This window comes from Equus asinus, chromosome 4, assembly GCF_041296235.1.
Source record: "Equus asinus isolate D_3611 breed Donkey chromosome 4, EquAss-T2T_v2, whole genome shotgun sequence".
In the NCBI taxonomy this organism is placed as follows: Eukaryota; Metazoa; Chordata; class Mammalia; order Perissodactyla; family Equidae; genus Equus; species Equus asinus.
The window spans coordinates 79,765,971-79,910,149 of NC_091793.1; the positions used below are offsets into that span (position 1 = coordinate 79,765,971).

General features: G+C 39.4%; 1 protein-coding gene, 1 long non-coding RNA gene and 1 pseudogene across 3 annotated transcripts in view; 1 reads left to right on the forward strand and 2 right to left on the reverse strand.

The window, feature by feature from the left end:
• Positions 1 to 609: 609 nt before the first annotated feature.
• On the reverse strand, positions 610 to 61,058 carry DARS1 (aspartyl-tRNA synthetase 1). Of its 2 annotated transcripts, XM_014849527.3 has the most exons (16): positions 60,689 to 61,058; positions 58,300 to 58,357; positions 55,147 to 55,239; positions 44,445 to 44,547; positions 20,761 to 20,863; positions 17,951 to 18,031; positions 16,893 to 16,952; positions 15,120 to 15,231; positions 14,142 to 14,276; positions 11,969 to 12,116; positions 8,141 to 8,287; positions 6,582 to 6,624; positions 5,154 to 5,234; positions 3,976 to 4,087; positions 3,730 to 3,801; positions 610 to 1,282 (listed from the first exon to the last, which is right to left on the reverse strand). In XM_014849527.3, the coding sequence occupies exons 1-16, from the start codon at positions 60,752 to 60,754 to the stop codon at positions 1,191 to 1,193; spliced, it is 1,506 nt and encodes a 501-aa protein (XP_014705013.1). In that variant the 5' UTR covers positions 60,755 to 61,058; the 3' UTR covers positions 610 to 1,190. The 2 variants fall into 2 exon arrangements, with proteins under 2 accessions (XP_014705013.1, XP_070363704.1); XM_070507603.1 differs by lacking the exon at positions 55,147 to 55,239 and having other exon boundaries at positions 60,689 to 61,008.
• On the reverse strand, positions 24,523 to 26,510 carry LOC106836548 (Y-box-binding protein 1 pseudogene; annotated as a pseudogene).
• Positions 61,059 to 97,855: 36,797 nt separating the features above from the next.
• The window catches only part of LOC123285280 (uncharacterized), a 56,108-nt gene continuing 9,784 nt past the window's right edge, over positions 97,856 to 144,179 (forward strand). Inside the window, exons 1-3 of the long non-coding RNA XR_006526967.2 lie at positions 97,856 to 98,038; positions 137,142 to 137,932; positions 138,527 to 138,735. This is a non-coding gene — a long non-coding RNA (uncharacterized lncRNA). The remainder of the gene's footprint in view (positions 98,039 to 137,141; positions 137,933 to 138,526; positions 138,736 to 144,179) is intronic.

A 144,179-nucleotide genomic window follows, 5' to 3' on the forward strand; every position in this document is an offset into this window, starting at 1 on the left:
GGTAGGATATGAAGAAAGATATAAAACTTGAGTCTCTACTTTCAAAGAGTTTATAATCTAGATGGTGAAATAAATTAACCTTCAAAAATAATGGGCAGATGTCTATGGTCCAGGGGTAATCTCCTACCTTTCTGCCCCTTCTATTTTTCTGTATTACTTTTTCTTTTCCTGTAGGAAAATATCTGCATTACATTATTTTGTTCGTGCTCATTACGTGTGGCTCACTGTAAAATTAACATTAGCATCAACATATTTAATAATCTAGAGAGAAGGTGTTTCAAATTGTAATTCTTACATAGAAATTTGTTTTTGGTAGAGAAAATGGGAGTATATTTTAGCGACATTCACTAAATACCAGTACCAGTTAAAAATGAAACAAAATTCTGAAATATTTTTTAATCTATGTGAAATAAACTGTTAAGTAACCCAACCTTTCAGCTTTAAGAGCTCATATCCTTACACTTGATATGAATACATGTTATGAATAATCAGTTTCGTTTTTATGCATTTACATAAACCAGTTGTATATTTTTTCTTTTCCTAAATTCTAACTGCCAAGAATTAGTTAAAAAATCAGACTGCCATGAAGTAACACAAAGACAACTATAATTAGTTTTAAAATTTTATTGAAATCCAGCTTTATAATTTAACAATTTAATACAATATTATATTGAATACTTTCTAACCAGTATTCTCACCTGCTTTACATGATTTCTGGGCAGCACAACTTTTAAGAATTGATACTTTCTGCCTAATTTTCCATGATATGCCAATTATACATTCATTAAAATCTCAGATACTTCCCTACATTGTTCTTATCTCAGTGTAAGAATTTAAAAAAATAAGCTCAAATATTCAAAATTTAAGACATTAATATTGTAGCCACTGTAATATAGAAAAGAAAAAGATTTACACAATCTTAACTGTTTAAAGTTGTTAACATTTATTGTAGTAATGCAAAATGAATTTTTAATGTAACCATATGAATTTTTCATTAAAATGTTCAACCATTTTCTAATGAAGCATGTCCAAAGTTATAAAAATCTTTTTTAAAGTAACCTATACTAAATTAATCCAAAAGTAATTGTGGCACTTCAGATAAGACATTTATTCTATTGCATATTTTAAGTACCTAAGGTACAGCCTGATCAATAGCAGGTTACTGGAAAGAATAAAAAGTACGGCTTTCTTTAAGGAGTGAGTCGTTTGGGATCACGGGGGAACATTGAGGTCTGTCGGACATTGTGCAATCCCAAAAACAGCATAGTCACTCGTTCCAACCCTGGGGAAAACGAAAAAAAAAAATTAATTCTTTTTCTGAAAACCTCTCAGAGTCTTACTTATGGAAAACTACCAACATAATATCACTGATCAGAAAAATACTCTTCCTTGTTAGGAAGGAAAATGACTTCTCTTATTTTGAGTTTATTTAAAATTGAATGATTTGGGTCTAATTCAGAATAGAGACGATGCTGATGTGGGAGGGACTAAGTGAGATATCTTTAAGTTGTATGGATTCTGTGAAATATGATCTACAAAAATCTATATGAACATCTGAAATTTATGATATAAACAAACAAAACATTTTATAAGCCTATATGTTTTCAAATGAGACCAGATTTTAATTATGCGGCCCAGGCTATCAGTATAAGATGAGAGCCATAAACTTGTTCATGGAAATTTATCAATGGAAGTACCAGAAATTTACTGTAATTCAATAGACATGCAACAAGGTAGTTCTAGTATAAAAGACTCTAGAGTACATGTACTCAATGTTTTGAGTGAAGAAGAGACTGATTTTGACATGTGACTTAAATATTATAGTACTGACAAGAATGAAGACTAACAGAGCAGAACTAGCAAAGGAAATTTTTTGTGTGCAATTTATTTCACTAATGTTGTAGAGGACTAAGAGGAATATATTTAACTTCTAAAACAAAAATATAAATGAGAGAATTAACATTTTTATTGCTATTCCTTACTAAAAAGCATCTGCAGATGTAAATTGAACCTTGTATTATAGTAATCTAACACTAATCAAAAAAAAAAACCATACCACATCCCATCTTCCTCTCAAACATTAATTGTCAAAAACAGGTGGTATTTTGATAACCATTCAAGTGTCCTTCTTCACAAGATTAAAATTTACATTATCAGTCACAAAAATTTGTAAAATATTATACAAAATACACATTACTGAATAAGAGAAAAAAGCTGTAAATTTCCCATTAAAACAAACTATATAGTCAATGTAGCATTGTTTGTAATAACAAAAAGCTGGTAACAACCTACATGTCTATTTACAGGAAGCTGGTTAACAAGATTACAGTGTACCCTTTCAATGGATTTTATGTAGTGATAAAAAAAGAATGAAAAAGTTCTTTAAGTATTGATAAAGAATGAGTTACAAAATATAAGTGAAAAATGTGAGGTATTGCACGGTTGATATAGTATGCTACAATTGTGTAAAAATGTATTTTAAAATGCATGTATTTTTGCATATGCAAAGATTACCTGCAAAGGTAAACAGAAAACTAGAAACAATACTTTCCTGTAAGGAAGTGAATGTACACTCCTCTATACCCTTTCATTTTTTTTTTTTTTTAAAGATTTTTAAATTTTTTTCCTTTTTTCTCCCCAAAGCCCCCCAGTACACAGTTGTATATTCTTCGTTGTGGGTCCTTCTAGTTGTGACGTGTGGGACACTGCCTCAGCATGGTCTGATGAGCAGTGCCATGTCCATGCCCAGGATTCAAACCAACGAAACACTGGGCCGCCTGCAGCAGAGCGTGTGAACTTAACCACTTGGCCATGGGGCCAGCCCCTACCCTTTCATTTTGAAAATTTTCTAAGTATACTACCTATTCACAAAAAAAGCTCCAAACAAAAGCTTCAACAAACCTTTACATTCAGAATTCTTTTTTTTTTTTTTTTTAAGATTGGCACATGGGCTAACAACTGTTGCCAATCTTTTTTTTTTTTTTCCTGCTTTATCTCCCCAACCACCCTCCCCTCACCCAGCCACATAGCTGTATATCTTAGTTGCAGGTCCTTCTAGTTGTGGGATGTGGGACGCCGCCTCAACGTGGCCTGACGAGCGGTGCCATGTCCGCACCCAGGATCCGAACCCTGGGCCGCCGCAGCGGAGTACGTGAACTCCCTCGGCCACGGACCCAGCCCCTCAGAATTTTTTTTAAGAGTCTTTGATATGGACATCCAAAAGCTGAGTCAGTTAAACATTTACTCATTTTAAATCACAAAGCAGTATCTTACATATACTTGAGAAATCACCCTAAAAGTCAATGAAATGTTACATTTCAACAAAAACACTGAGCAGCAGTCTGTGCTGACTCAAGGGAAAGCATTAATTTGGGCTAATCTGAATGAACTTGTGGATGCAAGAGAAAACAGGATACTTAATATATGAGACATTTTGCTTCTAAACTCTTAGGAGAAAAAGAATAGCTAGAACTTTACTAAAATATTTCAGAACACACAAGTTAGCTCTTCATTTTCTTCCTTGGAAATCAAATCTCACTTTAAAAAATTCTTATAATTCAAATTTGTATTACACTTAGCACTTACGGACTTATTTGTAAGCAATAACAATAAACACAATTTACTTTTTGGAGTCTAATGCTGAGGAAATTTACTTAAAATTGAATGAACACTTTGCCAAACGAAATCTGGGTTGGAAATATTATTGTCATAATATTAAAGGAATATTACCAATGCCTCCACCAGCATGAGGAGGGGCTCCAAAGCGGAAGGAATCAATGTATGCCTTAATTTTCTCCAGATCTACAAAAAAACAAACAATTTATTACCTTATTTAGCTTAAAAAAAGTAGGAAAGCAATTATTGTTCAATGAATATTAAAACAAATGACTGTGTTTCTGAGACGTCTTTAAACTATTTAAAATGTACTGTTTTCAGAATATTCATTACCCTCCTAAACATATTTAAGTTGTTTACCAATTCCATGATGTAAGGCTCTCTCTGTTAGCAGCTGAGGATCATGTATTCTTTGAGCTCCTGACAGTATTTCTTCTCCTCTCATAAACATATCATAAGAGTTAGACTGTTTCTGCAAGAAAAACAAACAAGAAAATACCACTCTTCAAGTGGCTATCATACTATTTCCACTACACTTTTGTGGGGAAAAAAAATCTCTGTTGCATGAAGACCAAGTCCATTTTTTCCTATAATTAATGTTGCAACCTGCTCCAGTGAACTTAATTTGTTTCTCTAAAGCAGAATTAAACTAGTGAGGGTTGAATAATAACTTTTTATTTGCCTCTATCAGATTTTCTCCCATCCCTTTCAATAACAAAGCAGAGCACCATATCCAACTTTTAAGATGTAGTATGGACTGTTATTTCCTTTATCATATGAAATGTTTTTAAGTGTGATATGATTTGGGGGTCACTTTTGGAACTTCAGATTATCGACAGGTGTTAGTCTTTTTAATTTTTAAAATTCCTTTTTTATTTTAAGGAAAGTTAATTGCACATCAACTTATCATAGCTTAACCTATTCCCTATTAGGTTTTAACTTACTTTCCCTAAATTAAATGGTTCTCACAGTGTGATTCCTGGACCAGTAGCCTCAGTATACTGGGTAACTCGTGAGAAATGCAAATTATGAAGCCCCACCCCATACCAACTAATCAGAATGTGTGGTGATGGGGCCCAGGGATCTGTTTTAAGGAGTTCTCCAAGTGATTGTCATGCACACTGGAGTCTGGGAACCATGCAACGGAAACCGGTAACAGCCCACAAGACATTATTTCCATTAACTCAAGACAGAATGTGAATTATTAGTTCCAGGTCAATGAGAAGATGATTTGCTGAAGTCTGCAAAGCTAGTAGTACTATTTATTATATTTATATGGTATTTCTTCCTTATAAATCTTTAAAAAATGGCAACTGATAATGATTTTTAATATTGGGACTAATTTGCTAGAATATTCAAATTTCACAGTATCATTTTGACCTGAATTGGCAGAAACCAGTTAGTAATAAATATAACAATGTGTCCATCAAAACTGGAAATTACTAATGAAACCATTATTCCCATTGTACAATTTGACACAGTGACAATAAAGTTTTCCTTCTTCCCCAAAACAGGTTATTTAAAATCAAATTACTTACAGGATTCCTTGGGTCAGGCATGGTATAGAAAGGTCTTACAGCCAATGGATATTTATCAAGAATATAAAAATCTGTATCATACTATAAAAAGAATAAATATCATTAAAATAGAGTTTTAAGAAATTTAATAAAAGTACCAAAATGTTAGCCTTCTTTTTAATTAACTGTCTTATTTTTTATGTTTTGTTCTTCAAAATTACTGTAATTACACTGAATATACAGTAAGTATTCTTCTTTCAAGTAACATCTGTATCCTGTAGTATTTTGCCATGATGTTATAAATTCTTCCAATACTTAATTTTTGGAACCTGCTGACTATGCAATCATAGTTCAAATATTCATTCATTTTATGAACATGTGCTTTCTTTCCAATTTCTCCCTCATCAAAAATAAGACTGCGGTAAACTTATTTGATTTTCATTTTTTTTCCTTTTGCTATTTTAGCTCATTTAGGCTTTCAGATCCATTTTATAATTGTTTTTGTTAAATTATCCCAAACCTCTTTGGGTTTTACAAAATCTATAAATTATTAAATCTATAAATTATTTTGGAAAAAACTGACATCTTCTACAATATTGATCTTCAAAAAAATCTTGATTCTTTTCCCAATAATTTAAAACTCCATTTAAATATCTAAAAGAAATTTGGTAGTTTTCTTCAAATGAAAACTACACTCGAAAGAAATAACATTAACATGCAATTACAAATTTTTGTTAGAAAGAGTATTTACTATGGATTTAATTAAAAAGAAACCAATCACATTTCAACTGTTTTGACGTTAAACATTTTTGCTAAAACTAGAGTGCAGAGGGAATGTCAACAGAGCTGACAAACTGGAATTGGCTCTGCTGAAACAGCATTTTAAAGGTATAAACTCAGTGCAGTTTCAGAAATAGTTCCCCAGTCAGTTTAACACTTTTGAGTGCAACCAGCAGGAGGAGCTCAGGGTCTGTTTTCATTTCATAACAGAATTCTCTTTATTTCTTTAAAGACAACACTAAGTTTAGCTTTTATCTTATCTGGAGTTTTAGAAAATGAGATAGGAAAGTAGCTTTTACTTAAGAGGTGGAAAGGAAACTCATTACCTTCCAGTCCCATGAATCAGCAGGGGCACTCAGGGAAGACCATTTCTAAATAATTTCAAAACATCATGAGGTCTTTTCCAACTAATCTGACAATCTGACATACATACCACTTTTAGTGATATAACCATACAAAAATCAAATATTGAGCTAATCAAGCCATCTGGGCAAAGCCTGTCTGGAGATTTTTTATTTTTCCAAAAATTAAAAAAACTGCCCCCCTTGGTTTTTATTTATTCTGGAATCATACCATTCTAGGAAGATTAGTGCCCTCTGCAACTGTTCTTTAGTACCAGGATATGTTTCAGATTTAGAAAAAGAAATGCAGCATGTAGAAGAATCCTACCTTTTCCTTTACCAAACGACCCAACAGTTTTTCATTTGGTGTACTGAAAAAGAAACATGAAATCAGGTGTTTGAAGATCAAATAGTAACTTAAAAGAGTTATAAGTTAATAAGGCACCTTTTCTATTTGAAGTTCTCAAAGGATAAAAAATTTGGCCAAAATACAGTTATCTATCCTGCTGCTTTTTTAAAAGGTAAACACTACTGGGAACCACTTATGAATGCACCTGGTACAGCGACTTAGCATTTAGTAGATGCTGCTCAACAATATATAAATAAAACCAAAAACACAATTTAGCAATTCAATGATTCAGAAATGATACGGATGAAATAATTTCCTAAATTACATACAATAAAAGTTCACCATACCAACATAGGCTATTCTTGCCATTAAATGGTTCTGCTTCAAAATGGTCTCTCCTTTTTAATTTTTATCAAAGGTTTATAAAAACAAAAATCAGTATTTCCAAGTCTTTAAATACAAGTGTTTATATAAACCAATTAAATTTCTATACCTAAGAGGTTGCTACTTTAGCTACTATCCTATTTAAGAACAATTTCCAAAATACTTAAGAAAATATTGTCCAAAGAATTTACAATTTGCCTTAAAATGTCATCTAGCAATGCAGGGGATGTTTAAAACCATATACATGTATCTATATATTTTTGTTACACAAAAATAAAGCGTTTTGAGTAAAATATGTTTAAAAAAATAAAACCTAGGAAATGACAATAATCATCCGTTCCCTCCTACATTCATGTGAATTACTGTGATAACTTAAATATCTTAACTTAAGAACCTTTCAATAACATGTAAGTAGACAGTAATTTCCAATCTTTATTAAACTACATAGTAATTTGTTTCAAAATTATAAGTTGTATGACCTGAATTTAGATAATACTGGATATCAAATAAAGAACAGTGATTTACAGAACTTTTGGCGATCTTAACCATTGTATGCCCTAATTCTATGTGGGGATGGATTTAGACTGCTATCTATCCTGTCTAACACACTGATTTAGAAATAGAGGTTACACATGAGATGATAAAATCACAGACAAAAGTCCCTATGTTCTTTAAAGTATTACAAATATGAGGGGGGAAAACAAAAAATGGTGTTTATAAATAAAACTATTGAAGCTTAGGCGAACTGCATTAAACCCAACATTTTATTTCAGATCACACATTAAACAAAACAGCAGCATACTATATGCAAAGTTAATAAACCGAAGTCTATCAACTGGGTAAAAAAAATCACCATTCATTAACATATTCAATCTTTCATACCTGAAACATAATCATTCAAGTTTTTTTTTTTTTTTTTTTCCTTTTTCTCCCCAAAGCCCCCCGGTACATAGTTGTGTATTCTTCGTTGTGGGTTCTTCTAGTTGTGGCATGTGGGACGCTGCCTTAGCGTGGTCTGATGAGCAGTGCCATGTCCGCGCCCAGGATTCGAACTAACGAAACACTGGGCCGCCTGCAGCGGAGCGCGCGAACTTAACCACTCGGCCACGGGGCCAGCCCCAATCATTCAAGTTTTAAAAATCACAAAGACAAACCTCAGATCTTCTTCATCTCCCATTTCGATCCCAGCTTCCCTCAGCATAGCCAGTGCTTCGCAGTACTCTAGTCTTAAAGTTGGCTCCAAAAATTTGAAGGGCTCACATGGGAATTGTTTATTCACCGTCTGAATTTCAGTTTGAAACCTATTTGTACAATGATTCAGTTAATAAAAATGTGTGAGATAAATGTTTTCCCCACAAGAGGTCACTGTAGCAATGTATAAAAACCAATTTTTAAAAAAAATTCTATTAAAACTGGTGAAATAAGGAGCATACAGCTTTATTCTTCCACACACTTGATACACTTTTTTTTTTTTAACAAAGAAAACATCTTTAACATTTCACAGGAGTCACTATATGTGTAATGATGAAGAGGTTCAGGCGTGAAAGCTCAACGGTTAGCTAAGTGCCCTCTCCAGCTGAACAACGCAGCCCCACAGACCCTCCCAGCTGTCTCGGGAGCCTGTTCCCACGTGGCTGGCTGAAACGGACCCAAGAGCCAACTGTATATACTATCAGTTCTAGGTGTTCCACTGAATACAATTTGAAATTCAGAGATAACTCAAAAGGAAATGCTTTTAGAATAAAGCTCTTTTGTGTAAAATCAGCCTCAGTGCAGAAATTGCCTCAGGGCCGTTTTGGCTCTTCAGTAGTATTATCAACAGCAAAGAAAAAGTACCTATCTATGGCACAGAAAATCATTCTTTGAATTAGTGTATGTACCAGGAACCAGGACAAAGTATTATCAAGAAATTTAGTTAAAGAATTTAAATACTTAAAATATTAAACACCACTTCTCAGTCTCCTGTTGTTAGTCACCACTGTGGTATTAAAGGATTAAAAACTTTGTAACTCATAGCAGCTAACATTGTTAGAAACATAAAAGACCCATTTTATGAGGCATTAGAAAAAATTTGGAGCCAGCCCTGATGGCCGTATGGTTAAAGTTTGGTGCGCTCTGCTTTGGCAGCCCAGGTTCTGTTCCTGGGTGTGGAACCACACCACTCATCTGTCAATAGCCAAGCTGTGGTGGTGGCTCACATAGAAGAACTAGAAGGACTTACAACTAGAATATACAACTTTGTACTGGGGCTTTAGGGAGGGGAAAAAAAAAAGAAAGCAAGGTTGGCAAAAGATGTTAGCTCAGGGTGAATCTTCCTCAGCAAAAAAAAAAAAAAAAAAAGAAAATTGACTTTTTAACCCTTTAACAACACTTATCTATCATCAACGAAGACCAAATGAATGAATACTTATCTTTCCCCATTCTCATTATACTGTAAGGTTGTTTAGGAGAGTACCAATTTCTTTCCCATTTTAATAATCACTACAGTATAGTGTCTAACCTCTCAACAGTAGGCACAAGATAAATGTTTACTGCATTGAACTGTTGCTATGGAGGATGATATTTTATGAAGATTAAAAAAGAATATTTTTGCTAAAGTATTTATGGATGAAATCATAGCTGGAATTTGCTTCAAAATAATAAGGGGGTGGGAGAAATGGGTAAAACAAAACTGGCCATGGGTTTTGTCTGACTGAAACTGGGTGATGAGTACATAACAGTTCATTAGGCTAATCTCCCTACTTTTGTATGTGTTTTGAAACTTTCCATTATTAATAGCATTGAAAAAAGTATGTTTATATTCTATGAAAACAGTAGAAATTAAAACAATATCACTTCCTGTTTAGTCTTAAAGACTTTCATGGGAGCAATAAAGCTAAGTCATTGATTTATTCAAATATTCACATAAGAAGGGTTAAGAAGACCTCAATAATTGATTTTTTTTCCTTTTAAAGATTGGCACCTGAGCTAACATCTGTTGCCAATCTTTTTTTTTCTTCTTCTTTCTTCTCTCCAAAGCACCCCCCAGTACACAGTTGTATATATTCCAGTTGTAGGTCCTTCTAGCTCTGCTATGTGGGACGCTGCCCCAGCAAGGCTTGATGAGCGGTGCCATGTCTGTGCCCAGGATCCAAAGGGGCGAAACCCAGGGCCACCGAAGTGTAGCGCACGAACTTAACCACTCGGCTTCAGGGCTGGCCCCCAAATAATTGATTTTTAAATTGCTTTTCTTTGCTTTGGATATTAACCTCCATTCATGTCTATCAATGATAATACCAAAATATGACTATCAATATTTTAAAATATGTTTGTGTATTTTTCTTCTATGAGAGATAAGTACTAATGATAACGTGAGAGGGATATGACATAAGCCAGGGAACCCAATTTACAACTGAAGTGACTCATAGAGTATAGAAAGAAGGCTTTAAAAGGTCCAGTGATAATAGTGTCTGGGTCTCTAATTTGCTAAGGAGAGATCTGATTAATCCCAAGGGCCCGATTCATGATTGGTCTGTTGTTACCAAGACCAAAGTGAAAATTTCACATTCCAGTATTAAAAAGAAAAGATATCAGTATCTAAAATAAATGGGTTTCAGAAATTTTCTTTAATTATAAATGTGAAAAGGAAATGAGAAAAGTTCTGTTCCTTCATTGTAGTTTCAAAGGATATTCTGTTTTATAAGGAAACATTAACTGTTACATATACTATCTGAATGAAAGTTGTTTAAAATTAAAACTGTATTGAAATGTTTCAGAGGACAAAAGTTCAAAAAAAAAGGCTGTCAATTAACAAGTTATCAAATTAACTGGTATTAAAGGTACAATGCAATGCAGAGAATGCCTGGAAAATATCTTATCTTTATAAGATCAATGATTAATTTCTGTGTTCTTGAAATTACTCATTAAACTTGCAATGAAGTAAATAAGATTAATATTTCTGAACTCTTTATGTATCAATGAAGCATATCCAAATACGTCAATTAATAGTTAAGTCTATTATAGCCTACTTACTACTTGAAGTACTGTCATAAGAATGGAGAAAGGGAAAAAAAGCCTCTCTTGATTCTACTAAACTTGCTTTCCATTTTCTTTCCCTATTTTCTCTATATTAAACATCGTCACAAGTAAACTTCAATGACCCTTAAGGGAGAAGCTGTTTGCCAGTTTAGAGGGTGTACCTAAAGTGAACATTTTACATAATTCAATTTTCTGACCATCCAAAACATGTCTAATAATTTTCTGTCAATGATGTCAATTTACCAAGCCCATATAAGTCAAAAGTCACTTCAGTGTACTAGTTTCGAGCCTTTACTGGGCACTCAGTGTAAATAAAAACTGATGTAAGAATTAACCATTCCTGACACAGGCTTAGTTTACACAGAGAAATTCGGTAAGATTAGAAACTAGTAGACCGAAGGGACTTTTAACTTCTGAGGTCTATTGTCTTCACTTACTATAGCTGAAGAAATCTGAGGCACAGAGTTAAATAACTCGCACAAGGCCCACACAGATATGTAGCAGAGCTGGGATTTGAACTCAGGCTACCTGGATCTAGCTGAATCCAAGCTCTTAACCACTACCCCATACTACCTCCCAAATAATAAATTGTTATAAAAATAACATAGGCACTGTTTCTTGAGATGTTCAGGTTGTCAGTATAAAGGAAAAACAAATATGGTTAGGTTGTTCACAGTCTGGTAAACTTCCCTAGCTGAAACCCCAATTGACTTGAATCCAGAAGTACTATTTTACGTGTGGATTTTTTCACTAAGTGACTGATAATTTAACCGGCAAGTCTTTATATATATATATATATATATATATATATATATACACACACATACATACATATATATACACACACATGTATTCAATAGACATACATATATTCAATAAAAACTAGTTTTACATTTCAAGAATTGCTTTATTTTGAAGTGCCCAAACTGATTTGAAACTAGGTATATAAAATATTTTTTTTTTACCTTTCTTGAAGTCCTTTGAATATTTGTACTAAAGTGTCAGCAATTTCTTCCACAACTTCATGGTAATGGTAACTGAAAGCCATTTCAATGTCCAAACCAACAAATTCAGTTAGATGTCTGTGGGTATTAGAGTCTTCAGCTCTGAATACTGTAACATTAATAAAAGAAATACATAGTAAATGGTGTTTTAAATTTTGGAGAAATTGGGATTTAAATACAAAATTCCATTTACAAGTACTCAAATGGTACTATTTTCATTACCATTAATGGGTTGGAAAGACCTTTGATAAGCCATCTGTTTCAACATTCTCTTGGACAGCAAACTCCTATAGTCATGTAGTAAAAGCTGTAACAAATGTAAATTAATACACGAGGCTCACAAGAACCCCAAGGGAATTCAAGATCCCGAAGTGCCTTCTCAATAATTAAAAATAGATTCAATATAGTGAGTTCCTCTCAATTTTATTAAAACTTGACTCAAGCTAAATGAAATCTGTACAAATGAAGTAACATTATACATAAACCAGCCATCACCTCAGTCCAGCTCTTATTATTCTCACTGCACTTTCCTCCTTTCCAGTCTTCCTGACACTAGCTCTGCTCCATCTTTCACACCACTGCAAGAGTAATATTCTTATAACACATCCTTGCTCACTAACTTACAATGGTTCCCAAATGACTACTGTAATAAGACATAAAATGACAAAAGTCTAAAACCTTTATTGCTTCCATAATTTAATCCTACCCTACATTTCCCATTTCTTAACACTAACTAGTCTTACTTTTATTTTCTCCATGCCATTTACTTATCCTGCTTCCTCTGACTAGAATGCCACCTCCATTGTCTATATCTCCCACTCTGTCCTTAAAGCCCCTTTCAGTTTGAGTTTTCTTATATGGTGACTCCAGCAAACTCTTGTTTTTACACTATCTATACTACATAATTAACACCAACCTGCTGATTGTACAGCACAATCTGGTTATTTATTGTGAAAATCAGTTGATTAGTCCCTGTGACTGCTATAGGTATGCATGTCTTATTCTCTTCTGGGATCAGGGACAATGTTTATTCCCTTGTCACTCAAAGCATGGTCTGCAAATTAGGAGCATCAGCAGTACCTGGGAGCTTGTGAGAACTGCAGAATCTCAAGCCTCACCTTATATGTACTGGTCAGAATCTGCACTTTAACAAGACCCCAGGTGATTTGTGTGCACGTTAACATTTGAGAAGTGCTGGTTGATTCTTCTATGTACATGGTACCTAGTGCAAGGCTATATATGCAGCAGGTGTTCAACAAATAATTGGTTGAAAATCAAGACACTTAAGGATCTTGCCAGTTTCTCTATTAGCGGGTATTTAATTTTATTAAGCTATCAAAAAACTTATATAAAATAACTTGGTAAGTTTTACATAATGAACTATAAGCTGGTTTTTGCTTATAATTAGCCTCATGAAAAATTTTGCCACATGATGAGTTTGTGATTAACTTAGCAAATACATCTTAAAAACCACGCTAACACAATCTATTAAATATCAGACATTTGTTAGTAATTTCTAACAGACTTTAGCGTATTATCAATACTAAGGACAGCGCAAATAGAAATAATAAAACAATAGGTTTGGAATAAAATTGGTAGCACAGTATACAGAGGTACCTTGGTAAACTTAAAATAGGAGAACAAAATATATTATTTGGAAGATTGTAACCACTTGTTCTTTAGTGTTTAGTGTTTACAGAGAACATGACATGTTCTCTTAAAATGACAGTCCAAATGATAGCTAATTCTGTTCTAATCACACTTAAGAATAATAAATAACATACTTAAATATATTTCAGAGGGTGTATATTTTCAAAGCACACATTTTTAAAATGAGATGCTCCCAACATAAAAATTTTCTTCAGCCTTCTTCTGTAGGAATATACAATGCTTATGATTCTATTCACATGAATGATGCTCAACTGTTTAAAGAACTATTGAGCAGACAATTTTCTTTTTTTGGAAATGTCTACCCAAGCACACTGTCATTTTTACCTCAAGGTCTGGTGTTTATGTAGTCCGCATATAAACGGATTTAAGCTTTCAAAATGTCTGTATGTAAAATGTGTTTCTAAATCCACAACTATGGTACAATTAATGAATCTTGAGAAAACCATAATTGCTAAAACCTTACCTGGTCCAATGCAGAAAACCTTCTCAAAATCAGCACAAATACACATTTGTTTGTACAGCTGTGGGGACTGAGCCAGGTATGCATTATTTTTAAAATATGACACAGTAAATACATTGGCTCCTCCTTCACTGGCGGCTGAAATGTAAACATTTATGTTATTATCAATTATAAGCTTATCAATGCAAACTTCTAGTAAAAACATTTATACTTTTGATTCAAGTACTTCACTTAAAAAAGAAAAACAGAAAAATCAAGAATTGCAGAGAAACCACAGTCTGTACCTGATAGTCTTATACCTGATTCTAAATAATTTATATTTAGGGCAGATTTGCTTCTTTGTCTATACCTTCATTTTACTTCTTTGGATACATATGCTACCCTTCTGCATCAATTTCAAATCTATTAAAGCTAACTTGCGATTGTAAAATTTTTTTTAAAAACGAAAAAATATGTACTTAGTAATGTGTCTAATTATCAAGAATGCAATATTCAATTTCTTATTTATAACTAAATGCCATTCATAACATGTTGTTTAGTGTTATTTAAGCAACTCTAAAAAGGGTAAAACAATTAAGATAAGGTTCTCATATAATAATAAGTAATGAGATTTTTCCAGCTATAGTATTTAGTAATTTTACAATGCAGTTTATACAAAGCAAAATTGCAATACCAATTTAGAAAGAAACCTACATAATGAAAGTAGTGTCTGGTACAACTTAACTAACAACAATCTTGCTTCGTGTTAGACTCATTTTATAATCATTGTTGCATAAGGATTCCTGAAATAAGGGGATGTAGTATTACTGATGTTAGCGATATGTGACTGCTGCAATATAGCAGAGTTTTCGAAATAAATAGTCTCATGCCAATTACTCTTAAGGGACACTTGGGATTCTAAAGTTTAAAAAACTAATATTAGGCAACTTGAGGAAAAGCAAATCTATTTTTAAATATTAAGAGAAATATCTTAAAGCATACCTGAGATAATTTTAGGAGTTTGGATCTCCACAAAACCCTTGTTAATTAAAGTTTCTCGGAAAAGATGGCAGATGCCAGACTGGAGACGGAAGACCGCCTGACTAGTTGATGTCTATAAGACAATAATAAAATCTAATTAAGTCAATTTGATACATTAACTGAAGTGGAATATTTTCTAATCAGTCCACCTGCCTGGAAAGTTCATAGAGAACATAATTCATTATATAAGAGAAAAGTTAGGCTACATGACAATTAGTGTAAGGATATATCTTAGAATTTTCCACATTATAGAAGGAGAAGGGCAATTTTGCCATTTATCTCCAACCTCTCCAACTCCTGCCTTTATTAAGCTGAGAGTCTATGAAAGAACTGGCTTTAAATTAGATAGTAGTTCAGACATAAGCTAAGGTGCTAAAAAGATTTCACGTTACTAATGTACACAATGCTTCCCAAAATGTAAAGTCAAAGTAGGGGTTAAAAATGTGAACGCAGGGCCAGCCCCGTGGCCGAGTGGTTAAGTTCCTACGCTCCACTTCGGCGGCCCAGGGTTTCGCTGGTTCGGATCCTGGGTGCAGACATGGCACCGCTCATCAAGCCATGCTGAGGTGGTGTCCCACGTGCCAAAACTAGAAGGACCCACAACTAAAAATATACAACTATGTACTGGGGGGCTTTGGGGAGAAAAAGGAAAAATAAAATCTTTAAAAAAAAATGTGAATGCTTACAAGGGCCAGAGAAATAACATAAATGAAATAAATAAATGATACTTCCTGGGTGGTACAGGGCATAGTAGAGGACACAATGCCCCATCTAGAGTGCTGGCTGTTGTTGCCATGTGGGTCCAGTATTGCCGGATTCACCTTCAACTTTTTAAGAAAAGCCATCTCTAGATTTAATGTGAAAACCTCAATTTTTCAATAGTGGCAATGAATTTAAATTAAAAGAAAAAATGATGTGGGCCAAAGAAAAATACTCTTTGGGCCAAATTCTAGAGGCACAACCAACAACCTGTGTGAACAAACAGCATGGGCAAATACAGTATGATGTCTAACAACTGAGGACAAAATTATGAAAAACCTGAGGTTTCTAGGCAGTATTAAGAGGACTTTTGATGACTGTTAGCCTTTTCTATATGCTGCAAATTAAAATGGAAAAGGTAAAAGCAGACATAAAGCAAATAATCAGGGGAAACGGAGGAAGATGTGGTAAGAACATTAAGAAAGAAAGATGACACTGGTTTTACTACAATGATGAAACCACTGAACTCTTTCACTTGCAACCAAACCAGAAAGGGAAACAGAAGACCTATGAGATTACTATGTAAACCACCAAGGCCAACTCCTTCTTTGTTAATTCTGCGCTCAGATCAAATTCAAAGGATTGAGGCATTAATTACTATCTCCACCTAGTCATTCTAACATGTGCACATAATTTCTTTCACAATTTTGTAGTGATATTAATGGATATGCTTCCACTTGCTGACTAACTTGTCTAAAACGAGTGTCACCTGGAAGCAAGCCCATTTATTGGCTTTATGATCCTTTGTCATTTTAAAACCAACCAAGTCAGTATCTTGTGAACTATTATTACACTGTCCTTGTTGCCTGCAATTCTTTTTAGGGGAGGGGTCAGTCAGAAAGAGAAACTGTTTCTTGTATCAGCATAGTTACATAGAGACAGATGCCAGTTAGTTTTGTAAGCCTGAGACCGGTATTGTATCCCTGCCTGCCTTGATTTTGGCACAATCGCATCACTTAAATAAATGAGGCATACCCTAAGATCAATGACTCTGTTGTCTAATCTTGTATCCTGGTTAACAGTAGCTCTTCCTTCCTAAAAAAAAGATGAAAACAAAGATTACCAATTTTTTTAAGAACACAAAAAACACTTTTAGAAGCCATGTTTACTTTTAAGTGAGAATGGTGTGTTTATGTGTGTTAATATTATGCCCCAAAATCAGGGATCCAAGAGACAAGCAGCAGGCAGAGAGAAGTTACTGTTAAAGAGAGAGGCAGAAAAAAGAGAAATGAGAATGAACAGAAGTTAATGCTTTCTTTCCATCTCCCACCCCCAAAAAGTTTGCCTCATTATTGGGACATCAGAAGAATTAACCACCTGTACGTTCACAGATTCCTGATTTTACCTGCTAAAGATTGAAGGAACAGATAAAAGCTGACATGGAGTAGTGGTTCTCAAAGTACATTCTGGGCACCACTGAAGGTCCCCGAGACCCTTTCAAGGAGTCCATGAAGTGAAACCTATTTTTTATAATAAAATCTTTTCACTTTCATTTTCTCCTGACTGTACTGAGGAGTTTTCCAAAGGCTTCCTGATGTGTGCTATCACACAGAATGAATGCAGAGGCAGATATGAGAATCTAAATGTGGTCTACTAAGCTGGACATTACAAAGATTTGTAGATGTAATAGTGTTACTCCTGACACTAAATTATTTTTTGTTTTTGAAAATATTTTTCATAAAATGTTATTTATTATTTTTATTATTGATATAAGAATATAAAGCACATAATATATTTATATTATTTTAAATAAATTAATAAATATTAAAATATTCTGTTTTACTTCTAATACTGTAAATATTGATTGATAGACCTACTACGAAAACAAAAGCCTGTAGGGTCAATTATTCTTAAGAGTATAAAGGGATCCTGAGACCAAAAAGTTTGAGAATTGTTGATATAAGAGTAAATTTAAATAAAAATAAAGCTCACATCAATTCACAAATCATGTCCTTCATACAAAAGTAGGGCGTCAAAGTTTTGCAAACTAAGCATAGAGAGGAAGCACAGTATTTCAAAAGTGTAATTTCTACCTCTTCTCCTTCCACCTCAGGCCGAACAGCATCATCCAGCTGCAGGGGCAAGCGGGGTTCAGCTAAACTGATCACATAAATCTGAAAGTGAGAGATTACCAAAAATATCATGAAGCACACAAAATCTGTTATCTTTTGCTTAAAAAAACAATCTGCAGTTGACTTAAACATGAAGCAATGTTTGCATACATCTTTGACTGAAACTACTTGCTAAAATTAAACAAGATGGCACATTTTTTTTACCTATAAAATGGGGATAATAATATTTCTTGCCTATCTACGTGGGCTGTTGGAACAGTCAAATGAGATAGCATATATACAAATATTTTGTAAACTCTAAGGTGCATACCAATGTGATAAATAAGTAATAACTGGAGTTGAGGGGTCTGGGCTTAAGGCCTTACTTTGTTACATAAAAGCTGTTGTTAGGCAAATCGCTTAACCTCAGAGCTTCAATATTCTACGCTGTAAAGTCTGTGGTAAGAATCAAAAGGAGTAACAAATGCGAAAACACTTTGCTTGCTCACGTGAAGGGGCCACTCACAAATGAGTTGTTATTTATTGTTAACAGCATTTAGCCATTTCTACCACTAGGACCAAAGTCAGCCGAACTCTGCTGTACTTCTCCTTCCTTTGCTCGTTCTTCATCCAATAGCCCTTCACTGCCTTCTTTCATCAAACATGTTATCTCTCATTTCCTGCTGCTCTCCTGGTTGGGAGCTGCCATAGAGGGTGTTCCTTTATGTGTTAAAATCCCTCAATATTCACTCACCCTAATTGCACATTTTAGTGCTAAAAGGCAGGTAGGTCATAAAGAATGAGTAGGGTTTTTTGACTATCCTTAAAAAACATGTTACCTTATTAGTTATTCCCAACTATACCTGGAAAACCTGCACAAAAGGGAAATAGATCTTATTTAGTTAATTCAGGAAAGGAAATGGTATTCTTCCAATTGGTACATCACATGTAGCATTCAGCTCAGACCTTCCGAGACAAAGTGTTGGGAAGATACTCCAGTCCTCCTCATAGTAAAAGAGAATTCTCTGTCACCATCCTCTATCTGTTGTAGACTTCCCTTTGACCTCCAATGCGGAGTTGGAGAACCGGACAGCTGCCTCTTCTATTTTTATAACTAGTAGAAGTTCACCATCTCTTTCGCTAGGTTGTAAGCACTTCCATCCCCAGAACCTTACATAGTGCTTGGGCGCAAAGTATATACTCAGTCACTGCTGGGCAAGTAATAAGGAAACGAGAAGAGAGAATCACTGCTTATTCTAAGATTCTATTTAGTATACAATACTTTATGCTTTTTGAGATATTTTACAATTATTTTATTAAGGCAAAATTCATCTGTAAGCTCTTTAGGCTTTATATTTATTATTAACATTTGTTAAGGTTGTACTGAATGCTACATAATTAGAATATTTTAGAAGTACACTCACTTGCTCTAGTCACTAAAATTTTATTTATTAAAGTATTGAGAAAGATATGTTACTTGGAAAATAGGGGGTTGTTTTTTCTTGGTCAGCATACCCTTAGGTTGGTTTGCTTTTACTAGGTTACAGACTTCCTGTTGGAGTTGGTTTGAAATGAGAGATACAAAAAGAGAACAAAATAATTGGCAAGTTCGGTCAGTAAAAAATACAAGATTTTCTAAGTGTTGAAGAGTTCCATGACAATCAGATCCAGTTAAATACAACTTTACTCCCAAATTAGTGTCTATGTATGAGTCTATCTTTCTGCATCTGTCTGCTCTATTGTACACACACATGCACGAGGCTAAGGGTGGGAAAGGACTACTCTTTAAGAGAAACTGAATGATGCGTATTGTGAATACAGACTAGGTCTGGATCTGAGAACTGCAGGTTCAAAACTGCAGTTATTTCAACAGTACTAAATATGTGTTGATTCACTTAGAGTATTTTAATGGTAAATGATAATGAGCACTTCTAGTTTTTATGTCTAAGAAGAAAAAAATCTTATACAAAAATAAATTATTGCTGGAATGTAACACCAATACAGTGTTGTTTCTTTTGACTTCTCAATACCGTAAAGTATCAGAAATATGATTATAAGGAAATGTAATGATTAAGAATTAGTATAATTCATCAATCCTTAGAAGTACATCATCAGAGGAGAGTTCACAGCAAAATAGGTTCATAATAGTGAACAAAACTTTTTAGATGTGTTTTATATTTTTCCCTATGTGACTATGGTAGATTGTTTAAAAAAACGGCTGCAATAATTCCTCCTGCTCCTGTATATAGGTTCTTTTTCAATGATGTTGCCCTCTTCCTATCAAGGGGTAGAATCTATTTCTCCATCCCTTAAATCTGAGTTTTGCCATGTGACCTGCTTTGACCAAAGGAATATTTAGCAAAGGTGACACAAGCAGAAGCTTGAAAAGTGCATGCACTTAGGGCTTCCCTCTTTTGCTGCTTTCCTAACCCTTCTGGCACCATGACAGCAAGCCTGGGCTAGGCTGCTGGAGGAGGACAGGCCAGAGGGAGAGATGTCCCAGAAACATCAGTGAGCCCGATGTCACAGGGAACAGATGAGCCATCCCAGATGGGCCAACTCTAACTGCCTGATGCACAGAATTGTGAGCAAATAAATGTTTGTTTTTTAAGTCACTAAGTATTGGGATGGTTGGTTATGTAACAAAAGTGAATTGATTCAGTAATCAATTTATAAATCTCAGTATTTTACATGAACTCTAATTATTAAGAACATATAGGTTTGATATGAATAGTTACAAGAACTACTCAAATCTACTTCTGTACACAATGTTGTATTTTGAAAGAAGTTACCTTTTGAACATGTAACTCCACATCTTGCTGTGTACAGCTTCCAATTTTCTGATTCACTTTTCTCACAACACCTTCTACATCTACGATGCTCTCTTTGTTGATGCTGTCAAAAGAAAAAATCCCAACTTTAATCATCTCGTCAGAGGTGTCAGAACTCATTTGGCGTCTCAACAGTAAAGCTGAATATATTAAACTCTTCTTTAACACAGTCAGCCTCTTGAGATAAAGCTGGTCTTTTTAACCTAGTTGCAATAAGCTATTATGTAGCACACCTTGTGAGATTCCTTGAAGAGATGATTTTTTAGATGCCATAATTTAGTTACCATTTATAAAATACTCTGGGCAAAAAGGCAGAAGGAGTAGCACTGAGTTGTGAAAAGTAGGAAAAAGTCTTTCAATTATTTATTAAAGGACATTTCCCTCCCTATGGTTGAAATTTACTACGATCAGCATTTCCTATAACGAGAAACACTGGCTTCAATAAATGCAATTACTGGTGTGTAATGGAATTAAATAATAGAAGAAGGTCAACTGAAAAGATATCAAGGTAATAAGAGGGCAGTAGGGTGCTGGAATTAAATCCTCATTGTCTATGGCTTCTGAGTACACACTATCTTTGGATTTATGACAGCCTACTGGATTGTGTAATCCCAGTTAAGAATATCTATATGAAACTTAATATATACTAAGAGTAAAGTAAATGCATCTCTTGGGCAGTTTAATTCTCTAACAAGCTTGAATTTTGAACACAAGACACTCAAATTCTGAAACACAAGATTTATGAAGTAGCATATTAAACTCACCATTTGATTGTTTTTTGATCTCCAGTACATAACCCAGGGAGAAATGGTGTAATCCAAAATGGTGGTTCCCATACAAAATGCACCAGTTTTACTTTTGTGTATATTCCTGTACTGATGGAATGTGTCAATATATTTGTGGAAAAGGATAAGATTTAACTTCCAGATCTTGGAGAGTGATGTCAGCATCATGGCGGCTCAACTGGCCAAAGGGAGGTTTCTATGTAAAACTGTCAATTAAAACTCGCAGGTGGTAACTGCAGCTGCAGAAGTGAGGTGAAAAGAGAAGAAGGAAGAAACATGCAAGAGCGACAACCGGGAGAGAGTGGAGTTCCCGGGGCAGCTGGTGTAATAGAAAGGGCAAACATGTATTAGGAAAATCTGTCCCAGACTCTGTTTATCCAGTATGTCATAAGCCCCAGTTAACTTTTGTATTAAGCTCTCATGGCTCAAGTCCCTATCCAGAATCCTGCAAAATCAACGGCCAGAATCTAAACAAAACAAAACAACAAGATTTAATTTTCAAAGGAAAAATTCTATTCATTCTGATGAGGAATTGGGTCCTTAGTAGTGGTGGTGCTTTTGGACAAGATTCCAGATATCCAACAATGCTTATTTTATAAAAGGGAACACCACAATCCACTTCAATAAACATTTGCTCAGGATTGGAAAAGGATCAAAAATGAGGATGATAGGTGAAAAGTGGTGAAGAAAGAAAGAAAAAAATTTTCACTTCACTTTGCTAGACTGCCTAGAATTGTCTGTTACCACCTACCTTCAAAAAACCCACAACAGTACACACATCTCCTGCACTCTCAGAAGTCTCCTGCACCTGAGTGATCACCTAATACTTAGTTAAATTCTTGTGTATTGAAAAACTCAGAATTTATTAAGGTAAGAGAGGTAGTTGGTGAATAAGATAAGGCTCCTCTGAGACCTGCAGTGAAGGGGCTTCAGTTTAGTATTCCAAGGGCTTTCTAATACTGGCAATCTAGTGTCACTGAATCTTTCTTCAATGTGACTGCCACCTACCAGTATGATTCAGGCCTTGTGAGGCTTCTGGTGCTTATCTCACACGTTTCCACGAGGACAGTTTCTCTTCCTTACTGATCAGTGTATTGCTTCACTGAGTAACCTGACCTGCCCCAACTAGAGCTCCACCCTGCGGCATTCCCACTATGTCCCGGGCCCTCTTGGTTGTCTTACCTCACCCCATTTGACTCCCTAGTAGGCGGCCTTCCATTATCAGACAGTCTTCTTCAAGTTACACACATCTGCTCTAAGCTAGTATCCTTCCAGAAAGAAGCTGGAATGTGGTCAAAGACACTCTGCCCAAGGCTAGCTAAAGCTCCAATTAAAGAAAACAAAATTTTCTCCTCTTCCTCCCTCAAAAGTACCAGATGACTCCTTTTATCCAGGACCTGAAACTTGGAACTAAGTCTATCTCTAGTACTTTAACTCAGTAGTATTGTCTGCTAAAACACTTGATCAGCGAGACTAGAAAACCACCACCATTTTTAACATAGTTTCCCATACTAAACAACTCACAAATAGCACTTCTGAAAACCTGACCTGTTTCTTAAGTTAGGGCCAAAGCTAAACTTCTGCTATCACAAATTGGTCTACTGAACCAACCAGAAGGCAGGATTAACCAGATACAGAGGATGCTTATAATCCATTCTTTCTGCCATTGCAATCTATTTCCCCTTCTTGTACCTAGCAGCTATATGCTGTTAAAATAGCCTATTTAGATATTAGTAAAAGCATTCCATGATTTTTTAAACCTTACGTAATTTAGCTCTAATGTCTTTTATCTACATCTACATCCATAGCTATATCAATATACCTATCCCTATTTATTTTTAGATATAAATGAATTCAGAAGAAAAAACATTAAAACAAAACAAAAAAATGAGCCAAATTTGTGAAAAAGAGTCGGATTAGAACTCGCTAGTTAGAACTAGTAAAAGGTCATATGAGGGTTTCATGTGTCTGTGTGCATAATTAGAGTCAATACAAGATGGACAGGAATACCTGAATAACCTCCTGCCAGTAGGATAAAATTCCAGTTTGTAGAAAAATCTAATTAATATGATTTTAACTGATGTTGTTTGTTGATGGCTTAACACTTTATAGTATATGTATTGTAGCTTGACTGCTACCATAAAGAGACCCTACTATGGTTTCAGTTTTACATTTTGTTAACTAATATGCCACTATGTTGGTATTCTGAAAGAGGGTTATGTCTAACAGGCAATTAAAAGCCTTAGGTTTTTACAGAGGATATGGTAGGGAAAAAAAATCCATGGTGGAAAGCAGAGGAACTCCTGGGAACTATTTTATTGTAGGAGAAATGAATGAAGTAAATTAAACACATCTTTTCAAGAGCTAAGTCAGCTATTTTTATTATTACTACCACCTCCCAAACACACTATCACTGCATTGTGTCTTATACCTCTTGCATTCTCCAACCACCTTCTGATCCTACATATAATTCATCACTCTACAAATAAGATGAATTAGTGTAGCTTTGATATTAAACATGCCTTAAGAGACACAACAGACTGGATGTCATCCATTAGGAACTGTCAACCATCAATTTAATAGTTAACTTCTAATTTAACACCGTCCTTAGAAAACAAAATTGTAAAATGCACCATTCTTTATATAAAATATAAAAACATTTTGAGTTGGCTACCAATTATTTTTAAGCAAATGATATAATGTATGAATAACTCAATTATAAAACATGCAACTTGGGAGAAAAACACACAGAACTCAGTTATCTGAAGGAGCAAAATCCCATCATTCCAACACGAGTGCCACACAGGTTACTACTTTATCTGTAGTTCTGTCAATCTTGATTCTAAGTTTTCATGTCTACATTACATAAGAAGCAACAAACTGAAAAACAGAAGTCTGGTGGAACTATTAGAAGTAGGCATAACCGTTGTACTAACAGTTTTTTTTTGACAATTATTTAAGACCTTTATTAACAGGTGCTTGCAGTTTGTTGACTTTTTTGAAAAAATCAAGTTGTAAACTTTTATTACAAATTAAAAATGAGGTTCTTAAAAATCTCAACTTGACCAGATATGAAACAATTTAAAAACCTTTAAAGGTGTATTGAGAAAAACCAGGCTTTTTTTTTTTTTTTAAAAACACGTTTGTCATTACCAAAAAGAGACATCTTTAGGTAAAAACAATAAAAACCCCATGCTGCATAGATAATGCAGATAGTTCTAGTTATCTGGTCAACAGGCAAAAAGCAAGCACTTAAGGTCTTCAGCTCCAATCTTTTGTTCATTTCTTATTGCTGGAATTTCATATTCATTTCTTCTTGTTGGATGACTAAACCGGATGATGGTAGAGATGGTAAGCCGGCATTTACTCAGCCCCGCCCTGCTCAGCCTCGGGAGCGGACGAATTCTCAGCTGGTGGATCGGCTGCTTTTGTCTCTTTGCCATCTTGTGGTTTAGGGTTTTCTGGGCGTCTGCGTCGGTAATTGAAGTTGCGGCGGTACCGACGTTGAGGTGGCTGCTGACCTTGGGTCTCATCTCCTTGATTTTCCTTATCTTCTTCATTGCCATCCTCTCTAGGCTGTCTTTGGCGAGGAGGGCCCCTGCGGAATCGTGGTCTGTAACCCCGATACATATTCTGCCTCACTGGTCTACCTTGTTCTCCTGCACCCTGGTTGTCAGCACCCTCCATCACTTCTCCTTGCACAGGAGGGTTGGAATACTGTGGTCGACGCCCATAGGGTCTCCGCATGTAGTTAGGTGGTAACCGTCGCCTGCGGTAGGGTCGGCGTTGTTGAGCCTGGCCTTCGGGAGCGCTCTCCGATCCCTCATTCTTTTCCCCACTCTCACTATTCTGGTAATTCTGCTGGTAATTGCGTGGAGGACCCCTGCGACGTGGATAGCGTCTATAATGGTTACGGTCTGCTGCATATTTACTGCCTTGCACTGGAACTCCACCAGGGCCTGTAACATTTGCTGCCTCCGCACCCTTTTCTCCTTCAACAACATCAAACTCCACAGTCTCTCCATCTCCTACACTGCGAAGGTACTTCCTGGGGTTATTCTTCTTTATGGCAGTCTGGTGTACAAATACATCTTCCTTGGTGTCATTCCTGTTGATGAAACCATATCCGTTTCTTACATTGAACCATTTTACTGTTCCCAAAACCTTCGTTGCGATGACCTTCTTGTCCCCGCCGGCAGGCGCCGCCGATGTGAGGCCGCCCGGGCCGCCGCTCCCTGCGCCGCTGCCCGTGGTGCCGGGCTTGGTGTCGGCAGCGCTGAGGGCGGGGGCGGCGGGCGGCTGCTGGGTCTCGGCCTCGCTGCTCATGGTTGCGGTGATGGTCACTGGGGCCGGCTGCGGCAGCTGCGGCTCCTCCCGGGGTGTGATGGTAACTAGGCCGGCGGCGGCGGTGGGGCTGCTCAGGGCTCTCTGGGGTCCGCTCTCCGCTCCCGCTACCGATCGAACTGTACTAACAGTTTTGATTGCTGAAGAGTATATATTAAAAAGCAAAACAAACGAAAACAGGGAAGTGGCAAAGAACTGCATTGTAAACTAGCACAGCAATAGATGTTCACAATAGTGGCCCTCTGTCATTAAGAAAAAGGTACGAAGGAAGAATGTATAAAATAGACTTAAAGGATTCTGTTAAAACTGTCAAGTTTCAATATTTGAAGGAAGTAAGCTTCATTAGTCTAAAATAATGTACTATTGAGTAATTCTTTACTGTTGCCAAACTTATTCTTTAATGTTGCCAAAAAAACTTTGAAGTTCTTAGCATATCTCCATAGTACACTGAATTATTGGTCTCAAGTCTTCATTCCTCTATGATAGTAGTATTCATCCATACTTCTGCCATGGCTTCAAGGTAGACAGAAAGTACTTCTCTGCCTCTTCACTTTGGGTGTGACCATATGACTTGCTTTATCAATGAGATGTCAGCAGCTGCAATGCCAGCAAAGGCTGGAAATGTGTGTGAGCAGCTGAACTTGCCCTTCAGCAATCCTGCTTTTCTCCATGAGAAGATGATGCCTCAGGTAGCCGCTGGTCCTAGGAAGCGGAGAAACAAAAGCAGACCAGGACCCAAACCACAGCTTCAAAATAAGCCTAGATGAGCCGAACTCTGGCTGACCCACAGATGTGTAAGCAAGAAATCAAGGTTTATTTGTATGCAGCCGAGTTTTTTTTAAAGTTGTTTTTTTCTATTGTGGTAAAATATACCATATATAAAACTTACAATTTTAACCACTGTTCAGTGTACAATTCAGTGGCATTTACAATGTTGTGCAACTGTCACCATTACCCATTTCCAGAACTTTTTCATTATCCCAAGCAGAAACTTTGTACCCATTAAATAATTAACTCCCCAATCCCCCCAACCCCAGGTTCTGGTAACCTCTAACTACTTGCTGTCTCTATGAATTTAACTATTCTGGGTAAGTCATGTAAGTGGAATCACAGTTATTTGTCCTTTTGTGTCTGACATTTCATTTAGCATAATTTTTTTTCATCCATGTTATAGCACATATCAGAATTTCATTCCTTTTTAAAAGCGATATAATATTCCATTATATGTACATACAACATTTTGTTTATCCATTCATCTGCTGATGGACATCTGAATTGTTTACACCTTTTGGTTATCATGAATAATGCTGCTAGGAACAATAACATACAAGTATCTGTTTGAGTCCTTACTTTTAATTCTTTGGGGTATCTAGAAGTACAACTGCTAGGTCATAGATAATTCTGTTTAACTTTTTGAGGAACTGCATATTGTTTTCCACAGTAGCTGTAGCATTCTACATTCCCACCAGCAATGGATGAGGGTTCCAATTTCTCCACAACCTCACCAACACTAGTTATTTTTCCTTATTATTATTATTTTTTATAACAGTCATCCTAATGGGTATAAAGTGGTATCTCACTGTGGTTTGACTTGCATTTCCCTAATGACTAGTGATATTGAATGTATTTTCATGTGCTTATTGGCCATTTGTATTTCTTCTTTGGGAAAATGTCTACTTAAGTCCTTTGCCCATTTTGGAATTGGGTTTTTGTGAGTTGTTGCTATTATGAGTTATAGGAGTTCTTTATCTATTCTAGATATTAATCCTTTATCAGATATATGATTTGCAAATATTTTCTCCCATTCTGTGGGTTGTTTTTTCACTCTCTTGATAGTGTCCTTTGAGGCAAAAAAGTTTCTAATTTTGATGAAGTCCAACTAATTAGTTTTTCTTTTCTCACCTGTGCTTTTGGTATTATATCCATGAAATCACCGCTAAATGCAATGTCATGAAGCTTTTGGCCTAAGCTTTCTTCTAAGAGTTTTATATTCTTAGCTCTCATATTTAGGTCATTCATCCATTTTGAGTTAATTTTTATATATGGTGTAAGGTAAAGTCTTTGGCATATGGATATACAGTTTTCCCAGCATCATTTGTTGAAAAGACTGTCCTTTCCCCACTGAATAGTCTTGGCACCCTTGTTGAAAATGAATTAGTCACATATGCTAGGGTTTATTTCTGAGCTCTCTATTCTATTCCATTGGTCTTTATGTCTTTTTTTTTTTTTTTTTTTTGGTGAGGCAGATTTGCCCTGAGCCAACATCCATTGCCAATCTTCTTCGTTTTTTTTGCTTGAGGAAGATCAGCCCAGAGCTAACATCCATGCCAATCTCCCTCCACTTTTTGCATGTTGGATGCCTCCACAGCATGGCTGATGAGTGGAGTACGTCTGCACTGGGATCTGAACCTGTGAACCCGGGGCGCCAAAGCAGAGCATATGCAACTTTCACCATTCTGCCATGGGGCTGGCTCCTTTATGTCTATTCTTATGCTAGTACAACATTATTTTGGTTACTGTAGCTTTGTAGTTAGTTTTGAAATCAGGACGTGTGGGTCCTCTAACTTTGTTCTTCTTTTTCAAGATTGTTTTGGCTATCCGGGGCCCCTTGAAATTCCATATGAACTTCAGGATGGATTTTTCTGTTTCCGCAAAAAAAACCGCCATTGGACATGGCACCGCTTGGCACGCCATGCTGTGGTAGGCGTCGCATGTATAAAGTAGAGGAATATGGGCATGGATGTTAGCTCAGGGCTAGTCTTCCTCAAAAAAAAAAAAAAAAGCCATTGGGATTTTGACAGAGACTGTACTGAATCTGTAGATTGCTTTGAGTAGTACTGCCATGCTACTAAGTTCTGAGGTGGTTTGTTACACACTAGTATTTTTGTAACAGCTGATTAATACAATCTTAAGCTTAATAAAGTTATGAAATTAAAAAAAAATCCTTGAATTCAAAGCTATTATGATCTGATCATAATAAAGGACTCTGAAATAAGTGAAAGTTTATTTGTACTTCATCACTTAGACACTGTAAACCTACAGTGTGTCCTATGCATTGTAAAGAGATTTTAAAAAACCAGATATACAAAATTTGACTATGAAACATTAGGGTTGATTTCTTATCAAACACAGCAGAATTTATCCATTCAAGTGAATACTGTCCTTTTCAAAGTGACTGCTTAGCGGAAGGAGGGAGGGGCTATAAACACATTTCAAAATCAGCACTGCCTTAAAATGACTTATCTGGAATGACCTCTTGGTTTTACCACAAAATCAGTTTTTGGGGGGGGGGGGGGCGGTGTCAATCTCATTTACATCTATTATTTACTATCCTTTAGAAATGCTGAAGACCATGATAGAACTCTGGGTGGGGGAGGAGACAATTAAAAAAAAAATCAAAAGAGAATGGCATTAGAGATGCAAACAAGTTACGTGTTTCAAAAGAGAGAGAATAGTTAATCTATCAAATATCGGGTTAATATAAATAGATATTAATCTTATATGTAGGGTTAATATAGATGTAGATAGTTAATACACCAACTAGAGGGTTGAGTAGCTGTCTCCAGTAAAACAATTGGAGGTATGTACCCCAATATATATATATTTTATTTATTTTTAAATCATACACATGTAATACTAAATGTAAGTATTACTTTTAGACAAATATAAACTTGGGGTGAGTTTCATAATTAGCATTAGTGAATGCAAATCCACACTTCACAGTCTTCTTAATAATTTCTAATTAGAGGAGTACTAACATCTTGTCAGATCTGATTAGATTATCATTTAAAAAAAATAAGCTTCAGAATGTGGCTGATACAAAGGTCTCATGCTACGAGTAGAAGCGCCAGCATTAACATTTTCTCATTTATGCTTACATTTTAAGTTTTATCCTCAAGCTATGGTCTCTTAGTAGAAATCCTTTCAAGCCACCTATCCATTTTTCTGAGGGTCAGCTTATTATTTTAATAAATATAATCCCTCAAAACCAGTTAACGGGTACAGTAACCTGCACCTCGGTATAAGACGCTGCAAGTGAACCAGAGTTAGGGCACCATGTTAGCTCCTTTGCTTTACTGGAATTCCACAGACTTTCAGAGACCTCACATACCATAGGTGATATCTGACCTTCGGAGATACGGTCCAAGTAACAGGCCCAGTGCTTATCCATAAATTAACTGTCAGGAAAACTCAATTCTTTCTTACTCTTTTAGATAAAAAAGGAAGAAAGGAAAAGAAATATAAGTTTAATTATTTTCTTTTCTTCAATGGGTAAATCACACTTTGGAGACGACTGGGTAGAACACAAGAATCATCAAGACTGAGAAAAGCCTGCTGGAGAAGGTGATTTGTAGGTCATTGCTGAAAGTATCATTTCTGTATAGAAGATAGCTGAAAAAATATGTAACAACACATGACTAGTCAAAGAGATCACCATCTTGCATATAAATGGTAGAGAAATAGATCTGGGAAAGAAGTACTTCATCCATCTCTTGTCACTGGGTCCCAGTGTGAGGTTGCTGACTGTGGAAAGTCATCTTGAATAACGAAGAATCACCTCCAATTCACGCTGCCCTTCACCAGTGAGGGATGGGAAATGGCAGAGCTTGCTCTTACATTTGTTTGTTTGTTTGTTTTTGCTGAGGAAGATTCACCCTGAGCTAACATCTGTTGCCAATCTTCCTCTTTTTGTATGTGAGCCACCACTATAACATGGCCACTGACAGATGAGTGGTGTAGGTCCATGCCTGGGAACTGAATCCAGGCCACTTAAGTGGACTGTGCTGAACTTAACCACTAGGCCACTGGGGCTGGCCCTGCTCTTACGTTTTTAAGTTATTTTTGAAACAATGTTTCAAAAACATTTTTTTTACTATAAAAGAATATCCTTATTTATTAAGAATTCCAATGTTAAATAAACATGTAAATTTAGAAGTTTAAGGCGCCTATCATATACCGAACCCCCTCTTCATATAATCCCTGTTTACTCTTTGGTCTATACTCCTCCACAATTTTTCTCATTTCCAAAAAATATGGACTGCTTCATAAATTTTGTGTCATCCTTCTACAGTAGTTTTGTTCATTTTCTCTGTATTATTTTAATGTTGAAGCAGTTTTATTTTTACAGCTCAAATGAAACTGATCTTAATATATATAAACACCTAAAGTATTATTATTCCCATATCACTTAGAAATTTCCTTTTACGTTCCAGTTCCTGTGTGAAGTGCTTTACACATATACCGTCTCACTTAAACATCATAAAGGCCTACAAGGTTAGGTATTAATATCATTTTACAGCTGAGAAAACTTGAGACTCTAACAGGTCACGTAAGTAGCCTAAGATCACACTTAGTAAGATCATGTACTGATTATTGCACTAAACAATTCTGTTACCAAATCACAAATTAGCACCAAATTTTAAGGACTCCAGAATGCATCGTCAGCTCACTTTAAAATAAAACAGTCTCATTCTTAGAAGCTCACGAGCTGCCAGATTCCCTCATAGTTTACATGAAAGAAACCAGAAATAATAAGCCCTTCACAAACAGTTTTCAAAATGCCCAAGAATCGTGTTACCTTCTCCGGTAACACTGATCCAACTTGATGTCCTGCTGTTGCTGCCAGCCTCAAGAGAAATTCATCAGAATCTTTGTATAAAACAAAATGAAGTTATTACTTAAAGTTATATTTAACTCAGAAGAATTAATCCAATAAACTGGGAATTTCTGACATCAAATTTTAGACCTACTTTTAAAGCAGATCTTTATCAAAGTTTTCAATACAAATATTGAACTGGACAAGGCCAAATACAGAAGTTCTGCTTCTCCTCCGACAGATAAGTACGTCATTCCAGCAAGCAGGTATAAACCATCTAGACAGAGTTGTTCAAAGAGTTGCAACCTCTAAGAGTGTAATGATCCAGCTTATGTTCACCAACTTACTCACATGATGCTAAAGGGGTACCACATGCCCACCTCCCTCTGGGCCTCAACTGTAGATGACACATACATATACTTCTACCAGAGCACCTGTAACATGTCTCTGCATGCAGCTGTTTATCTATTTTTGCCCTCTCCCCAAATTAAGATCCTTATAAGATATATGTGTCATTGTATACCCAAGCCCAGCAAAGTGCATGGACCAGAGCAGGTGCTAAATAAAAGTTTTCTAAATCAATGAGACTACTTCTGAGTATTATTTTGATAATTTACAGTTCTAAAAGTTAATGTAGCAAACTGAAATTTTAACCTACCAACTAAGTAAAATACCTATTTTTAGGTGAAAGATCTAGAAAGGAAAGAAAATAAGTAAACAAACTTGTATGCAGCTAGGTGACTCATTAGAGAATGAGAAACATACTTGTGACTCACCAGCTACCAATAAATCACTTAACCACAATGACTAATACGAAGAAAAAGAAAATAAAATACCTATGTCTTCAAATAACAGTCTGAATAAGCCTTTTTTTCAGAATCCAAACATCTCTATGCTGTGGGGGGCAGGGGTGTTACATAAGAACAAATAGCAAAACACAATTTTTAACAACTGCTATTCAAATTAACTGTAGCCGTTTATAGTAGTCGCTATAATTTTAGCTTTAAACTTTAAAAACTGGCATTTACATTCACTGTAGTCCTTAATAGCAGTCAGTACAAAAAGGCCTCCAGGGCTGCTTTTAAAAAAATTTGTCTTTACAAGACTCAACTCAACCATAACTAACACAGACTACTCTGTTCATTACTTTAAAATGGGACTAAATAAAAAATAATTTTAAAAAGAAAAAAAAAGGATGACTTCTTGCCTCAATTCAAATATCAGCTTACAAATGTTAGAACATTAATGTCAACATAAGATGGGGATCCAGAAACACAGGCCTGGATAGTTATCCCATCTTCCTGCTTCCAGACAGATTTCATTTAAGGACCTCAAACCATTTCGGATACACAATTAAGATCCTGTTCTTAAAGATCTCTAGGGAATGAGATGTGCCATCCTTCCTAGGTAACTCATTTAGTTGCTTCATTTTTATATGCATTCAACCATGAGAAAATTGATCTTTCCAACAAATTGATTAAAATAATGTGTTGAAGAGTCCTATGGCACTTCAATCCAATTAGTGAGTCAACTTTTCGGATTAGTATATTGATGAATTGGATATTCCTAGGGAAGATAATTCGGGGAAAACCACTGACCCCATATTAAGCACCAATGTTTCTCTGAAGGAAAATACTCAAAAGCTAGAAACTGCCAGCAGTACAATCTAGTCAGTAAGGCAAAGATAAGATCTCAGATTCAATATCTAAAGTAAATGCTAAGATAGTTATCTACTTAGGATATTAAAGATGACCTCATATTTTGCCTTTTAAATGATTAGGAAACCCCAGCTGGAACTATCTGATTTGATATTTTTAATAGTGGAGTCCTTGCTTTTTTCCACCTGGTATATGGCCAGAGGGAATAGACTTAAATGTAGGGCCTCGTGGAATTAACATATAAATACCATTATGTGTCCGACTTTGTTGCATAGGAGTTCACATTTTCAATGTCCAGTCTCTTAGGGAAGCACTATCCAAACTAGAAACACCTTGAGAACAAACAAACAGTTCTTAGGCACTCCCCTAGTACTAAAGATAATTACAAGCATTTCATATATAAAAATTGACCTAAGACAGAATGAAAATTAAATGAGGACTAGAAATGGTCTTTTTCTCATCAACCTATTTCTACCTATGCTATTTTCCAAACCAAAGATTCTACGAGAACGGTTAGTTGGCTCACTAAGCTGCTAGCTTCCCAAAGTGAATGTGTTACTAAATATTCATTTGAATTACCTCATGCTTCACTGGTCCTCAAATTTCTAAAGTAAGCTAAAAATATCTGTAAGTAAGGATTTTTGCCTTATTTAAATAACAAAATCCCTCAGAAATTATGTGTTGTTGTTCATGCGCTATTTTTAGTCTTAATAGAAGGTTGATAACATATTAAGCAATGGAACTCATAGTATTTTCCAAATTTTTCTTTTCTAATTGTAATTATACTTAGAAACTAAGGGATAAAGAGGAATGAGATCCCGAAGAGTTTAGTGAAACAATGAAAATACAGGCAGCCTATAAACCTCTATTTTCATTGTAAAGTAGAATATATGCTACTGGGCCCAGCTGAAAAATAAAAAACAATTGTTGTGTCACAAATACACAACACACTCTTTAACGCTGGTGTTAGATTATGAGATCAGGAGTCTATGGGGCAGAGAGTTTGTGGGGCATCTGTAGGGTAAGAGAAAGAGTTGGGCAACAGTGAACAAGATGCAGTGAGAGTAGTTCTACGAATGGAACTGGGGTTGTGTGAGCGTAAAAGGGGACAAAAAAACTAGGAGAAAGTGGAGAGACTGATAAAAAGACTAGACGTCTTGGTGAGGTCCAAGAGAAGACTGGAGGCACGGGAGAGGCAGAAAGGTAGCAGGTATTGAGAATGGCCACTGGAGTTTAAAATGAAGTCCGAAGGGCAAAATCCATGCTGCGGCCTCAGGAGTCAGTTGTTAAAATGAAGTAATGGTGATGATAGTGGAAGGAAAGTAAGAATTTCAAGGCTAAGGTGTTCCATATGGACACTTGAAAACATTTAGAACGAGAGGATGACTTGGAAAGGGGGGAGCAGAATACTATCAGCCAGAAAAATAAAATGGTTTTCAGTAAAACAACTTATTTTAGTCTTTGGGCTTTTCATAAACTCAAAAGGCTGGAACTTCTCTCCAATTTACTTTACACAGATAAGCTTAGGAGACACTGCCAGCTGCCTATCCAAACCCACTCTCCCTTTCTTTATTGCTACAGAGCCCCATCCCTGCTCAGCATCCACTCTTCGTCTGGCCAAGTGCTCTAAGAGAAGGTGAGCCCAACCTCGCTTGAAAGAGTAGGCTGTGTTTAGTCCCAGGCCATCCTGGGAATTTACTCCAGATTGATGATATAATTTCCACATAGTTTCTCAAACTAGGAAGTTTAAAATCGTTTTTCACTTCTTTCTTTTCCTCACTCCCACACATATGAGGTCAGCAAAAGATAAGACTCATATTTTTACCCACTCACTGGGCAATGTTCTCTTTCAAGAGTATAGTCAGCTTTGCTATAACACTTGTTTTGAAAATGTGAATTAATTCCAACACAATTGATATATTAGGGATCAATCTGAGCATAATGAGAATTTTGTGGTTTGCCTATGCCAGATTTCATCAGTGAGAAACACTACATCAATGCAGACAACTGTACTCAGGTGAACTCAGCCACAAGAATACATAAAACACACACCTCAAACATCTACCTGTGTTATAAGCCACATCCAACCACATCTGGTGGTCCAACTTTCCTTCTCATTTCAGACAGCCTTCCTTCCACCACCTCACAATAATTTACAAGCTGCAACTCTTTTGACACCCACTTCCATAAGGAAACAGCATGTCTTTTTATCTAAAAGTGTGATATTTATTGTAGTGTTTATGTATTTCTCAACCATTCAACATGTATAAAACTATTCTATCTACTTTTTTTTTTCCTGAGGAAGATTAGCCCTGAGCTAACATGTTGCCAATCTTCCTTTTTTTTTTTGCTTGAGGAAGATTAGTCCTGACCTAACATCTGTTCCAGTCTTCCTCCACTTTATACGTGGGTTGCTGCCACAACACAGCTAATGAGTGGTGTAGGTCTGTGCCCAGGATCCAAACTCATGAACCTGGGCTGCCAAAGTAGAGTGTGCTGCACTTAACCACCACACCATGGGGCCAGCCCCTCTGTTTTTTAAAAAAATTAGGTTCTTTTTATAAAACTATGCTGCTGATGAAGTTTTTGACTATTGTGCTATTAACCTATTTTCTACATAAACCTTGAGGTTTTTATTGCATAATTTTGCATAGTGCAGTGATTTTTAAGAATGTATGTGTTACAATACAGCAGAATTGACTAAACATGAGCACCACTCTACAAAAAGTTAACCAAAAGGACACTCATACCTGAATGCCCCAAGATCTCCTCCCTTGCCTGCAATAGAGCAATTCTAGGATAGGATTTTAGTTTGTACAAGTGTATAATGAGAGCCTGATGTGTTAAGGAACAGCATCAGTTACCCAGGCAAACTCTCATTTCTTTCCTGCATCCAGAATCTTAGTAAAGGATAACTTATTATTTTAAACTCTGAGCCTGTGGCCTATTTTCTACATCAGTTGCATACACCATGCAGCTGCTTTGTTGAGTGACTTTATGCTTTACTTCTCACAACGGAGTGATAAGAATGTGTAAGATGCACCGTGTGGCAGTGCTGATGATGACAAGAAAAAACGGCAAAAGACTGAGCAAAAGTAGGTGCAATTATTAAATTTGCCTAGTAAATTTTGGATTTCATGTTTATAATTATAGCTATCAATTATATTGAAATTATTCAAGAAAAATAACTATCTTTGCAAACATGAAACTCTCTATTTTCTAACTACCTTTCCAACCACTGGGGTTTTTTTTGGTGAGGAAGATTCGCCCTGAGCTAACATCTGTGGCCAATCTTACTTTTTTGCTTGAAGAAGAACAGCCCTGAGCTAAAATCTGTGCCAATCCTCCTCTATTTTGTATGTGGGATAGCTGATGAGTGGAGTATCTGCACCTGGGATACGAACCGTGAACCCAGGCCACCAAAGTGGAGCGGGTGGAACTTTAACCCCTGGGCCACAGGGCCAGCCCCTGCTTGCCCCCACTGTTTTTATAGCATGCTTTTAAACAATGGGGTGATTCCTTAGGAAGGCAACTACTACTCTATAGCAGAGGAGACAAGTTCATTAGTATTACTAATGGTTAGAAAACTTTTTAATTCCTCCTTTGGTAAACTGTTTTTAGCATCAATTTACAACAACAAAAAAATCTTCCTTATTACTTTATAATCAGTTACACTTTTTAAACCAAAATTATTATTTTTCATCAGTTCTGGTTCCTAGTAACTCGGGGGCAGTATCTCAAAGTCATTATCACCCTCAAGAAACAAAATAGCTATCTACTCCTTGAGGGTATATACCAGAATAAACAGCACACTCTAGAAAAGATACTTTTGAGGCAGAAAGCAATGGGGCTTCCATTTCTCAGTTACCAACATATTTTAATGACATTGAGGTTATATTCTAAGTGAGCTATAATGTGGAGGGCTTTGAACTAATATCATTATACCATCTCAGAGAGGCAGGATAATACAGACTAGAGGAGTGTAAGCCCTAGAGTCAAAGAGGCCTTAGTCAAAACACTCTGTATTTTAAATCTCGAGTTCCTCATCTGTAAAAAACAGACCAAAAAATCCAAAAACAGGCAAACAAAAGGATAAAATACTATCTATACCTCATAGTGCTGCTGTGAGCATCAAGGGGGAAAACGCAAGTATGGCACTTTGCAGGTCCATATTTAGCGTACTGTAAGTTAGCTACTGCTGCTACTGTTTCATCATAAGCAAACCTGCTGTTTTGTCATTCCCCCTGTATATCAGATAGGGAAGCTGCTGGTGACCACTGCATCCCAAAAAAGTGAAAAATTCATGCTAGACAATGGAAAGCTTGGCAAGACAAAGCAAGAATATCATTATACTGAATTATAATTGTAGATTAAATTTCTTAAATATTAAAAACAATATTTCACATGCAATACAAGTCTAGGTGTGTGTGTTGAGGGGGCTTTTTCCCATGGCCTTTCATCTAAAATATACATGGCACCTGTTACAGAGGTCACTGAAGAATATCCCATCATTATTCACATAATCCACCCAAAATACTCAAGATAACGGAAGGTTAGCAGCATAACCTTTGTATGAATAGTGGTTTTTACCTTTTTTTGGTGAGGAGATTAGCCCTGAGCTAACATCTGTTGCCAATCTTCCTCTTTTTGCTTGAGGAAGATTGTCCCTGAGCTAACACTGTGGCAATCTTCCTCTATTTTGTATGTGGGATACTGCCACAGCATGGCTTGATGAGTCGTATATAGGTCTGTGCCTGGGATCTGAACCCATGAACCTGGGGCTGCCAAAGTGGAGCACACGAACTTAACCACTACGCCACTGGGCTGGCCCCTACCTTTTATTTCACATTATCTTAGGTACCACAGATCTAAGCTCCTCTAAGTGCTTTATTATGTTAGATCGTCACAGTAAAGGCCTAAAATATGTAAGAAATCCTATTATTTTGATATATGTTGATTGTTACTTGTTAATAGTAGGAATAAACTTGGGAGTTGGTGAAAGGTAGGTGATGACCCAAATTATAATTTAGGTAGTCATCAGTTCATATTTTTTAAAACTATTCCCATTGTATTCCTATTTAACTCCTTCTACACCAAAAAGATAATGGTGAAAAAGACACTACACTGAGCTTTTCTTTCTGCATATTTACATATATTTACATAAACATATACATATATTTACAACAAAAGTAATTATTAAAATTTTAACACTTATAGAAACTTGAGTATTACAGGTTTTCAGCAAAACTGGCAAAAATTTGTTAGCTTTCTTGTTGTCAGAAATAATTTGTTGAATTTTACTATACCCAATGAGAAACGTGCTCCACAGATGTACACAACCACTCCCATTCAAACTAATTTTCAAATCCTGGGAAAGGTGTATTAGATTAGTTAGAAAAGAGGACAGGCTATAAAGTTGCCACACACTAGGTTTCCGAGTATTGCACCAACAAAAAATGCTTCAATGATGTAAATTAAATGTACGATTCACTGAGGCAAAGAATTCAAAATGCCCAAACACGAAAAACCATATATTTGCCAGTTAAATCAAACAGCATCCCAAAGACACAAATTATGTAAGTATTTTTAAAAATAGGAAACCAGCTTTTGATAATAAAAACCTATATTCCAATTCTAAGCCAGGTACAACCTTGGATTACACGTCAAGTAACTTCTTTCAATTGCAGTGAATTAGTATGATACTCAATCTCAGACTTCTATATTCCCAGGCAAACAGAAATAAAGATGTTTAAAGAAGGGTTTTAGCTCTAAAGAACTAAGTAAGACTAGCATACAGTAAACAATTTATGAAGTCATGCTGCTAGCTAGTGGGGAGCCAAGTCTCTGGAGTCTCTGGCCCTCTATTACACCCAGCTGCCCATCGGTGCTTTGTAAGAATTAAAGGTTTAACTTAGCAGTTCTATGACGACTTGCTTTTTTTTTTAAAGGAAATCTCAAGAAACTTTTTTTTTTTTTTTAAATTTTATTATTTTTCTTTTTCTCCACAAAGCCCCCTGGTACATAGTTGTATATTCTTCGTTGTGGGTCCTTCTAGTTGTGGCATGTGGGATGCTACCTCAGCGTGGTTTGATGAGCAGTGCCATGTCCATGCCCAGGATTCGAACCAATGAAACACTGGGCCACCTGCAGTGGAGCGCGCGAACTTAACCACTGGGCCACGGGGCCAGCCCCTGATGACTTATTTTGTGAACTCATTTTTCTTCACCAAAACCCCAAGAATTTTAAGTTCAAAACAAGCTTGGTAAGAATAAAGCACTACTCAATATGGCACAGACCAGTGGTCCTCAAACTACTACACAGGCTCTCTTCAGCAGAACAAAAACACCAGGAACCCTCCTCAGTGAGCATTTAAATTAGTTTTATCACGTTACTTAAATACCTACAAATATAAAACTAGCATAAATTCCTTATGCTTATAGCTCTTAACTTTTAATCAAAGCAAAATTTTAAGGAAAATAAAAACAATTATTAAAACCAAAAAATGTAAATTAACAGTAGTAATTTAAAATTCACTAGAATTAAATTCCTGACAGTTCACTTACTTATAAAGCTGTAGCCTCAGATCCAGTTCTATATTTGATCTGTTTCTGCATTTTTACTTTAATACTAGTAATGTGAAGAATACCTGTTCACAATTACAGAAAACATCAACTTTGAGTTGGTTCAGGATACAAGGCCTCATAATTAACCAAAATTTTGCAAAGAGCAATCCAAGAATGACAATTTAAATAAAGTATCAGCCGATAATTTTATAAAACTATCTTGTCATATGAAAATTAATAATGCAGAATTGTTAATTGAAATTTGAATCTAATGGGTATCTGATAACTACTGGAACTGGAAATAGAAACATTTTTCTTTGCATGGAAAGTATTATACTATTAGTGACCTGCAGCCCTCATACAGGCAAAAACAGGATTCAATAAATCTGCTTGAATGGCAAGGTTTGTTTATTGTTTTTTTTTCGGTGATGAAGAGTGGCCCTGGGCTAACATCTGTTGCCAATCTTCTTGCTTGAGGAAGACTGTCCCTGAGCTAACATCTGTGGCAGTCTTCCTCCATTTTGTATGTGGGATGCTACCACAGTATGGCTTGATGAGCTGTGTGTAGGTCCATGCCTGGGATCTGAACCCGCAAACCCCGGGCCACTGAAGCAGAGCACGTGATCTTAACCACTAGGCCACCGGGCCAGCCCCTTGAATGGCATAGGCTTTTAAAAGTTCAGGATGCCTATCAAGTACTATCAAGTACTACCTAGCAACCCAGCTCGTTCAGATTGTGACACTATTCAAACTACAGTGAAACCTTCATTTGTACAGAACATGGGTATCATTTGGCTTCAGGTGGCATGAACACAATTGTAAATATGCCAGTAAATGCTAAATGGAAGTAGTGAATTCACACAGAAGATCTCTGTTATAAGTTAACCTTTAAAATGATATGGAACAATACTCTTATATAACTTTATTTATCAAAATATACACTAAAATTTAAAAAAAACATAGAATACTCCAGTCTCATCCAGTCTCATCCAGTACTCATCCAGTCTCCTAAGAACATATCTGTGGACTCCAAAGAAATGAAAAGAGAAACCAATCAATGAGGATTATGAAGGACAGGGGCTTAAGCTAAGAGACAAAGAATGAGGATTTAATGAATAAAGCCAAAGCCTTTAAAATCAGAGGTAAAGTAAGAAGAGAGGTCATTGCAAATACGGAGAGGTGGTCCCATCTGAAGAGTGTATGTTGGGAAGTAGTGGTAAATAATATTGCAGCGAGGGAACTAGCAGGCAGAATTAATACTCGACATGATTGGAAATAGGAAGCTATTAAAGATTTTAGATCAAAATAACACTTAAAAAGAAACTTTTGGCAAGTATGGACTTAAGGAGGAAGCAGAAAGAGTCTGTCTCTCTCAATAAAGATTAGTTTAATAGATGATTGGACTATTTTGTTCTAACCCAACTAACATGCGATAGAAATTATAAAAAACAACACTAAAAAGCGAAAAAATTTTTGAAGCCAAATACCTCAAAAAACTCATTTGGAGAGACAAATAGAAGACTTTATTCTCAAATGTTTTTCAACATTTTAGTAAATAATTATAACATTACTTTCATTCTGGTTGCATATCTGAAAACTGGATTATCTTTCACGCTTAAAAACAACGAAAGTCCATGTGAACTTAAGGTTTCAGCAGTATGGTCTAACAATAATAAGTGAACAGTTAGACCACAGCAGGTTATAAAATTCTTAGTTTTCATCTGTTAATATCAAATAGAGGAATTCCTTTTTATTCTTATTTAGGATTTAATAATAACGTTACACCTTAGATTCTTGTTTTACAGAAGTGCCAGCTCACCAAACAGCACTACCAGAGCAAAGATCTCAAAGATAAATGTATGAAAGCGATCTTAATCTTTGTTTCCACACTCATTTTAAATAAAACATACTGTTTATGTTAAGCCAAGCCAGCAAAGATAATTTTTAAGAAAACAATTCTGAAGAATGAAGAAAAAAACCAACAAATCTTTTCCTTAAATAAGTTCTGAAAGCTCCTCAGACTTTACATTACTACTTCACTTGATTTATTATTATTCATGAAAAGAGCACGTAATTTTCAAAGTAAAATTTTTTCTGTTTTTGATTTTACTCTTTAAAACTCAATACTTTGAATATAAGATCATACTACTGGCTTTCTGTCGGAAGGGGTATGTGCCTTAGTCTTCTATTACCAAGAAGGATCAGGATTTCTGAACTGCCTCAGAATTACAGCCTAAAATCACATTAAAAAGACCAGTTGACTGACCTATCAAGAGCAGGAAATCATGTTCTGAAGAAAGTTATCTTATCAACCAACCACGAAAATTAAAAACTCATTTTTCACCAGTCTTATGCATGATCATTTTCCTTTTCCACAAGGTAGCAAAAGCTATTAAAATAGTTACTCCTAATTATTTAGGCTAGATACCTTAACATATGAGTAGTGCCAAAAGTTTATTAATTATAACCTAAGTACCACACGTTAAATCTATTGTATAAAATTGGCTCCATTCACTTGTACATAACCACTCAGAGGCTTTATAATTTGCAACAGCTCTATTATGAAACCATCTTTTCTCATACATTACTAATTAAATAAAGTCCAATTTTTTTTAAAGGGACTAAAAATAGCTACATGTTTTTTGCCTTAAAGAAAAAATCCAAGTCACAACTTAATTGTTAAGCCTGAATTGTATCTAGATCTTGACTGAGTTCCATCTCAGGATTATGAAATCCAGGCTAAGTTATCTAAATTTTTCCCTTCTCTAAAAGAAAGATCACCCTTACACTATCCCATTTAGATGAAAGCCTTTCTTTATATATTATAAGGGTATTAATGGACTGTTCTGTTTGGGAGACCATTTGCAAGTAACTCTTCTAGCTGGTAAGCTCTGTTTGACATCTGATCCGGTCAATTGCTGTTAGTCAACTCCGGGGAGTTTCTGAGGAGAACCAAGAGAACAAACAACTATTTGTGGGCTACTTTAATGTGTCTACTTCTAAAGACATCAAATGAATTGACTGTCCTCTTGTCAGTAGAGTGCCTCTTACTGAATATTAAGGGTAAGTGGGATTTTCAAAAGATTTTTAGACGAGAATTTTTTGTTTAGGAATGTAACATTGAGGTTATAATGCAGTTTAATGGAAAAATATATTCTATATAAAACTGCCAGTTTTGCATATTAGTTTTCAGAACCAATTTAATACATGAAAGACAAAAGTTTAAAGGTTGTTTGTTGATTTGAAGTTGACTTTTTCCCAGTATTTTTCAGTATATTAAATATAATTTAGCATAAATGTCTGTGGTTTCCATGGCCTCTTTTAATAGAAGGCTCTCTGTGTAGATAAAGTTTATTTCTAGGGACCAAGTTTATTTATGTCCCACCTCATAGGACACAGATTGACATTAAAAGACTAGATGACAAACACACCCCACAAGCACACACTCTTACAGACTATGAGATGAAAATAGAAAACCTAATTATCAAAAGATACAGGTAGAGGAGATGAAAGTGACAGTCTCTGGGCACCAGGACTGGGAGACAGGGAGAGGTGAGGCTACTGTACTAGCAGTACTAACACTATGGAGTTCATCAGTGAATCGATGTAATTAATGGCACTGGAGTTTTTAAACCAGAGCACAGGTATTGCTATGATACAATAAAACTAAATTTGATAAACAAATCAACCAAAACCAGTTGCTAAGCATCTACTATATGTAAAACACTGTGCTGAGGGAGTCAGGGAGGGCCCAAACATAAATCAGAATGTAAAATTAGATCATTTTTAGTTTCCTTATAGTTCTAAAATTGATAATTCTATCTATACTAGCTCATCTTTAAAAGCATACATTTAAAGAACAGAGATAAAAATCAACAGAAAAAATATTTATAACATTTACTCTAGATTGAATTTCTTTCTTTTAAAAAACACTTACACCTATGAAGTACTCTCTTACTTAAAATGTAAAGATGGTCCATTTTCCCAAGTCTTCTTTGTTATCATGGAAATAAAATTTCGATTGAGAAAAACATATAAACAAAACTAGCCACAATATCAACTACTATTACCTTAGAGCTACAGCATGAACAACCACTATGCTATCTCTATATCCTGCCTCCTGCAAACTGAACAAAACAATGCACTTCTACAGAACTCGAGCTAGACAGCAACACTTTTGTGGGGAGAAGAAAGCAATTTTTACTTTTTTGTAAACTCTTTTGGTGTCAAAGTTAAAAGCTGTAACATGTTATAACATTTTTTTTACTTCCTTCAGGAGGGAATCATTTACAAAACTACATTCCTTTTATAGTCTTTAATTATTCAGTTAGAAAACTTGTTGCTTAATATGCAAATCTCAAACTGAGGGAGGGAGGAAACGAAGCTCAACAAACACAACAAAATAAAGTTGCTCTGCTATGTTGAGGCTGCCAGGCTTTTTGTTACTCTACTTGGAAGTAAATGTGACTTGTCTGTAAAGAGTGCTGCTTCAGCAGTTCCAAATGAATTTCAAGCCTGTGTTCCATATTTTCTCTTTTGTAAGTTTAATGTATTCAGTAACACTGAACTGACAATTTAAATAACTACATTTTTGAACAAACGAAGCATTGATGTTAATGTATGAAAATGGTCCAAACCCCTGGGAGTCCTGGTTCCCACCATTGTTTATTCTGACAACAGGATATAATTGCTTACTTACTTGGCAGCAAATTTAACCATCTGCTTGCTCGCATGGTCTCCCACTGCCACAAGAGCCTGGACATTAAACTGCTGCTGACGTAGGACTAAGAAACACTGCTTTCCTGAATAAGACAGAAAGAACACAAGCGTACTAAGGACATGTTACTTCACATCTTACGAAGAAGGAAAATGCTTCTCTACTTTAAAATTGGGCCAAAATTTACTATACTCATCAGTGTATACTATACACACGTGTATCTGGTTTCTACAGCCAAAACACTCAAACTACTCAAATGACAAGCTTTAAAGAGATTCACCTTCCTACTATGAGTAACAAAAAATGCTTTTAACATGTTTGTTATGAGAACATAGGCAAATCACTAATTTGAAAAAAATATTATAAATCAAGAAAATTATTGTCATTGCATTGATTTATTAAACAAATTTCAAGTAACTTCAGATCAATTTCAACGTTTATTCAACAGCTAATACATTCTACAGGCAAAGGCACTGTGCTAACCACCGTGGGAGCTTCAATGATACCATCACAAAAGTACTAATAGAGTGCTTAGTAACAAGAACACAAGCATTCTATGGGGACGGTCCATTTTACCTCCTAGCAAAGTACATTTTAAAGAGCATTTAGAATGACAGGCTAGTTTCTTTCATGTTCTATTTTCCTCATTTTTCCTTTATCATCTTTCTAATAATCCTTCATCCTTTATAACAGTTCCACTTTTTTTTTTTCACTTCAAGTGACTGACTTTGTCTATAAAAGATCATTCTCTTTATGCCCTATAACCAGTTTTATTTTTACATATTCTGGGCCTCTTGATTTCCCCTCTTTTCATAAGGAACTGTCATTCCTTACTCTTAACTTTTTGAAAAATATTATTCATAACAGATTTCAGTCACTATGTATCCTTGTGACATCCCTTTCCTCCAAACTAGATCCTTTCAAAGTCCCAGATCAAGTTTTGGGAAACTATTTCCTCATAAAACAAGTGAAATCTTTTCAAGACCACTTTTCTCATCAGACTATCTTGCAAAACATCAAAAGAAGATTTTGGTTTTGAGAATTATCTTTTATACTGAGAATTAGTCAAACAAAAAGGCAAGCAGACTTATAGTTATTACTTTCAACATACACTATTTTAAGTGCAAGTCGTACAGCAATCATGAGTTAAAAAAACACAGACATAATCTATGGACTCCCAAGTCATATATGATTGATGTACTTTTACCACTAAATAGACATTTTCTCTTTCCTTTGGAGTATGAGCCAGTCACAAAGTAAAATCTTAAAAAAGAAAGTTAGATGTACTGAACAAATTCAAAGGAATTTTAAGATACTGAAAGGACAACGATTGTTATGATAGAGAAATCTGCAGATGGATCCAAATGACATTATCCCAGGAACTACTGAAACCACAGCCAGATTATTAACTGACTTAGAACAGAATGTTAGTGTGACATGGAAGGTAACGTGCAGGTTTTAGTTGAGTACTTTAGCTGCTCTGAAAGTGCAGACAGAGGCAGAGACCTAGCTGCACTACAAAGCCATCCTGTGACGAACTCCAACGCTATACAGACAACTCAGAGAGAATGGAGAATTTAGAGGACTTACCAAGGGCGAGCACAGGAAAACGTCTCTGGATCGGCACTAGGGGGTAACGTTAGTGTAAGGGTTTGGTCAAGAGTAAAAGCTTTGAAATCAAAAAGACCTAGGATCATATCCTATCACTTCCTGTGAAGCAGCCTGTGGGAAAATTAGTAAACTACTTAATGCCTCAGTTCTTCATCTGTAAAGTGGAGAAAATAACAGTATATTACTATGGGGTTTTCTGCTATAATCTCAAGGATTACATAAGTAACATGTTTAAAGTTGTGACAATCAATTAATGTTAACTATGAATTAATGTTATTAATTAATGTTAATTATTATCATTAATAGCACCACTGCCACTGGATACTTATTTGAGGATTGATTACCATTCCTATTTCACAGCTGTATTACTTTGTGCAAAAACTATGCCGGGTGCTAAGAACACAGAGTAAATATTTGTTAGGCACTCATGATAGACTATTACATGAAAAAAAGTGATAAAACCATATATATTGTATAAACCCAATTTTGTTTGTGTAAGAAGTATATTAAAATTGATTGTGTAGGAAAAAACCCACCAAAAGGTGAAACTGATTGTATAGGAAAAAAACACCATAATGTGGCCATTAACAGATGGTGAAATTATAGGAAATTATTCTGTTCTTCGTATTTTCCTGTATTTTCTGAACTTTCTACAATAAGCATGTACTACTTTGCTAATCAGAAAAAATAATTTTTAAGAGAACAATACAGTCAGAGAGGTAGTTGTAGAAGAAGGGTAAGGATTAAAAGGAAGTCCTGGCCATGTTCAAGATTCAACACAAGCAGTAAGTAGAACCTGGGAAGTTCTGAGAGGCGAAATATAGAAGCAAATGCACTCCCTAAGATTTGACATGCCTGCTAGGGAAAAGAAATCATGAAATTGATGGTCATGGTTGACATGAAGAATGTTGACTATTCTCTTTTAATGTTTAATGTGTTTATTGTACGTAATTCTAAAAATTAAACCTCTTATTTTAAAAAAGTCAACAGAGGGGCCACCTGGTGGCATAGTGGTTAAGTTTGCCCACTCTGCTTCAGTGGCCCTGGGTTCATAGGTTTGAACCCTGGGCACGGACCTACATACTGTTCATCAAGCCATGCTGTGGCAGCATCCCACATACAAAACAGAGGAAGAATGGCAACAGATGTTAGCTCAGGGCCAATCTTCCTCATCATAAAAAAAAAGCTAACAGATGGGAGGAAGGGAATGAATTAGTGAGACAAGTACCATGAGCATACTATGTTATAAACCTACAGTAAGTAAAAATATACCAGCACAAAAACAAATCAATGAAGTATAAGAACTGAGAACAGACTCTATTGGAGAAAAGAGATTCTAATTCTAGATGGAATTCAAGAGATTAAAAAAAAAACCCAAAATAAAAAACTGAGTAAAAAATGAAACAATATTAAACTACAGAATAGAGGAGGAGAGACCTTTCTAAGTTTAAAAAATACAGAACGTCTATATACAAAAAATTAAAAGAAAACACTGGGAAAAAATATTTGCTGAATGACATATAACCTATATGAGTTAATATCTTTAATGCATAAAGATCTTAAAGGTTTATGAGTAAAGAACACTGAGATCACAATAGATAAATGGGCAATGGACCAGAATAGATAACTTGAAAGAAAAAGAAAAAGACACTAGTAAGGAAAAAAATGTTACTGGAAACGAAAGTAACGCAAGTTAAAGCAAACAATGACACATTGTTTACATCTTAAAGTACCAAAGATTTAAAAATATATACTATTATCCAACGCTTGGGAGAATTAAGTGAAAAATGTTCCTCTATTAACTTGCTGATGGTAAGGTAAACTTGCACATGCTTTTAGAGAACAATTTAGCAATGGGCATTAAAAGGCTTAAAAATGTTCTCTTTGACTTAAATACATTTCTTACAATTTATGTTATGGAAATTAAGTATGGAAGAAGTCTTAGTGACAAAGACGTTCACAACAGTATCAATCACCTACAAGAACTGAAGTTCTCTTGTCACTTACTTCATACTTATGTCGTCTTCCCTCGTGGAACAGGTCTACCTGTGACTCTAATGCTATAGTTCTCAAGTTTTCTGTGTTCAAAGCACTTTCGAACACTAGACCCTTGATGGTTCACTCAAAAAGAGTTTTAAAAGACAAAAAACAAAACAAAACACAATTGGTAGTGGTTTCCTGGTAATAGAACTGTCCGCTCAGACCCCTAACAAGTACTTTTGAGACCATGTTCTTGCCAGGTGTTAGTAAACAAAACTCTTCTTTCTTCGGCTCTGGTTGGTGACACACTGCGCTGCATGATCTGCTTGCTTCAGTGTTTTGCAAGGCACTAGCTTACAGACACTGGTGAGTGATAACAAGGAGCAGTGTGTATGACCCCTTTTACATAAATTTAAAAAACAAAGGACATACACATGCTTGTAAACGCATTTTTTTCCCTGTAAAAATACACAAGAAACAACAGTGGTTATTTTGGGGGGAAGAGACCGTGAGGGCATAGAGGGGCTAGAATTTTGAGACTTCTATTTTTCATTTTACATCTTTCTGTACTACTGGAATTCTTATTTTTGCTATATCCATATGTTATTTTTTATTCTAAGAAGAAAATATGTAATTTCTCAGTTTAGCAAAAAGTCCTCAGTGCATAAGCTGGTATAGGAAATTTATAGGACAGATTAATCAACTGCTAAATATTACTCATCTTTCTTCTTGGAACTCTCCAACCAGGAGACAGTTTATAGAAAGGAAAAGAAAGTCAGTGTTCAAAACAAAAAATGAATGAATTCACTATTTTTAGCTATTTGAAATTTAAGTCCTTAACAGTTAAAAGTTTGTGTTGCATTTTGTTTCTTAACTTTTTAGAAGTGGTTTCTTTCTTAAATTTACACAAGAGTACTGTTTTAGAAAAATGTAAAGTTGGAAACTTTCTTTTATAGCACCAGGTGCAATTTTTATTTCCAAGCTGAAGAACAAACATGGTAGGTAGTCAGGACAAAAGGTTTTTTTACTCTCATGTCCTTATGTTGATGGCTCAGTGATGAAGGGGGCTTTTGTGGGAGAACTAGGTTATCAAAGATGTGAGGCAATCTTATGTTTTCATCTCTTCCTACTCTCTTTTGGCTTGCCAAGCTCCTGAATTCATTATTTAGATAATGTACCCCAACTTCCTAGTAACCAACATTAACATTTTCCTTCAGCATTTATGTTAATCTATTAGGGACTAAAACAGCAAAGATCTAAAGGTTTTGAAGTACTTTCCATTTATTTCTCCTGAAATATTTTTGCATGGGTATACGCTGAAGTTCTGACCTTTGGTATTAAAAATCCTAAACTATTTGACTTTAAAATAAACTAGCTATTTTGGAAGTATAAGAATTTAGGAAGAATAGCATGGAAAGGAAATTATTTTGTGCCAATGACTTCCATGTAGTATGTATAAAATTTGAAAGGAACCACACATATTTCAATTACTCTTTCAATATGCAGACTTAGCTCATAAGGTTTCACAATCGAAAGACACTAATCATAAGCATATCATTAAGAGTTAAAAATTTCTCCTTACTCCTATATAAAACACTTGATTTAGGGATGTCATACATAAACCTACTATAAGAAACCTGATCTTAATTTTTAAAAATGTCTCAGACACTGTCCTTAATTTAAGGAAAAAGTACACAGATATTTGCTATACAGCCTTTTTTTTTTGCATAACAGGATTCTAGTTGTCATACTTTTGACACTACGATTTCGACACTTCCATTTCCTTATGCATGTTTTTGCAGAGTTTTGCTCTACTTGAAATTGCTAGCGTGGGTTGTTTTTCCAAGTCCAGTTTTAAAGTGTCACTACTTCTGGAGTTGAAGTCCATGAACGATTCCAAATAAGTCACATTTATTGACCTAATTTTTCCTATGTAAGACATAGGAAGAAAGGAGTAGCAGCAATCAGGGTTTTGCAAATTCAAAGCACAAGATTTCATTAACTTTTTTGTAATCTACTTCGGCAGAAATCAAAAACACTGACAATCCTTACTGGCAAGGATATGGACAAAGTGGCACTGTCACATATTTGTGGGAGTATAACTGAGTACAGCTTTTTGGGAGGGTTCTCTGGTAGAATCTATTAAATATTTGCATACCCTCCAAGCCAGCAATGTCACTTTTAGATATCTATCTTGGATATACTGCCTTATGTAGATCTATAACTAGTATCATGGAAGGATCTGCATGAAACACTGTTAACTGAAAATAAAAAAGTTATTGAACATGTAAAATATTTTATCTATAGAAAATAAGACAAATTAAAACTTACACACATAAAACAAAAAACTGTATGTACATATGTATGTGTGTGTGTTGCATATGTGCATTTAAAGAAATTTTTGGAAAGACTGCACAAATTATTAAGCATTAATATCAAAGATTGGGGCAGAGAACAGGCAGTAGAGAAGAAAAAAGGGAATACTATTTCTGTATTCTTTGAAAAATTCATGTGAAAATAATAGATTACTTGGGTAACTTACAGCTTAAACACACACACATAATCTTAAAAACAAAATAGGATTTTCCAATTAAAAATTATGAAAACCAAATTAATGCAAAATTCCAAAAAACATACTATTGAAACTTAACCTAGTCCTACACTAAAAGAATAGCACCCATACCTTTGCCAAATTCAGTTTATTCCAAGAACCCAAAAATGGCTCAACATTAAGAAATCCATTATTGTAAATCATTACAATTACACATAGTTGATTTTTGTTATTTGTGTTATATTCTATAAAGTCACCAGCAACAATGAATTAGCTAATATTATACCAGTGCTCCTGGGAAAAATGCAGGGTTAGGTTCCTGTGAGCCTCTGGTCACAATATTTTCATTAGTCCATCAATATATAACCTTGCTTTGTGTGTGTTTCTGTTTAAAGGCAACTTATTTAATATACATTGTTGATTCATTAACACTGAACTCATGGCCAACAGCAGTATAACTCATGCTTGAACAAAGCTTATCCAACACACATATTTTCTCTTTAAGGCATATTATAGTTTTCTTGCACTTAGGAACACTAGAAAACACCTCAGCTCTGTGCCTGGAAGACATTTTAAACAGCCAAATCACCAACAAAAAGCACAAAACTGTGAAGAACACAGCATTAAACAGATTGTGAAAAGGATACTTGTTTATAAGAGCTAATACAAGATGGCAGAGCTTTGCTGTGTTTGACCTCAGCTGGGAATGTGTGCATTGGGCAACTCAAACTTTTTGCTACTCTGCACACGCATATGTCTGGTATGTCTGAATGACAGTGAAAGTACAAGTACAGTCGTGTGCCACATAATGTTTCAGTCAACAAAACTGCATATATAATGGTGGTCCATAAGATTATAATGGAGCCAAAAAATTCCTGTCGCCTAGTGACACTGTCGCAAGAGAAAAGGAAACTGCAGGAGAAAAAAACGAAGAAGAACCCCCAAGAAAATTCACAGTGAAGGGTTTAGCAGAAGCTTTTGCAGACCCCAACAAGCTCTTTAAAAAGTTTAAAAACATGGATCACAATATCAAAAGATTTTCATTAATAGGAATGTTCATGGTGCATCTGCTTACAAGCGAATCCATGATAAAAAAAAGAAACAAACCAAGCAAACCACCATGGACATATTTCTGAAAAGAGTGACACCCCCACGAGAGCCTCAGGCAGGGTCCTTCAGGAGGTATTCCAGAAGAAGGCATTGCTATCACGGATGACAGTTTCATGCGTGTTCCTGCTCCTGAAGACCTTTCAGTGGGACAAGATGTGGAGGTGGAAGACAGTGATATTGATGATCCTGACCCTGTGCAGGCCTGGGCTAATGTGTGTGTGTGTGTGTGTCTTAGCTTAAAAAAAAAAAAAAGTTTAAAAAGTAAAAAAAATTTAAAAATTTTAAAAGTAGAAAAAAGCTTATAGAATAATGAAAGAAAATATTTTTGTACAGCTGTACACTGTGTATTTTAAGCTAAGTGTTATTACCAAATAGTCAAAAAGCTAAAAAAATTTATAAAGTAAAAAAGTTACAGTTAGCTACAGTTATTACTGAAGAAAGAAAAACTTGTTTTTAAATAAATTTAGCGTAGACTAAGTATACAGTGTTTACAAAGTCTACAGCAGTGCACAGGGACGTCCTAGGCCTTCACATTCACTCACCACTCACTGGCTCACCCAGAGCAACTTCCAGTCCTACAAGCTCCTTTCATGGTAAGTGCTCTGTATAGGTGTACCATTTTTTTCTCTTTTATGCCATATTTTTACCGTGCCTTTTCTATGTTTAGACACACAAATACTTACCACTGTGTTACAACGGCCCACAGTATTCAGTACAGAAACATGCTGTACAGGGTTGTAGCCTAGGAGCAACAGGCTATCCCATACATTTTAGCAACCAGGTGAATTTACAAATATACAATCCATGAATAATGAGGATCAACTGTATTTTTAGTTTTTTATTATATGGAAAATTTCAAACAAACACAAAAGCAGAGAGAATAGTATAATGAACCTCTCAATCCACTCAACACAATTATATTTTGAGGGAAAAAAATTGCTGGAAAAAGCTCTGATAAAATTTAACATCAATTCTTGGTAACAGAAAACTTGGACTAGAAGAAAGCTTCTTTTAATCTACTTTTTAAATTTTAGCACTGTTGTCTAGTGACATTTTATGCAGAACACCTAAAGTCATAAAATAACTCATCAGGAGTAAGATAAACATTTGAAAGAAAGGGACGAAATGATCCTTTCTTATAAATGATACCAATGTCTACCTATAATCCCCAGGTATTTCAATAATTATCAACTCTTGCTGTTCTTGTTTTAGCTTTACCCCAATCCACTAATCCCTCAAACCCTGTACAACTTTGAAGCAAACCCCAGCCACATTACTTCATTTGTACATAATTCAGTATGGATACCTAAGAAATAAGATCTTCTTAAAAATAATGTTACATTTCTATTATCTCAATGAAAAGAAATGAACAATTTTTTAACATCAAATATCCAGTAAATATTTAAATTCCCAACAGTCTCAGGTGTACCCTTTTTTTCTGTATATTTAAACTAGGATCCAAATAAGTGACTGGTTGAGAGATACTGTAAGTCCATTTTAATCTACAGGTTCCCCCTCCCTTTTCAATTTATTTGTTGAAGAGACCAGGTTATTTCTGCCCAGTAGTCTTCTATAATCTAGATTTTACTGACTGCATCCCCATTGTCATAACGTGCTCCTTTTTCTGCTGTTTTTCCTCTAACTTGGTAGTTAGATCTAAAGGCTTAATGAGATTCAGGTACAATTTTTTTGGGCAAGACTATTTTATTGGGTGGTATTCTTTCAGGAAGAGACATAAAATATTTTTGATGGTCTCTCTACTGTGTCGTTAGCAATCACTGATGATCAATGCCTAGATAACTTACTAGGGCAAAATGGTGATGTTCTAACATTCTTTTTGATTTTATTAGCTGGAATACTTCTCCAGAGACACTTCCCCACATCTACCATTTGATTAGCCAGTGATATACAATTCATACAGAAATGATACTTTCATTTACTTGTTCAAAATAATGAGCTTATCCCATTGGCGACCAACTGGGTCTTCCATTTGTTTGCCTTACCATTATTATAAACTTATGGATTTAAACATATCTGATGCGTCTCAATTCACTGCAGTTATCCTTACTGATACTCAGGGTGTTCCATTTTTGGGATGGGTGTAAAGGGAAGTACTCTTGGTTCAGACTTACATGTAGCAGGCACTCTATCTTTTAATTTGCTAAATAACTATGTTTAGGAAACAAAGTGCCTAGTTTGAACAGAACAAAGGCTCCCAGTCTAACGGGAGAAAGAAAAATAAATTAAGGATTACAATACGTTGTGACTACCTATTGGTAGAATAAATGGCCCAATCTTTCAGGAAGGCAAAAAAGTTAAAACTCTATCAGTATTCTCCTCAAAGTCCATCAGTATTTATCTATTTGGGGGGAGGATATTGGAAGAATAGACAAACTCTTACTAGTAGTAATCCAGAGAGAGATATGTATAAAACGTTGGAATTTTAAAAATAATGGGCCTATATAATTCTATAAGTATTTTCAAACACAATGTAAGAAATGCTACAACATAGAATGTATTAAATACCATAGAAGCAATAACTGTGCCAGGGAGACGGTGTCTTAGAAAGCTTCTGGATTCTGTTCGTATTCCACCAACGACTACGAGAAGTTGGGCAAGGAGCTTTACCATTCTGAGCCTCAGTCTCCTCATTTATAAAGTGGAACAGCAATGTCGGTTCTGCCTACTTCACAAATTTGTAGGAATGATCAAATGTGAAAATGTTTGTGAAAAGTATAAAGTTACAAATGAATACAAGGGTCATTAATATTTTTAGACAATTCTGAATACTAGGCAAGGACAATTTTCCATAAGGAACTGAGGTTTGTCTAAACTACCCTAATCGTTCTTCTCTATTGTTAATGCTAAATTCTTAGTACTGTCCAATAGAATTTCTACAACAATAAAAAGATTCCGTATTTGTGCTGTCTGTCCAATACGGGAGCAGCTAGCCACTATGGCTATTAAGCTCTCAAAATCCAGTTAGGGACGGAGCTATTCAATTTTAATTTAAATTTTAATAGCTACATGTAGCCAGTGGCTGCTGGACTGGACAACCCAGTCTTACAGCCTTCTCTCTCTCCCACCTCTCTATCTAAATATTAGAATATTAACAAATGAAAAGCTTCTCAAAAACATTATTCTTTCAAACTACTAAACTTTTGAGAGATGTAAAAAAGTACCTTAAAGTACCAGAAAAGTACCTTAAAGTCTTAAACTGCATCTTAGTCTTTAAGGTCAAATTATTTTTAAGGATATCTTATAAGAACCTAAAACCATATTAACCACAGACTAATACTTTACAGTGATTTAAGAAAGAAAACAGGCGTTTCTGTTTTGTTTTTAAAGATTTACTTTGGTCTGTGAGGAATCTGCAAAACAAAAACTTCAGAGTCCTTATCCAAAGGGCTTTAATCATTAAATCAATCCTACCTTTAGCTCTGCTTGTATGAACTCTTGCACGCACCCAAACAACTTCATCAGCTTTTTTTACTGTCAAGTTGCTAACTCGAACCAAAACTCGATCTGCAGCAAATAAGGGAAAAATTTTGTAACTAATAATTTACAAAAAGATCATAATTATTTTGGTTTGATAGCTAGCATAAGTACTTGCTATTATCTTAAATAATTTTCAGTCTCTGACAATACCTTCTTTTCTATCACCCTCCATGTGCAATTTGCCTCAAGTTTTGTGAATTGTACTTTCTAAATGTATCTCTAAAATCTATCCAACTCTCTTTCATCTTCATTGCCACCATACCAAACCAAAGTACTATCATCTCTTGCCTAAACTACAGCAATAGCTTTCTAACTGGCAATCCCCTGATCCCCTAATTCAGTCTACATGGGACTCAGAGTTTCAAAATGTAAATCTGCTGAACACTTCAATGACCTATAAGGTCAAATACAGCCTGTCTTCAGCTGCCTTTGCCTAAGTGGACATGGTATTTTTGCTTGCCTGCCATAGTAGGTAAGTCAGCTAGCCACAGGGTAGGATTCTCTGCTAGGCCTGGAGAGTCATAGTATTCCATTCCCCAGGACAAAGTGACTGCTCCAGGGAAGGGCATGTCACTCAAACTGAGCTAATCAAAGTCCTCCTCTGGGACATAATAATATTGAGATACTAGAAATGAAGCTCTCTTCCCTGGGGTTGCTGACTTGAGATGGTGTAAGCCCATGGCTACAGCCACCACCTTTCCTACTACCTGAGTTTGTAGGATGAGAGAATGAAGCAAATAACCTAAAGGAAGCAGAGCCAAGAAGTGGAGACACAAAGCCCTGAAGATGCTGCTTGAGCCTCTAGATCCAATCATGCCTTACGCCATTTCACACTTTGTTTCCTATAGTTATATGAGCCAATAAATTTCCCCTTTGGCTGTAAGTGAGCCCCAACAATTATTCCCCCCAATACTAATAACAAAGTATTATATCCATATTGGGTCCCCCAAACAGCAAAACTGTAACAAAACAACTATTATATGAAGGTAGTGATATGAGGCATTCATGATCCAGAAATCATTTCGTTATCATTTTAAATATGTAATAATTTTAATATCAGAGAAAATAACAAGTATTAATTAAAAACATAGTAATAAACATGACATCACAACATCAAGAGTAATGAAAGATCTCTATTCTCAAAGATTATGTGGCCTAATTGTAACCAAATCTGTCCATATCACATGCAACAAAACCTAGTTACTACAATACTAAAAATACCTTTGAGTGTGATATTATAATGAAATCAGATTATATTTTACCTGCTATGTCTAAATGTATTTATAATTTGTCTCTTGAAGCAAAGATGCATCTTAGAGAGAATATGATGTACAGGAAAATACCATGGTTCTCATTGCCAAAAGGAAAGAGAATGAATGAAGAATTTTTAAGCCAATGGGCATCACAAGAGAATTTCTGCCAAACACTGCCAATGGATCTTAGAGTTAAGCCAACTTCCAAGTCTGCTGTGTAAACTCAGGCAAGACAAAGTGTGAAGAGACAAGACAGACAAAGCAGCATAAAATTTTAAAAGACAGATTTGAAAATGCCAAGACTGAAAAAGCAAATGACTTACTAACTAGGAATCAAAACACAAAACCAAATGAAACGGAACATAAATCTAAGAGTAGACTTATAAATAAATGTCATAATAACGGTAATTTTACTATTACTTTGGAAAAGAAAGAGTAATGGCCCTTCTTTCAGGTGGCATTCTAATTAGCATAGAGGTTCTCAACCTTTAACATATCCACATGTACTTGGGGCACGCGTCACACTCCCACCAATATGACTGACTGAGGCAGTGATCAATGGCAGTAGGGTTTCAGTTCGAAAAACTACTGTCTCCTCCACACTTGTAGGTCACTAGCATTAGAATAAAGGAATTTGCAGAAATAGAAGCAGATGGCAAAAGAAACTTTATGTTGAGTAAAGCATTAGAATTTTAGCAGAATAAAACCAAAAGCAGAATTTTACTGTTATGTTACTATAATCAGAGTACACACATAGTTTATCTTTCCCTCTGGTGGGGAGAGCTGGTGAATAGAAGACAGTGGTCTGGATTTGCCAGCCAAACGGTAACAGTAATTATGGCAGTGAGTGATTGGGGCGTACGTAAGAGAATGAAACGTCAGTGAGCTTCTTTGTGTTAGAGCTCAAGGAACTACACTTCAGGAAGACACCTAAGCTGGAAAAAAGTCTCAAATGACCCCTCCTGCTTGTCCTGGCAGGGAAATGTCATCTTCTATATCATATTGCTTGTATCCTATTTTATACTCAACTATTTCACTTCATCTTTATCTTTTGGAAATGGTCTATTTTTAGCAAACTATTTTAGTCTTTATTTTTCACACTTTTCCAACAAAGTTGAGAAGGAAAAGTAATTTTGTGATCATGAAATAAATTGAATCCAAAATAACGATAAAATGGACCTGGAGGTCTATCATAGCCAAAACATAAAATTCATAGGCAGGCCTCTAAATTAGAAGTACTTAGTAGTTCCAATGCACCTCAACTTAAAGGTCTAATTTAGGGTGTCCACCAAAATAAAAATGTCTGTTAAATAGTTGAGTAAGATAAATCTGTTGAAATTATACATAAAAAATAGAAATAAAAGGCAAATATTTACAAATAGAAAAACCTACAGGTTTGAGAGAAATAATTAATATGTGACAAGTCAACTTCGAAGGAATTTAATAAAGTCAAGGGTGAAAAGGATATAGCTTCATAAAGCACGCAAAAAGGTAGCATATGATGAAGGCAGTTATTATTAACCATTCTTTTATCTCCTAGGCCAGAGTTAACATCTTAGTTAAATCTTTTACCTAATCACATAGGAATATCTTTTTAACATAACTTACCGTTTAAAATATACTTATTTAACGTATCTTCTTCCTTTTCTAGATTAAGGACCCTAAACTGACAATGTTTATTTAGAGTTATGGCATCTGCTTCGGTTATTAACGTCATTTAAGCTTTTCAGAGTTATGCCTTTAGTTACGCCAACCTTGCTTAAAACTTCATGAAGAGTTTTCCTGGAATTAGAAAGGAAAAAAGAACCTTATTTATTATCACATAACTACTAACCTGGTTTTTCCTGTGATTGTATCATTGAAGATACTCCGTATCTTTCTTTAGCAAAATCCTGCAAAAAAATGTTTTTGCATTATGATTTTTTATTTAAACACTAATGGCACAGTAAACACAAAAATACAAGTAATAGATATAAAAATGAATTCATTGCAACTTTCAGGACCACGTCATTAACTCAGAAAGACGGTAGTTTTAAAGTGGGGAAATGTGTCCTGTCATTTACACACGTTCTCTGTAGAAAAAGGATAAGCACTCAGTTTCTGGTTAGTTTTGAAGATCACCACTCCTGGACGGATATACCATACATAATAGCACTCTCAGAAAAAAATTAACGCACATGTACAACACATCTCAACTACCTTCTTCAAAAAGGATATTAAACTACTTCAAAGCAGGGATATAAATTTCCTCCATGAAGGGAGTAGGATGAAGTACCACAGTTTTATTAACTTCCTATTACAGGAAGAGATGTTCAAAGAGAAGCAACGTTTCTGGGTAAGCTTTCTGAGCACCAGATGTTCACAGTTTTTAGAAATTGGAGATGTTGGATATAAGCTAACTACAACTTTCCTTTTGTAAAACACGATAAAAAAATTCACCAGCTTCCTGTCTCTAAAAACCAGCCTCAGCATACCAGGTTGCAAGTGGTTCAACACTGACAGTATCAAATTTCTTGTTAGAGATTTAAAGTCTGGAACAGGAAAGAGGGGACCTAGTGTCCAGACTATTATTAACAAACTATACTTACTAAATAGCTAAGTGGCCTTTTACTTTAATCTCCCTTTACCTCTAAAATGATCTCTTATGAACCTTCTAGCTATAAAGTGACGTTAACACTGCCACAATGTCTACCTTATATCTAGCCATTGTGTTTACACCTCACTTATCACTTGGGTACTAATACACCCAAGTGATATCTTGTATCTAGACCTTCGCTATTTGCAAGGGGTCACTGCTATATATTTATCAGATCAAGAATACATAAAAATAATTTTTTTAGGGCCAGCCCTGTGGCCGGGTGGTTAAGGTCGTGCGCTCTGCTTCGGTGGCCCAGGGTTTTGCTGGCTAAGATCCTGGGCACGGACACGGCACCACTCATCAGGCCACGGTGAGGCGGCATCCCACATGCCACAACTGGAAGGACCCACAACTAAAATATACAACTATGTATTGGGGGGGATTTGGGGAGCAAAAGCAGCAAAAAAAAAAAAAAAAAAAAGATTGGCAACAGTTGTTAGCTCAGGTGCCAATCTTTAAAAAAAAAGATAACTTTTTTAGATTTTACCAAGGAACTTTAAGGTGTTTTGACACAATTAGTTTCTATCACTCTACAGCTATCTCTTGGAATCCTCCCCTTTAGATATGGATTTGATCTGTTTATACCAAAATAACCGACAACACATTAAGGTGCTTACTGAGCTATTTTTTTGTGTTTTTTTTGCCAATGAAAAAAAAATACACCTTAAAGATAAAGATAACCCCAGCCCTAGTAGAAAGGTAAGTCACACAATGTAGCATGAGAAAGCATAAGCAGTTACACTGTGTGAACAGAAAAAAAAAGGGGTCATTTATTAATACTGATCATGTATCAACAACCCTTATTCCATCTCATATTCTTCTGATAACCCATTCCTCACGTAGCCTATCACAAATTCATAATTCCGCAATAGAAAAACAGCCCGGTAGAGATTAAGGCTCAATTTTACTACAGCACACAACTTGTAGGATGGTTTCAAACTTTCTTTCCTGAAAAGCACTTAAGGACCAGTGGGTGTTATGAATTACCCACATGATTTTGGGTCACTTCATCTCAGATGCATCCTCTGCAGACTTCCCTATCTACCTCACTGGGTCACTGAGAGAAAGGAAATAATGACAAGCGTTCTTTAAAGGTGTCACATGGAAAACGATCATGAAACATACTAGCAGATCGTTTTACGAAGTACTGTCACTCTTTGCAAATAGGAACAGGAGGGCTGAGCAAAAATCCATTACTCGTGGACGCTAAAATTTTCCGGGTAGCATGGCGGATTACGTGAGGGACGTGCCTAACCCAGGGAGGCTTAAGTGTGACCCCGCCACTCCCACTTTCGGGGCAGTTGACGCTTCACGTCCACCCCATCCCGGGGACACGCTTCTTGAAAGCCAGGCCTCCCAGGCGCCCCCGTGAGAAATGCGACGCGGACTGGGTCTGGCCACGTTGCTGGCGCAAGAGCCCTGGAGGCCCGGTGACGGCTCTCGGCGCCCAGACCCTAGGCCCGCGGCCTGCAGACCAAGCGCCGACAGGGACCCCCAGGCAGGGCCCCGCTCACCCTACGCCCTCCCTCAGCGCAGTCCGGCCCCGGGGTCTGTCCTCCCAGGCCCCGGGAAGGAGGAAACCCACTTCCGCCGCGTCCATGATCTCCCGCGGCTTCTCCTGACTCTTGCGGCTGGCGTCGGCGCTGGGCATCGGGACAACTGGACCGGGCAGCGGTCACCACCCTCCCTCGCAGGCTTCCGTAGGGCAGACCCAAGGGGCTTCTCCCTCCAGCACAGTCTCCGCCCTCCCGGAACTCCAGATACAGCACACGCGCTCGGACTCCGCGTGGAGGGTCAGCTCTGGAAAGATCGCGAGAACCGCAGCTCTCTCGAGATCCCGGAGCGGTGTAAGGAGGACTGCGGCGCGCCGCCGTCTCCTCCGCTTGCCCCGCCTCTGTGCTGTTCGCCGGGAGTTGGAGGGAATCCCCGGGACTTCGTTATAGTCTCCTGGGATTGGCTCTAAGGGGGCGGGGGCGGGGGCGGGGGCGGGGCTGCCGGTGTACCAGAGGGCGCGTGATGGAACTCCGTTGCTATTTAGCTGTATGCCAACTAGGACTTCTGCTCTGTTCTCTCTTCGTGTTTATCGAGCCCTCCTGGCTTTAACCGCAGGCTATTCGCTAAAACACCCACCCAAGCTCAGGCCTCGGCTTTTCAAACTTCCTTGGGCTTCCCGGCCCTCGCTTTCCCCAGCGGCGGTGTAGCTGCCTGGGATCATAGGAGACCTCTTCACAACCTGCTGCTCTGTGCATTGGGACACAGGAGAGCTGGGTTACAGGCATTTGGCGTACTAAGGTAGGATTGGGTACCGGTACCCAAGTGGTAAGTGACGTGTAAACACAATGGCAACCCCCCCCACACAGTTGCACCGGTTGCCTCGACCTGTTGCTTTGGTAGAGGCAGTGCATGGTGTTGGTTGTCCGATGGATCTCCCATCTCCAAAGGAATCTCCCCAGGTTAGCAGCTCAGTTAGCAGCTTTTTTAAAGAAAAAAATGTCATTCATAAGCCTTTCATCGCAGTTGAAAGTAATTTGGGGGCTTGGTTAAATACTATCTCCCTGTTAGACTTCTTTGCACTCCATGAAGTTTTAACGCTCTCTGTAGTGTCTTAGCCTGGCACAAAGTGGCACAGTTAATACTTGTTAAGGAGTGCAGGTAGACTCCAGTGCAGGTGAAGGGTTCTGGAGGCTACGTCGTTCAGGTCCTTGGATAAAATAGAAGAAAGACATGGTCCCTGCCCTTGTGTGTGAAGTAGAGGCAGGGGTGCTATGAAAGTTTCTTTGAGGGCATTCACCTCAGGCTTCCCCGAGGAAGCGATACTTCAGCTAAAATCTAAAGCAGGAATAGGAGTCAGCCAGGTGAAGAGGGGCCAAAAGAATATTCCAGGCAGAGGGGGTTAGGGAGAGAAAGATCATGGCTCAGTTTTCAATGTAGTGCATATGAGATGCATTTGAGACATTCAAGGGGAGATGTCCAGGTAACCACTGGCCTTGTGGGGTCTGGAGCATAGGAGAGAGGTCTGGGTTACAGGTCAAGATGAGTAAGACGCCAACAGGTAGGTAATTGAAGCCCTGGACTAGGGAAGAAAACGTTCCAAGAAGAGAGTGTTAACATTGTCAGCTGCTGCGTAGACCTCAAGTAAGATGATGAATGAAACATATTTGTTGAATTTGGCAACATAGAGGTCATTGGTGTTCTTAGTAAAGCCTGTTGATGGTAAAGTAAGGGAGTCAGAATGAGCTGAGAAGTGAGTGACAGTGAAGAAATGAGAATAAAAGTCATTTTAGTAAACCTTTATGTAGTGCTTACGGTGTGCCAAACGCAGTGGTCAGTGTTTTACATTTACTCGTTTAATTCTTACACCAGCATTATCAGAGAGAGAGAATGCTATCATCTTGTTTTACATATGGGGGAATTGGTACATAGAGAGGGGAAGTAATTTGCCCTTGGTCTCAGAGTCATTAAATGATGTATTTCAATTCAGGTAGTGTGGTGCCAGAATCCATGTTCTTAACTACTATACTTTGCTTTCTTTCCTGTCTTCAGGAGACAATGAGAAGACTGGATGTGAGGGGAAGGGAAAATGTAGATGGTAGCTAATGGGGAGCTTCTTTTAAGAGAGAGACTCGAATGCATTTAAAAACTGATGGGAAGGATCATGAAAAAGAAGATGAATATGCAAGACAGAGAAGGATTGAGAGATGGTGTAAGATTTTTTTTTTTTAATAAGGGAGAGATAAGGTTCAAAGAACAGGAGGTTGGACAAAGGGAAGTGGGAGAGTTCCTCTATCACAACTGGAGGAGAGGAGGCTAGGACAGTTGTAGTTGTTTGGTTTCAGGAAAATGAGAGAACTTCCATTTGATGACTTCTGTTTTCTGCAGAGAAAGCAGCTAAGTCATGAATGGTGGGGTTAGGGGTTCGAGGGAAGGGAGAAAAGAGAGATTGAGGAGAATGGAAAAGGTTAAAATAGTTCTAGAGGTGCTGTGGTATTTGGTATTATTTCTGGGCATAAAGGAGCCAGTTGGTATGGGATCATGAGTTGGTCATGGAAGTGAGACTCCTCCAGTAGCACATGGCTGGTCTGGTGCAGTCACATGGAGGCAAACAGTTGCTTCACTCAGTGTGAAGTTTTGGTGCTGATGCTGCTCAGCAGAAGGGAGCCCAAAATAGATCTGTCTTGAGTAGCCGTACATATGCTATACACATCAGGTGAATGAGAAGGAAATTTTTACGTGTAATTTGAAAGTCAAACCAACGTTGGGCAAATTAATTTATCCTTAAATCAGGATGGAGGAAAGGACAGAGGTTCAAATAGTTGATTGTGGTTATCCAGAGAGATAGGTCATGCTGAAATTTGAGGAGTAAAGTTTGAAGAAAAGGAGTAAGATTTTATTCCACATGTAATTGATCAATGATTATAAGCATCTACTTTATGCCAACCATTGTGCCAGGAAAAAAGCCTTGTGATTCTCCTAGAACAGAAGGGCATGAAAGGCCATCTCCCACTCTCTTCCCTATCTCCCCCAAGAGGCTGTCTGATGAGGTCTGGGACTGTCTGCCACCCCCTCCCACCAATGTAGCTGCACAATGTAAAATTGCGTAGCTGGAGTCTAGAAGTGGCTTCTCACCAACAAGGGTCCCGTAACTCACATTGCAGGCATCTGGCCCTTTTTGCTGTAGTGTCGTCCTTTTTGGTGTAGGACAAGGATCACGGGGAGCTGGCACCTTTGGCTTATTCTTTTCATTGTTGAAGTAAGTAACAAACCGTCTAAATCTAAAAGTGGCTTGTTATATCTTTACTGATGGAGTCAGTCGGGCTTGACCTTGGTCTTGCTTGTCTTGTGTGTTCCTGTCTGGCCAGGAGCCAGCGTGGGATTCTGCCAACTACCAAATGTGTCCATTCCAAACTGTACCTGTAGGGACCAGGAAAATGACTATGTGAAGGCCCCCATAGACCTATTCTAGGTGTTGTTGTTAAGAGGTTTGAAGCACAGTTGTGATTCCTGATCCTTTGTATGTGATTCTTTTTCCCTTGGAAAAAAGAAGGTTGTAGGATATCTATCTGCTAAGTAAGTTACTGCTAGTCCTTCTCTTTGTTCCTAATGCTCTGGAATTTCACAATGTGTACCATCCTATGAGTCTAAATTCACCATTGTGCTAGACACTCATGTTACTTTGTTCTGGGGCATTTTCTTGAAAAGTTTCTTTGATGATTCTCTCCCTTTCATTTTCTCTCTGCTCTCTTACTTAAATTCTGACTATTCAAATGTTGGCCTTTCTGAGGTGGTCTTCTAATTTTCTTATCATTTCCATTTTCCATCTCCTTGCCTTTTTGGACTGCTTTTGGGAGATTTCTTCAGCTTTATCTCCTAATCTTTCGTTTGAGATTTTCTCATTTCTGCCATCATGTTTATAATTTCCCAAGCACTTTTGTTTTCTCTGAAGGGTCCTTTTAAAGAATAGCATCCTGGGGCTGGCCCCATGGCCGAGTGGTTAAGTTCACACGCTCTGCTGCAGGCGGCCCAGTGTTTCGTTGGTTTGAATCCTGGGTGCAGACATGGCACTGCTCATCAAACCACGCTGAGGCGGCGTCCCACATGCCACAACTAGAAGGACCCACAACGAAGAATATACAACTATGTACCGGGCGGCTTTGGGGAGAAAAAGGAAAAGATAAAATCTTTAAAAAAAAAAAAAAAAAGGAATAGCATCCTGATCTTTTTACATGAGTGCAAGATCTTATCTTTCTGAGCATGTTAATATGGTGATGGGGGGAGGGGTGGTAATTTTAAAAATATTCTCTCTGCATAGCCCATTTCTTACAAGTTGCTTTTTGTTTGTTTTTGGTCTCTGTCTTCCATGTTGGAGACTCACCACGGCTGTCTGGTGAATCCTTATTTATTTTATTTTTTTCTGTATATTGTTGTTTTAACATCTTTTTTTGGGCGAATCCTCGATTGTCTGCTTATGTTAAAAGTGGGGACTAAAAAGCTAGTTAGAAGCTCTGAGCACTGGGATGGGGTTTGTTAATTCTGAGTTTTACTGTACAATGATCTCCTTGGGCCATTTGATGGGCAACCCCAGGTGTCAGTATCTTTAGATCTTTTCCCCTGGCTGGTCAGATTGTTCAGGAAGAGACTCTCCTAGTCTCCTGCCTGAAAAGTAAAGGCCTGCCAGTATTTGGGGAATATTTAGCATTCAACATACCTTTGGTGACTGACTAGCCCTCATTTTGGGACAGTACCCAGTTCCTAAAGTCAAGGACCCTCCTTGTACCTTCTCCAGAGAATGTGTCGCGTCAGATGGGAGAGGACTCTTGTCGAAAGAGTGGAGGAGGGAGGGATGCAGGGAACAGACTTCTCGTGCAGCTTTCCCCAAATACTCCTTCTTACAACTTCCACTCCACACCTCCATTTCCAGAGGTACTTGGTGCTGCTTGTCTTGAGTTTTTTGAGGTTTCTATGGGATCAATTAGCTTTCCTGACTGCTACCTAAGGATTCAGCTTTTCATATCTGCAAAGTTGGTTGCCACTGGTCTGTCTGCTCTCCAGCTTCCCACATTTTGTGGGTGTTGTTTCCCCTTCTGCTCTCCCATCTTCTTGATTGTAGTTTTTCTAAGATTAGCGGCAGGAGCAAAACTGGATCTGCCGTCTTAGCACAGAAGTCACTTTTCATGTTTTGTTTTATATGTGTCAGCATACACGAGGCTTTTAGCAGGTGACTTGTACTTACTATGATGAACACCAGTGCTCATTCATTCTTTCAACAAGTATTTATTTATTTATTTATTTATTTTTATTATTATTATTTTTATTTTTTTAAAGATTGGCGCCTGGGCTAACAACTGTTGCCAATTTTTTTTTTTCTGCTTTATCTCCCCAATCCCTGCTGTACATAGTTGTATATCTTAGTTGCAGGTCCTTCTAGTTGTGGGATGTGGGACGCCGCCTCAATGTCGCCTGATGAGCTGTGCCACGTCCGCACCCAGGATCCGAACCCTGGGCCGCCGCAGCGGAGCGTGTGAACTTAACCACTCGGACACGGAGCTGGCCCCCGTCAACAAGTATTTGTTGAGTGAGTGCCAACTATGTGCCAGGCATTAGTCTAGGCATTTGGGATACATCAGGGAACAAAGTAGATAAAGATCCTAGCTCTTGTGGCTCTTATCTTTTAGAGAAGGAGGCAGATGATAAATAATAGATGTAATACGTAAATTATGTAACATGTTAGAAAGTGATAGAAAGAAAAAGTAGAGCAAGGTAAGGGGAATGGGGAGTGTGGGAGGGCAGGAGGGTGGGGTGGGATGCAGTATTAAATATGCTGGTCAGGGTAGGCCTCATTGAGAAAGTGACATTTGAAGATTTGAAAGCAGTAAGAGATGTGGCCATGTGTATATCTGAGGAAGGGCATTCCTAGCAGGGGAAAAGCCAGTGCAAAGGCTTTAAGGTAAGAGGAACAAGGCCAACACTGTATATAATAGAGTAATGTCTTCAGGGCCTCTAAAGTGTAGGCCTAAATGAGTCCAACTTGCCAAGCTATTTTTTTAAATTGTGATTTAGAAAACTACATAATATAAAATTTACCCCCCTAACCTTTTTAAAGCATACTGTTTAGTAGTGTCAACTATATTCACATGGTTGCATAACAGATCTGTAGAACTTTTTCATCTTGCAAAACTGAAACTATACTCATCAAACAACTCGCCATTTCTCCCTGCCCCAGCCCCTGACAACCATCATTCTGCTCTCTGTTTTCATGATTTTGCGTACTCTAGATATTTCACATAAGTGGAATCATACGGTATTCGTTCTGTTGTGAATTGCCAAGCTTTTTGAGTTCTTGTATTGCAAATTTGTTCTGGCTCTTCTAGCTGTCTTTCTTTCAGCTATTACTTCCTCATGCCTGCATGTAATTCATATCTACCACCCCCTATTTACCAGCTGAATCAGATAGGATGCCTTTGGCTGCAAGGAAGAGAAACCCTGACTCAGACTGTTTTAAACAGTCAAGGAACATATTGCTCACATAGTACAGAGTTTAGAGAAAGGGAGAGTTCAGGTTTGGTTGATCCAGCTGTTCAGCAATGTCATCAAAGACTAAGCAGTTCTTTCTCTCAGCTCTGCCGGCTTCATCCTCAGGCTGGTAGCAAGATGGCTGCAGCTAATTCAGTCATCACATCCAGTCATGACGACATCAGGGAAGGAAAGAGACACCCTAGTTTCTTGTTCTTGTCTCTTAGACACAGAAACCTTTCCTCAAAATCCCTGCATAAGGCTTTCCTTCACATCTCATTGGGCAGAATTAGATCAGATGCCTGTGCCTGAACCAGTTATTGGGATGAGTTGGGAGTGTTGCCTCCATGGAAGCACATGGATGCATTGGAGAGAGGTGGATACCTAAATAAAATCAGATTCTGTTAGAAAGGAGGACGGGGAAAATGGATGCTGAGTAGGACAGTGTGGTATAGTAAGAAATATATGTTTGGTCTTTATCTCTGGTTCCTGGCAAAGAACTTCTAGGGGCCAGCCTGGTGGCCCTGCGGTTAAGTTCGCATGTTCCGCTTTGGTGGCCCAGGGTTCACGGGTTCAGATGCCAGGTGTGGATATGGCACCACTTGGCAAGCCATGCTGTGGCAGGCATCCCACATATAAAGTAGAGGAAGATGGGCAGGGATGTTAGCTCAGGGCTAATCTTCCTGAAAAACTCAAAAAAAAAAAAAGAAAAAAAAACTTCTAAAACCCTTGGAATTTCCTAAGTGATAGAGGTGATAGGAGTGTCTTTTGTTATTCATAACAAGCACCTTTCAACCACACTTGAGTTTACATTAATGAGATGATTGGTGGCTGAAAGCCCCTAGATAACTCCAGGATGTGGACTGGTTGCCAGAGAAACCAACAGTGTGATCAGAGGGTTGGAACTTTCAGCCCTACCCCCACCTGCATCCCTGACCTCTGGGGAGGGGAGATGGGCTGGAGATTGAGTTAATCACCAATGGCCAATGAGCTAATAGATCATACCTATGTAATGGAACCTCCATAAAAACCCTAAATGAGGGGGTCCAGACAGCTTCTGGGTTGGTGAACACATCCATGTGCCGGGAGGGTCATGTAACCCAAACTCTGGCGACAGAAGCTCCTTGTGCTCAGGATCCTTCTGGACCTTGCCCTATGTACCTCTTCATCTGGCTGTTCAATTGTATCCTTTATAATAAAAGAGTAATAGTAAGTAAAATGCTTCCCTGAGTTCTGTGAGCCATTATACCAAATTATCAAAACTGAGGAGGAGGTCATGGAAACCCCTGATTTGTAGCCAAGTCAGACCCAAGTGTGGGTAACCTGGGAACTGTAGGGGAGGAGGACATTTCCTCTCCCCAAATGTGGGTTCCTCTGGCCGGAGAACGAATTAAATTCACATGAGACAGAATAGCAAGAGAAAATTAAACAAAGCTTTATGAGGAACCATGGCCCGGGGCCTTTCTTCCCGAAGGAAGGGCACCGAAGAAGTGGGGTGCACATAGTGGTTATATACCCCCAAATGGGGTGTTTCACATGTGATTGAAATGTCCCTCCCACAGTAGTCACAAGATTGCCCTGTCGGCACAGTGCTTGATGGACACAGCAGGCAGTGGTCTGCTATCTCGGTGGGTGCAGCAGGAGGCAAGTGGATTGTCTGGAGCTGGGTGGTCACAGGTGAGCGCAGCAATCAGTTCCTAGCCTAAGGAAAGATGCTTAATCCTTAAAGAAATGCCAAAGTTGGGAGGGGGAGGGAAGTCAGTTACAGGAAGTTACCAGACTAGCACAATAAAATGCAGATTTTAAGTCCTTGTCTTTGGTATTGATTAAGAGTTTTTGGAGAGAAGGTCATCTCCTTTCTTCTTCCTGGTACAGAGAGGGAGGCACCTTTTACAGATAGAGATTTACCTTACAAATGTAAACGTGTCCTAACAAAGGGCAAGTTCCATTCCTCAGAGCCTCCTTGCCTGTCCCAGTTTATCAAAAGCAATGAGCCTCAAATAATCCTGATGCCAAAGAGACATATCTTGGGGTGGCCATTTCCAGGTCCCCACAGAACCAAGTATTTTTAACTGGTGTCTGAAGTGGGAGCAGTCTTGTGGAACTGAGCCCATAACTTGTTGGGTCTGCACTGACTCCAGATAGTTAGTGTCGGAATTGAATTGACTTGCAGGACACCCAGTTGGTGTCTGCAGGGAAATGGAGAATTGCTTGGTATGGAAAACCCATACGTTTATGATGAGGAATTTTAGGCTGCTTAATTTTAAAACGGTTTATGATGAGGATTTTAGGCTGGTTACTTTTAAAACTACAGATGAGAAGGAGGCTCCGAGGACTGGAATTTTGCTTACCCTTTTGAGAGACATTTGCGTTTGTGAAGGAAGGGGGGATGACCTTGTCGGGACCTGAAATTGGCCACCCGAAGATATGTCTCTTTGGCATCAGGATTGTTTTGGGCTGATTGCTTTCGATAAACTGCGGGAAGGAGGCTCTGGGGAATGGAACTTGCCCTTGTTGGGACACATTTACATTTGTAAGGTAAATCTCTATCTGTAAAAGGTGCCTCCCTCTCTGTACCAGGAAGAAGAGGAGAGATGACCTTGTCCCTAGAAGCTCTTAATGGGGAAGGCAAGAACTTAAGTTGGTTGCTGTCTGTCAATCTCATATAACTGGTTTAGGGTGGTGGCGTCTAACCTTTACTTAATCCGATTTGATTCTTGTCTAAAAGTCATGGGATCACCCAATGACCAGACCCCACCTGCACTGATACCATTTTAACTTTTTTTCATGTTCTTTCCTTTGTCTTGTAAAGAGATGAATCATATACCTATGCCTTAAATTTAGCCCTAACCCTCAACTCGGGGCAGCAGCAGGAGCTCTGACTGCCCGTGGGTCCTGTCCCCACGCACCAGCTCTGCCTGCCCATGGGTCCTGTCTCCAGGCCAGCGGGGGCAGCAGCAGCGGCCCTGCCTGCCCATGGGCCCTGTCCCCATGCTATTCTATTGTCTAAATAAAAGAGCACTACTGCCAGATCTTGAGAGTCCAAGAAATCTTTCTTTCGACTCCTCAGCTCACCGACCCTGCATCACACTTGGTGTCAGAAGTGTTATGAGTAGAAACAGATAATAGTAGTAATAATGAAGCCCAGAGTGTCAGCTACACTATGTGATTTGAGGAAAGTCATTAAACATCTCTGATCCTCAATCTTTTCGAGAAAATGAAGATAATGGTATTTTTCTCATGTGATGATTAAATGACATAATAATTGAAATGAGAAAACATGCATAAAACCACCCAGGACAGTCCATGGCACATAGTATTTCCTATTCCAGTAGTTCTGCAATTGTGGTCCCTGGACCAATAGTATCGACATCAGCATCACCTGGTGGTATGGGCTGAGTTGTCTCATTCCTCCCCCACAATTCATATGTTGAAGTCCTAACCCCAGGTACCTCAGAATGTGACTGTATTTGGAGATAGGGTCTTTAAAGGGGTAGTTAAATGAAAATGGCGTCAGTAGTGTGGGCCCTAATCCAATATGACTGGTGTCCTTCTAAGAAGTGGAGATTAGGACACAGACACACACAGAAGGATGACAGGGAGAAGACAGCCTTCTGCAAGCCAAGCAGACAGGCCTCAACAGAAACCTACTCTGCCTACACCTTGATCTCAGATTTGAAGCTTCCAGAACTGTGAGAAAATAAATTTCTGTTAAGCTCCCCAGTCTGTGGTACTCTTATGGCTGCCTGAGCAGACTAGTACTGCTGGGAACCTGTTAGAAGTATAGAGTCTCTGGCCCCATCCCAGACCTAGAGTCAGAAACTCTGAGGGTGGAGCTCAGCACCCTGTGTTTTACAAGCCCTTTAGATGATGCTGATACACATTCAAGTCTGAGAAGGGCTGGCCTAGTTTTTAAAGTGCAGGAACCTGAGCAGCCTGGGTTCATATCCCAGCTCTACCACTTAGTGGCTGTGTGATTTTGGGACTTTTAAAACCTCTCTGTGTTTCAGTCTCCTCATCCATAAAATGGATATAACCTAGTCCTTAGCTCTTGGGTTGCTATGGTGATGAGTCCATCCAGATAGAATTTAGAACAGTGCTTGGTGCATAGTTAATGCTCATCAAGTGTAAACTATTATTATAGTAGGTAACATGTAAATGTTGAATCTAAGTCTCATTTTAAATGGTCGGGTTTGGAAAAAGAGACAGCAGCCAAGTTTATTGGAATTATTTGTAAAGTGAGGGCCTGGGGACTCCCCTGAGTAAAGTGGAATGCTCCAATCCCTATTACAGCTGCTTGAAACACTTCTTTTCCTCCCTTCCTGGTTTATGATTGTGATGTGGAAAATGCAGATGGGGCCAAGTTCTTTGGAGTTTATGCAAATAACACATAGCACACATTGTTATGTTGCTCTTCATCCTCTGAGAAGGCCCATTGTCATCAATTCTATATCCTGTTCCCATGGGAACTTTACCTTTTTCTCCTCTTCACATTCTGTTCTTGATGGATTGTCTAGTTTTTCACTTAGACAACTTATCCTCTTCCCCTCATGGCTCGTTTAAAACCACCTTCTATTTTAAAAAAAAAAGTTTCCCATCGAGGCGTCTAGATACTCATTTCCCTTGTTTTTCACTTGCCTTCCATCTGAGGAGATTCCAATTGTTTTACAGTGTGCAGCTGCCAGTAGAAACTAATGATATTTTCACTGAACGAGTTGCATTTCCAAGACTTGTTTCTGTATATTTGATTGTCTTCAGTATTTTATGTGAGTTGTAAACACACTGGGTAGAAACAACTCAATAAATGACAAACAGTAAAATGAATAATAAAAAGTTACAGTCTCATAAAAGGAGAGTGAGTGGGGCCCCTCTCCCAAATAGAGGTAAGCCAGCAATATCAGTATGTGATGAAAATGCTGGCTAGCTACTTTACCTTAAAATATTCTTTCAGTCACAAACTTGTTTTTATAATCTTCCCCTGCAGTACACAGTTTGCTTTCCCTTCTACTTACCTTCTTAATCACTCTAGGAAACATAACCATTCGTTTATCATCTAGGCCCCAATCTTGGTGTCATTTCTTACTGCTTTTTCTTCTCCCCAACACTGAAAAATCTGCCCAAATCTTTCTGCTATTGCCTTTTTAACATTATCCATCTCTAACTTATCTCAAAGACTAGACTTTCTACAATTGTGTGGAACTGGAGAGTTCAGGGTAAATAATAATCCATTTGCTACATTATCTCCAATCTTTTTTGTAATTCCATATATGACTGTAGCCATATCCAGAAATTCTATAAAGGCCTTTAAACGCCCTCCCTGCAATAAACTGAAATGTAAAATACAAAGCAAATGTAAAGTATATGCCACTTTTAAAAGAATTGTACATGAGCCAGGAGCTGGGGGAAAATCAAAATCTCAGTAATAATAATTACAGGACTCCGTGGGCCTCTTGTTGTCTGACTTTTCCTATCCATTATTCAGGTGCCTTTTTGTTGTTTTCTGCTTTGTTCACTTTAACATAATATCCTTCAGTTTTTCACTATTAAGCTCACCACTGTCACTATTCAGGGAGAATGTGGTTTTATCATCTACCTTTTCTTTAAGAAAAAGTTTTTACTTTTAGAAATGCTCTTCACTGATAATTATTTTCTCCAACTTAATGTCCTTTATCTATTCTCAATGTTCCTGAATATGCCTTTAGACCCAAAGGAATTATTTTCCATATTCTAAAGAATAACCCTGCTAAAGTCATGTATAAACAGGTTATGCTAAATTAAAACACTTAATTCCATTTACCTCTTCATTTTATTAGGTAACTCTGTGATCCAAACTTAGATTGGTCTTCCTAATTGAGTCACCCAATCCAAATGTTTTTAAGAAAATCTAGTCCCTCCCTATTCCCTGAGCTGTGGCAGATCAGGTTTCTAAAGGCAGCTGCAACAATATCTCCCATCCTGTATGTTCTTTTGCAATGTGACCATGCTACTCCCTCCTCAAGAAGTAGAGTTTATTTTCACTCCCTTTCAATCTAGACTGGCCAGTGATCTAGTTTGACCAACAGGATGCAGCAGAAATGATGTTCTGCAACCTTCAAGATTGGGCCTTAAGAATCTGCAGCTTCTGCCTTCAAGTCTTGAAATGTTCTTTTTTGGAACCAGCTGCCATCCTGTGAGGAAACCCAAGAAGCCATAGGAAGAGTCCTCATGGAAGAAAACCAAAGACATTGGCCAACAGCCCCAGCTGAGCTCCCAGCTGGGATGTGAAAGAGGCCATTTTGGATGTTCCAGCCAACTCAGGACTCTTGCTGACACTCTATGAACTAGAACTGCCTGATCAGCCCATAGAAATATGAGGAATAATCAATTGCTGCTGTTTTAAGCCACTACATTTTGAGATGGTTTGCAATGCAGCAATACCTAACTGGACTACTACGGCTTCACTCATCTTGTTTTTGAGGCCTTGCACCAAGTTCAGCTGCATGCCTCACCACCCTCAGACCTCTGCAAGGAAGTATGACATTTTCTGGGTCTTCACAATCTCCTTCTAGGCTCCATCGACAAAATAGTTCACCCTTCAGTGATTCTGAAAATGGCCAAATGATAATCATAATACTTATTAAGACCTTTTTAACGCTTGTGAGGTGCCAGGCACAGTTTTAAGTGTAATGTATTTATTAATATATTTAATCTAGAACAACTTTTTGAGCTAGCTATTATTATTATCCTCATTTTTACCGATGGGAAAACCAAGGCACAGAGAGGTGAATTAACTTGTATAAAGTCCAACAGCAGGTGGTGGAATCACCATCAGAACCCAAGCATCAGATTACAGAGCCACATGCTTAGCCGCTGCGATGTACTGCCTCTCATAAATAATGCCTCAGATTCATCGGGTTAATCCTAAAGTGACTGAGGTGAGTGGTGTTTCTTTCACTTATGTCACTTGATCCTCTTAGTTTAGTTAAGAAAGTTCTTTAAGGCTTTGATTGCCTCACTCATTTGTCCAAGGTTCTGGGCTGTGTCCCATGCTACCACTTAAACATTTAGAAAAACCTAATGTTAGAAGAGTCTAAATGCTTGACTATTTCTACATTCACAGTTTGGGGTAGGATAGAGCGTTTGCCCGGTTTCTCCAGGTTCTTCCTCCCTGTGGGGCCACCGCAGAGGGCAGCAGAGTGACAGGCAGGCAGTGACCCGGAGGAGGAGCAGAGATGGAGAGCTGGCCGAGAGGACCTAGGCGGGGCCGGCGTGGGGCGGAGCTCTTTACACGTGCTCTGGACCGCGGATGAGAGCCGGGCGGGAGCGCAGCACAAAGTCCCTCAGCAGTCGTGAGGCTGAAGGAGGGTTCGCCGCGAGGGCCGGCCAAAGCTCCGCCAGTGGGGCTTAAAGCGGAGAGAAGCCTCTGTGCTTGTTGTGCAGTTGCAGCCTTAAGACAAGCTCCCGGTGCCACTTGCCAACTAGACTCCCGCCTGCAGGTCCCTCCTAGGCAGCCTTCTAGAGATGTCACTCCAAAGGGGTGTGATTTTGCTTTAAGTAGCCTTAAAGCCCTTCTGCTTCCTATCTGCCTGATAACTGCCTCAGGAACTCTGAGGGAAATAAAAAAACTAATTATAAAATTCGATAGGTTGGCATTCTCATGCTGTATTCAGAGCAAAGCCTTTGGAGACAGACAGTCCTGGGGTCAGAGCCCCATCTCTGCTGCTTAATTGCTGTGTGGCTTTGGAAGAGTACTTTCTTCTCTGAACCTCAACGTCCTTAGCTGTAGAACCAGTTAGGGCTATTTACCTTGTGTGGTTGTCGTGGGGCATAAATAAGTCCTATAGGGAAAGCTTGTGGACTCATATACCAAGCAACCATCAGGGTACCTATTATTTACATGCACAGTATGTGTTGGACTCCTGTATAACCAGGAATTACCATGTGGCCTTAGAGTATAAGCTGCAAAGCGTGGAGCTGGTGTTTCATGCTATACTATAGAATGTTTGCTCAGGAAAAAGACAACCACCACAATCTAGTTTAGAAAAATACTATCTTTTAAACCCTTCCCTTTTTACTTTCATCCCTTAAATGCTTTAGAGATATGTGGTATGAAACTGACTTCTATAAATTTAAAAAGTATCTAAGTCTCGATTGCATGTTCTTAATCTGAGGTTTAGTGGTTTCCCTGAGTCCGTGCCCCCCTGGAAATGATCTGCAACATTTTGTGTGTCCACATGTATGTGCGTTTTTTTAGGGGGAGATGATTCATAATTATCAACAGACTCTCAAAAGGGTCTGTGCCTAGACAAAAGACTAAAAAACTCTAATATAGAAACAACCTTTTAAATCTTCTACTGAAAGTAACTTGGAGGCCTTCCCTGACTTAAGACAAAGCAGGCACAGCTTTGGAAAGCGCTGGAAGTGGATCTCATCTTTCAGCCAAGGCCCAGTCTCTTTTCCCCAGGGTCTTCCTAAGAGAGTGGGAGGCTGAGGGTGCCCACTGGTACAGGTAACGCTGTAAAGACAGGACCACGTGGATGGAGAGGTGTTGCCTTCCCTAATTACAGCTGACAAAGACCAAAGCCCAAACTCAGCTGCACCTTCTGTCCCTAGGAAGTCACTTATGGAACAGACCTGTAATTAGGGTTTGCTACCTGAAACATAATTCTCAGGATGACGAATATCTAAATTACATCCCCAGACACATACCTGATGGCCATAAAGGGGCGGGTGGTATTCTTCAGCCAGTGGGGATTAATAAATGAGGATGATATCACTCAGAATCTCACAGGGGCAGGTGTCCAAGAGGCCCTTTTGGCTCCTGCACTGGGGCCCGACAGCCCACGCACTGGGCGCCGTCATTTGTGCCTGCGGGACAGAATCCGCACAAAGCAGAAGTGGCCACATCAGCATTTTGGGATTTCAGGTCAGCTTCTCTTATCCACAGACCCTCTCCCCCAGACTGTAAGGATGATTCAGCTAATTGATTCCACTTTATTTTTAAAGAACATGATTGTTGGTGTATAAACTAAATGAAAATATAGTCCTGGGGGAGGGGACTTACAGTGATTTAAGAGTTCAATGAACGATGACTGATTTTGCAATTGTTTTTATTACATCTGTTTAATTAATAGATAGTTTGTGAATTACGGAGTATACAATGTAAGATTTGTGGACTGCTTCAGGGAAACATTTCTGATCCGTGTAAATAAATTGAGATGAATGGTGGGTGCACCTGTTCCTAGCCTGTCCCGGGAATATTTGAAACTCTTGCACAGGATGAACGTCTGTTGGTGTCAGTGTGACAATAACAAAGCTGGCGCTGGGGTCAGGAAGTCTTTGGTGGGCGGGGAGCCACTGTCTGCAGCCAGAGCCCAGCCCGGCTGTGTGTTGTGATGCCCATCAACCAGGAAAGGGAGTCTAAGGTTTCCAATGATTTTCCCCCTTCACAAAGCTGTTGTAAAGTAAAGTACAAATCCTTCCTGAATGTTCCTAGCTTTCCTTCCTTTAGGAAGTTTTCAGTCAATGGGAAACAAAGCCTTATTCAAAGGATTAAAGCCGTAGTCATTCTATTGTTTACCGCTTCAATAATGCGGCTTTCCTTCCACAGACAAAATTTTCAATTCACAAATCATCTAAAAAACAGGAAACTTTTGGGAAACACGTGCTTATGATAACAAGGGATCTATCGTGCGGTATAGAAGTTTACACAAAGAGGCATCCGATTTTATTTAAAATTTTTTTGACTGTGCTGCGCGTCTGGATGCATTCTAGGAAGAGTATTCCTTAAAAGAAAAAGCCATACAGCTTATAACATAAAAGTAATCAGTTCCCACCCCTGTCTGCAGTCTCCAGAAGGGGGAGGAGTGGAGAGTTGGGGGAGCAGATTCTGGCTGTGTTTTCAAGGCTGCACTCCAGGCAACACTGCAGAGGCAACAGGCGTCTGCAATACCCTCTTCTCCCTGCTGTCCTTAGTCCTCTGCTTCTTCTCTCACTTCAGCCAAGTCCCCGGCCCTTACCAGGGGGGATGGAGGGAGAAGGGCTGGCAACACTGTGAGCATGGCTGGAGAGAATGTGCGAGAGAAGTGGTGGCAGGCGGCTCTGAGCTCTGGCTGTGGGAGGTAGCCATAGGGAGCCATAGAAGGTTAAAGAGGTTGTGTAAACAGTCATTACTTTTGCAAGCAGAGGAAAAGCAGGACTGGTGGGGGCCAAGGATGAAGCTGCAGCACTAAACTGTGAGCAAACTCACTCTGGAAATCAATTCCAGCTGCTTCTAAATAAGCTACCAAGAGAATTATTTTATTTAGATTCTTTACTTTGGTGTCAATCTTTTAATTTCTTTATCTGTATGCTAAAAGGAACACCACAGATCATCCTGAATAATAATTTTCAGTGTCTTTAATTCCCAATGTCATGATTTTTCCTGAGCTCCCCGGCTTCAACCGTTCCCTTTTTTATCCATACTTCTAGAGAAAATACCACTTTTCCCTAAAGGATGACAGAACCTATTTACTTCCTAACATTTTCTTCTATACTCTTGCTGCTCAAAGTGTGGTCTAGATCCCAGTAGCACTAGCAGCAGCATCTAGCTTGGTAGAAATGCAAACCCTCAGGCCCTACCCTGTGACTACTGAGTCAGAGTCTGCATTTAAGGGGATCCTCAGTGACTTGCATGTGCATTAAAGTTTGGGAAGGGCTGGTCTGTACCATACTACAAACCTGACTTATAATCCACACCATCCAGGCCTGCAGGACCCTACATTCTCTGGCCTTGCCCACTTCTCCAGTCTCATCCCATAGCACTCTACTGCTCATTCGGCCTCCAAGCTCTTGCACTCACTGTTCCCTCTGCCTGGAGTGCTCTCACCCCTCTGAGTATGGCTAACTCCTTTATTTCACTGCGGTGTCAGCTCAGATGTTACTTCCTTAGAGGAGGCTTCCCTCACCGCTCTATGTGAAAAATCACCCCCAATCCAGCCACTCTCTATCCCATTGCCCCGTTTTATATTTTTTATGGCACTTATTTTTAATGGAAGTCATTTTATTAATTCATTTTGGGGTCTGTTTTGTTGAGGGTTATATTTCCCGTGCCCAAAGAAATGCCTGGCACATCGAAGGTGCTCAGTAAATATTTATTGGGTGATTGAATAAAGCTTTGAGTATCATGAACAGTGAGAACCTGTGCCTGGACAATTCTAAGATCAGGAACCCTCTGAACCAACTCAACAGCTTTCGGTTAATTGGCCTAAGACCAATGCTTTTGAGTCCCAGATCAGTGGTTCTCAAAGCCTGGTCCCCAGACCAGCAGCATCAGCATCCTCTGGGATCTTCATAGACAGGCAGATTCTCAGGCCCCACCCCAGACATACCGGATCCAAAACCCTGATTCAGCAACTTAACATTAACATAAATTGTTAAGTCCAGCAATCTGTCTTAACAAGGCCTCGAGGTGATTCTGACGCACTGCCCCTTCCAACACTAACAGCTGACCTGTGTAAAGAACCCAGTGTTCAAAGCCCTTTCACATGGATCACTGTAGTTCTGACTTCAAAAAGTAGACCTGAGAAGTGGGCAAGGCAAGTGTCATTGCTATTTTATAGATGAAGAAACTGAGCCCAAGAAAATGATTTGTTTTGCCTAGAGTCATAGTTTTATCAGAATCACCTGGGATACTTGTTAAACTTGCCAATACCCGGACTCTACCCCAGACCTGCTGAATGAGAATCACTGGGGCTGGGGGGCCTCTGAAGTCTGGATTTAAAAAAGAAAAAGCTTCCTAGGAGATTCTGAAGCTCCCCAAAGTTTGAGAACCAATTATGCTAGAGAATAGAGGAATGGGAATTAGAAGTCATAGCCCCTTGTTCCTAAGGCGCTGCTCTTACAGGGTCTTGAGAAGCATAAGTACAGATGATACTGATCTTTAGTGAAAACAGTTAAACCAAAGTCTCAATAATTCTGTCACTTTTATTAGACCCTAACTCTATTTGCTACACTTAGGAACTAGGGAGAATCAAATTGCATGACAAGGGGCTGTTTTTGGTATATCATTTAGCTGTGACTATTATGGAATTAGCTAAGCAGACCATCAGCTAATGTTTGGCAGATCTTGTTAGTTTGTGATACAGGAATTAAAAAAAATTTTTTTCTGCTGTCGGGATTGTAAGGTATTTGACCTGTTTGGTGTACTCCTGCGGTCCTTTACCAGCTGCTATGCTTACTTTCCTTTGCTTACATCTTCCAATTAAGAAGAAAATTTAAAAAAAGAAAAAAGTTTCTCAAGCCAGGAGCTATGGCTGTTGAAGCGATCATTACAACCTCAGACATCATTTATTTACCTGGCTAGCCTGGAAAAGATGAACTTTTAAAAAGACTTCTCCAAATTGTCATGTAACTCCCAAATCTCTCTGTCCTCCCCAACCAGCTCCCAAAAACTCCAGACTCATAAATTCAACTGCTGTTGGAACAGTTCTCTTCTGAATGTCCTGCAGACATCTCGAGCTTGGCGCATCCAAAACCAAATTCATTACCACCCCACTCATTCTTCCTCTTCCATACACTCTATCAGCTAATGACTATACCATCTACTGCATTGTCCTAGCCAGAGAGCTAGGCCTTGTCTCTGGATTCCTTCCTTTCCCCCTCCGGATAGTCAACCAGTCCTTTCATTTTACTCGTAGATCGCTCTCTAATCCCTCTCCTCGTCTTCGTCTTCACCTCAGCTCTACCTCAGGCCTTCATCATCTCTTACTTAGGCCACCACAGTGCCTTCCAAAGTGGCCCCCATTATCTATGCTTCTAGCTGACTTCATTTCCCACTGTTCCTTCCTTCAGTACTACCAAACTGCTTTCACTTCTTTTTTTTTTTTTTTTTTGAGGAAGATTAACCCTGAGCTAACATCTGCTGCCAATCCTTCTCTTTTTGCTGAGGAATACTGACCCTGAGCTCACGTCCGTGCCCATCTTCCTCTGCTTTACACATGGGATGCCTACCACATCATGGTTTGCCAAGTGGTGCCATGTCTGCACCCGGGATCTGAACCGGTGAACCCCAGGGTGCCAAAGCAGAACGTGTGCACTTAACCGCTGCGCCACCGGGCCGGCCCCTGCTTTCACGTCTTAGTGATGTTTTGTGCTTCTCTGCCTTTGCACATGCTACTTCTGCTCTACTGATTTTCCCTTCCCTACCTCCTATGTATGGCCAACTCCTACCTGTGTTTCGTGATACTGCTCAGTGTTGTCTTCTCTGGGAAGCCTTCCCTGAGGAGTCCTCTCTAGACTGGACTGTCCCCTCCTTCGTGCTCCCAAACCAGCATGTAGTCTGCCTTCATTATAGTGCCTCGCTCACTAGGTTGCATGCGTGTTTATACTCTCTTCTCCCTCATCAGAGCATGAGCTCCCTGAAGGAAGGGAACATGTCTTCTTAATGTTTGAATCACCACCTCCTGGCACAGAACCTGGTCCATCAGACACACTCATACACGTGTTCAGGGAACACCTGGCTAGATTTATGGATTCCAGAGATGGCTGACAATAAGAGGAGCTAAAATGTATTGAGCAACGATCATGTGTAAAGAGCTTAACACCTGTTATTTATCTAATTTTTACAGATAATACTTAGAAGTAAATGTTATTCTAATTATATACATGTCGAACCGTGGTCTCGATGCGATTACATTACATGCTTGAGGTCTCACAGTTAGTAAATGAGTTGATTTTGGCTTTTCTAACTCCAAACTCCATGTTCTTCCATCCCTCGCATGTGGCCCCCAGTGTTACCCTAGCATAAGCCATAGGTTTTAGGATGACTTCTCTCTCTTTGTTTGCAAAATATGAAAACATTTCGTCTCTAAAGAGTAGTGGTGTTATCATGTGTAGTAGGTCATCTCCACACATGGTCCCCAGTGAGCCCTGCCTCCTGGCATTCATGCCCTTTATAGTCCCCCTCCCATGTATCGAGGCTGGTCCTGTGTAGCCAATATAATGTAGCAGAAGCAGAGTCATAAGAAGCTTCCCAATGTCCACCTGAAACACTTGTTATGGGCAAAGCCAGCTGCCATGTAAGAAACCTGACTCCTTTGGAACCACCGTGTTGTGAGAAGCCCAACCTGACCACATGGTCAGAAAGAAACATCTGACCAGCCCCCAGCTTTTCCAGCCATTCCAGCTCAGGGACCAGACGTGTGAATAAAGAAGTCTTAAGATGTCCAGCCTCAGCCACCATCTGATTGCAACTGCTTGAAACACCCCAAGGGAGAACTACCTACAGGAGCCAAGTATTATTCCCCCTCACAGAACCATCACAGATAATCAGAAGTTGTTTTTTGAAGCCACTGAATGTTTTGGTGGTTTGTTAGCAATAGGAAACTAGAACACCCTGACTTTTTTTTTTTTAAAGAAAATAACCTAATATTTATAAGCACAGCTCTTTGAGCTTCTTTTTATTATTTTCCATTTATACAAGGACACCACAATATAGGTCCATTTCTAGCTGCATCCTTAATGAGGTTTATAACCTTAAGCAAGTCTCTTTATAATAATGTCACTGAGCTTCACGTGCCTCAGTTCTAAAATAAAGGATTGGTCTAGTAAATCACTGAGGTTCATTCTAGTTCCAAAATTGTGTCATTCCCTTCAAACTATCAGGAAAAATTGTGTCTTTGTCTGACAAGTTTTAACTCGCAGTAAAATTTGACAGGCACAAGAATTTTCAGCAAAGCCATGAATGCCAGTGAAGTGCTGACTCAGCACACTGCTGTTAGCAGGGAAAAAATGAGTCAAGAGCAAATCTAAATCTGATCCTTTCTCTCTGAAGCAAAATTCAAAGAGATGATTATCTGTAATAAAAGCTTTGAAAGAGGATTCTTCTTTTCCCCCTTGCAAATCTGTTAGTGAAGTCTGTGGGTGACTTGAGGACTTTTGGCAGTCTGCTCGTGTTGCGTGGTCGAATCAGTCTCCGGAAGATCCCAGCACACAAACGCTAAGTTTAGGGCAAGTGGACTGAGTGATTCCTAGAGGAAACAAACTCTCGCCTGAGAACAACAGCTGAGGTCAAATCCCATAAGCCAGGAAAACAGCCACACAATCACAGTAACAGGTGGTTGGTTTCAAAACAAATTTCAAGGTCTGACTCGAGCGGCACCTGCTCTGGAACCACAGACGGCAGTGTCACTCTGTCTGAGTCCGCGTTAGGTCATGCCTGCCCTGCTAGGAGGAAGACTGACTACCTTGATCAGCCGAGCGAAGTTGAGTAGGTTAGCCGCCGCCTCGCTGTGGTAGTAACCCTTGTGTTCCCTGTCAGAAAGGAAGAGGGATGAGGGAATTTGGAAACTTGGAGATTAACTAGTTCAACCCCCTTGATAGCTGAGCAAAGTGAAACCCAGACAAGTAGAAACTTGTTCGAGGTTGTGTGAACATAACACTCACTCCCCACTGCCCCCAATTTTATTATGAAAGATTTCAAATACACAGCAAAGTTGAAAGAATTTTTACAGGGAACACCCGTATACCCGTTACCTACATTCTACTGTTAGCATTTTATTAAGCGTATCACGTATCCATCCATCCCTCTATCATGCTGCCTTATTATTTGAATGCATTTCATGGTGAACTGCAGACATTTGTACTCTTTCCCTTAAAGCAGCATTGTGTTTTATCATTATTCATCTAATTATTTGATAATTTTATACATATCATGGAACCAGAAAAAGTTACCAAAAAAATCACGGGGCACAATAAATGTAAATTAGCAACAGCCAGCCTGAAAGGGAACCAGCTTCTTAACTCCAAGGCCCTCAAGGATTCTTACTAAGAGCAAATTCCACAGAAGGAGAAGGCAGAAATGTTGGTCAGTACACGACGCTGCTTACGCTGTTCTCTCCACCGGCAATCCCGCTCTTTCCCCTGTCGAAATCCTCCCCATTCCTCCAAGAACGAGCTCAGATGTCTACAAGTAACACAAACTACTGTGATATATGAATTCCTGTTTTAGGAAAAAGAAATATTAAAAACCCTGAAATGCCATCTTCTTCTCAACGCCTTTCCTGAACCCTAAGTTTTAATCTTTCTCATTTGAGTGCTCACAGGCCCTCCTTGCCGCTTTTTCTGCCGCATGCTCCCTTGTTACAGTGTAATGTGTATTTGTCTATCTATCACTACCTTGCTACTGCTACTACTATTACTACTACTATTGTGGCTAATTCCTCTTTGTAAGGGGCTATATCTTGAGACTTCTTTCTCTATCCCCTGCAGTTCCTTGCACAATGTTGAATGTGATGTAACTTCAAATTTCAAATCAACAAAATTATATTTGGGCAACTTTGTGAAAGTAGGATCCTAAGGACCATGTGTATCAGAGTTATCTGAGGGACTTGTTTAATGTGCAGATTTCTGGACCTGCCACCCTCAGAAATGCTGATTCAGTAGGTTTGGGGTGGGGTCCAGGAAGCTGCAGCTTTAGCAAGTGCCCCCGGTGATTTCAACGCGAGCAGTACAGGGTTTGCACTTGGGGAAGTTTGCTCACAGGTCTGCAGTACCAACCTTACTTTCCGTTAGGCCTTTAATCACTTTTAAACCGGCAACCCGAATCTGCCTGTCCCTTCCATGGATCCCGGATAAAGGTGTGGCAAATGAAACGCCTATCACGGTGGGGTGTGACAGTCACAGCATCACCCCTCACCACATCATGTGCTGCCAGTCACCACTTCTGCTGTTGCCACCAACCCCCAAGTTTCCTTTTGTCATTTCCCCCTTGCCACCACCAACTGCCACTACTCCTCTTGCCCCTCACCCTCTAAGGCTGAGTCAGATCATTGTGGAGCATTGAGGGAGCACGTTTTGGATGACAGGTTGAGGGGTTCTCATTCTGCATCGACAATCCCATGTCTGGGAGCAAAGGAACACCTACTTCTGACCCTGCCTTCTTAAGTAGCTCTGCAAACCAGGTTAGAAAGTTGGGCCAGTGGTTTGAAGTTCCTGCCGCCTTTGATTTTACAATGAGTGGAAACTGAAGTTGGGAAACTGATCTCTTGCCCAAGCATTAAAGGTCACCACAAAGCATAGAGCAATGGGACAGGAGTCTATAAGATGTCGTTGCTTCTCTCCTCCAGGCCACGTATATCTGTGTGGGGAATCCCGACTACAGTCGTCCGCACTGTCTGGTCTTAACAGAATATTTTTTATATACGCTGAAATTTACTTTCTTTTAGGTGTCAAAAGGATAATACTAAGAAAGACTATGGACCAGAGAGTTATTTCATGAACCATAACCTGAAATATGTTTGGAGTTGAATATACTTGGAATCACTTTCTGTAAGACATTCATGGCATTTTTAGTTCAACATATTTCTCTGCTGTGGTGGTTTCCAAATTTTAACAGGCATCAGATTTACCTGGAGGGCTGGACCTCACTCATCTGATTCTCCAAGTCTGCGGAGGGGCCGAAAATTTGCATTTCTAACAAGTTGCTGGATGATGCTGATGTTGCTGATCCAGAGAACATGCTCTGAGAACCACTGCTCTGAGAGAAAGCAAAATGGTAGTACTTATTAGACCACTTGCAGATCTGCCTGCCTGTCTTCTTGTATCACAATGGCTGATGACAGTGTCCATCAGCCCTAGCTGTCCATTAGAATTACCTGTGAAATCGTTAAGACATGGGGTCTGCGTAGGATGATCAGACCCCATCTTAGAACCAAATAAATCCACAGCTCTGGGATGGGACCTGGGTATTTTTTTTTAATAAAGCATTTTTTTCTTAAATACAGCATATTTTTTTTGAAGAGTGGCCCTGAGCTAACATCTGTTGCCAATCTTCTTCTTTTTTTTTCTTTTCCCCAAAGCCCCCCAGTACAGAATTGTATATTCTAACTGTAGGTCCTTCTAGTTCTGCTATGTGGGACACCGTGTCAGCATGGCTTGATGAGCAGCGCTAGGTCCTCGCCCAGGATACCAACCAGTGAAACCCTGGGCTGCCACGGCGGAGTGCACAAACTTAACCGCTCAGCCACAGGGCTGGCCCCAAGGGCCTGGGTGTTTTTGAAAAAGATCCCTGGGTGATTCTAGACATCTAGGGTTGAGAACTACAGGCATATGGCAAACTCTCACCCTATTCTGTGTTAACATATGATTCTCATTTGACAGATATTTATTGACCACCCAATATATGCCATAGAAAATGATGAAGTGTCTAAGAAATGGTCCCTGACCTCAAGCAGAGATAGATTACATACCCAAACATTTAAACAAAAAGCTGGTGTGTGGTGAGTGCCAATTAGAAGGATAAACCATTACTGAATCAGAAGGCTAGATGATCCAGGGTAAATCAGTGCTGAGCTGGAGCCTCACATCGTTTGTGATGAGTTATGTATGCTCTTGCCACACAGGAAACCTATCCCTTTGGTGGGGGAAATTGCTCATTTATTGGTTCATTGAGGATGCTCCAACTGATTCACCATGGTAGGCATGATTGAACCATGGAAATGATGGAACATTAAATCAATAGCTAGTCAGCTGGCAACTATTCCTTTGCTAAGTATGCTATTAACGTTCCGTTTTGGAAACCCTGTGGTCAACAGAGGTGAATCTTTCCAGTGGAGAAATAAGACATGAATTGTGTTTAGAAATAACTTCAATCTGGGGTTTTAAATGAACATTCCTTAAATATGTAAAACAAACCCCTGAATTTATTTGTAAATCAAAAGATAAGTACCTTAAACAATAGGTACTTATTTGCATCCACTGGAATACCAAATGATTTAATGATTCAATGACAGTGGACTCACAAAGGGGAGAGTTTCTTAAAAGGGAGAAAATATCCTCTTCATGTGTTACTTACATATTAAAGGCATTATTTAATTCATTGCACTATTTAATTTGGTTATCTTTTTTGAGATTTTATTTTTGTGTGAGGCAGTTTTTCCAAGAATAAGAGATCCTAATGACAACAAAAGAGAATTATTTTCAAGAAGAGGAAATACTTTTTAAACGGTTACATTTATTTCCATTCAAAAATACTGGAGGCGCATTTTAGGCATTGCGGGAGCTAAGATGACTATGACAAAGTAACCTGCTCTCAAGGAAACTTATAACCTAGTACAAGGGAAAGATAAGTACTATTTGAAACAAAATATGATACATGCCTTTAGAGAAGAATAAATTTTAATGAGGCTTCAAAGAGCTGGAAGAAAGGGAGGTCAAGGTTCAAAGAGCCTGAGATAAGGCATAGAACTGGGGTTCTGCTGGGATGCATTACTGCATGACCAATTTTCAAAGGCCAGCTGTTCCCAGTCAAATGAAGACCGAAGATGAGGGTAGGTGCAACCCATGGGAAAATCAGGCCACCCTCCCTTATTTTCCTATCGATGTAGTTTCGAGATCAATAGTTTTACAATCTCATTTCAGGAAGCAAAATGAAAATGAATCTGATGCATTCTTTTTAGTTCACTTCTTACCAATAAAATCAAATTTAAAGGATTTTATATGTTGGACATATGGCCACTAATATTTGATAAAAATGTTTGGCCTTATTAGTAATCAGAGAAATGAAAATTCGAACAGCAATGCAATAACTGTTTTTGGCCTACCAAATTGATAAATATTTTAAATGATACCAAGTGTTGGGGAGGGTGGGAGGAACAGGCTTCCTCCTTCCACCTGTGGAGTGCTCCTTGGTTCACCATAGCTGGAGGAAAATCCGTAGCCTACAGCTCATCAGTTCTTCTAGGAATATATTCTAAGGAAATAGTACAGAAATATGCAAATACTCGTGTATAAAAATATTCCTCAGTGTTTTGTTTGTTATTAGGAAGAATCAGTAAAGAAATAAATGTCCAACCATAGGGTAATAAATATTAAAGGTATTATGCTAGGAAGGGAGCTGTGGTGGTCCACTCTCCTAGAAACCTATGAACCGTGGTCTGGAAAAAAATCTTCCTGAGTGTTTCAGGTCAGTCAGTCCCTTCTACCCAGGGTCAACTCCCTTCCCTTCATTTCCCTCATAGTTGTAAAACATACTGGGTATGGTTGTTGAATGAATGAATGAGCAAATAAATGAAAGCAGAAGTACATTTGGAGCCAAATTCTAATATTGTCCACAGATGTGGGATGAACTTGATAAGTGCTAAAGATGCTCTTTGGTGCCTCTCTTTTGTGTGGCAGGGGGTCTGAAACCTTCGATCTGAGCCATGGTGATGAGAATAGCGAAGGCCAGGATTGAGAAGGAATGGTCTGAGAGGGAAGACCAGGATGATGAACAACCTGCAGTCTCCCCTCTGTCCTCAGACACCCTCTTCCCCATTTAGTGGAAGAAGGGTAGACTAGAATTTTAAGCAAGAGGGGCGAACTGATGAAGATCTTTGCAAAGGAAAATAAACACTTCTGTCAGTTATCAGTTCTTTTACCATCCCAATAACATCTGTTTAAATCAGCAGGTCTCAAAGACAGCACATTTGTCAACAAAATGAAAAGATGAGGATTATCCAGATAATTGAGGAGCAAAATAAAAGTGAAATGTTTTCAGTGGGGGAAAAAAACTAATTTGGAAGAGTTTTAATGATGCTCATTGATTTATATATACATTCCCAGATTCAACAGACTCACAAATGTCATTGATGTTGATGGTGAAAATACCTTGATGCTATCAGTGAGGAAGTTAATAAGCAGAACTGCCGTTCAAAATAGTCAAGCTTAAGTTGACTTGCTAAGCTTGCTAAGGCATTTTCTGTCTCCACCTGGTACAACCCATACCTACATGTCCTATTATACTTAGCAATACACCTGCTGGCTTTTGTGGGCCTTCAGGAAATGCCTTTACTTCCTGAAGGATGCAAGACCCTACAACACAAAACACCACTGCAGCCAGCTGACAGCATACTGTGAACTGTGGTTCCCTTTCTGATAGAGTTGGGTATGTGGGTGAGTAGTATTTGCAGCTTGTGCTATGGCCAGATTCACAAAATAAATTCTTATATATATGGAGAATTCACATAGTATGGATTCTACTATATATGTATGTATGAATTCATGTGTGTGTGTGTGTGTGTGTATATATATATATATATATGCATAATTTTGAGGGGGACCATTACTTTTTTCTTTTAAAGCTCCCTAGTGTGGCAAATTTAAGCCTCACTGAAGTGGACTATTTTTATCACTAAACAACAAAAAAACTGCTTTTCACAAAACAAAGGTCCGCTCGCTCTGCCAAGTCGCAGTGATTTACAGACCTAAGATGTGAGCAAATGGGAAATACTGTATTTCCAGACTTCGGTAATGAATAACCGCTGAGGGCTTGAACTTTTCTCCGTTCCCACAGACTGCATCCACAGAGCGGTGCTCTTGCCCTGAAAGGAAGGATTTGCCCCGGTTTGGAAGGAAGTGGAATAAATAGAACTGGAAGTGGCAAGGTCACCTTTAATATCATATGAACTGCCTCTTAACAAGCTTCACAATTGCTTTGTTTCTTCCTCCCCCAGTGCTATAAACAGGCAAAGTCAAAGCAAACTCTTAGAGCACGAAGAGTGCACGGAGGAAGCTCCCAGAGCTGTGAGGAAGGGGAGGCTGCAGGCTCCATGGGGCCCATCCCGCACGCCAGGGTTACAATTGTATTATGGTGTGGTGGCCAGAAGGGAAAAATGCTTGTTTTTAAAGGAAGGAGTTATATTGTCCTAAATTCCTGTGTATAAAATGTAGGACAAACAAGTTACAGTGGGAATATTTAAATGGAGTATGTGGAATATATGGCATATTTGCCTTCCACTTGGCTTTCCCCTACTAACTTTAAGAATCACATGGTGATTGCATAAATACAAGAATGCCATTTTAAAAATCCTTCTCCCTGGGACCCCATTAATTTGGCATTCCAAACACAGTGCAAGCTCTTTACTCGCATTCTGCTTCACAGAAAGATTTTTCTTCTTTTCCCAGCTCCTTCAGGCACATGCAGCTGGGTTTTCCTCTCTCTCTGTCTCTCTCTCTCCTCTGTTGTTTCCCAGCACTTCTTTTTGAATGTCTCCCTACTGAGGGGAGGGAAGAATATCTAGGGGGCATGGAAAAGGTTGGGACGCCAGAGGGTTGGGCAACAGACAGGACTGGAATTCCAGCGTCCTGGCTTTCAGTAATTCTTAGTCCAATATATAACTCATCTTGGAAGACGGTTTGGGTGATTAGTACTGTCATTATCAAGGCAAAACAGAACAATTCAGATTAGGCTTCAAGTCTAAGAGAGATAACCTCACAAGGCTTAAATAGTCAAAGGGAGCATAAACCAAACAAAATTGAGGTGGTGCTTTGGGTATTGTTACTTACCCCTCTGTATGGATTCTCCACCTTTGTCAAAGGTGTCTAGGAAAAGCTCCTCCTTCATATTTTGAAAATGCTGTAGAGCTATGAACTGTTGTAATTTTCAAAAAGTAATGAAAAGGTTGTACAAAAGATACGATAAAAGTCTTTAAGGGGTAGAAAGAGAAATCTAAAGGGCACTCTCTGTCTAATCTGAATTTTTGCTATTCCTTTACAATTCCAAGAAATTCTGAGTTCCTGGCATTGCAGATGATGGGTTAGAGCTGAGCTATTGTGGGAACTGCTAGACGGAGCTGGAGCAGGCCAAAATATGTGGCCAAATATTTTGATCTGTGGATAACACATAATATCAAGAGATTCTGATCTCTGGTAGGTGTCTTAAATTAAGTGTCTGGGGAGCAGACATTGAAGCCTTAGTCTAGAAATTCTAACAGATGTGCTCTACTAAAATAGCATGCTAGAATGGACCTGACTAGGCTAATCATCCTCTGAAGTGCCTCCTGCACTATAATAGCTGGAAGACATTGTCTCCCTGCCTGCAGGAGGGGGTGAGGGTGGAGGGGAGGATGAGCTCTTCCTTTGTCCTCTGACCCCCTGGAACAGCATGGCTAATTTGCTTTGTCCAGAAATAAGAATCTTCACAATATATTTAGCTGTGAGGCTGGGTGCATGCATGTGTGCTCACACTCACTTCATACCTTCACCTTTTTCACCTTTTCTAAAATATGAAAGTGGTGAATCCAGATGGAAACTTGCCACACTTTTCAATCGGACATTCCCTTTTCTCTGAGGACAGTGGGACCTCATCCAAATGTGTCAGCAGAGCAGTCGTGCTGTTCTTTCTTTCCAGATGACAAAATAGCAACATGTTTTATGATGATGAAAACCAGTTTTATTTTTTCTTTTCCCTTGTAGTTCCCTTTGTAGCAGGAATCTGATACCATTTACCCTTTGGGCAGAAAGTCCCCCAAGTCTGAACTATGTGATTGCGTGAGCTTTGCTCCCTGTTCATTAAGACTGCCCTCTTCGAAACGGAATTGATGAGTTTTCAGCTGCCATTCGTAGCATTTGAGATCCATAGACATCAGGGCTTGATGCATGGCCCTCATCTCCGTGGGCTCCTGTGCAATGATTCTCATCTGTCTTGGTTAGAAAGTGAATTAATCTCGACCTTGGCCTCTGGGGTGTGGTTCTCTGTCTTCTCACGTATCTTCAACTCACTTCTTTATCAGAAACACATCTTGCTTCAAGCCCAGGCTCCCTCTCTTTCAATCACACCTAGCCCTTTGTCTTTAAATTACATTGCTTTTGTATTGATTTTAAACAAAATTTATATTTCTAGTCTTATATATTATATTTCTGCAAAGTTCTCATTCTGAGTTGTAATTTAATTATATGGATCGTTAAAGCTTTGAAGGATGCTAAAGGGCAGGAAGGGATTAACAAAATGAAACTTATTATTAGGAATTACAAATCACTCAGCATTTCAACATCGCTTGTCGGATGTGGGCATTTTGTTGAAAGAGGCCTTGTTTTGAAGAGTGACAGTGCAGAAGCTGCAGAAGACCTATGGAAGAAACGAGCTTCCAACTTGATTTCTATTGTTACAGCACATAAGAAATTATCAATTATATTTTATATTAATAAAATTTAGAAATACCTTTAGCAGAAAATTTGATGTATTAGTCAGTGCTACACCACCTCAGTCCAACCACTCAACTTTATTAACTTATTATTAATAACTCAACTTATTATTTCATTCATACTTTCTCTGGATGTAAATGAAATTGGTACTTCACACTGAAACTAAAATTGCTGGATATTCTTGTTTATGCCTTCCGTGGATTGAAGAGTTAAACCATGACAACACTGTTGGTTAGAAAGGTAATGAAAACTTCAGGTAGTTTAGGATTATTCTTATTAGCAAGCATTAGTTAAAAGTTAAATTTAGGAAGACATTACCCAGATAGTAAAAGTACATGAAGCATACCATGCTGCATAAGGTAAAGAATGAAACATTGTATGACTACATTTATATTTCTACCAAATTTCATTGAGTTTATATATTCAATTGTTGTGCCTTAGGCAGTAACACGCTGAAAGTTATGCTTGTCTGAAATCAGGAATAGAAAAATATTTCAAGTACACGGAAAGTAGCCATGGCTGGAAAATCACAGGTAAGTGGTTAGTTATTCGTGTCAAGCATACAGCTCTCAGGTTTTGCTGACCGGCCATACAGAGCAAATGAGAGAAACAGAATGGTTTCTAATAAGAACATTTACCCCCCCGCGACCCCACCCACTCCCACTCAGCATCTCCTAACTTGATTGGCCCCCTTCCTCCAGGCCACCGCAGAGAAAGGTGCTGCATAGTAAGGAGACTACATTGGCCACCAGGTGGACTTCACATTGGCCATCGGTTCCATTTGATGTGGCTGCAAATTGATGTGGTTATATTTTGAAAACAATAGGGACAATGGAGACTGCTAATACTGCTTTGCAAGCCATTGGTTGTGTTTTCCAAGGGACTACCAAGTTCTGTGATAACATATCCACAGAGAGGAAAGAATATAGATAGATGTAACGGCACACAGAAAAATACCCTCACTTTGTACTGTTGATTTTGCACCATCCAGGTATTTAAGAGTGGGAGAAACAAGATAAATGGTGGTGGTAGGAAAAGCATGCAAACAGGGAGAAGTAGAGAAAGAGAAGAATTTGGGAGGGGCCTGTAAAAAAAACGAGGGAAGACGGAAGTGCAACCAAACCCCGAAGAGTAAATGAAATCGCTGTAAGAAGAGATTTCCTTTTGAATAAAACTCTGAGGTATGTTCTAAGTATAAAAGGAATAAGAAAAGAGAGACAAAAGAACACTTACTGAGAGGTACAGCTATCCAAAAAGGGAGGCAGAAGTAGAAAGAGGCAAAGTGTGCAAAGACTACACCAAGTAACCTTTAATGTAGTGGAAGGCTTCTTTTATTTTACTTCTATGACTTGTCCCTTAGAAAAAGGTCCCTGCTTTGTCGGTCCATTGACCAAGGAACTAATTGTAGATAGCTGCCTCAGAGAAGACTTGGATTAAATGGCATCTTCCCTTTTAGAACTGAACTGGTCTAACCAAGTTATTTAAAAATTGCGCCAAAGTGCAAAATTTCCCCATTCTCTTAAATTCTGTTAAACTACTTCGAGGAACTGAGAGTTATATTTTTATGTAATCTACACCCCAGAGTAATTTGTGGAGCTCTGGAAGGGAAATGTGAGTTCTGATGGTATCTCAGCTTGAAACACATGAAGCGGAACCTGAGGTCATACTCATAACCTATCAGGAATTAAGGAAGTGATTCCACTTGAAAGACCATAATGTATGTTAAGACTGGAGGAGATAGGTCCCTCTCCAGAGCGGGTAGAAAGGGAGAATAAAGGTAGAGAGATGACCAAGAGGGAAAACAGTTACATGCATTGTGCCTGCGTAAGTGATCATCCTGTTGTGTCCTAAATTCTGAATCTGGATGTCATTGATATCCTGTTCAAACTTCCTCTGAATCTATTAAACTGTTGAAGCCACTGCTCGGTTCCTGCGTGGAGCTCCCAGTGTCGGTTAATACATGTTTCTATTGGCCTGGGATCTCTGTTGCCACCAAGGCTGAAAGGAGCAAGCTGAGGGAAGATGAGACTGATTCTGGGCTGCCTCCAGCTCCTGGGGAGCATTGAGCTGCACGCTGCATCTGCCACATGCACCTTCCCACAGAATTCTTCACTCGCAGCAAGTGCTGGCTTTAGGTTATTTGTTGGAAGAGCACAGGCTGGGTTCGGAACCTGTTGTCCCTCCTCTGCTTCCTTAGATCCTGTGCATACCTTTCTGATCACTTCTCACGGCTTATTAGAAGGCAGGTTACCAAAGTGCCTTATTAAGAGTATGGCTTCTGGAGATAGACCACCTGTGTTCCCATACAGGTCCACCCTGTACTAGATATGTGACCTCGGGCAAGTTACTTAACTTATCTGAGCCTCAGTTTCCACATCTGTGGAATGGAGATAATCATAATATCTACCTCCTAGAGTTGGAATGAAAAACTTAATAGTGTCACATGCTTGGAACACTGACTAAAATGTTAGCCATTCATGTTATTATAAATCTATCTTTTCTACCAGAATATGTTTCTAAAAGGCAGGGCAAATTTGTATATCCAATCCGTAGCATAATAGAATATTCAATGTTTATTGAATGTTACAAGGTAGTTTAGGTAGGTTTGGTTTTAGAGATATGGATCATAGGTATGGGGGTAGGTATATGAAAGAATTCAATATACTTTCATTTTAGACTATACATACATACATACATACATACATATATATATATATATATGTGCAAAGCTCAAAGGGCCGATCCACGTTTGCTATTCATTCACTTAGTCACTTGGCAAATGTTTCTTGAACTCCTACTCGGTGCCAGGGATCAAGTGTTGGGTGAACCAAAGGGAGAAGATGTCTGCCCTTGAGGAGTTTAGTGGTGGAAGCTATCATAAAAGAATAAACACAAAAATAAACTTATGATTACAATTTGTCGTAAGCGCTTTGACGGCAAAGAGGAGAGAATTAGGAAAGAGAAGGATCTTTTGTTGTCTTCAGGTCCCTGATCTGCAATACAATGGGGAAAAGACACTGCAAGATGGAAGAGAATTTGTATGTGTGCTTCTCGTAGTATGTTAACAAATACGAGTGATCAAGGTAGAGACATTTGTATAACTGATCTTTTGCTGGTTCTTCTTATGCTTTGGCTTAATCAACACATAAAGCTCCCTGATGTCCATGGCTGGTTAGCTCATTTGGTTAGCTAATGAGGTCAAGGTCAGAGGCCAGCATGGGTCAGCAAGCTTTTCTCCTTTCTGTGGCCGGATTGCACTCTTAACCTCAGTCATCTTTCAAAAGTGCGTGTTTGGTCACAGGAAGGCTGTGTCAAGAGAGTGTGTATAGAGGAGCCCCCAAATTACCTCAGTTGCAAGCTTCACTGATAGTAGGTCTCTGCTGGCATTTTCTTATGTTAATGATAGCAGGCTGTATTTTATTATTCTCGGTCCCTAGGGAGGGGCTAGTCCCATTTTTGACAAACGTAGCCAATAATTTCAACAACTTAATTCCCCAAAAAGAAAACTGCCCTTTCAAAATAAGCAAACCACTTTTAAATATCATCTGGGCTGGATGGGCGCTGTAGACTAGAGCAGCACTCCTCTAATGACGACGTGCATAAGAATCACCCAGGGGTATGACTGAAATGTGGATTCTGGTGCAGTAGGTCTGGGTGGGGCTTGAGACCTGGCATTTCTGCCCAACTCCCAGGTAATGCTGTTGCCGCCCATGCACAAACCACATTGTGAAGGGAATGGGACTAAACAAACAGTAATAAATCAAAGCTAAGTCCAGATTTTAGAAGTACAGCAAATACTAAGCCAAAGCATAGTGAGTCTGACCACTGGTACAACTTGCTGGAACTGCTTAGTGTTTAAGGCACTTCATTGTTTACAGAAAAGCTCTCCCCAAACAATGTTTCCTTTCAGCTTTCTTTTTCTTTTTTTTTAAATGGTGTTTTGTTTTCCTGGGGGGGTAGGTATACGAAAGAATTCAATATACTTTCATTTTAGACTATACATACATACATATATATATGCGCAAAGCTCAAAGGGCTGGGGCTGCAGCTAATTCCATGTTATGCAACATAAAATGCCTTTGAAACACACACAAAGCACTTTTATTTTATGGAGGAGATTTTAGTTTCATCTTCAACTTACTCCACCATATGTGACAAGTGCAGTAAAAATCTTTTGCATCTTCTGTATTTATTTTTGATAATAAAGGGAGACAGTTCCTTTTTCCCATTGCCCAGAAGAGGCTTATTCTCCTGCTGACACGTCTGCGTAACTCCTATTGATACTAAGATGATCGCGAGCATGAAGTTGCCAAAGAAACTGCTGGTCTGAGGAAATTTCCATGAGTGTGAAATCATGGGAATCAAAAGTGATGGGAAAGTCCCTCTAACCGTGTGAAAATTGCCAGGATTCTTATAGGAAAAGAGCCTAGAAATACCATGATTATCTCCTTTAACATTCAGTGAGATGCATTTCTATTACCTTTGGAGAAAACGGTCAAGCTCTGCTTAGTGCAAAATGCTTCGTTTATTTTTCTTCAAATGCTTTGGGTGGATATACATTGGTAAATTTTGTATTTTTATACTTTATTTAGTTCAATCTCAGCATTTAACAGGCAAGGACAGCCAAGTACAGAGGAGCTAAATGACCTTTTTAAGGTGTTACATCCAAGCTAGAAGCAGAGCCTGTCTTCTGGTCCTTTCCATTGCACCTCCATGCCTTGGGGGCCTTCAGATAGTCACAGGCACAGAAACTCAAAAACACATTCAAGAGAAGTTTGAGATTTGCACATATCTTGGTTCCTCAATTTATTTAAGCCGTCAATCAATAAATATTCAATTAGCTTCTACTAGAGCCTAGCACTGTTTTACATAATGTAGAGTAATTTAATATTTATTTATTGGTTCAGATTTTCTGTCAATAAACCACTTTGGGGTGCGTTAGGCACTATCGATTACTGAGTTAACTCTTGGAGCCCACTCGAGAGCTATCGATTATAACAAACTTCTCCAAATTTGAAACCTCCACCACTTTTCACTCCTTCGTCTCATCTCCCTCACGTAAATCAGTGGCTAAGGTTCTTTCCCAAGCGCCCTCTTACATCACTTCTTTCTTTTCTTCATCTACTTGTCTTGAAGGCCCTGTTACACAACTGTGACCTCTAGCCTATGGTTGAGGCTTGGGGCCCTTCCTCCCAGAGCTCCCCCACACCCCTGACATCCCTATTCTCTTTTCCTTCAAAACGTACTTATCCTGTGTTTGCTAGGTAACTGAAGCTACTTTACTACTAACACCCTAGTTTCCTTCCTGCAATCTTTGACCTTGATTCTTCCAAACTTCTGCTACTGAGTGCCCTTGACTGAAGCATTTTCTCTCTCCTGTTTGTCCCTAGACATAGCTACTAAATCCAGGTTTCTAAAGTGTGGTCATCTGTATGCATGACCTATCCTGCCTGGAACCATACATGAAATGCTGCCGGCAACTAATAAGTGCCTCCCTCTTCTTTTTCTGTCTCTCCTACATATATAAAAGCTGGAAGAAGTCCCTAATGATTAGCTTTCCATATATGTAAAATGAGGACAATAATTGTACCAATAATTTCATAAGGTTTTGTAAAGTTTAGCTATTATTATTACTGAGAAAAATTCCAAGCTAGGAATAGTTAATTTTATTGTCTTCTATCACCTGGCATCATTTCATATATGCTAGTTTCATTTTTTTTTAAAAGGAAATAATAAATACTGTGAGGAAAAGACAATGTTTTGCATTTTAGAACTCCCCCCACTCTTTACTCAATTGCCTAGCATGGAGCTGTGATCCCAGTGGGTGTCAGCAGTAGTGATCAGCTGGTTCCCACCCATGCAGGCTACTGGCCAGGGTATATGCTTATTGCTAGGGCATCTGTTCTGATGGGTCAGTGTTTGTGCTACATAGTCTTGACAAATATTCACACATCACCCCCTGCTTGATTTACTTATGGTAACTGGAGTTTGACATTGACCAAGTGAAAAAGTTAAAATAGATTAAAGGCATATAGACTTTTGCTTTCTCCCTTCCACCTCCATAATATGAGTTCTGTATTAAAAATAAGTTATAACTATAGTTGGAATCCCTCTCATGGCCTACCTTATTACATTGTGCCTGGGTTTTAACAGAATGTTATGGGAAAGGGAGCAGAAATAACGAGAGAAATACAGAGATGGCAGGAGGCTGCAGGTGCAAGCTACACCTGGATTCCCACACTGGCACTGCGCTGAGATCTAAGGCAAGTGCCTGCGCCTCCACCCCTGGCCTGCGGATGGCGCTGTGGGTGGAGCCCACACTTGGGAACTCTAGCTGAACAACAGGCATTTCACATTGATAATAGTAAAAAAAAAAGCCAGGCAGCTTAGTGTTACCTTCATGCACGTCTCCCTCAGCAAGTCATTGTTACACTGTCCATTTAACACTGTTGAAGAAAAACAGACTCATGTCTTAGGATGTTTTCCTTTGGAGGGAGACCCCTTTCAGCTTTACATGTAACTGCTCCTAAGCATGACTTAACGTTTAACATTTCTCTTCCCAATTCACCACCGAATTTCCCCGAATCCCAATATGATGTTGAACACTGGGTCAGGGAATAGAGGGTGGTGAATTAAACGTAATACTCTTCAGACTGGAGGACATGGGGGCCCTGGGAAATCCCAAGGACTCTGCGCTGACTTCAGCCTCTGAAGTTTGGGGAGTTTGGCAGACACCATAGAAAAGCTCCCTTCATCTCTTAAATTGTTTGAGTTCCATGGCAACAGCAGCCTTAGAAACTTGAGAGAGAGGGATGGGGAGAGCGGGGGATGGTTGAGAAGGAGATAAGAAAAGATGACCGAATAGGCCTGGGATTTTATATGCGGCGCTCAACTTGAGAGAGAAGGAAACGAGTGGGGAGGAATGCCCAAGACCGCCGCCGGGGTGATCTCATACCAGCCAAAAGGCAAACGAGGGCCTGGCCGCCAGCTGAAAGGAACAAAGGCGGTAGGTGGGTGGATGTAACGAAGGGAGGGAGGGAGACAACTCGCCCACGCTTGCGAAGCGCTTCAGCCTGCGTGTGACAGCCCGGAGTTCTGGCACGGAGAGGGGATGCATCCCAACCCACAAAGGCTCTGGCCCAAAGAATGGCCCGGCGCGTAATTCAGCGCAGGCCCCGTGACCACACTGGAGTTTTAGCCTTTTGTGTTAGCTACAACAATGGAGGGGGAGAAATCAGGCCGTAGGCTCGCGGCGCAGACGGGCTGGTGCGGATGTGTCTCGGCCCTGGCGGCAACGTGTGCTGCCTTTCGGAACGTTGCCCGGCAACCGGACGCTGCCCGCCTGTGCCTGCCGAGCCCATTGAAAGCCGCGCAGCCGGGTGAAAGGGAGAGCCGCGCTGTTCACAGGCCAGGCTAGGGGAAGAGGAAACAAAGGACAGGGAGCTGGGGCAGGGATTGCGTGGGACCATGGGAAGGCCTCACATCGTATGATGGGAGACCTCGGGAGTCCCCTTTTCTGAAGGGCCTGAGTTGGTACCCTGCCTTGGCCCAGCGCGTGGACTGCTTGAACAAATATAGCTCTTCCTCCATCTTCAAGTTCACGGCATTCCTAGGCCAGATGTTGTATTAAACTGTCTGGCTATTGTGTAAAACATGTAAACAGCCCCATACAAACAACAAAAACAAATCCTGTTCAAGTGACCAGCTGAAATTCATTTGTTAGGCAGGAATATTTTCCAAAGTTGGATCATGCACCTGGTGGAGAAATAGACAGATGCTCACCATACAAAACTGTTTGCTAAGTGCAATGTGGTATCTTGGATTGCATCGTGAAACATTAGTGGAAAAACTAGTGATATACAGTCTGTAGCTTAGCAAATAGTAATGTAACAATGTTAATTTCTTACTTTAGACTGGGAGTCAGCAAATTTTTCAGTTAAAGACCGAAAAGTAAAGACTTTGGGCTTTGTGGACTCTATGGTCTCTGTTGCAACTATTCAGCTCTACCATAATAGTGGTAAAGGTCGGCAGACAATACGTAAAGGAATGGGCGTGACTGTGTTCCTATCAAATTTTGTTTATGGACACTGAATTTTGAATTTCATATGCTTTTTATGTGTCATGAAATATTATTCTTCTTTGGATTTTTTTCAACCATTTAAACATATAAAACTCCTTCTTTGATTGTAGGCCCTACAAAAACAGGCAGGAGGCCAGATTTGGTCTGTAGGCTGCTGTAGTTTGTCATCCCCTGGTTTAGACAACGGACCAAGGTTATGTAAGATGTAAACAGGGAGAAATTGATTAAGTGTATAGGAGAACTCTCTGTGCTTTCTTTGCAACTTCTTTGTAAATCTAAGGTTATTCCAAAGTAAAAAGTTTGTTAAAAAATATTTAAATGGAAAGCTTTTTAGATGGAATGTTTGGAAAGGGGTTTGTTATGGGGAGAGGGAAAAATCAGTGTTTGTAGCATGTGTGTGTCTGTGTGTGTGTATTGGAGACATAAAGCATGTTTTTCTTCGTATTTCTTGACATGTGGTACTAAGACCTCCTGAAATGAAACTCTTTGCTACATCACTATATTGGTAATCAAGCCACTAACATCAAACAGCCTGAAAAGAAAATAGCATTCCAATAACGCGGAACTCTTTGACCCTGAGGGTTGGACAAGTAGTATTTTGAACTCCCACTGAACCAGGATGGGAGACACCGGGACAAAGAATCAAAACCATTTTGCTCTAATAGGAAACTAGAAAATTCTTGGCTAGCTCGTTTTTAACTGCACACCCACTTATGTGCACACACGCTCCTTTTTTCTTTCCTAATCTGGCTAACATCTATACCAAATAGAGCACACACGAGGCTTTGCTTTACAAACCAGGATATGTTTTCCTTTCCTGATTTTACTAGTTGTACAAGTACAGAATATTCTTTACATTTGCTAAAAGTGTTGTGATATTACAAGACCCTCTCCTGACTTTCTTTCAAATTGAGTTCTAAAACATTCTGTCTTCGGCTGGGCACCACCAGTTAAGACTGGGTGATGAAAAAGTACAGGAGAGCGTTTAACGTAAAGCATGCCCTCTTCCTGACTGCGATCCTAGAAGGGTAGGGATGCAGTGTGAAGATGATATCAAAGTCCACGGGTAGCTGACTGGTGTAACACCATGCATGGTGGGCAGGGGAGAGCTCAGTAATGCACCTAATGCTGAAAGTGAAGGAAAGACCTGTAATAGTGTTTCTCGGCAAAGTGTGAAGCAACTGGAAATGAGATTTCAGGCATTTTCCATCGCCCCTGTCTTCTAATTTCCTTTCCTGAACTCACACTCTCACCTACAACACATTAAGACTTTGTTTTTTCAACCAGGGATGTTTCAGGACTCATTTATTCAACAATTCTTTTCAAGCCTGGACTTTCCCTGTGCTATGGATTGGCCCTGGATTGGGGCTGGAGATATGAAGATGAATTAAAGATGGCTCCTAGCCTCCAGTGTCAAGGGACTCTGGGTGCAGACAAGGCCGAGTTCTCCAGTGTTGTTGGTGGACACCAGTGTCAGGATCACCAGGGAAGGTTTATTTACAAACGCAATCTCCTGGGCCTACTCCACACTCATTGACTCAAAATCTCTGTACAGGGAAGGGACTCTGCATTTTTAGCAAATTCCTCAAGTGAATATTTTTCTCACTAAACATTTGAGATCCAATGGAAATGTGAATAGATGTGAAAATGTCTTAAGTACAGTGATGCTGATATGAACTGGTTATTATGGAAGCACAGAAAAGGGGTGAGGGTAGGGTCAAAAGGGAAGTTCTCTAAAAATGACACCTGAGCCTAATCTTAAAGAAAGGGAAAACAAAGGTAGGGCTGAGGGTGAGGAATAGCATGATAAAGGGAATGGGGACAGGAAACAGAATCCTGAAGTGTGAAAAACCACACTCTCATGTAGCTGGAGTGTAAGCAGCAAAGAGGAATGACTGGCTAATGGTGGACTTTCAGGCCTTGTGGTAGACAGTGGAAAACTTATTTTGAGCAAGGGATCCTCCTTTATGTCACTCTGCTGAATTATAAGTTCAAGTCCATTCCTACAATAAGGGTATATATAACAGGCTTGGCCTTTTCCCTCACATTGTATTCTCTGTAACACAGACATGTGGAATAAAAATGTGTTCTATGTCAAAGGGCAATAGCAGATAAGGGCTTATTAGGTCACTTAGGCCACTCTGCTTACAGACTCAGACATTCCTGGAAGCAGAGCTGTCTTCCTTTTGATTAGAATAAGGCTGTGAGCTCTGTGATGTATAACAAGGAAGATGTGGGTTATCCTTTGGTGCTTTTAACAGAAGGCAGGCAATACCTCTATTTGGGGGGATGGTTATGAGGTAGTTATGGGAATAGAAATATGGTCTCCCCTGGCCTCCTAACCTCTATTTCTAGTTTGGCCTATCATTGCATCCTCATCAGCATTTCTGTCTTCTTCCAATGTTTCTTTTTCTGGACTTTAGCAGGTGGCCTTGGCATTGCAAGACTTTGATTCTTCTGAAAATGAGATGATTGGGTGGTCAGCCTTATCTTCTTTCCCATGGTTTCATGTTTCCTTCCAGGTTCATCTGGTTTCTTTGACTACCCTATTTTAGGAATGAGGCATTTTGCTGGGCCAAGTGCATGAATGAATGTAGCCAGGGCAGCTAATCTAGACAAAAAATACTCAACATGCAAACTTACCAACAGCTGCAGAGACCATTATCTGCGTTGTTTTCCTTCATGAGCTAGAGAAGAACCTCAATTCATCAAAATAGTTGAAGACACTTGAAAAGTTAGCACTGACCATTCGGCTCCTGGAAGAGAGAAACATTTGTTTTGTGCTAAAAGTGACCCTTGGTGTCTTTCAGTAAGAAGCCATAGATTTAGGTGAAAGCAGAATGGTGCCCAGTTATATAAAGGTAGAGAAGAGGGTTTTGAGGGGTGGAGAAATAAAGGAACAAATAAATACATTCCCATTTCACCCTTACACATCCATGCCCATTTCCATGGAGCAGTTGTGCAAAAAATAAAATTCGAGTTCAGAGTATCTCAGCATAGGCTCTATTGACATTTTGGGCAAGACGATTCTTTCCTGTGGAAGGGCTATTCTGTGTGCTGTAGGATGTTTAGCAGCATCTCTGGCCTCTACCCATGGACTGCCAGTAGCAACACCCACTCCCGACCTCCGAGTTGAGACCATCAAAAATGTTTCCAGACATTGCCAAATGTCCCCTGAGAGGTAAAACCAGCCCCTGTTGAGAACCACTGCTCTGGTAGAATCACTTATCACTTTCATAAATCAAGCAGTATCCAAAGTGTCTATGGTAGTGATGGGAGGGCAGGATGCTCCAGTGGCTGCATATTTGTGGTTGGCAGCTTTCATAGCATATCAGGCTTAAGTGGACATGGAGCACAGCTTCATCTCAAGAATGTGACAGTCACAGCTGTGAGTTGCAGGATGGTTGAAAGAAGCAAATCCTTTTGGATAGGATATCCTGTGAGCATAATATGTGACATTCATTGGTTTTAGAAGTAGCTTTCAAGTTCTTTTTCTTCTGCGGCTTTGTGCTGTTTCTGTCCTCAAGCATATAATTTCAATTCTTCACAGTTCATAGGAGTTGCAGGAGAAACATTTTTTCTCCCTTTGTGTAATATGTGGGTCTCCTTGACAATATACTGGTATTCATAAAAAAGAGAAATTCACTTAAACTTCTCGCTTGTGTTACTTGATTTTACCCAGACTCGGAGAATGTTCCGTATTCCAGGTCCCATTAATCTTATGGGGAAAATTAAGCTGTAGACTGGTACATCCTTCAGTAGGAAATTCCCATGGTTCCCAGCCCCTAGGGTGGGTCTCTGTGCTGAATCTGGAGGAAATCCATGCTCCCTTCTCCAAACTGTGTTAAGCCTTTCCTTTGCTCTTATCGGGCCTGCCCTGCCTTTTAATACAATAAGGTCTAAACAATGAAAAAGTAATGGTGAGATTTAGACCAAAAAATCACAAAGGAAGGAAATTTTGAATTACTGCTTTCACTCAGGCTCTCATTCAACGGGTCCCAGTGTTATCAAAAGATCAGGGAATCGTATTATACATCCCACAGCATATAATTATCTATGAATATGCTATTATAGGCTTAGAATCTTAAAATATTTCAATCCCTGAAGTGTTAGGTAAAAAATTCCAGAGTACTAGCCAGGGATGTCTGAGAGATCCCGGAAATAAATTATGGGTTCAATTGTGATTAAACTTAGCAGAATGCAGTTAAGATTGGTAGTTACAATGTCTTTGGTCTTTGAGCAAATTTAATGTGGTGTAGACTTTGACATCACGCTTAGATATTCTGACCTTCTTCCGTTTTTTATATTGTCATTACGGTCGAATGTGCATTGACATATTGACGTTAGCATGTAGGGATCAAGTTGCTTCATCTTTCCAATACTGACATTAGTTATGTCTCTTTTAAAGCAGCAGTTTAGATCTGTGGGGTTTTTTTGTTGTAAGTTAGTGATTGTAGTTTCACTCTATTCTCATGAGTGTAATTTAACACTGTTGGGCTTACCTTGGCATGTGAGATAGTCATAATAACATTAAACTTCAAAATCTCTGGGACAAAATCTAGGGTTTGAGTTTCCTAACTCTTTGCAGAGCTGTAACTTAGCTGGGAAATTATACTTCAATTGAACATTCTGTATTGCTCTGAGGTACTGCAATAAACGAGTGTGAAAATGCCAAGCACATCCCGTCCTGGCACTTCTTATTAAGCATATAACATTCTTGAGTGAAAGTAATATCTCGGAGTAATTTGGTTATTAAGGCAATAATAGCATATCTTGTCCTGGTGATAAAATTACCTTTTGTTAAGTTTTCCTCCCTCATTTTAATAGCTGCATTAAGAAAGATGCATAATGAATTTTCTCTGAAAAGACTGCGTGTTCCACATTATTTTCTTCTATCTGATTCTACTACTATGTCTAAGGCTGGATGACAAAGTCCCAGCCCTAGAGCTAGTAAATCCAAAGATTTTACATAAATAATTAATAAACGAAAGACTTCTTAAGTCAGACCTAGGAGGATACATTCCAAGTGCTTATTCATAGGTGGTGGGGATACAGATGAGTTGTTGTAAGTGTTTTCTTTGTGCTTATCTATGTTTTCAAAATTTTCTGAAGTTAGTATATATTATTATGTATTTCAAAAGTATTATTGTAGGAGTGTTAATGGATCCAGCTGCCTAACAGTTTCAAACTATTCAACCACAGAAATTCAGTAAAAGTTTTTTTATCTATGGAGATATTTTGATTGCTTAAAAATGCGTACAGGCAATATTTTCACTCCTAAAGCTTGTTTAACTGAGAAAGGACCAAGTCATTCTTAGCTTTTGGTTTGAGATATTCCTAGGGAGATGTGAGTTTATAGGTATTCATTTAAGTATCTCAGATGGATCATATTGAAACAAATGAAAGAATTAATTGTGCATTCAATTGACTTGCTTTTTTAGGATAAGTGATGCTTGGAATGTATTCAGATACATTCCTGATAAGTCGTTTTAATTTGGTTAAATATGATTTAAGAAGGCCATATCTACACAAGAGCAGCCCTGTATTGTAAAAGTGTGAGAAAATGAGTAAAGTTACCTGCCATTCAGTTTGCTGCAAACTTTCATGTTCTTTCTGTGCATCTATTATTATTTAGTTTTTTATTAAAAAAATGAAAAAGGAAAAAGAAAAACCTAAGTAGGAAGCAAAAATTCATCTTAATAGCCAGCTAGTCAACAGTGTATGTTGAGTACTGAATATATACAAGTCATTTGCCTGAGCACTGTGGAGAGTTCAAAGCCATATAAATTTCTTACAATCGCAGAACCTGACACATAATAGGTGCTTAATAGACATTTGTTTAGAGTGAATGCATGAAGTCATAAAAGATAAATCATGATAATGAATAAATAAATGTAGAAATTCAGAGAAGGGAACCCTGATTTTCATTTGGCTTTTGTTAAAATTTTTTCTTTGTACTTATCTGTGTTTTCAAAACTTTCCACCAAGAAGGTGGAACTTCAGCTTGGTCTTGAAATATGGGTATTTCTTAGGTGGAGAAGGCAGGGAACAGATGCCTCAACTCAAAGGCCCTAGATTCACAAAGATCAGATCTTTCCCGAGTCGAGGGGGGAGGGCGTACTTTGGAAGAGAAAGGGAAAGTGGTCAGATAGAAAAAGAACAGTTCAGCTGCAGAGATAAACCCAGCCCTGCTCACTCCACATCTGTGTTAGGTAGACCCCAAATTATGTCTTGAGGGCACTCTTGGGGAGGTCTTCAGGGAGTTCCTTGAGGTGTCTGGCCTTCTATTTAATTTCTGGTTCTTGTCTAACTTCTCCCCTGCTCACAAATGTAACTCACTCCTGTCCCCGCTGGGCTGACAGTTTAGGACAGATGCCGCTGGCTACAGGGTTCTTCTCATGGGTATGCGTTCAGACTCACTGCGGCTCAGAGCTTAAGGAAAACTGAGTGGAGAAAACCAGCCAAAGGGAAGGATGTCTGAAGACTTTTTCTAGCTAGTGGTTTTCATGGGAAAAAATACACAGTGACCATAAGATAAATGCTTATGTATTGTGATGTCATATATATATATCATAGTCACTAGGTTTTATATATATATATATACACATACAAACATATCTTTAAATTTATTATGTTAAATTATATCTATTTCATATAATAATACTCATGTATTCACAAAATTTACCCTAAAGAATGCTTACTCTAATTCCATATCCTTACAACTTGGGGCACTCTGATATATTCTGAAATACTCTGTTTTGTATTTCATCTTTAAAAATGCTCATCTTGGGGCTGGCCCTGTGATGTAGTGGTTAAGTTCAGCACACTTCACTTCAGTGGCCTGGGTTCGTGGGTTCAGATCCTGGTCATGGACCTATACCACTCATCAGCCATGCCGTGGCAGCAGCCCACATATAAAGTGAAGAAAGATTGGCATAGATGTTAGCTCAGGGCTAATTGTCCTCAAGTGAAATAGAAGAATAGTGGCAACAGATGCTAGCTCAGGGCTAACCTTCTTCAGCAAAAATAAGTATATAAATAAAAATTCTCATCTTGACTCACTGAATTCATTTAATACCCCATAATGAGTCTACCCATAGCCTGAAAAACTTGGCTGTAGTAAAAGTTTCTCAAACATCAGTGTGCATCAGAATTACTTGAGAAGCTTTTTATAAAACTAAATTCCTGAGGCCCCTTCCCCAAAGATTCTGATTCATTACATCTTGGGGGAGGCCCAGGAATCTACATATTTTAATGAACGACCCTAGTTTATATTGACAGTATATAGATCACATTTTGAGGACCATAATGTCCAGAGATTTTAAAAAAAATCTATCCCCAAATTAAGTTGGACCAGCCAAAAATGGATCCTGTTGTTTTGGAGCCTCTCATTTCCATTAGTCTCACTAATTTTTACTTTTTTTCCTGGTGTTATGCCAACTGCCTACATTACTGGATGTATTTACTCTAAGAATATTGTTGAGGACAGTTATTGTTCACCAGAGAGTACAATATCTTTTGTCTGCAGACCATGGAGAGAAATTTCTCTCTGTTCTTGGTATCAGGGACTATTGGACTTATCCTGAGAAATTGGTTTGTTGTTTATCCTATTTACACAATGATTCAAGTATCAGATCATGTTCTCCTCACAGCATGCATTTTGTATGACAACCATACTCTTGGCTTTATCTTATTTTCTAACCATAGCTATTCCTTTGTTCCAATTTTGTGATCAGCTTATTTTAAATCTTATGTTATCCTGTATGAAGTTTTGTAAACTCCCTGAAATTCTATTTTGGAAGAAGGGAGATATATAAGCAAAGAATAAAAATAATAGAGACAAATTCTTAGGAGTCATCTAATCGATGTTGTGGTTCCATTATCAAGCCTTCTGCCCGTGGTTGTCTTCCTTTCTCCCGGGACTGCTTTCACTCCTTTCAGTCTTATTCCCACAGCTGAACAACTTCAGTCCATAACTACCCTATTGGTTAGTCTTTTTGCCTTTAGTTTGCCCTGAATTTATTCATCTTGTGTAATTCCTTCAGACCAATCTTCGTAAAAACTGTCTTCCGTCTTGTCCTCCTTCTGCTTAAAGACCTTTAATGGTTCTTTATCCTGTCCAAGCCCCTTGGCCTTGAACAGGGGGTCCTCTTCAGTCTGATCTCATTCGACTTCTGTGATGACTTGACGTATCCTTGTACTTCACTCAGGTCTAGCACAGTACCAGGTATCAAGGGTAGCGCTCCATACATGTTGATTTCAGATGTAATCTGCTCAAATTCTACTGCCCTTTTATATTTAGACTTTGAAGAAGATTTTTTTAAGGTAACATGATTAAAAGTTAGATATATTCAATATTGAGACTCAAAGAGGCAGATACAATCTTTGTCTTCAGTTAACTCACACCTTTGTCGGGGAGAAAGGATCTCTACATAGAAAGAAAATAATGATGTTGAGTACATTCTGCTAAGGTCCATATGAGAGGTCCGACAGTATGTTAGATTCATGTTCAGAGTGAAGAGTGTTTACTGTCTTACACATATGCTCTACAGTGCTCTAATTGTACCTCTCAATGGACACTCATTTCGAAGGTCCCAGAAAGAAAAACCAACTCATGGAAGAGTGACTGAAGAAGCAGGTTAATTGGAGAAAAGCTATTCATGTTATCTGTAAAAACAAAAACTTTTAGAAGCATTGCTTCATTTAATATCTTCACCTAACTTACTAAGCATTTAAAAAATGTATTAATCTTCCTCTCTTTCTTCTCAATGTAGTAGAATAGGCTTAAAGTATGATTAAGTTAATGATATCTAGAGATGATGGGCTAAAGCAAGTTAAACACTGGGTAAACTGCCCTTTGGTTAAGAATCCCGTAACTGAAGAGGTCATCAATAGATCGCCAGGGAAAACCGCAAAGGTGCTTAAGTTTGCCATGAAAATAAATAAAGGTCCACGTGCCCAGAATCTAAAAACCTAGTCACACAAAGTCAACCCCATGATATTCAGACAGTGTCTAAGAGAATGGGTTATATTTGCTCATTTGCCTTTTTTAGAGCCCTAGAAGGCCACAGTTGTTTTAAGCAGCTGCAAAATTAAGTAGATTTTTAGAGCAAAATCAAGATTGGCTGGAACATCCTCATTCTCATCAAATAGTCTAAGTCCCAGATGCTCTATGATGCGCTCATAAATAATGTGTGTTCTGTTCTAGGAGCTGACATTTGCAAGGAGATGCTTGGTAAAACTGTAGATATAAATACCTTCTTGTAGAAATATGGTGTGCTGTCTTTCACATAAGAAGATAGTGTTCCTGACCTACCATCCTTTATTCTGAGGCTTTTCTCTCTGTGTACTCTCACCTTGTTACCCTCATAACCAAGCACATATTTGCCAAAAGAACAATTCATGGAACAAAACAAAATGACATGGGCTGCACAAACTTAGTTTATCACTCTGTGGTAGCCAACTGAGCTAACCAGTAAAAGACCCTTAGATTGGAAAATGCCTTAATCTGGTTCAGGGCAAAAGAAATATTTATATCATATAAATTCCATTTTCCCTGAATCTTTGCATTATATACATCTGAAAAACAGCTTTCTTTGTTTAATACAATAAACTACACATATTTGAGTATACAATTTGATAAATTTTGACATACGTATACATCCATGTAATCTCTGCCACAATCAAGGTAATGAACATATTCCGTATTCATTACTCCCAAAAGTTTCCTCATGTAAACAATACCCTCCACCTTTGCCAGGATCCCCAGGCAACTACTGATTTGCTTTCTGTCACTATAGATTAGTTTGCATTTTCTAGAATTTTATGTAAAGTAACCATACAATATGTACTCTTGTTTTGTCTGGCTTCTTTGACTCAGGAATTAACTTTGCAATTCACCCAGAGTATAGCATTATCAGTAGTTCGTTCCTCTTTATTGTGGAGGAGTGTTTCATTGTATGGCTATGCTATAATGGTTTATCCATACACCTATTGAAGGATATTCAGATTGTTTCTAGTTTGTGGCAATTACAAATAAAGCTGCTATGAATATTCATGTATAAGTCTTTATATAGATATATGCTTTCATTTCACTTGGGTAAATATTTAGGAATGGAATGTCTAGATCATGGAGTAGGTCTATATAGCTTTTTAAGAAACCGAAACTATTTTCCAAGGTGGTTGTGCAGTCATGCATTGCTTAACAACGGGAATACATTCTGAGAAATTCGTCATTAGGAGATTTCCTCATTGTGCGAACATCATAGAGTGTACTTACACAAATAGATGGTATAGCCTACTATGTACCTAGGCTATGTGGTACTAATCTTAGGGGACTACTGTCATATATATGGTCTGTTGTTGACAAAAACATCATTAAATGTGTGTGCCTGTACTATTTTACATTCCCCTCAGTAGCGTGTGAGAGTTCCAGTTCTACACATCACAAATGCTTGGAATGATGAGTCTTTTTAGAAGTATCTTCTTTAATCTCCAAATATTTTAGAATTTTCCAGCTATCTCTTATTAATTTCTAGTTTAATTCCTAGTTTCTAGTTTAATTGTGGTCTGAGAACGTACTTTATATGATTTCTATTCTTTTAAATTTGTTTAGGTGTGTGTTATGGCCTAGAATATGGTCTGTCTTTGTGAATATTCCATGTGACCTTAAGAAGAATGTGTATTCTGCTATAAATGTTAATTAGATCCAGTAGATTGATGGTACTGTTTAGTTCAACTATATTCTTACTGATTTTCTGCCTGCTGGATCTATCTATCAGTTACTGAAAGACGGGTGTTGAAGTCTCCGACTATAATATTTGTCTATTTCTTCTTGCAGTTCTGTGAGTTTTCACCTTGTGTATTGTGATGCTCTGCTGTTCAATGTGTACATATTAAGGAGTCTTATATCTCCTTGGAGAATTGACCCCTTTATTATTGTGTCATGCCTTTCTTTATTCCTGAAACTGGTCCTTGTTCTGCAGTCTGCTTTATCTGAAATTAATATAATTACTCCAGTTTTCTTTTGATTAGCATTAGTATGGTATATCTTTTTCCATCCCCTTTATCTTTCCCTTTTTCTGCCTTCTCTGGTTTTAATTCAGCATTTAATATGATTCCATTTCTTCTCCTCTCTAAGCACATCAATTATACTTCTTTAAAGAATTTTTTTAGCAGTTGCCCTGAGTTTGCAATATACATTTGAAACTAATCTAAGTCCGCTTTCAGATAACGCTTTACACCTCATGGGCAATTGGTAATGAATTCTTTCAGCTTTTTTATGTTTGAAAAAAAATTTATTTTGCCTTTTTTCAGAGAGATATTTTCCCAGGGTATAGAATGCTAGGCTGATAGTCTTTTGTTTCATTTCATTAAAGTTGTTTCTCCACTGTCTTCTCACTTGCATTGTTTCTAATGAAAAATCTGCTGCCATTCTTATCTTTGCTCCTCTGTATCTAATGGGTCTTTTTTTTCCTCTGGCTGCTTTTATGATTTGTCTCTTCATCGCTGGTTTTGAGCAATTTGATTATCATGTATCTATACCAACTAACCAAAACTATACCAACTAACCACAACTTGGTATAGTTTTGTTTGTTTCTTGTGCTTGGGGTTTGTTGAGAGTCTTGGATCTGTGGTTTTAAAGTTTTTCATCAGATTTAGAAAAATTTTGTCTGTTAGCTCTTCAAATATTTTTTTTCTATCCCTGTAAATCATTTCAGGGATTCCAATTACATGTATATTATGCCCCTTGAAGTTGTCCCACAGCTCATTTGTTCCCTTTTCTTTCTTTTTGGATTCTTTTTATCTTTGCATTTCATCTTGGGTAGTTTCTATTGCTGTCTTCAAGTTGACTAATCTTTTGTTCTGTCATGTCTACTCAGTTGTTAATCCCATCCGGTATATTTTCACTTCACACATTTTTATTTGAAACATTGTAGTTTTCATCTCTAGAAGCTTTATTTATTCTTTTAATGTATATCTTCCGTTACTCTACTTAACTTTATGCAATATGGAAAACAGTTAAAATATTTATTTTAATGTTGTTGTCTGCTAATTCCAACATCTGTGTTTCAATTGATTGATTTTTTTCTCCTCATCATGGGTTGCATTTTTCTGCTTCTTTACATGTAACTTTTGACTGGGTGCCAGACATTGTGATTTTACCTTGTTGGGTAGGAATAGTGTGAATCATGAGGTTTTCCAGTCTAGCTGGTGGTAACAGGCGCTAATCTCTACGCTATATGAACACTAGGCATTGTTCCCTCTAATCCTTTCAGGTGGCTTTTTCCCCTGGCTTGAGCTTGGGTAGCTTTCTTACATGCATCTGCTTATCAGTACTCAGCTGAATTCTCAAGGGGGCCCCTCTGCACATCTCTAGAATGCTCTCTCTGTTCAGTTCTCTCCTCTCTACATTTTATATTATGAAATATAGCTGTCTTGATCTCCCTAGAGTTTCAGCTCCATCTCTTCAACTCAGTGGGGATGGGGGAGTCACTGGGCTCTGCTTTGGGTCATTCTCTGTGTGCTGCAGCTTGAAAATCCTCAAAGCAATAAGTTGGGGTAATTATAGTGGGGTCAGTAATTCTTTGTTGTAGGAAGCTGGAGTGCATTGGACGATATTTACCACCATCCCTGGCCTCTATCTGCTAATAACATTGCCATTAGTTGTGACACCCAAAAATGTCTCCAGACATTGCCAAATATCCCCTAAGGGCCAAAATTGCTCCCAGTTGAGAACCATTGATTTAGAAATTTGAACACAGACTTCTCAACTTGGTATTTAAGCCTCCAAAATATATTCCCAACTAACCTCTTCCAGCCTCATCATCTAGCCTTTTACTCATTCCATTCTCTAGCCAAACAACTGCTTGCTGCTCTCCTATCGAGCTTTGAATACCAGTGCCCCTGTGCCCCTTCTCATGCTATTCTCTCTGCCTGAAATGCCCTCCCTTGTCTCTCTGTCTATAGAAATTCTCCCTCTTTTAAAAGACCCATTACAAACACCAACTTTCCCATGAAGGCCTTTCTGATTTTCTAACCTGGTATGGTTTTCCTCTAGTAGTGGATTTGTCTCACTCTTCCCCTTAGTAATTGTAAGCTTCTTGATGTACCTTTTTCTTGCTTTCTGCACGTGACACTACCCTAAACTACACATAGCAGGTGATAAATATATATTTATTGAATTGTTTGTGATTTTTATGTATTGAGGTTACATTAAAAAACTGTATATCTATTACAATTCAATAATAAAAAGACAACCTAATTAAAAAGTGGGCAAAGGATCTAAATAGATATTTCTCCAAAGAAGATATACAAATGGCCAATAAGTGCATGAAAAGATGTTCAACATAATTAGTCATTAGGGAAATGCAAATCAAAACCACAATGAGATACCACTTCATACCCACTGTGATGGCTGTAATCAAGAAGACTGATAATAACAAGTATTGGCAAGGATGTAGAGAAATTGAAACTCTCATACACTTCTGGTGGGAATGTAAAATGGTGCAGCTGCTTTGGTGAAAAGTCTGGCAGTTTCTCGAATGGTTAAACATAGAGTAACCATATGATCTACTAATTCCCCTCCTAGCTGTAAACAGATCTAAGAGAAATGAAACATATGTCCTCCCCAAAACTTGTATATGAATGTTCATAGCAACATTATTCATAATGTCACCAAAATGGAAACAACCCAAATGCCTATCAACAGATAAGTGGATAAATAAAATGTGGTCTATCCCAACAATGGAATGTTTTTCTTCAATAAGAAGAAATAAAGTAGTGATTCCTGCTCTAATGTGGATGATCCTTAAAAACATATACTGAGTGAAAGAAGCTGGTCACAAAAGACCGCAGATTGTATGATCCCATTTATATGAAATGTCCAGAATAGACAAATCTATAGTGACAGAAAGTAGATTGGTGGTTGCGCAGAGCTCGAGGGGTTAGGAAGATTGTGGGGTGATGGCTAAAGGGTGGGGGTTTCATTTTGGGGTAATAAATGTGTTCTAAAATTGATTGTGGTAATTGATGCAAGACTCGGAATATGCTAAAAGCCATTGAATTGTGCATTTTAAGTGGGTGAATTGTATGGTTTGTGATTTATATCTCAATAAAACTGTTTTACAAAGATATGTCTGTAATTAAGATTAAAAGAGAAATATGTAATATATGAAGTATGTAACATATGAAATATCAATATAAATAAACTATCTTGATAAAAAATAAAAGTCCTTTTTTGTGAGAAAACAATTGGATAGCAAAGCCAGTTTTTTTGGCAAGAAGAAAATTGCTCAAGCTTTCACAAATCTGCCTCTAGACTAAACAGAGGAATTCTACTAGGATGGATGCCATTAATTTTTGCTAAGACATCATCCTTTTTGGCACATTGTTATTAAGCTTTGGCTCATTACCACTTCTCACAAAATTGGTAAGAGTCCCACCTGATCACTCTCCTTTATTGTATTATTTGAATATCCAGCCAAGGCTTGTCTTCAGTCTTTGCAAATAGCAAAAAAGCCATTACTTTCTCCATTCATAATATGATCATCCTGAGGTAAATAAGGTGGGTTTTACTTGTATAAAGAACAAGTGCTTGAGGCAGAAAAAGTAAGGGGCAGACTTGAAGATCAGATCTGATATACTCTCCTCTGCTTTCCTGACAGGCTCCTGACTTTGGCTGTACCCCTTCAGGTGGACAATTAGATGTTATGTGTCGTTTGTGTGAACTGCAGTAGATTTACATCCTTTTTTTTTTTTATAAGGAAGATTGGTCCTGAGCTAACATCTGTTGCCAATCTTCCTCTTTTTTTTTTCTCCCCAAAGCCCTAGTACATAGTTGTCTATCCTAGTTGTAAGTCCTTCTAGTTCTTCCATGTGGGATGCTGCCACAGCATGGCTTGATGAGTGGTGTGTAGGTCTGTGCCCAGGATCTGAACCGGCAAACCCTGGGCCACAAAAGTGGAGCATGCAAACTTAACCACTATGCCACCAGGCCGGCCACAGATTTATGTCTTGAGTTTCATGGGTAGAAACACTCAGAGAAATAGGAACAATGTTTCAGAGGACTCCAAACCAATTTTTAAAATAATTTTGTTACCTGCTGCAGAAAACTTTATTTACGTAAAGAGTGATAGAGTTGATTAGGTATTTAAAATAGTGTAAATCTACATTTTTGATATTATGACAACTAGGCACTTCCTTTTTCTCCTTCTGTTATGATCAGTAGAGTGAAAACATCAGCTATTTTAACTCTTGCCATTAGGAATACTTTATGTTATTAACTGGGATATTTTTCAAATACAAAAATAAATAATATGTTGTACACGTTTGTTTTTAAGACAGGCATTTTAAAGACCACATGTTAATAAACCGTTGAAATAGCATCAGGTTAATTCTAAGAATTTTTCAGGAAAAAATGCATCTTGCTGGAAATCCTTCCTGTGTATGTATGTGTGTGTGTGAGTATGTGCTTCACTGCAAGATGTACAAGGGGTAATTGTACCCCTCTGATGGTTAATTAGTTTGAGATAATCTGTTTTACTGGAAGAGCCAAAAATATAAATGAAAAGAGTTTTGAATTTTTTTTTTTTAGCTAGCTTTATCTTAGTGTGTATGTAGTAAAAGCAAATCGAAGGCTGCTTGGCTGGGAACCTCTTGGTAAAGTGATCAGCTTGATATGAGTCTTTTTGATAACCCACCTGATTTTGGGTGGAGGATAGCCCAGCTCTTCAGGATTTGCTTCCACTCCCCAGGGTCTGATAAACTTGCAAATTCTAAGTTTATATGGCAGCACCTGCAGGCAAATAATAAGCAATGGGGAAAATACACTATTCAGGGGAAACCCGAAAACAAGAAACGGGACAAAAATATGTGGGAATAGAACACATTTGAATTTTGAACTGGAAAAGAGTTTAGAGATAATCTCGTTCAACATTTTAATTTTGATCATGGAGAAAAACGGGTCCCAAAGAGGTTAAATGAAATATCCCAGATCAATAGAGAGTTAATGGTGAAACCAGAATTGGAACCCAACACTGTGCAGTGTTTTTAATCCTATACCAATTATTTATTCACTTGGTCATTCATTCATTAATTTTGCAACTATTTATTCAGTGCTTATGATGCTCTAGGTTTGTGGCTGGTGCTTGGCTTACAATAGTGAATAAAACATAAAATGGTTCTTATCCTCATGGATCTTACAGTTTGGTAATGGAGACTGATATTAATATCTCTTTCTTGTGTGAACACACAATTATGAACTCTGGAGGATAGAGACAGGGTGCTGTAAGAACACATAATAGGGAGGCCTTGCTAGTGGGGGCAGTCAGGGATGGGTCCCCACCCTTGTATAAATCCACACCCCATTTTCCTTGTCCCTCAAGTCTACCTTCTTATTTTGACTTCTAGGCCTGAATGTGTCTATGTTCACCTTCTCTCTGCCTGAAATAAATTCTCTTCACTTTGTTACGTGGCAGACATCCACTTATCTTTCTGGGCCCTTAAATGTCGTTTCCACAGAATGGCCTTCCTTGACCACCCAGACTAGATTACACACCCCCATTATACAATTCTCATAACACCATACACTTTTCCATAGTAACACTTCCCACGATTAATTGTGCAGTTGTTCATTTAAGATCTGCCCTCCTCACTAGGCTGAAATCTCCTTGAAGGCAGAGACCATGTCTGCCCTGCTCAGTCCTCTGAACAGCCCTGTCACATAGCAGACACTCAACAAATATTCACTAAATGACTGAGTGAGTGACTCTGTCTCTGAACTGTCATTAATAATGTTGACCACTCTTTTCCTCGAAACCTCAAAAGTCCACGAAGCCAGAAGGAACTCGATTCATGTAAGGGACACCTTCCCTGCTGCCCTTTTTCCTTACTCTTCTGTCTGTCCTCAATTCTTATAGTTCTTGACATAAAACAATCCTCTCCCTAGACTTTGTTTTCTTCTTTTAGTCTTTGGAAGAATCAGCTAAAGTTAGCCCAGGCATCTAATTAATTTTGGTTGCAAATGAGAAGCTCCTTATTTGAAGTTGGTCTGTCCACATGCCTCTCCTCATGTACTGACTGACATGCTCTGGAAAAAAGAAACTTCCTCCAGCTGACAGTGTTGTGAATGTTCCTCCAGAATATACATTTCCTTGACGTGTCTGGGCAGGAGCATGTTCTGATGATAAGGAAGTTCTGTCAGCATGTACTGGTCCATGCTTTCCTGAAATGGCCTAACTTCCTGGTACAGATAGAGATACAAAGGAAGAGTGGTTCAGAACAAAAATAAGTTTTAAAAATGAGAAATATCAAGAATTGCAGAAGTCTGAAGGGGAAACCCATGGAAAAAGCAATGTGCTGATATAGGAAACAAAAGATAATAAAAAAAGCATAAGTGAATTTTCATAGGCTATCCAAACTTTAGATATTGGCTATGTTTATGTAATGAGAACACATTCATGCATCTTACTTGTCCTTCTTCAACTTGGTTCAACACATTAATGAACATGTGTTGAGTACCTACTCTGTGTAAATCTATCAGGACTATGGAAATGAGTAAGACCTGACTCCCTTCAGAAAAATAATCTAGTAGAGGATGTAGACATGTTGACTATAATGCCAAGTATAAACAATGTCCACCAAACAAGAGGCGCAAACAAAATGTAATAGGAGCTCAGAAGAGTGCATGGCAATTGTGACCAAGAGGAATCAGTGATGTTCTTCATGGAGGCTTTAGCATTTAGTTAGGCTAAAGAGAGTGGGTTTCAACAGTCAGATGTGGTAGGGCAGAAGGAATGGTGGCAGGAAGAATGGGGGATATGAAGCATGCAGGAGAAGAGAATATTCCAGCCTGAGAGAATGGCTTGACTGAAACCATAGAGTTATGGCACATTTGAAAACAGTTGAGTTGACCCTAAAGTGTATGTTGTGGGGCTGGAGAGGCTTGATAGGGGATAAGAATAGAAAAGTATTTGAAGCCAAATTGTAGCAGGTCTTCAGTTCCATGTTAAGGAGATTGGATTGGATTCAAGTAAGCTGGAGGCTTTGGAAAGTTCATGAAACTCAAAGTGTTTAATCATCCTCCAAACCCATAAACTCTATGGACATCTATTTTAATTTACTTCCATTTTATCCTTTTTAGATTTTTTTCATGGAATAGTTTTGGTAAATGTTTATCTTTTTTGTTTCTGTATCCCTGGCACTTTAGCACACAGTCTAGCTCATATAGGCATTCAATTAATCTGTTGAGTGCTGTTTGCATACCCCCTGGGCCTTGTTTATACACAAATTAAAAACTCCCATCACAACACATCGACTCAATTCTGTACAAGTGACCAATCTGGACCATTCAGGCTAAACGAACCTTTTCTACTAGCCTGTTTTCTAACCTATCTGCATAATCAAGCCGGATTTCTAATTCATCTTGCTTTTCTGGACATAGTCCACTGAGGTTCCTTTTGCATTTTCCTTTGGATTGCCAACGTTCTATTTGGTAAGAAGACAGCCGACCTAGGTAATTGGAGAGGAAAAAGAAAAAAAATGTTTTTTCACCATGAGCAGTCCTTCAGTTCCTTGTAATTTTCCTGATAATTGCTTTAACCTTGCACTTCAAGTTGCCTACCTTAGTTTTTACATTTCAGGGTCTGATGCACAATTCATTGGAATTCAGTTGTCATGTTACCTTTGAACCTTCAAAGAAGAAAAGCTTTCACTCCTGCATAGTCACATATGCCTGAACGGCTTGCCTTTTTACATACAGAACAGGCTTGGTCGCCTTTGCAGAAAATTAAATAACTCATCCTTTTTATGCCAGTGCCAAACATCAAAAGGGCCAACTACCTACTGTGTGGTGTTCAAAGACCAGCTTAAAGAAATCAAAAGAGGAATGAAAGCCAAGGTTTCTGCAAAGCAAATGCTTGCAAGAAAACTCTGGTAGTCATGGAGTAAAATCCATCTTCATAGTTTCGCTTGCTGCTTTTAGATACATTGGGCTAATTTTCCTATTGCTTGTCTTATTCCCAGGGGTAAATTAGGTACTTTTGCCGTTTTGGAAATAAAATTAACCTAGGCCTTTCTGATGAGATGCACAGTAAAAATGTATCATAATGCCAAAGTCAGGGAAAGGAGATGACACTTCTGTGGGAAGAATGTTATGACCCAGGGTATGGCTGAGTCCATGGAATGCTTTCCATGGGGCGGGATAGTACCACAGGAGCCTGTTGGATTAGTGTAGTTTATGTCACCCATTAAAACTTCTGTCTTCCATGAAACCATCTCTGTTTCCCATTGGTTCTGGGCTGAGTTGGGAGCTGGCTTGGACCTCACTCCTCCATGGCTTTGCTTTCTGTCTCCCTCTCTTGCTAATGTGCCAAGTCTTTGTCATCAACACCTGTCTGTGCCTGTCAAAGACAGTAGCCTCTGGCTCTGTTCATTCTTTCTTCCTTTCCTTCCTTCGTTCCTTCTTTCTTTCCTTTCTCTCTCTAGCAACAGTAACCAAAGTTCGTTTGGAGATGTCTTGTCTTTTATTTGTGTGAGACAGGAATGTTTCCAGTAATAAACAGACAAAAAGTCTTAGAACTGGACTAATTTGGTGGGAGAGGAACAGAGAGGAGGGGAAAGAGTGCAGGGCATTGATATCTCCACCTTTCTGCTCCCACCTGCTGCTGTTCTAGACACTATGTGTCACTGAGCCTGACCCACTCACTGTCCCAGGCACAGTCCTGATGAACGGGTAGCTCTGTGTGCCTTGGTTTTGTACCATGTGACCTTGTTCTTCCGAGTATAATTGATTGGACCAAGACAGGATACTTGTGCCAAAAACAATCTGTAGACTGGCCAGTGCCCTGTGGTATGGCCTGGCAGAAAAAGATGTGCTGGGTCAATTATATTCTCTCCTTGAAGGATTTCAACAGAGATATACTCAGAATTTCTAGAAGGAGCTGAAGCTGAAAGGTCATCAAATTAAGTGAGACTTCAGATGCCTTAAGTGGCCTGTATTTGTGAGGAAGCAGAAGATGTGAGGCAGAGAAAAGATACATGGAGTCAAACACTGGAGTGAAGACCACTAAAATTGTAAGTGAGGGGTCCTGCCTTGGATTTAGAACTGTTCAGTTCAGGGTCTGTGAGGCCTGGAACTATTATAAAAGTGTTATGAGATTCTCTCTCCCTGTGAGCCACGTGGATCCTTTGAATAAACCCTTTTCTTGTGCCGGCCTGAGGGAGTGCATGTTAGAAATGCTCTCAGCTGCAAGGAAGAGAAAACTCAACTGGCAGTGTCTTAAACTTAAGGGCATTTATTATTTACGTTACAAGAATTCCAGTTCCAGGGTTGGTTCTGCAGCTTCATGATGCCGTGAAAGATCCAGGAGCCTTTGCCCTCCTGCGCTGCCTTGTTGCCTGAGGTCACTGCAGTTCTGGGCTTCACAGGACAGTGCCTTCAGCAGATAGGGAGGGAAGTGGGCAAAAAAGGACCCTTTCTCCTTGAACTCTTATGATAATTTTTCTTTTAGCAGGGAAAAGAGTCTTCCCAGAAAGCCCTTGGCAGATGTCTCCCTGTGTTTCATTGGTCAAGACTGGGTCACATGCCCACCCCGGGTCAGTCACCAGCAAACTAGATTTGGATTTCCTATTGGATTAGACCCACTGTGATTCATGTCCTGAGGCTGGGCCCATTGCTGCCCATAAGAAATTGGAATGCTTTTGGCAAGAAGGGAGAATCGCTGTTGGATGGGCAACTAGCTATCACAGACTAGGTTCTCTGGAAGCAGATGATAAAATCGAATTTGGCATGTGAGATGTTTATTCAGACCAAAACCTGTAAAAGGAGAGAAGCCTAAAGAGTCATAACATCTAAATATAATATGGTATCCTGGATGTGATCCTGAAACAGAACAAGGATATTAGGTAAAAAATGAGGAAATCTAAATAAACCATGGACTTTAGTTAATAGTAATGTATCAATATTGGTTCATTAATTGTAACAAAAGTATTATACTAATATAAGATGTTAGTAATGGGGAAACTGGGTGTGAGGTATATGGGAGCTCTTTGTATTGTCTTCTCCATTTTTCTGTACATCAAAAACTATTCTAAAAAATAAAGTCTTTTATAAGACAAACAAACAAACACCTGTCAAAGGAAAGGGAGGTAACAGAATTGGGCAGAAGAAAATGTTGAACCACAATGCAAGCCCAAAAGAATCTTGGCCAACCCCCTGGGGGGCTCTGGAGAGAGTATTGCCTGTGTGCATTTCCCATGTTGAACTAAAGCCTCTGGCCCTTATCCCACAGCCTCACTCAGTCACTAGATGCAGACTATGCCAGGAAGGCACAGTCCTGGGTAAAGTGGCTTTCTCTGGCTGAGGCTGGCCCTGAAGGAGCTGACAGAAGGAGGCCGACTGTCATTGGTCACACTCCTCGCAGCTAGGTGGTGAGTCCCTCTTTGAGAGGGGACCTGGGTGATGTATCTCTGTGTTCACCACACCAGCAGTGTGTATCTCAGTGAATCTCTGTGATAGACATGGAGACGTGCCGCAGATCCATCTTCAGGAAGGACCTCTTGCCTCAGCTGTTGGAGATGCAGCCATTCTGATACTTGGAAGGGCCTAGGTGGGAGAGACCCCAGTGAAAATGCTTGGGGAACTCCGTACCAACCACCGCAGTCATCTCATAGTCATGGGGTATCTGTGATCACGGAGACAATGCAAAAATTTCCAAGAACTATACGACTGGGGTCACAGTCTCAGGCTATTTATGAACTGTCTTTATTCCAAAATTGCATGTGCAAGTTGGTTATTTGGAACCCTAAATATATTTTTTCCATAGCAATAGTAAGTAATAATTAAGTTTCCTGGTAAGCCCACAAAATACCTCAATGCACTTGAAGTATAGTATGATTTCACCTTTACCAATTGCTATATATAAAACTGTTTGTTCACAGTAAGATACATTCTGGAGTCTGGGAAGGGACCCATTCCCTCACTGTAGGTGGTCCAAGATACAGCCACAGAAGAGAAGGAAGCAATTTATCTCTTACATCAGAGAATCAAAGAAGGTTGGACTGAGAGTTAGGGGCCCTGGGTTATAATTCTGGCTTGGCTGCTTTTTTTTTTTTTTTTTTTTTTTTTATCACTGTTAGGGTATCTTTTTCTGTTCTGTCAAAGGATGGGGTCTAAGCAGATCATCCCTAGAGCCTCTTCTGTCTCTAGCATTAAGTATCTCTCTAGAGCGGTCACAAAAATAAACTGAATTAGGAAACAAAAAACATTTGTATACAATAGGACAAGAACATGGTTAAAAATTCATATTTTCCTGCAGCTTCTTCACATGCAAGAATTACGTGGTGTCATAATTCGTTACATGAGCCACCATACTAAATCTAATGTGGATTTCCCCTGAATATAACAATGAGGCCTCTGTCTTTCTCCAAAGAACTGGGCTTGTTTAGAGCAGAGCCATGCCTTAGTCAGGGAACAGGGTGAAAACAGTGAAATCCCCCTTCCCTCTGAGCCCTGCCCAAGGTAAGAACAAACCTTCTACAGAGTAGAAGGCCATTCCTCAATGCCTTTGCTAATGTGGTTGCTTTTAGTCACACAAGATATCTTGGGAACTCCTGGGATCTGAGCAGAGGGAGTGATCCCCCATTTGCGCCTGCCCCAGCCTGGTCTGGCCTAGACTTGGTCCTCTTCACCTCCCGGCCCCTCAGCCAGCCTGGTGATTCCGTTCCCACTCTTCTACTGGAGTATCTAAGGATACTCATAGTCCAAGGGGCCAGTGTCAGTGCCTTTGATGCATTTATTTAGAACAGAGCTTGTGTTGGTAATGTGAGGTTCTTAATATTCATACCCGAGTATAATTTTGAAACTCTCATTTCCATATATAAGTTATAAGTTAAGCAATTTATGGTTGTCATTAGAAGTCTCTATGTGAAGTTATTTGTAGGACCATAAGGAATAGGATCATAGCTATGGTTATCTAGGTCATTCAGGAAATAGTGTCAACTTTGGGATGAATTTCAAAGGTGACTGAGGTTGACGTCCCTGCCTTTGCCTAAGTTGTCTGGGAATTTAGACAGAGCTGACATACCTCAGAAAAATAAAATATTTATTCTACTTAAATGTATGGCTTAAGATCTACTCCCTAAGATCACACAAATATTTCACTGATCACTGATCTGTGCTTTGTCATTGAGGCTCCTTGAGACTTAACAAGTCATTGAAATTTGCTTAGCTTCAGTTTCTTCATTCATGAACTCAGGGATGATAAAAGTTTCCAAAACAGTGCAATTTTTTCATATTTCTATTTTTAGTCTTTTGGATGGTAGATTTTCAATTCCTTGTGGGTACCTAACATAGAAGAAATTTACATCTAATTCCTCCAAATCTTAAGGGTGCGTCAGCATTGACAGTGGTCATTAATGTGCAGGGATCATTTGCTAGTGCCATCAAGTCAATTCTGACTCCTAGCGACCCTGTGTACAGCAGAGAGGAGCCCTTTCTGATCTTTTTGCGTCATTCTGTCACCTTCTGGTGCTCTATCAGACAATGCTCCACTGTTATTCACAGCGTTTTCATGGCCAATGTTTTCGGAAGTGGGTGGCCAGGTCCTTCTTCCTAGTTTGTCTTAGTCTGGAAGTTCTGCTAAAACCTGTCCACCATGGGTGACCCTGCTGGTATTTGAAATACTGGTGGCATAGCTTTCAGCAACACACAGCCACCATAGTATGACAACGGAGAGTTGAGTGGTGTGGTTCCCTGACTGGGAAATGAACCTGGGCAGTGGTAGTGAGAATGCTGAATCTTAACCATTAGACCACTAGATCATAGATGCCTACATATTACTACTAGCCAGTAGTTTCAAAATTTCCTCCCTGATGCATCTTTTTACCAGTGCTAATATCTAGTAGAAAGATGTTTGTGTCTGTGCTATTCAAGAAGAATCAAATAATACTCCCCCTTTTTTCTAGTAATTTCATCTATCGAATGCAGAAATCTTGCTTGCTTTTCTCCCCAGTGTGTACCTTCCTCTCTTCTGCAATTGAACAGGCTGCAGTATGATCTAAAATGCATGCATCGAGCTGGAAGTTAGGTAGACCCAGCTGTTAGCTTTGGCTTTGTCACCAACTAGTTGTGGGTCCAGCATACCCTGGTTGCTTGACAAACGTTAAATGTAACTTCCTTAAATTCTCTTGGCCTCAATTTTCTTATTTGACACGGAAGACAGTTTTCACCAGTGGCAGATACTATTGATTGGCTAATCCTGTAGTCATTTCAATCCCCTCTTCCCTGCCTACTTCTCAGTACAGAATAGAGACTGGAAATGAAATATGACTTTACTCAGCCTCCCTTTGCAGCTAGGCCTGGCTCATGTGACCCAAGGGACAGTCTGCAGAAGGGATTTTGGGAAGGATTATTGTCCTAGATAAAGTGGTGGCAACGGGGGAAGAAAGCCTGTTCCCTGCCTTCTGCTTCCTGCCTTGAAAGCAGCTGGAATTGTGATGACCATCTTGCCTCCACGTCTAAACAAGTGTGAGGATGAAAAGCCAACACTCTGAGGATGGTGTGGCCTAGAGACAGTAAGAGGCTGGGCCCTTAGTCATACTACTGAGCCGTTTCACCAACCTTTGAACTCCTTACCCGTGGACTTATTATTATATGAAGTAATCACATCTTTAGTTCTTAAACAAAGTCAAATTTAGCTCTTAAACAAAGTCGGGTTTTCTCCTTCTTGCAGCCAAAATCGCATCTGGAGGCATCTTAACTACTATAAAGTGATATCTCTAAAGACACTTTGTTCTACAGTTCTTTCTCCTCCAGTATCGACTGAATCAAATATTTTCTCAGTATTGTCTAATTATAGATGAGTTTCCTTTTCTTTCCTGTGTTCTCTAGTAGAGGTGCTAAAGAGCATTGAAATAACAACAAAGTTAATTAATAGGAGAAAAAGAAGTAAGGAATTAAGATTTCAAAATAACCTACATTTATATACTTAGAAAATAATCCAGAGGAAAATACACTGGGGAAGCTGGAGTGCCTTGGGGGGGCTGATCTGCATTTCCTTTCTCTATGCCTGGAAGACCTAGGAGGCTGTGTGAGCAGGAATATAACAAGAATTTACTGAGTCACTCTCTCCATCCTATAAAAGAACTTCAGCCTCGACAACTCCCCTCCCCAAATAATTTTTACGTAACTTGAGGTAAAGTTCGCTTTCATATACAGATGGAATTCCAGTGAAGAAAGTTACATCAGGACAATGGGGGAAAGAAAAATGGTTTTGTATTTGCATTGTATCTCTAATCCCGGTATCTGATAGCCCTTTACGAAGTCCAAGAAAATGGAATTGAAAAGAGACTGCGGAAGCACCTGTTCAAAGTCATTTTTGAGCTTCCCACATGGAGTGCTGTCTGGTTTCCTCTGACAGGCAGAGTTCTCAGTAGCATCAAGAGGGACAGTATAGGTCTGCTTGAGAACAGAGTTTTTACCTCAGCATCTGTGAAGGTTTTGCTCTATTTGAGTTGCTGTGAACAATGGGGCTTTCCATAGACATACATTATAACCATATATATCAGGGTGACTAATACAACTCTTCTCTGGGCGTTCTTCTCGTAATTCACCTGACCTGATGTGAATACTCTGGGTGTGCCTTCTGGTGAGTTTGTATGTTTGAGTAATCAAAGCCTTTCAGGCCTCACCAAAAAATGTGTTTTTGAGTAGATAGTTTTTAGATCATAATTTGAAAACAATGGATGGAATAGTCAAAGTCATTGGTGAAACAAAATTATGTTGAAAGAGTATGTCTCAACCATGCTGCCTTATTTGTTTATTTATTTTTTTGCTAATCTCACACCCACAGAGAGGCATAAATCCTCTCCCTTTGGGTGCATGTTTATCAGTTCGCACATTTATCTAAATTTTCAGTCAAAGAAGAAATGCAGTAGCTCTTGAGTTTAGTACAAATGTAAGAACTCTGGCCCAGAGTGGACCAGTGGCGAGAGAAGTGAAGAATGACTGGTCCTGAGCCACTTTCATCACCTCTCTGGGCCTGAGTTCCTAATCCGTAAAGTGGGGCAACGGTCCTAAAATGATCTTTAGGATGATTCCTTATAGCGCTATCATGCCGTGATGCTGTTGAGTCTTCTGAATAAGGCTAAAGCCCTTCATTATTTTTTTTCTAAAATTTTTTTTAACTGCTGAAAGTGATTTCAAAGGAACAAATCCCTTGTAGCTTCAAAAAGATTTTGAGTAATTGCTATTTCTCCACACTGTTTTCTGTAGGCAATGTAGATCCTGAGCAAGCTCCCACGGTATTCCTTTGGGACTTGGTTTCTCCTTAAAAATAGTGATGCCTACCATGGACTATAATATGATAACCATTTTTAGGATAGTACTGAAGCCAAGACTTTCTTTTTTGAAAATAGTTCTACAATCATGTTTCAGTGCGTGTATTATAATAAAACCTGGGGATTTGTTTCAAATATAAACAGGATGCAAAAAATTGTTTTTAGAGAAGGCAGGAGGAAACTTTGGGAGGTGGTGGATATATTTATGACATAGATTGTAGTGATGGTTTCACGGGTGTATACCTGTTACCAAACTCATAGACTTGTATGTGTTAAAATATATACAGCTTTTTATATATCAATCATACCTCAATAAAGTGGTTTAGAGAATTATTTTTACATTTCTTTAGCATATCATTGTTAATTGGTAGGAAGCATTAGAATTACGTGATAATATGTTTACGGAGCCCATGTTAGCTTGTATAAGAGAATTCTTTTGTAGAAAAATTAAAAACCTCAAGAATATAAGTAATAACTACCTTTTAAAAACAAGTTCTGGCAGTATGCTAAGTACTCTATGGAACATGAGAGAAACACAATTCATGATAATGACAATGATGATGAAAATTGCCATCATTAATTGAATGTCTACTATATGCTAATTGATTATTATCCAGAATTATTTCTAATTTTTATAACAATAATATGAAGAAAATATTATTAGCTCCCTTTTAGAGATAAAGAAATTGAGACTTAGAAATGCTAGCGAATAGCACTGGCATTTGAACTCAGGTCTGCCAGACTCTTGCATTAGGCCAGGCTGAAAGGCATTTCTGCAGATCATTTTTGCAAAAATAATTGATATACATTAAGGAGGCCTGTTAGACCCAAAGCATGATATGCAATACTCTAAGATAAGCAGTCTGAAGGAAAGTACTATTTTAATGGAAAAGAAAACATTACAAGAGAGGATAGAGACACAAAAAATAGTAGCAAACACTTGTGTGGTGCCATTTTGTATGAGGCACTGTTGTAAGTGCTTTATGAATATCAGTACATTTAAAGCTCATAGCAACCTTATGGGATAGATGTTATTATTATCACCCTGGTTTTCCAGATTAACAAACAGAGGCATAGAGGGGTTAAATACCTTGCTGAAGGTCACTTAGCTAGTAAATGGTAGAGCTGGGATTTGATCCCTGGCAATTCGGCTCCAGAGTCCATGCTCTTAATCCCCTCACCCTGCTACCTTTGTCTTATGTTTAATTCCTCTTACCAGATACGATCTAATAGCCTGTCCTACTGAACCTCTTGTAAACCACGGTAAGAAGGCATTTGAAGATCCCTGACATGTCCATATTGCTTTTCTCTGGAGCTGAAGGAGGGACTATTGCCCCTCTCATGGCTGGAAGATTGCTGTGTAGTCATACAATCCCCATGCAACACCATCTGCCTCCAAGGAGTGGATTGGTAGAGCTGCCATGATCATAACCTTCCTTTCTCCATCCAGTCTCCTCCTTGGCCAGTTAAAGAAAGAAAGAGAGAGAAAGAAAAAGAGAGAGAGGAAGCACAGGAACCCGCTACACAACATTAAGGGTCAATGCGATGAGGGACCAGCTTGGGCTGCAGGTGTCCAGGAGGGCTTCACTGCAGATGTAGGATGAAGCTGGGCCTTGAAGAATGAGTACAGTTTGGCCAGGCCATCAGGGGAAGGAAAGATGGTCAGAAGGCAGAAGAGAGGCACTGTGGCTGAAGGGGCGCCATCTTTCCTGCTCCCCCTGCATCTGTTTATGACTGGCATCCTGCTGCTACTGCTGAGTGCCTCTGATTGATCCTCCCTGGAGTCCCGGCCTTTCCTTAGGCTCAAGAAGCTGGATGGCTAACACATTCCTGGATGCAAAATGGGCGATCTGTGTCCAATGAGACATTTGTCTTCTAGTGAGTTCTCCATGAAGAAATGAAAACGCTGTATTTGAAGAAAGTCAAGGGAGTAGCTACAAACTACTAAGCATTGACACAATGACTGGATGGATTGAAGCCTTAGGCTATTAAAGACCCAGTAATTACATAGTACAATAACATAAAATTGGACAAGGGTTACAGTTTACTCTGCACACAGGAGCTCATGACAACCACAATATTCCTTTGCAGAAGTACATCAAGTCTTGCACATGTCTCAAATGAGTTTTCTCATCTGTAATGATAACAATAATGACCGTGTCTACCTCAGTGGGTTGTTGTGAAGATTAAGTGACTCAATATACATAAAGTGCTTAGACTAATGCCTGTTGGTTTATATTGCATACATGGAGAGATGTTCTTAGAGGGAGGTGCTAGTTAGCTAGCTAGCAGAAGTGATACCGGCCATGTGTATTTTGAAAGAGGTGAGTTTCAGAAATGGGGCCCAGAGGGACAAATTCTTTTCCGGGGCCTAATAGGCGATATTTAGGAGAAGACATGCTAAATCTCCATTTCTTTAAGGCTGTAAAATGAGCCACTTTCTTGAAGAAATGTCACGTGATCCAGGTCTGGATCATTTGAGCGTGGTGAGGTATATAAGAAATAGAATTTGCCTTGTTTTACATACATTTTTAACAAACTAGTAGTTGTTTAACAAAGCTTTATTATTCTTAACATGAAGGAAAAACCAATGAAAGTCTATAAAAAATGATCCTAGTACGACGACTCAGTAGCTTTCATTGTTTTCGAAAATTATCTGCACTTTGGGGAGGGGGAAAAATGAGGTCAGAAGGATTACAAAGGGGGCTTCAATTAGATCTGTGACATCTTATTTCTTAAAACAAAGGAGTTGGGGGCCGGTGCTGTGGCCGAGGGGTTAAGTTTGTGACCTCCGCTTCGGCGGCCCAGGGTTTTGCTGGTTCGGATCCTGGCCGTGGACATGGCACTGCTCGTCAGGCCACGCTGAGGTGGCATCCCACATGCCACAACTAGAAGGACCCACAACTAAAAATACACAACTATGTACGGGGGGCTTTGGGGAGAAAAAGGAAAAATAAAAAAAAAATCTTAAAAAAAAGACACAAAGGAGTTGAAGCCAAAAGGCATAATGTTAACTTTTGTTTAATCTGGGCACTATTAGATTATTTTCTGCATATTTGAAAATTTTTATCCTTCATCTAAAGATATGTAGCCCCTAGCTCATTTTCTCTTGCCATATAACCAATTTTGCACCATATTCCGCCCCCCACTCCCACTTTGGTTCCACAAATCTCTCCATCCCAACTAGAAACAGTAGAGTGTTTTGCATCTTTCTCTTTGGGGATTTCCACTTCAGTCTGACCAGTTTCGGTAAATACTAACCCCATTTTTCCTTTCATCTCAGCCAACCCACTTGGTAGCAACTATTTGCAGGGCTTCACTCTGAAGGTAAAATGTCTGCACCCGCTCCCCACTGACGCAGCAGAGATCTGAAACCTAGTAAAAACGAAACTTCCAGAGCAGCCTTGGTCGGTATGAGTATCAACACTAGGGAGAGCAGTGGGTAGAAGTGTTGTGGGGGAAGCAAGGCAGTCAAGCTGGGAGATGAGGAAAATGACACCAAACGGGCAGAGGGCTGGGAATGGGGCATTTGGCAGCCAGGTCAAGGCCTTACTCGGTTACCTTGGTGATGAGAAGACAAACAAGGAGGCAGCTTGTTGATTGGATACGAGCTGCCCAGATGACTTGTTAGCCCAGCTGGCTTCCAGCCTGATGCTGACTTGAGTCAACATTCAACTCAAGTTTGTTGGTTTCTATAGAGGAATGAGGGCCCTTGAGTTCCACAGACTCTAGGGACAGCTCTCTATGCTGGCAAACTTGTAACTAGCAGTGAGCCCAGCACATAGTAGGTCCTCCCAAGTGCTTGTTGACTGACTGAAGGACCATTGCCAATGCAGATGCACCCTTCATTATAAATATAAAAATTGATAGTAGCCTTTCAGTCAGTGCATATAGACTTATTGATGTCCCTGTATCCTGCTGGTTGTACGGAGTGGCCAGGGGCTGTGCTCCCTGGTGGAAATGTTAGGGTGTATGAAACTATGCTGTAAAGCCTGTCCTTTCACACTTACCACGTCAGTTTCCTCTTGACTTCTCATGGTGAATCCGTTTTTCAAATGTAAGGCCCTGAAAGAGGCTTCTGCAGGCTGTTGTAAGCCTGGCCAGGACCTTGTGGGCTTTCAATGAGTCCTGTGATGAGTTCCAGTTGGTTGGCATATACAAAAAACAGCTGTGATTTCCAGAGAACTTAAATCCCTGACTGTTGAAATTTGTTATCTTTAACTCTGCATTGTCTTTTATCTCTTGCTTTAGATAACAGGCTTCACTGTTGTGCTTTTTACGATCAAATACACTAATTACAGACCACCTTTTGACTGTTTTGCTATCTCAATGCACCCACTTTGAGTTGCTCTCTTCAAACAGTTTGCTTCCAATACTTTAATTATGACTTCCAAATGGCATCTTAAACTTGCTTGAGAAAGTTGAAAAGAATATTTTTGAAAATCTATGCATGGCTTTTCGTTGATTTAATCTTTTATTCAATAAAACTGTAAGGAATCCCTCACTAACTGTGTCATCCTGGATTAGTTGCTTATCCATCTCTCTCTCTGCCTCAGTGTCCTCCCATGCAAAATAGAGCCGGTCATAGTACTTATCTCAGAGGTTGCTATAGAGATTAAATGCTTAACTTAAAAAGCTTGCCCTCAAGAATATGACCATCTAGTTGGGGTGATATTGACTATAAATGATGTTAAATAACCACCCAGAGTTGAGTTGCCAAGTGAGGGTATGGATGACAAATACTCAGGAGCGGTTAGCCCCTCTCTCTAACTCAGAGATGGTTTTCCGCATTCAGTCCCATCCTTGTCCTTGCTCTACTCCCAGACAAGGCAGAGCCTCCTGCAGTGCTCTGCCCCCACCACACACCGGCTCAACTCCCAGCTCATCCACAGACCCCATCGGCTCCCCGTTCTGCCTCCCAGCTCTGCCTAAGCAAGCGGTGTTCCCGGCCAAGCCCTGTTCAAGGCTGGTGGTGTCCCCACCTTCCTCTCAGGCAGCACAGACAGGTCTCTTCTCTCAGAAAACCACCCTTTTCCTCCCACTCTGCCACAGGCTTGACTAGTGAGAAAGTCTCTTCCTGGGTTTCCCAGAGCAAAATTCTTGTTTGCTTTTTACTAAAGACTTGTAACTAGCTTTGGCCATTAACAGATATCATCCTGAGAACGCCAGGATGCTGGGGTTAGAAAACGGGGTGATGGGCGAAGGGGGTGTCATTTGTCTCACTTGTCATGGCGAAGGACAATCAACTTTTGATGTCAGTCAGGAAATAAGCCCCTCTATGGTCTGAATTTGTTTACCCTAGATTTATTTTTCTTTTCTGTTGCTCTGTGTCCTTGAGGTTGCTGATTTTAGATATTCCTGCAGTTTGCCCTTTAAGCCCAAACGACATTGATTTTCTTTTCTTCTCTTAGCTAGTCATTTTATTCTCTATGATGTTCCAGTGGTACTCTGGACCAGTATTTCTATTACTTGCTGTAATGCAGTTTCTGCACCTCTTTAAGGTTATGAAACGAACTAACCTTGTTTTAAGATCTTTGGGATGCCAGATGTTAGGCGGGTTTCTTATCACTGTGAAGCACTGGAAAGGTATAGTGAATGACAGGTACAATCTAAAATTTAATGGTTTGTGGTGCTTATCTTTCCATCAGAGTTCAGCAAGAATATGTGGTGTTTCCTATGGAGCCTCAGCATCAGACAAAGGCTTAGATCTGTCACTCAGCTGCACGACGGCTATGAGACAAACAGCACACCTCCAGTTTATTAATTCAAACAGGCAAAATGAGCTAATTCCTGCCCTAACCGTAGGCATCCAGAAAAGAGATGATGTGCAATCCCAGACTCCCAGGAACTGGAAGGAGGCCATCCCGGGAGGGAGGGAGTGTATCTCTCCATTGATGCCTCTCCCCCACCCCCAATGTGGGCAAACTGGTTGAAACAAACACTGAGGGTAAAGACATCTTGAAAAGGAAATTTGCTGAGAAGTATGGGCCAAGGCTTCTGCATCCTGCTGTCTGGGAGGGAGCGAGGTGGTGGCAGTCAACAGGTGAGTCCTTCTTTCTTTCTTCCCTTCACATTCTCCATGGGAGGTCTGAACTCAGGGTACTCAGTTTCCACATATTTTGACAGGGTGTGTCAGTTCAAAGGCATAGAGCAGAGCTTCAGCACTGGGGGAAATTGAGCTTATTAACGTATTCCACTGCACACATTGGAAAGCCCACAAGACGATTTGCATGCCTAATGACTGTGCATAAGTCCTCTTGCCCCAGTACACACTTCCCGAGTCTCTAAACCCTTCCTCATCTCTTGCATTTCTGATCCCCTGTAGCATCTGATCTGAATCACATACTCCTACTCTAGTTAGTGCAGCTCCAGCCCTGGAAGTGCTCAAGGTCAAGTGGGCTTAGCTATTGTACACAGGTACTTGTGTACAAATCACTGCTCCCCCAGCAGATTATGCATTCATTGAATTCAGGCAGGATCCCTATTAGTTTTATATTCCTGAAGCGCCTAACACAATGCCTAGGCGGGTGAAAGCAGAGTTACAGCGTTAATCCCTGTCTCCCGGATCAGACAGTTTGAATGAGAGAAATAGGAAGAATAGAGAAGGCTCTGTTGGTGTCTTCAGGGGGACAGTCTTCCCAGTGGCACCCTGCCTGAAAGCCATCTTTTCCAAAGCCACAGTGCTGGGAGGATGGCCTTTCAATATGCCGAGAGATGAGAGCAGGGGGATGAGTGCTTCCCAAGGGTCAGGGCATACTGAAGATGGAACATGGAGCCATATGTGAGGGTTGGTCAGACCACAAAGATGTATGGTCAGCAAGAGGTCACTGGTCCGTATGACCACAAACCTCAAGGGGACACTTAGTGTTGCCCAGTGATAAATTTCCAGTCAACTCACTCTCTATTCTCTTAGATGTCCATTTTACACCTTCTCTCTCCTAAACCATCAATACCACCTCCTCCTTCCTTGTTCTCAGCTGATGACCTTGCTTCTTATTTCTTACTAAGAAAATAGAAGCAATTGGAAGAGAGCTTCCACCACCTTAACTACCTACCCATCTCTATCCGTGTCCATCTTCCCTGTCTTCCCTCTGGTAGGCCGGAATGAATTGACTGTGCTTCTATCTAAGGCTAACTCCTCTCTCCTGCATGACTGGCCTCTTTCTCTTTCCCAAATTATTAGTTTTTTCCCTCTCTACTGGATCATTCCCATCAGCCCGCAAATCAAAACATAGCAAAGCCTTCCTTGACCCCATGTTCCCTTCCAGCTGCATCCTCAGTTTTCTGCTTCTTATTATAGCAAAATATTCAAAAGAGTTATATTTCATCCTTGACTCCATTTCCTTTCCTCCCTTTCTATCTCTTGAACCCATTTAAACTGGTCTTCATCCACACAACCCTGCCAAAACTATTCCCTTCAAGGTCACCAATGAGCTCCGCATCGCTAAATCCAGTGGTCAACTCTCATGTGGACGTCACCACAGTTGATTACTCCCTCTTTTTTGAAACTCTTTCTTCACGTAGCCATTGGGGCCACTCTCTGAATCCCCTCCCACCTCATTCAGGCACATTTGTTGCATCCTCTGAACTCTAAATGATGGTAGGACCTTCTGCTCAGCACTTGGACGTCTTCATCCGCATTGACAGTCACTCAAGGTGATCTCATCCAGGTCCATGACTTTAAATGCCATGTATATACTGATAATTCCCTAATTTATAACTCCAGTCCTGACCTCTCCTCCAAACTCCAGAGCTGAAAATCCATTGCCTACTTGTCGTCTCCACTTGGATATAGAATAAGCATCTCAAATTAACATTTACAAAAACAAACTTCTGACATTTTACTGCCTTCATATTGCAATCCAAGCCGTAATTGTCTCTTGCATAGACAGCTGGAATTGCCCATTAATGCTGTTCCCTGCTTTCACTTTCACCCTCTACGGTGTACACTCCACACAGCAATGAGAGTGATCCTCTTAAAAGTAAGTCAGATCATGTTATTTTTCTGCTCAAACTCTCCCATGGCTTCCCATTTCTTTCAGAAGAAACTCTAAAGTCCTTACCGTGATCTATAAGGCTGTCTCAGTCCATTCGGGCTGCTAACACAAAGTACCGCAGACTAGGTGGCTTATAAACAACAGAAGTTTATTTCTCACAGTCCTGGAGGCTGGAAGCCCGAGATCAGGGTGCCAGAACGGCCGAGTTCTGGTGAGGGCTCGTTACAGACTACTGACTTCTCCTCACACAGTGGAAGGAGCAAGGGAGCTTTTTGGGGTCTCATTTATAAGGGCACTAATCCCGTTCATGAGGGCTCCATGCTCATCACCTACTTCAAACCCCACCTCCTAATACCATCAACATGTGGATTTTTGGGGGACACAAGCATCCAGCCCATAACAACGCCCTAACTAGTCTGGCCCTCTGCCACCTCTCTGCTCTCATTTCCTATCCCTGCCCTCATCCTCACTCCACTCTGGGCACCTGGACCTCTATAGCCCTTTAACCACTCTAAGAAACCCCCTCCTCAGGCCTTTGCATTTGTTGTTGCCTCTGCCAGGAGGGCTCCTCCCCTGACATCCATATGCCTTACTCCCTACTTCCTTCGTGCTCAAACATCATCTTTTCAGAGATGATTTCCCTGACTACGGCCCACTCTATACTAATTAACCCTCCTCCCCTCATTCCCTCTCACTCTGTATCCTTTACCCTGCTTTATATATATAGATAGATATATATATTATTTATTTATTTATTTATTTATTTATTTATTTTTGAGGAAGATTAGCCCTGAGCTAACTGCTGCCAAGCCTCCTCTTTTTGCTGAGGAAGACTGGCCCTGAGCTAACATCCATACCTATCTCCCTCTATTTTACATGTGGGACGCCTGCCACAGCATGGTTTGATAAGCGGTGTGTAGGTCCACACTCGGGATCCGAACTAGCAAACCCTGGGCCACCGAAGTGGAACGTCCACACTTAACCACTGCACCACAGGGCCGGCCCCTGTATATATATATATATATATATTTTATAACTCTTATCATTTGACGTTTATATAGAACAGGATCCTGGTAGGAAACAGATGACACTTTCCTTGGGGTAATTTAATGAAAGAACTATTTTCAAGGATGTGGGGAGGGTTAAGAGAACCAACCAGGGATGGTTAAGCATCCAGCATTTGGCCATGGTGGGAAGCTATTTTAAGGAAAGTGTGGTGACCCTGAAGGGACAATGGAAATGGTTAAGTATCCAGGGTTTGTCCATAGTGGGAAGCTATTTTAAGGAAAGCATGACGACCCTGAAGGGACAAGGGAAGGAAGCTGACACTGGAACCCACAGAGAGCTGTAGCCATGGTGGAGAGGCCTTCCATCAGGACACGTGGCCCTAGGTAGAGGAACATAGTTGCTGCCAAGTCACCACCTGGTAGAGGGAGGACCAGGGGAGTAAACACCTTCTTTTTCTTCTGACCTTCCATCTCCTGCTGGTGCCACACATTGGCCAAACCCACCCAGAAGCCAGATGTCAAGGAAGCCCAAGCAATGCAATAGATAGAAGTCCGCCTCTTGGGGCACAGAGCAAGGTGGAGGAGGGTGGGGAGTGGATCTGGAGTAGCAAAGAGAGACTGTCCAGCACACATTGTCTATCTATTTGTTGATAGTCTTTTTCTCTCACTAGATTGTAAGCCCCATGGAAGCAGGAACTAAAAAAGTGCCAGGCACAAAGAAGGTGCTCAATAAATGTTTTTAAAGTGAATGAATGGGTGACATGTGGGCATGTAGTGAAGTGGCAGCAAGGTGTGATCTGTGAGGTCATGGCCCTGTGACCCTATGTCTAAAGGTGAGGAGTCACTTGGAGAACCAGGAAATCTGACAGCCATTTTCAAGGGTAAGTGGTCAAAACTGGACACAAAGCACATCCCAGAGCAGGCATCCCAAAACTGAGCCGACTAGGACATGATGCAGAACACACAAATGTGCTGAGACTGTGAAAAGCTGCCAGCTGCGACAGCAACAGCAGCTAGAGCAGAGAAAATTTGCTGGGAAATTGAGAAAGTTCTTGCATTATAATCACCAGAAAACAAAAAACACAGAGAGTCCTCGAGAGCCCTGGAGTCTGATCAAGAAGATTAGCATGAAAGCACAAAGCGGATAAACTGGATCCCCTCTGTGGCATACCCGTGGTTGGGGTATACAGGGTCCCACTCATTTACATGCACTTGGTGCTGCAGGATCTGGTAGGCAGACCTGGTGCCTCTACCATTTCCACACCAAAAAATCTAATTATATTTGCACTTTGTGATTTTTAAGGACAGCCTATGGAAGATTTCATAGGGAAAACAGAGGTCATTTCTATTGTGCAATACACAGCAAACAACTGCAGATGTGGTCCCCAGACAAATTTGATTGCCCAAATCCCCTTCTCCTTCTCCATCTCTTTCACCCTTTTCACCAGAAAGCTCAGTTCAGTCCCCAACTTGTATACCTCCTCAGTCTGCAAAACAAAGGCCCTCTCTGAAGGGCAGTTTAGGGAACACCTATTGCTGCCAGAGAAGGTGCCTTAGGGGTTCCACCCCCAATTCAATGGAGCAAATAAAATATTTATCCCGAGCACCCACATGGTCTTCCTGACAAGAGGACTATAAATGGAATTTTCTCTAACTCATGAGATGTATGAAAAAATTACCTAGGTCAGTAGGTTGTTAAACAACCTACGTGTAGCTCATTCATTTTCTTCCTTCACATCACATTCATTTTGTGGCTTCTTAAATCTCAAGTAAAAGAAGCCCTTCAGGTACTGTCAACCAGATGCCCCAAGCTGGGTAGACTCCACTCACCACCCAGCACTGATGTATGTGCTGAACTAGGGGAGCCCTGTTTGAGGCCGCCAGGCTGCCTGTTCCACAGATGCCGGCTACAGCTCAGGCACCAGCTGTGTGACATGGGACCCAGCTGGAGGGAATACAACAGAGCAAGAGGCACTGACCTGTAAGCACCCTCAGCTTCTCTTCAATACCAGTGTGGAAGCAAAAGATTGTGTCAAAATGCCTGGTGGAGATAAGGCAGGTGATGGTGGGGAAGGGAGACAGTGTGTGAATGAGGAGAATCAGATTGGAAAGTCTTCTGGAGTATGCGTGTAACCAGGGGTCCAAGATGCAGTTTACGTGAGAGGCCGGGTACAAGACTGAGGTGCATTTTGCCTTTTGGGGAGACATCTAAATCTTCTGTGTTACTGAAGAGCTTGCTGTGCTCACAGGATAGAGAGAAACATTCAAGATGTCTTTGAAGCTAACTCAGAATTAGCCAGTAACAAGGCAGAGGGGAGGCCAGTCTGGCTGAAGCAGTGAGCAGGGGAAATCTAGCTGAGGGCCAGAAGGTGGGGAGAAGGCAGGTGATAGGGAGGCTTGGGAAGCACGCTGGCTAGAAAGGACATCATCATCCTACTCTGCGTTTGAGTGGCCTTGACAGTGGTGTTTCATTTGACCTAAGGGCCGTGATCCAGAGAAGCAGCAGTAACCCACATTTGGATAAAGTCATACTTTCTCTGAAAATTCCCTTAAAAATCCAGTGATTCTCAAGTTTTGTGATTTTTAAAAAAAGACTACATTTACTGTAGAGTTCATGCTCTTATTTATGCCCTGTGATATGAATGCACCTTCTTTCAACAAATTCACCATGTCCACTTTTCCCTGCAGAGTTAATATAGGTGTGCTGCATCATCTGTGCTCTGGAGTATATGACCAGCCTTCAAAATCCTTGTTACTGTCTTGCCCTTTGGGCCCATGTTGAATCAAAATAAGCCTAGAATGGAATCAGTGAGCGCGAGGGAGATGGAGAAGCCACGGCTGGGTGTAAACTCCCAGAGGAATCTGCAGGTGTTGCTTTACTCCAGTTGGCTGACATTCCCAAGCATTCACTCCGTTCTCCAGATTCAAAGATGGAGGCTGGAGAAAGTCTCCCATCCGTACTGCACTTAGACTGCCCTGAGCTCCAGGAGCAGGGATGGCCCTGGGAGCTAGCCTGTGGAGGGAAGCAGAAGAATCAGACTGCAGTTGAGTGGACCTCCCTTAAACAGAGACATGATCTGGATCCACATGGGCCACACCGTGAAATGGTAGAGCCACACATGGCATGGTGCATCCTGTGGATGGGTGAATTCATGAAGCCAAATTCTGTTAAGGAGCAACACGACTTTCTACGTCTAAAAGCACTGGATAACTTGAATTTTGGCCTGGGAGACAGACTCTTGCTAATGAAGTTTCAGCAAACTCCTTTGAACTGTTGAGAGTGTCTGAGGCGGCGAGCAAGGGGCAGCTGGTGAACAGTCCGTAGACTAACCCGACCGTGGGAAGCTTCTAAACTCTGCCCTGCACACAACTGCTCGGCCCAGGGCAGCTGCTTCGAAAGGAAAAAATAATTAGACACCACAAGGCTCCCCTATGGCTTAAGATTCTCTTTGCCTCCTGGTCTAACGCAGCCCTCACTGGTATGTGGTGCTTTGGGCTACGATTCTTTGCTTTTCTGCCTCATTCAAGATGTCTTTGAAGCTAGACTCAGTGTAAGCCAGGCTGGGATAATAGAGGGCAGGTTGTAGCTTGATCTCCATTTATATTTGCAAAGGTTGCTTAAAGAAGAAAAGCTATTTGTGGCATCCCAATACCCAGGTAACATGAATGCTGCCACAAATTGCTTCCTGGGCAGAGTAGTTCTGGGTGGTCGTCTGGCCCTTATCCTTGGTTCACCTTACCAAGTCCTTTAGTCTATCTCCCTCCCTCCCTTCTTTCCTTCCTTCCTTTCTTTTTTTCCTTTTCCTTGTTCATCTATTTTACATAGGGTCTGACCCTGTCACTGCCCTAGGTTTGATTAACTTAGGCAAAACCTTCATCGTACCCAGCTGCTGATTTCAGATGGAGACAGGGGAGATAAAAAACTGTCAAGAGGAGAAAATGGATGAGCAGCCGACAAATGGGGGAAATCGCAATTTGCTCAGGCACAGCCTGCCACTTGCCTGGCTTATAATTAGAGGCAAAAGGAATGTGTTTTTCCTCTCAGTTTCAGACTCTGTTTTTATTTTTCACAGAAACATCTGAATCCCGTCTTTCGTGTGATCTTGTGCTATTTTGCTGGCAGTTTCACAATAGTGACCAACTTAGGGACCGCAGAGAGAAGCTAGATATCTCTGCCAGAGAAAACGCATTCCTGAACCTGACATCTGGGCCTTGCAGCTGGAGAGAAGAAGACAAAAAAGAAAAAATCCTGAGTGTCATCAAAGGCAGTTGATGGTGCCAAGTGAGTATGGAAATCACAAACAGTACAGATGCCATTTTCAACATCAGACAAATAATGCGGCTATTTAGGAAAAACAAAGATGTGCTTAGAAATTGATCATCCGTGTACGTGCCGTGAAAATGTCTGTAGCTTCCAGAGAGTGATAGGAACGGGCTGAGTGCTCGTTTCCAAATGACTCACATTCTTTTCTAACTGTGATTCTGAAAGAGGAGGGCTGAAGTAATCAGATCCACCTCTCCCCACCCCCCCTTTATGAAAACAGGAGGAAAAAAAGTCATAACTTGAAATAAAGCTCTACAAACACTCTCTCCGTGGACAGTTAAGTTTTTCAGATTTATGCTGGCTCTCCTTGTAGGCAGCATTTTAGATTGCTTTGTATGACAGACAAGGGAATATGAAAGCAAGAAAGTACACCCTGTTATCTACAGGCCAGGATCAATCACAAAGAATTAGTGCATTGTGCCCCATTTCAGGGAGGAGGAGGAGCAGGGAAAGAGGAAATTGGAAATGCTAATGAGCATGAAAGCACCTTGCTCCTCTTGCCTTTCTTTCCTCTTCTGAGTTAGATCTGTTCAAGATTAGAGGCTCCAGGATGCCTAGAGCTGCCATTGTGCAGGTTAGAGGCACTGTACAGTCACTTTGGGTGACTCTGCAGTGAAGGTTGGAGGAAGTGTGGGGCAAACACCAGCTCCAGGCCCAGGAACAGACATTTCAGAAAAAGGCTCTACTATCTTTTCAAAATTTTTGTTATTTGCAAAACTCACATCTTCAGGGGAGAGGCCTTTTCTTTGTGAAAGCGTCTCTGCCGAGGAGAAAGCCGGCAGTAATGGGATTCCTTCAGTCTAAAAGACGACTTGAAACAGGGAATCTCGTGTTTCCGTGGGAAGAGCAGGTGGGTTTAAGTTAAGTAGTTCTTGTTTTTAACTGCTCCTTTATAATTCTTATTTTTGTTGATGTTTAAAGGGAAATCACAACTTGGTGAAAATGATGTTACAGAACTTCTGGGTATCGAGAACCGAGCATGCTCAGTGGCATCTCTAGAATTTCTTTGTGGGAAGGCTTAGGGGTGGAGAGCTGTTAGAATAGGGGTGACTAGGGGACCTGGCTTGAAGCTGTGCTTCTGTAGTAAGGACACTGTTGTCACTCAGATTATACAATTATTTGTAGTGGCTTGAAGAACTGTTGAAGCTAAAGCCCCTAAACCTCCACCTTGACGTCACCACTCATCTCATCTTGAGTCTGTGTTTCTCAAAGTGGGCACCACTGGCATTTTGGAAGGGACTGTTTTTCTGTATGTAGGTCTATCTTATGCTGCAGGACTTTCAGTGTTCCAGGCCCTGCTCACCAAATGCCAGGGAACCAAACTAATCATGCCCACATTTCCAAATGCCCTCATTGAGAATTGTTAGCTCTGTTTCAATCCTCAGGCAGATGCTTTTTCCTTAGAGGAGCATTTGGGTGAGAAATGAATAAACGTATGCAAAGCAAGGCAAAGTCACTGAGAGACAGAGTTATTTGCATTTTTTCCACCACTTCTGTACCATTCACATGCACAATACATGCCTATCAGTAACAGCTCTCATTAAAAGGAATTGTTTTCCATTGATTTAGGAAAAGAGTGGGGTTAAATTTGAAAAAGTCCTCCCTTAGATTCAGCACCCTTATGGGTCCATACCTACCCCCAACCTCTGATTGAATGTTCTGGTCAATCGAAAGTGCACTGGATTAGGAAGCCAACTTGTCATAAAATAGCTGTCATATTATACAAGTCTTTTACCCTCTTTATGCCTCAACTACTTCATGTACAAGATGTGGATAATAATCCACATTCTACCTACTTCATAGGGTTGTGAGGACAAAACTATTAATATAAAAGTGCTTTGAGGAGTTTAAAGCATAATAGATAAAATGGCGCAACTGCTATGAAAGATGGATGGAGGTTTCTCAAAAAGTTAAATGATAATGTGTCTTGGTGTGGGTCTCTTTGGGTTCATCTTTTTGGGAACTCTGTGCTTTCTGGACTTGGATGTCTGTTTCCTTCATCAGGTTAGAGAAGTTTTCAGCCATTGTTTTTTCAAGTAGGTTTTCTGTCCCTTTCTCTCTTCTGGAGTCTGTATAATGTGAATGTTTGTACCCTTGATGTTGTCCCAGGGGTCCCTTAAGCTATCTTCATTTTTTTGCATTTTTTTTCTTTTTGCTGTTCCAATTGGGTGATTTCCACTACCTTGTTATCCAGACCACTGATTCATTCTTCTGTGTCATCTAATCTGCTGTTGATTCACTCTAGTGTCTTATTCATTTCAGTTATTGTATTATTCAGCTCTGGTTGGTTCATTTTTATATTTTCTGTTTCTTCATTGAAGTTCTCACTGCATTCATCCATTCTTCCCCTGAGTTTGGTGAGTATCTTTATGACCATTACTTTAAACTCTTTTTGTGATGGATTGCTTATCTCCATTTTGTTTAGGTCTTTTTCTGAGGTTTTGTCTTATTCTTCCATTTGGAACATATTCCTTTGTCTCCTCATTTTGAGTAACTCTGTTTTTGTTTCTATGTATTAGATGATCAGCTACATCTCCTGGTCTCGAAGAGGTGGCCTTATGTAGAAGGCCTCCTGTGGGGCCTAGTAGTGCAATCCCTCCTGGTCACCAGAGCCAAGTGCTCCAGGTGTGTCCCCTTTGTAGGCTGTGGGTACCCTCCTGTTGTGCCTGGGCCAAAACTACAGGCATGCTGGTGTGCAGGGCTGGCCCCCTGGGCTTGGAGCCACATCGGAGGGGCTCCAGTACCAATGGGGGCTGCTCACTAGGTGGGGCAGGGTGGGAGCCACTGGGGTAGGTCTACAGCGGGATGCTGGGGGCAAGGTGAGCAGTGCTAGCAAGGTAGATGGAGAGTGTTAGAAATGGTGCCCACCAGACCCAGGCCAGCTAGTTAGAAGAAGAGTAACAACAATATGGCACCCACTGGCATTTCTGTCCCAAGAAAAAGTTCCAACAGATCCTTGCCTCTTTGGTACATGCCCCAAAATTAGTCAATGAATCTCCTTCATGTATAACCCAGCACTCTTCAAACTGCACTGGGACTGAGAGTGAGTGAGTTTATTCCTGTGCCCTTTAAGAGTGGAGTTCTGGTTCCCTACAGCCCTTCAAAGGGCTCCCCTGGATGTAAGCCCTGCTAAGTTTCAAAGCTAGACATTATAGGGCCTTGTCTGCCCAGTGCAGGTCCCTAGGGCTGGGAGCCCAGTGTGGGGCTTGGGCCCCTTGCTCATCCCGGAGAATCTCCATGGCTGTGATTTCCCTCCTGCTTGTGGGTCACTGTGCTGGGGGAGTGGGTCTTGACTAGACTGGGTCACTGTTCCTCCTACAAGTCTAGATGTGGCTTTTTCTTTATATGCTTAGTTGTGGAAAATCTGTTCTGCTAGTCTTCAGGTCATTCTCAGCCATAGTTGTTCTAAATGTAGTTATAGTTGTGGTGTGTCCGTGGGAGGAGGTGAGCTCAGGATCTTCCTACTCCACCATCTTGATCTCACTCTCAAAAAATTAAAAATAGAACTGCCACTTGAGCCAGCAATCCCACTTCTGGGTATTTATCCAGAAATTTGAAAGCAGGGTCTTGAGGAGATACTTACATGTGCATGTTCATAGCAACATTAATCACAATAACCAAGAGGTGGAAGTAACCCAAGTGTCCACTAATGGATGAATGGGTAAACCAAATGTGGTATACATACAACAGAATATTAGTCAGTCTTAAAAGGTTAGGAAATCTTGTCACATCCCACAATATGGATGAACCTTAAAGAGATTATGCTAAGTAAAATAAACCAGTCACAAAAAGACAAATACTGTCTGATTCCACTTATATGAAATATCTAAAGTAGTCAAATTCATAGAAACAGAAAGTAGAATGGTGGTTACCAGGGGTTGGGAGGAGTGGGGAAATGGAGTTATTGTTCAATAGACATAGAGTTTCAGATTTGCAAGATGAAAAAGTTCTGGAGATCTGTTTTACAATGTGAATATACTTAACACCATTGAACTGTACATTTAAAAATGTTTAAGATCATAAATTTTATGTCACATGTTTTTTACCACAATTAAAAAAAAGCATGATAGAAACAGAAGGTATTGCTATCAATCATAACCCAGAGATTGAAGGAACAATGAAAACACTTGCCTATTTCCCAAGCTGGGTAAGTTATATTAGTAGGTCCACTGGCCATGGATTCCTCCAGAACATTTTATAGAGGAATACATAAGGGATAAATCAGGTAGGGAATTAATTTTAAAAAGTAATTCTTTTTTTTTTAAATTTTAGTGAGGAAGATTGGCCCTGAGCCAACATCTGTTGCCAATCTTCCTCTTTTTGCTTCGGGAAGATTGTCACTGAGCTAACGTCCGTGTCAATCTTCCTCTCTTTTGTATGTGAGACTCCACCTCAGCATGACTTGATGAGTGGTGTGTAGGTCTGCACCCAGGATCTGAACCTTCAAATCCCAGGCCGCTGAAGTGGAGTGTGTGAACTTAACCACTATGCCACTGGGCCAGACCCTAAAAAGTATTTTTTTAAAGTGGGAAATATACTAGAATTCCCTAAGGAGGCCTTTTTCAGAATACAAAGGGCTGCCATGACAAAATACCACAGACTGGGTGCTTTAACAACAGAAATTTATTTTCTCAGAGTTCTGGAGGCTGGAAGTCCAATATCAAGGTGTTGGCAGGTTTGGTTTCTCCTGAGGCCTCTCTCCTTGGCTTACAGATGGCCGCCTTCTCACTGTGAGCTCACATGGTCTTTTCTCTGTGTGTGCTCATCCCTGATATCTCTTTCTCTTCTTATAAGGACATCAGCCATATTGGATTAGGGCCCCACCTTTATAACTTCATTTAACCTTAATTACCTTTTTAAAGGCCCTGTCTCCAAATACAGTCACATGGAAGGTTAGGCTGCAACATATGAATTTTAGGGGGATGCATTTCAGTCCACAACACTTGACCAATTGGCCATATTGGGGCCAGGCTTTGACTCACAAACTAGTGAGGAAAGGAGACCATGCCAGCAACAGTGGCAGAGGCCATGTGAGCTCCTGGTTCAGAAGTCATAATGCGGCTGGCAGCAGTGGAGACTGGCATAAATTTGAGCTCCAGGCTCAAAAGTTGCTCAGAAATGGCACAAAAATGGCAAGGCAAACTAAAATGCCTGGTGCTTGGTAGCAGCCATGATCAACACATCAGACCAGTTCTGCAATAAAGTGGGCATTATTCCTAGACGTTTAACTTCAAGTGTGATTCTCCAGTCTTCTTACCAATTCTACTTTGCCTTATGTAAATGACGTTTATGGTACTTGAGTAAAATAATGTGGTTCTTGTCACTTATCTGGTATAAATAATTAGTTATTTTCAGTATGACTTGTATGTCATGAATATGTCTATACAAAGTGTTTTGTTCAA

Bases quoted from the DNA above. Each gene is read 5' to 3' on its own strand.
- DARS1 (XM_014849527.3), bottom strand. From the start codon at position 60,754: ATGCCCAGCGCCGACGCCAGCCGCAAGAGTCAGGAGAAGCCGCGGGAG. The intron at 55,240-58,299 runs GTTAGTAGTTAT...TATTTGCTGCAG, and splicing joins ACAATCACAGGAAAAACCAG to ATCGAGTTTTGGTTCGAGTT. The intron at 20,864-44,444 runs GTAAGTAAGCAA...TTCTTTTGACAG, and splicing joins ATGGTTAAATTTGCTGCCAA to CATCAACAAAGAGAGCATCG.